Source organism: Pelophylax lessonae, assembly GCF_965119305.1.
Source record: "Pelophylax lessonae genome assembly, chromosome: 12".
In the NCBI taxonomy this organism is placed as follows: domain Eukaryota; kingdom Metazoa; phylum Chordata; class Amphibia; order Anura; family Ranidae; genus Pelophylax; species Pelophylax lessonae.
This window is the reverse complement of record NC_138779.1, coordinates 22,743,840-22,868,467: the sequence shown is the minus strand read 5'-3', so window position 1 is coordinate 22,868,467 and position 124,628 is coordinate 22,743,840. Positions and strand designations below refer to the sequence as shown.

Below are 124,628 nucleotides of genomic sequence, written 5' to 3'. Positions count from 1 at the left end.
ACTGTTCAGCATAGCTGGACATCCGATCTGTCCATGAATCACATAGTCACCTCCCCCCCTACACGTCAGTAAGCACCAGGCATACATTAACCCCTCCCTCTCCAATAAAATTAACCCCTTCCCTGCCAGTGTCATTTTTACAGTAACAGTGCATATATATAGCACTGATTACTGCAGTAATGTCACTGGTACCCCCAAAAGTGTCAAAAATGTCAGTCAGGGGTCCGGTCTGTCCGCCGCAATGTCGCAGTCCCGCAAAAAAAATCGCAGATCGCCGCCATTACGCGTTAAAAAAAAAACACCAAAAATGACAGAAATCTTTCCCTTTGTTAGTAAACGCAATAACTTTTGCGCAAACCAATCAAAATACGCTTATTGCGATTTTTTTTACCAAACATATGTAGCATAAAACAAATTGGCAAAAAACTTTTAAAAAAATTGGTTTTTACATCTTTTTTGGGGGGAATTTCATATAAAAAAATGTGAAAAATATTGTTATTTTTTCAAAATAAACGCTCTTTTTTTGTTTATAGCGCAAAAAGTAAAAATCGCACAGGTGATCAAATACCACCAAAAGAAAGCTCTGTTTGTGGGAGAAAAAGGACGTAAATTTCGTTTGGGTACGGCGTTGCACGACCGCGCAATTGTCAGTTGAAGTCGCACAGCGCCGAATCGCAAAAAGTGGCCTGGACGGAAGACAGCAAAATCCTCCGGTTGTAAAGTGGTTAATGAATTTATGGGTATATCACTCTAGCACCTTAAAAGTCCTGTTTGTATGATGTGTTGGTTACTATAAGATACAGAACGTTTCCAGTAGCTGGAAATAAAACTGATTCCATATTAGACAAAAGGTAGTTAACCACTTGCCTACCGGGCACTTTCCACTTCCTGCCCAGGCCAATTTTCAGCTTTCAGCCCTGTCACACTTTGAATGAAAGTTGCGTGGTCATGCAACACTTTACCCAAATTAAATTTTTATCATTTTTTTTTCCACACAAATAGAACTTTCATTTGGTGGTATTTAAAGTGGTTGTAAAGTCAGAAGGTTTTTAATCTTGATGCATTCATTGCATTAAGCTAAAAAGCCTTCTGTGTTCAGCAGCCCCCCTCAACTCCCCTAATACTTACCTGAGCCCACCTTTATCCAGCGATGTCCACGAATGCCTTGACCACCCCGGGACTCTCCCTCCTGATTGGCTGAAACACAGCAGCGGCACCATTGGCTCCAATCAAAGTCAGTCAGCCAATGAGGAAAAAAAGGGGGCAGGATCGGGCCGCAGCTCCATGTCTGAATGGATACACGGAGCTGTGACTCGGCTCAGATGCCTCCATAGCAAGCTGCTTGCTGTGGGGGCACTCACCAGGAGGGAGGGGCCAGGAACACTGAAGAGGGTGTTACCATATGTAAATAACAATTTTCATAAAGTAATCAGATGTGTGTCACCTATAAACAAACATTACTAATGGTGATCAAATGTGTTGCCACATGTAAATACAATGAATAAAAAGTTCATAAAATAAGTCCCAAGTGAAAAAAGAAAGCATGTGCATCCAAATTCATAGGTGACGGTAAACTGTGACAGGGGTCCCCACACCAAAAATCAATAAATGCGCTCACCGGAGGGTATGGACCCAAAATACCCTATAGTATATGGGCCATACAGGCTGGTATATCTGTAAACTCCCAAAAAGAAGCTGGAACACCGGATGTTTAGGAAGGTAGCCAGAGCTTCTCAAATGGAAGCCATGGATCTCTCACAGTCATACATGGAGGAACAAGCCAGGCAAAACCGACAGTGTAAAACTGCTAAAAACTTTTATTAATAAAAAGCCAAAGATACACTTACAAGCATCCAATGTGCATAGGCATAGAATACTAGAGGCTATGATGTAGAGCCTATGACGTAGGCTCTTTACCATGTGTCCAACTGTGTCCAATTACAGCTGGTCACTTAGTAAATAGGAAGTGCCATTGATCGGCTTTCCTCAGTTCGTGCCTGACACCAATTTTTTTAACCACTTGCCGACCGCCGCACGACTATTTACTGTGGCAGTCAGCTGCTCCTGGGCATTCTCCCTGATGTAAGCACAGAGGCTATGTGATCCTGCTATATAAGATAGTATGTCTCTGTGGTTACATCACAAGCCACGCCCCCCCCTCCACAGTTAGAATCACGCCCCTAGGGACACACTTAACCCCTTGATCACCAATAAAGTTCCCTGCCAGTGTCATTATTACAGTATCAGTGCATATTTATAGCACTGATTACTGTAGTAATGTCACTGGTCCCCCCAAAAGTGTAAAAAAGTCAGTCAGGGGTCCGATCTGTCCGCCACAATGTCGCAGTCCCGGAAAAAAAAAAAAAACGCAGATTGCCGCCTTTACTAGTTAAAAAAAAAAACAATAAAAATGACAATTCTTTCCCGTAGTTAGTAAACGCATTAACTTTTGCGCAAACCAATCAAAATACGGTTATTGCGATTTTGTTTTTTTACCAAAAATATGTAGCAGAAAACAAATTGGTCTAAAATGTTAAAAAAATTAATTTTTACATTTTTTTTTGAGAATTTCATATAGAAAAATGTGAAAAATATTGTTATTTTTTTCAAAATTGTCGTTTTATTTTTTTATTTATAGCGCAAAAAATAAAAATCGCACAGGTGATAAAATAACACCAAAAGAAAGCTCTGTTTGTGGGAAAAAAAGGACGTCAATTTAATTTGGGTACAGCGTCGCACGACCGCGCAATTGTCTGTTAAAGTCACGCAGTGCCGAATCGCAAAATAGGGCCTGGTCATTGAGCAGCCAAATCCTCCGGGGGTAAAGTGGTTAAAGATTAATCATGCAGCTCTAAAGAGAAGCAATGTTTCCTCTGTCCCAAGATCCAGTGCTGTGCTCACCTGAGCAGTCCCTTTTCTCAGTCTTCTCTCCCCGGCGCCGGCATCTCAACTGTGGGCACCCGGCTGTGACAGCATGCGACTTCGCAGCTGGAAGCCAGCTGCTCATGTGTGAGCCTTGCTGCACAATGTGAATGGTCCCAGAGTCTGGGTGACGTGCCCCAGAAGACTGCGGAGGGAGGGGGAGAGGAGAACAAAGTGATCCAAGAAGAAGTGTGAGCATGTATCTGTCAAAACCAGGTACCAGCACCCCCCCCCCCCCAAGAAAAAAAAAAAAAAGTGCAATTTGGAGAAGAGGAGGGGGGCGGGGGGAGGCCTTAAAGTGGAACTTCCCCTTTTGGGTGGAGCTCTGCTTTAAAGTGGTAACCTCAGATATGAAATCTGGACAAAACATATCTCTTTATAGTGTATACTTGTCTCAATCCAGAGCACTAAGTGTAATTTCTGTCTGTTGCCTCCTTCCTTTGCTATCAGCAGCATTAAATATTCAGTTTTAAAGACAACAGCCACAACAGAATGCAGTCAAAGATCATGGACAGTGTACAGAAGATGGTCAGATACTGCAGACATGATGCAAGAGATGGTCAGAGACTGCGGACATGATACAAGAGATGGTCAGAGACTGCGGACATGATGCAAGAGATGGTCAGAGACGTTAGACATGATACAGAAGATGGTCAGAGACTGCGGACATGATACAAGAGATGGTCAGAGACTGCGGACATGATACAGGAAATGGTCAGAGACTGCAGACATGATACAAGAGATGGTCAGAGACTGCAGACATGATACAAGAGATGGTCAGAGACTGCAGATATGATACAAGAGATTGTCAGAGACTGCAGACATGATATAAGAAATGGTCAGAGACTGCAGACATGATACAAATGATAGTCAGAGACTGCAGACTTGATGCAAGAGTTGGTCAGAGACTGCAGACATTATACAAGAGATGGTCAGAGACTGCAGACATGATACATGAGATGGTCAGAGACTGCAGATATGATGCAGAAGATGGTCAGAGACTGCAGACATGATACAGAAGATGGTCAGAGACACTTCTGACAAGTTTTCCTGACACCAAGAGAAAAATGGTGACTCCTCTCTCTCCTCACTAATGTGATTTCAGTCTCCGCCCCCTGCTTTTCAGAGCTGAGAGATCCTGTGTACATTCTGCTGCAAAGAAAGGCGTGTGTGTTTGAGCTTTTGGGTGCACACCCTAATGCAATAGGCTTTGCATATCTATGAGTTTAGTCACTTCACTGGGTATATGTAAGGGTCATATCATAAAAATGATCAATAAATGGTGTATTACATCCTGTTCATACTCAACTCAGTCACTATAAGATTAGTTTTCTGTATTCTGCAAAAAAAAATAAAAAATGTGGTTGATCCTGCTGCTCTCTATCTCCCCCTTCTGTCCATGTCCTCAATGCAGTTGGGGATTTTGCAGAGCAGTGTTGGCAACTCTGCACATGCTCAGTTTTCAGTGAATTTTTATCCTGAGCATTTCTTCCCTATCACATCTGAGCAGCCCATGTGAGTAATAGTATAGGGCAGGGATCCTCAAACTACGGCCCTCCAGCTGTTACAGAGCTACACATCCCATGAGGCATTGTAAAACTCTGACATTTACAGACATGAGTAGGCATGATGGGAATTGTAGTTCCTGAACAACTGGAGGGCCATAGTTTGAAGACCCCTGGTACAGAGGCAGACATGTGGGCGTATACACAGTGGTAAATTACAGCTCACACTCTCCCTCCTCCTCCATGCCCACTAACCAGGTAAACACAATAGGGGGCAGGATATAATATGTAGATTGATGGAGGCTTCACCTCCCTCTTATTCTAAAACACGGACTGAAGGGGCGTGACACAGCCTGTGACTGGCAGAAATCCGCCCACACCATGTTATTGCCAAAAAATAATATATATTTGTATGACAATTTAAGACAGTTTGCTGATATGAATTATTTATGTTTATTCTGTATCCCAAAGGCTGTTTTTTTATATTTTTATGTTGAACGTGTGACCAGCAGCAGAGGACTAGAAGCTCCTCCTGCTTATGTTTCCCTGCAGACAGGCTGGGAGAGAACTAGGTCATGTGACAGCTGTATATCGATTAGCATAGAGCAGTGATGGCGAACCTTGACACCCCATATGTTTTGGAACTATATTTCCCATGATGCTCCACTACACTGCAGAGTGCATGAGCATCATGGGAAATGTAATTCCAAAACATCTGGGGTGCCAAAGTTCGCCATCACTGGCATAGAGGTACTTCGATGTTTTTTTTTAAATTAAAGTAACCACAGTGCCATCATCCCCATACAGAAATAGAAGGGACAATGTAAATTACACAGTGTGTGTGTTTAGTATAACTTTAGGATGGAATTTTGGATCTTATCTACCTCCCTGGTACACTTAAAAACCCTCTAATTTTTGTTGGGTTCTCCTGATATACAATTTCCATCTTAGAAGAGCGCACTGCAATTGCAGATCTAACTGGCAGGACCCAGACCGATCCAGCCATTGTATCACCCTCTACTTTGTATTTAAAGGAGGGGGAGGGGTAGGGGGGATGTATATGGAACGGGGCCACATTATACAGCTCACAGCATTCCAGGATCATGCACTGATTTCCTGCGGCTCCAGCACGGGGTGAGAACACATGATTTATGTGTACAATGGAGAGGTGTGAAGCTGGCCAGTTGGCCGCGTGGCTCTTATCATAACAATAGCTGAACGTTTCATGTACCCCGAGGGGCAAATTCACACAAAATCAAAATCTCATTATCGCTTGTTCCCCGCTACATCAACAATGTGAAGAATGATGACGACCCCAGGAAAATCTGGATTTAAAAAAAATTGAAATCCCGCACAACGGAGTGTGGTTGGGTTGGTAAGTAAATATTTGTAGGTGTGAAGGCCAATATGCCTCAATGACCTTCAGGGATAGAAGAGAGAAGGGGGACATTACCCACACTCATGTTCCAGAAGATTTTGAAAACTAGGAATGGTGTGATCCTGGCAGAGGTTCTCCTACAGTGCGTAGAGCAGTGGTTGGAAACTTTCATGATTTGGTTGTTGGGCCTCAAGAGATGGTCAGAGACTGCAAACATGATACAAGTGATGGTCAGAGCCTTTAGACATGGTAAAGAAGATGGTCAATGATTGCAGACATGATGCATGAGATGGTCAGAGACTTTAGACATGGTTCAGAAGATGGTCAGAGACTGCAGGCTTGATAAAAGAGATGGTCAGAGACTGCAAACATGATACAAGTGATGGTCAGAGACTTTAGACATGGTTCAGAAGATGGTCAGAGACTGCAGGCTTGATAAAAGAGATGGTCAGAGACTGCAGACATGATACAGGAGATTGTCAGTGACTGCAGACTTGATACAAGAGGTGGTCAGGGACTGCAGACATAAGACAGGAGATGGTCAGTGGCCGCAGACATGATACATAAGATGGTCAGAGACTGCAGACTCGATACAAGAGATGGTCAGTGAAAGTAGACATCATGTCATGTAGACATGATGATAAGTGTGGTTGGGTTTGGTAAGTAAATATTTGTAGGTATGAAGGCCACAAATATGGTCAGAGACTGCAGACATGATACAAGTGATGGTCAGAGACTTTAGACATGGTAAAGAAGATGGTCAGTGATTGCAGACATGATGCATGAGATGGTCAGAGAATGCAGGCTTAAGAAAAGAGATGGTCAGAGACTGCAGACTTGATACAGGAGATTGTCAGTGACTGCAGACTTGATTCAAGAGATGGTCAGAGACTGCGGACATGAGACAGGAGATGGTCAGTGGCCGCAGACATGATACATAAGATGGTCAGAGACTGCAGACTTGACACAAGAGATGGTCAGTGAAAGTAGACATCATGTCATGTAGACATAATGATAAGTGTGGTTGGGTTTTGTAGGTAAATATTTGTAGGTGTGAATTCCACAAATATGGTCAGAGACTGCAGACATGATACAAGAGATGGTCGGAGACTGCAGACTTGATACAGGAGATGGTCAGAGACTGCAGACTTGATACAGGAGATGGTCAGAGACTGCAGACTTGATACAGGAGATGGTCAGAGACTGCAGACTTGATACAGGAGATGGTCAGAGACTGCAGACTTGATACAGGAGATGGTCGGAGACTGCAGACTTGATACAGGAGATGGTCAGAGACTGCAGACTTGATACAGGATATGGTCAGAGACTGCAGACTTGATACAAGTGATGGTCAGAGACTTTAGACATGGTTCAGAAGATGGTCAGAGACTGCAGGCTTGATAAAAGAGATGGTCAGAGACTGCAGACATGATACAGGAGATTGTCAGTGACTGCAGACTTGATACAAGAGGTGGTCAGGGACTGCAGACATAAGACAGGAGATGGTCAGTGGCCGCAGACATGATACATAAGATGGTCAGAGACTGCAGACTCGATACAAGAGATGGTCAGTGAAAGTAGACATCATGTCATGTAGACATGATGATAAGTGTGGTTGGGTTTGGTAAGTAAATATTTGTAGGTATGAAGGCCACAAATATGGTCAGAGACTGCAGACATGATACAAGTGATGGTCAGAGACTTTAGACATGGTAAAGAAGATGGTCAGTGATTGCAGACATGATGCATGAGATGGTCAGAGAATGCAGGCTTAAGAAAAGAGATGGTCAGAGACTGCAGACTTGATACAGGAGATTGTCAGTGACTGCAGACTTGATTCAAGAGATGGTCAGAGACTGCGGACATGAGACAGGAGATGGTCAGTGGCCGCAGACATGATACATAAGATGGTCAGAGACTGCAGACTTGACACAAGAGATGGTCAGTGAAAGTAGACATCATGTCATGTAGACATAATGATAAGTGTGGTTGGGTTTTGTAGGTAAATATTTGTAGGTGTGAATTCCACAAATATGGTCAGAGACTGCAGACATGATACAAGAGATGGTCGGAGATTGCAGACTTGATACAGGAGATGGTCAGAGACTGCAGACTTGATACAGGAGATGGTCAGAGACTGCAGACTTGATACAGGAGATGGTCGGAGACTGCAGACTTGATACAGGAGATGGTCAGAGACTGCAGACTTGATACAGGATATGGTCAGAGACTGCAGACTTGATACAGGAGATGGTCAGAGACTGCAGACTTGATACAGGAGATGGTCGGAGACTGCAGACTTAATACAGGAGATGGTCGGAGACTGCAGACGGTCAATGAAAGTAGACATAATGATAAGTGTGGTTTGGTAAGTAAATATTTGTAGGTGTGAAGGCCACAAATATGGTCAGAGACTGCAGACATGATACAAGAGATGGTCAGAGACTGCAGACTTGATACAAGGGATGGTCAGAGACTGCAGACATGATACAAGAGATGGTCAGAGACTGCAGACTTGATACAAGGGATGGTCAGTGACTGCAGACATGATACATGAGATGGTCAGAGACTGCAGACTTGATACAAGGGATGGTCAATGACTGCAGACTTGATACAAGAGATGGTCAGAGACTGCAGACATGAGACAGGAGATGGTCAGTGGCTGCAGACATGATACATAAGATGGTCGGTGACTGCAGACTTGACACAAGAGATGGTCAATGAAAATAGACATAATGATAAGTGTGGTTTGGTAAGTAAATATTTGTAGGTGTGAAGGCCACAAATATGGTCAGAGACTGCAGACATGATACAGAAGATGGTCAGTGACTGCAGACATGATACAGGAGATGGTCAGTGACTGCAGACTTGATACAAGAGATGGACAAGGATTTTGAAAACTAGGAATCCTGGCAGAGGTTCTCCTACAGTGCATATGGCAGTGGTTGGAAATTTCATGATATGGTTATTGGGCCTTAAGTTGGGCCCCTAACATCACGCAAGGGCCACATAATAAATTCAGTAAATATTCCGTGTCAAAGACAACAGCCACAACAGTATATAGTCAAAGATTATGGACAGTGAATGGGAGATGGTCAGATACTATGGGCATGGCACAGAAGATGGTCAGAGACTGCAGAAATGATACAAGAGATGGTCAGAGACTGCAGAAATGATACAAGAGATTGTCAGAGACTGCAGACATGATACATAAGATGGTCAGAGACTGCAGACATGATACAGGAGATGGTCAGTGACAGTAGACATAATTTCATGTAGACATGATGATGAGTGTGGTTGGGTTTGGTAAGTAAACATTTGTAGGTGTGAAGGCCAATATGCATCAATGACCTTCATGGATAGAAGAGAGAAGGGGGACATTACCCACACTCATGTTCATGTTCCAGAAGATTTTGAAAACTAGGAATGGTGTGATCCTGGCAGAGGTTCTCCTACAGTGCGTAGGGCACAGAAGATGGTCAGAGACTGCAGAAATGATACAAGAGATTTTCAGAGACTGCAGACATGATACATAAGATGGTCAGAGACTGCAGAAATGATACAAGAGATGTCAGAGACTGCAAACATGAGATGGTCACAGACTTTAGACATGATACAGAAGATGGTCAGAGACTGCAGACAAGTTACAATAGATGGTCAGAGACTGCAGACCTGATACTAAACAAGTCTTCACATCACAGCCCCCCCTCCCCCCCATCATTTAGGGGGCATGTTGCTGCAGGCTGGGTAGAATCTTCTAGCAGGCATTTGAAATCCTGTGTGCTTATCAAGGCTTTTTTTTCTCAGAGAATAGGTGCAGGAACTTTGCCCCCTATCCACCTCTCAGCACTGTCTCTTGGCTCCACCCCCTACCCACCTCCCAGTACCACCCCTTTGAGAGAATACAGAGCCAAGTATCATTTTGTGCTACTAAGTAATTTGTATGGAATTTGATAGACCCCAGCAACATTAGAATCCCCCAGCAACAACAGACCCCGCCACAGCAACAATAGATCCCCCACACAACAACAGACCAATCCCCAGCAACAATGGACCCCCCCCTGCAAAAAAATGCCACCCAGCAATAGACCCTCAGCAGCAACAACAGATTTCCCTGCAGCCAGCATCAATAGAGCCTCCGGCAGACAGCAACAATAGACCTCTCCCTCAACAATAGATCCCTCCCAGCAACAAATGACCCCCAGCTAACAACAATAGATCTACTCAGCAACAATAAACCCACGTAAAAAAAAGATCCCCACCAGCTTCAATAGATCCCCGCGGCCAGCATCAATAGACCCTTCTGCCCTTTACCCACCTCTGAGCACTGTCTCTTGGCTCCACCCCCTTCCCACCTCCCAGTACCACCCCTTTGAGAGAACACAGAGCCAAGTATCATCACCACAGCAACAATAGATCCCCACACAACAATAGACCGACCCCCAGCAACAATGGACCCCCTCCCCCGCAGCAAAATACCACCCCAGCAATAGACCCTCAGCAGCAACAACAGATCTCCCTGCAGCCAGCATCAATAGACCCTCCAGCAGCCAGCAACAATAGACCTCTCCCTCAACAATAGATCCCTCCAAGCAACAGCTGACCCCCCAGCCAACAACAATAGACCTACTCAACAATAGACATCCTTAAAAAAAAATAGACCCCCCCCACCAGCAACTATAGATCCCCCACAGCCAGCAGCAATAGACCCTCCTGCTCCCTACCCACCTCTGAGCACTGCCTCTTGGCTCCACCCCTACCCACCTCCCAGTACCACCCCTTTTAGAGAAAGCGGAACCAAGTATCATTTTGTGCTACTAAGTAATTTGTATAGAATTTGATAGACCCCAGCAACATTAGATGGCACCAACAACAACAGACCCACCACACAACAACAGACCAACCCCCAGCAACAATGGACACCCCCCCCCCCCGCAAAAAAAACCACCCCAGCAACAGACCCTACGCAGCAACAACAGATCTCTCTGCAGCCAGCATCAATAGACCCTCCGGCAGCCAGGAACAATAGACCTCTCCCTCAACAATAGATCCCTCTCCCAGCAACAATTGACCCCCCCCCAGCAACAAAAGACCCCTCCAGCCAACAACAATGGACCTACTCAACAACAATAGACATCCTTTAAAAAAATAGATCCCCACCAGCAACAATCGATCCCCCTGCAGCCAGCACCAATAGACCCTCTAGCATACCTCGCCATAAACTACATTCAGTGTTGGAGGTGCCGGAACCGTGTTCCCCCGCATTCCCACTGAGAAAAAAGCCTTGGCTCTCATGCAATTCACTGATGTGAAGAGGTTCATAAATGCTCATTTTTATGTACCGTTAGCATGCTGTGATCCTGCAATGTAGTGCACATAATATGCCATGGTGTGAACTGGTCCAGGTTAGGGAATCAGGTGGTAATGAAGCAAGGCAACTAGTATTTTCAGAAAGCAGATTCTTGCAGGGGCGGGGCGTGGCAGGGAAGGGGTTAATCCAGGGGTGATCAAAGGGTGGTTAAGTGTGAGCCTAGGGGGTGTTTTCTAACTCCATGGGGGCGTGGCTAGTGAAATGATCATAGAGACCTGTGATCCTATATAGAAGGATCACAGGCGCTCTGTGATCATTTCTGAGAGAACAACGGTCTGCTGTGCTTACAACGGCTGACCGTTCTTATCTCGCAGCGGGGAACGATCGCGGGTGCCTGGCGGCACCCGTGATCGCTCCCCATAGAGAGAGAACAACAGTCAGCTGTTGTAAACACAGCAGACCGTTCTTCTCTCTGAAATGATCACAGAGTCCTGTGGATCGGCATCTTCGCTGCCTAGTCGGGGTGGGCGGTGAGCGCTCGCCCCCAGGACCGCTCCCGCGAACTGACACACCCATACGTCGATTCGCGCAGCTGAGCCAGCCTGCCGCAGAATATCTGTCGGCAAGCGGTTAAAAAAAAAATAAAAATCTATCAGTGTATGGTGAGATAACTCGTCTGATTTAGAAGTAGGTAACGAAAACCCTTTGTCTGGCGTTCCACTTTAGAGCTCTTGAAAGTCGCTGGCTTTGTGTGGACTTTCTTGGCGGAGTCTTATGAACAGCATTGTAGTTAATTAGCACCCGGACCTGGCTGGGCTCCGTCTGTGGAGGAAGCGGCATTATTGATTTAACCTTCAGAGAGGCTGAAGAACAACAGAACGCCGGGCCGGTGGCACCGATCCATGTCTGCTCTGGAATCGCATGGCATACCGTAGTGCCGCTTAGATCGCTGTGTTTTCTTACTGTCCAGACATAGTAACGTTCCCCACTTCTACTCTTCCTGCTTTACCTTATATTTCCGCCTTTTCCATTGTTTCTCAGATTTTATGTAGCTGGAGCCTTTCCTGAATTGTAGTCGTATTTTGTTTTTCTTCATTTTACAGTTTGGGACTTTGTGCCGATGAGACGAGCGCACTGTCTGCCCAGAACCAATCAGATCCCCACTTTCATTTCTAAACCTGTGCATGAAAAATGTCAGTTTGTTGCTATGGGTTACGTTATGTGGTTTTTTTCTCAGAAAATAGGTGCAGGAACTCAACCAAACCACCCCCCCCCCCTCCAAACCGCATTAAACTAGCAATGGGGGGGGGGGGGGTCTTAAAAGGGCAATAAATACCAGGAGTGTATTATGTACAGAGTGCAGAGTTTGGAAGGGTTACACACAGAGTGCAGCATTTGAGGGGGGGGGATTTACACACAGTGCAGAGTTCAGGGGTGCACTAAGTACAGAGTGCAGAGTTCAGGGGTACACTACATACAGAGTTCAGGGGGGGGGGTTACATACAGAGTGCAGTGTTCAGGGGTGTGCTGCATACATTGTACAGAGTTAAGGGGTGTGCTGCATACAGAGTACAGAGTTCAGGGATGCACTGCATACAGAGTGCAAAGTTCAGGGGTGCGCTGCATACAGAGTTCAGGGATGCACTGCATAAAGAGTACAGGGTTAAGGGGTGCACTACATAGAGAGTGCAGAGTTCAGGGGTGCGCTGTATACAGAGTGCAGAGTTCAGGGGTGAGCTGCATACAGAGTGCAGCGTTCGGGGGGGAGGGGTTACACACAGAGTGCAGTGTTCAGGGGTGTGCTGAATACAGTGTGCAGAGTTAAGGGGTGCGCTGCATACAGTGTGCAGAGTTCAGGGGTGCGCTGCATATAGAGTGCAGAATATGTGGGGGATTATTCACAGGGGTGCGCTCCATACAGAGTGCAGAGTTCAGGGGTGTGCTGCATATAGATTTCAGGGATGCGCTGCATACAGAGTGTATCGTTCAGGGGTGCTCTGCATGCAGAGTTCAGGGGTGCGCTGCATACAGTGTGCAGAGTTCAGGGGTGCGCTGCATATAGAGTGCAGAATATGTGGGGGGGTTATTCATGGGGGTGCGCTCCATACAGAGTGCAGAGTTCAGGGGTGTGCTGCATGTAGAGTTCAGGGATGCGCTGCATACGGAGTGCAGAATTCAGAGGTGCGCTACATTCAGAGTGCGATGTGTTGCATACAGACTGCAGAGTTCAGGGGTGCGCTGCATAGAGAGTATAGAGTGTAGCCTTCTTCTACAGCTGCTTACCTTTGCATCCCCTATCCACATCTCACTTTCACCCCTCTTCATCTCTCACTTCTGAATGCAACCCCCCCCTCCAACGCCCCATCCCCCCCCCCCTCCTTAAAAGCGCCATTTTCCACATGCCTTACATTTGTTGCTGTATTAAGCTGAAACACCCAGCCTGCTCTAGTACCTCCCTGTATATTGTAGGTGGCTCCACCTCTCTCATTTGTCAGGAGATCATCCAATGGGGGTGTTGGGATCTGCACTGCTACCCGGTCACCCGCATCTCCCTTGTCCCCATCCTGCACTCAGTGGGAGCCGCTCAGGAGATTAGATCTGTGGGAGCCGCTCAGGAGATCAGATCTGTGGGAGCCACCCAGGAGATCAGATCTGTGGGAGCCGCTCAGGAGATCAGATCTGTGGGAGCCGCTCAGGAGATCAGATCTGTGGGAGCCACCCAGGAGATCAGATCTGTGGGAGCCGCTCAAGAGATGAGATCTGTGGGAGCCGCTCAGGAGATTAGATCTGTGGGAGCCGCTCAGCAGATGAGATCTGTGGGAGCCGCTCAGGAGATCAGATCTGTGGGAGCCCCTCAGGAGATCAGATCTGTGCGAGCCGCTCAGGAGATCAGATCTGTGGGAGTCCCTCAGGAGATCAGATCTGTGGGAGCACCTCAGGAGATCAGATCTGTGCGAGCCGCTCAGGAGATCAGATCTGTGGGAGTCCCTCAGGAGATCAGATCTGTGGGAGCCCCTCAGCAGATGAGATCTGTGGGAGCCGCTCAGGAGATCAGATCTGTGGGAGTCCCTCAGGAGATCAGATCTGTGGGAGCCCCTCAGGAGATCAGATCTGTGCGAGCCGCTCAGGAGATCAGATCTGTGGGAGTCCCTCAGGAGATCAGATCTGTGGGAGCCCCTCAGGAGATCAGATCTGTGCGAGCCGCTCAGGAGATCAGATCTGTGGGAGTCCCTCAGGAGATCAGATCTGTGGGAGCCCCTCAGGAGATTAGATCTGTGGGAGCCGCTCAGGAGATCAGATCAGTGGGAGCCGCTCAGGAGATTCGATCTGTGGGAGCAGCTCAGGAGATTAGATCTGTGGGAGCCTCTCCGGAGATGAGATCTGTGGGAGCCGCTCAGGAGATCAGATCTGTGGGAGCCCCTCAGGAGATCAGATCTGTGGGAGCCGCTCAGGAGATAAGATCTGTGGGAGCCGCTCAGGAGATAAGATCTGTGGGAGCCGCTCAGGAGATCAGATCTGTGGGAGCCGCTCAGGAGATCAGATCTGTGGGAGCCGCTCAGGAGATCAGATCTGTGGGAGCCGCTCCGGAGATTAGATCCCTCCTAGCACACCCCCTCCCCCTGCCCAAACCCCCCTCCCAGCAATAATCCTTGTCTACCTTCCCCTCCTAAACTAAATGGTGCACCACTGCTACCCCCAAATTTCCTCCTCCTAGTGCAAATCCTCTCCCAGTCCAACCCCCCCTCCTAGCACATACCCCTCCCCCTGCCCAAACCCCCCCCCCCCTCCCAGCACTAATCCTTGTCTACCTTCCCCTCCTAGCACACATACCCTCATCCCCAGCACAAATCTTTGCCCTCCACCATCCCCCCTACCAGCTCAAATCCTCTTTTCCCCCAAATGTCCCCTCCTAGTACAAATCCTCTACCTGTCAAATTTCCCCTCTGAGCATAAATCCTCTCCTACCTCCAAATCCCCCCTCAAAGCACAAACCCCCCACCCTCCAATTTCCCCTCCTAACACAAATCCCCCCCCAATCCTCCCTACTAGCACAAATACTACCCCCAAAATTCCCATCACTGAACATAAATCCCCCCTCCTAGTCCACCCCCCCCCAAAATTAGGACTCCTAAACTAAATGGTGCACCACTGCCACCACCTAATTTCCTCCTCCTAGGGCAAATCCTCTCCCAGTCCAATCCCCCCCTCCTAGCACATACCCCCCCCCCCTGCCCAAACCCCCTTCCCAGCACTAATCCTTGTCACCCTTCCCCTCCTAGCACACATACCCTCATCCCCAGCACAAATGTGGGTTACTCTAAAGCTGCTGTCATTACTCCTGCCAGCTTGTAGGTAGTACCTCCGAAGGCAGCGCCCTCAAACCTCACATGATACCACTGTGCCCAGGGCAGCCGCCCCCTCCTGCCCACCCCGTGCCCCGGCCCTGCTAGCAAGGTGTACCTAATAAAGTGGCCGGTGAGTGTATATCTCCCTTCTCCAACCTCCAAAGTGAGCAGCCAATCTGTGGGGTGGGGCCACAAGGGTTTGGAGTTTGGCTTTAAGCGATCAAATTCTGATGTCAACCATTGGCTCAAAAACCCAAATCTCCGCAAAGTACGCCATTCCAAAAACGACAAGAAAACAGAACTTTATAAAGTTTATTAGTAATCAGAAGATCGGAAATTGTAGCTTTCACAAGATGAATGGCCTTTCTCCAGCTGTTGGGGTTGAGCGCGGTAATGAAATCTGGGGAGCGGCGGGATTTTTGGGACGCGCCGTACACAGACATGAAAAAGCTGAGCTTTCATTCAGTAAAAAAGCGATGATCTATTACCGCCCAGCGCTGTTATTGTAACCCGCCGTTGAGGCGTTGAACAGCCTAATCCTTTTTTTAATGACTCCCAGTGTATCCCCCCCCCCCCCCCACAGAAATCCCGAGCCCGAGTTAACTAAGACGTTCGCCCCCCCGCTGTTTTAAGGCACGCCGCTGGCGAAGGACGGAGACGCTGAAAGTGAAATCCATGACGTGTTTAAGAAAACAGCCTCTGTGCCAATCCTCGCAGGACAGCTGGAAGAGGTCGTAGCGAAGTTATATTAATCATCGACTCGCTCCTACCGTTCCCGGCGGGGGCAGGGGGGGGGGACTCCGCGCCTTTCGCCAAGCCAGGTTCACAGTCTCTTATTACACATGGAAAAAAAGGGGAATTAGACGCGCGGCTAGGCCGTCTCCGAACTCCGCTTCCTTCTCCTGCCTCCGCTGGACAACGCCTCCGTCTTCCTCTGCTGGACCTGCGGAGAGAAAATGATTATTCAGAGAACGGTCTGATCTGCTTCGCACAGAGGAACTTTCATGGTCAATTACCAAAATATGTGAAGGCCACGTTACCATGCAGAACGTTAAATCTTCCCAGATCATTTATAGAAAAAAAAGAATATTTGCCATGAAGATAGTGAAAGTTATATATTGGCCATGCTGGTTTAACCACTTCTGGACCAAAAGGTTTACCCCCCCCTTAATGACCAGGCCATTTTTTGCGATTCGGCACTGCGTTACTTTAACGGACAATTGCCAATTCTTGCCCTACTGAGTCTTGAGGTGCATACCCTAATGCAATAGGCTGTGCAAACCTATGCCATCCAATCAGATGCAGCTGCTGATATTCTGACAGCTACCGCCAGCGATTGCCAGCATACAATAGCCCAGCAGGGGGAGCTTTCACATTTATGCTGTTAGCGTCAATGGAGGAATTTGCAGGCTGAATTAACCACTTAAAGTGGAGTTCCACCCTAAATTTATACTTATCTCCATCTTCTCGCTCCGGGTCACCTGAAAAACAAATGGATAATCGCATTTTTTTTTTTTTTTACTTACCTCGTAGAGAAGAAAATATACTCACCTTACTTCCTCTTCCTCCCCTCGGCGGCCACGGCGATTCGTCACTTCCTGGCTTGCAATGATTCCTGGGAGCTGAACATCATCGCTCCCAGGAATCAATGCGCCTGCACCGGCCCCGACGTCAGTTCCGGGGCACGTGCACCGGAAGTGACGGCGGGGCCGGTGCAGTGCATAGTGGGACCGAAGAAGACGGAAGAGGACGCAGAAGAGGATCGCGCTGGCTTCAAGCTGCCCACACCTGAGATGGCAGCGCTGGACAATACATTTTCAAGGTAAGTATTTCTTCTAAAAGGTAAGTGCAACCCGGGACAGATCAGAGGCTATCCATTGTGGAATGTACTAGCCCTGACTGTCCCGGGGGTATTTTTATTAAAAAAAAGTATTCCCAGGGTGGAACTCCGCTTTAAGGACCTATTTCTGACACGTGTTGTTTACACGTTAAAAATACAGGGTTTTTTTTTACGGAATAAAAAAAAAATACAGTTTTTTTGCTAGAAAGTTACTTAGAACCCCCAAACATTATACACATATATATATATATATATATATTTTTTTTTTTAGCAGAGACCCTAGAGAATAAAATGGAGATTGTTGCAATATTTTTTATCACACCGTATTTGCGCAGCAATCTTACAAGTGCATTTATTTTTTTAAAAAAATATACTTTTTTGAATTCAAAAATAAGAAAACAGTAAAGTTAGCCCAATTTTCTAAAATGTAAAAGATGATGTTACGCCAAGTAAATAGATACCTAACATGTCATGCTTCAAAATTGTGCACACTCGTGGAATGGCGACAAACATTGGTACTTAACCACTTCTGGACCGGAAGATTTTCCCCCTTAACCGCTTTCCGACCGCCGCAAGTAGATTTACTGCGGCGGTCAGCCCCTGCCAGGCAGAGTGACGTTAATTAACGTCACTAGCCTGGGAGGGTCTGGGGAGCGAGCGCGCGCCCGCGGAGGCGCGCTCCCGCACGGTCACGGACCCCCCCGCGCGTGTGACCAGCGGACCCGATGTCCGCCGGCCACTCGGCGATCGTCGGGGGAGAGGGAGAATGTCAGGCAGCTTGTGTAAACAAGCTGCCTGTCATTCTCCTCGCTGTACAGACACTGATCACACGGATCTAGTATGTAGATCCGTTGATCAGTGTCCTTACAGCTAGAGCCACAGCCAATCACAGTAAGAATCACGCCCCTAGGGACACACACAGCCCCTCCCTCCCAAATAAAGTTAACCCCTTCACTGCCAGTGTATTTTTACAGTAACAGTGCATATGTATAGCACTGATTACTGTAGAAATGTCACTGGTAACCCCAAAAGTGTAAAAAATGTCAGTCAAGGGTCCGATCTGTCCGCCGCAATGTCGCAGTACCGCAAAAAAAATCGCAGATCGCCGCCATTATGCGTTAAAAAAAAAAAACAACAAAAATGACAAAAATCTTTCCCTTTGTTAGTAAACGCGATAACTTTTGCGCAAACCAATAAAAATACGCTTTTTGCGATTTTTTTTACCAAACATAGGTAGCATTAAACAAATTGGCCGAAAATGTTAAAAAATTTTGATTTTTACATTTTTTTTTGGGGAATTTCATATAAAAAAATGTGAAAATATTGTTATTTTTGCAAAATTGTTGCTCTTTTTTTGTTTATAGCGCGTGATCAAAAAATCGCACAGGTGATCAAATACCACCAAAAGAAAGCTCTGTTTGTGGGAAAAAAGGGACGTCAAATTCGTTTAGGTACAGCGTCGCACGACCGCGCAATTGTCCGTTAAAGTCACGCAGTGCCGAATCGCAAAATACCCCCTGGTCTTTTAGCAGGAAAATCCTCCGGGGCTTAAGTGGTTAATGACCAGGCTATATTTTGCAATTCGCCACTGCGTTACTTTAACTGACAATTGCCCAGTAGTGCGACGCTGTACCCAAATAAAATTGATGTCCTTTTTTTCCCACAAATTATTATTATTATTATACAGGATTTATATAGCGACAACAGTTTGCGCAGCGCTTGAAATAGAGCTTTATTTGGTGGTATTTGATCACCTGTGCAATTTTTATTTTTTGCGCTATAAACAAAAAAAGAGCGACAATTTTGAAAAACAAAAAAAAAAAAACAATATTTTTTTACTTCCTGCTATATAACATTCCCAATAAAAAAAAAAATCTAATTTTTCTTTCATCATTTTAGGCCAATTTGTATTCTGCTACATATTTTTGGTAAAAAAAAATCCCAATAAGTGTATATTGATTGGTTTGTGCAAAAGTTATCGCGTCTACAAACTAGGGAGTAGATTTATGGCATTTTTATTTATTTTTATATTTTCTACTGGTAATGGTGGCGATCAGCAATTTATAGCTGGACTGCGACATTGCAGCGGACAGATCGGACCCCTAACTGACACTTTTGGGGGGGGACCAGTGACATTACTACAGTATTCAGTGCTAAAAATATGCACTGTTACTGTAATAATGACACTAGCTGGGAAGGGGTTAACCTAGGGGTGATCAAAGAGTTAAATGTGTCCCTAGGGGGTTCTTTCTAACTGTGTGGGGGTTGTACTTACTAGATGAACATGGAGATCTGTGTTCCTGAATAGCAGGAACACAAGATCTCTGTGTTCATCTCTGACAGAACAGCGGTCTGCCGTGTTTACATTGGCAGACCGCCGTTCTGTCTCTTTGGGAATGCGATCGTGGGTGCTAAGTGGCAATCCCGGCCACTGGCCCCATGCATCAGCTTCCCTGCTGGCCCATGATCTCTTCCGTGAAGTAACATACGGGTACGGCATTTCACGGAAACCTGCGATCGTGGGTGGCTCCCGCTGCTGTCAGTCGAACTCTTATGCGGAGGGAGCAGGAGGTGTGGTTTACCAGTGCTTTGTGTGTCTATAGACACACACAGCCCAGCTCAAGAGCAGGCGTGAACGAGTGCCTCTGTAGCACCTGGCTTGCTAAGAAGTTACCCGGAGGAGGGAGGCGAGGACAGCGCCGACAGGGGACTCCAAAAGAGGAGGTAAGGGACCACTCTGTGCTATATCATTGCACAGAGCAGATAAAAGTAACATCTTTTTTTCTTTATTTCAGCCCAAAAAAAAATCCTTTATTATTTTAGCCCAAAAAAAAAAAAATCCTTTACTGTCAATTTAATAGATCTGGAGGTGAATGAAAATGCCATTTGTCTGGCAGATTCAAGGCTATTTGTACTGGAAGAAGCTCGGGGGTTAGTTTTCATGACATGCCTCCCCAAATCATCACTGACTGTGGAAACTTCACACTGGACCTCATGCAACTTGCATTCTGTGCCTCTCCACTCCTCCTCCAGACTCTGGGTCCCTAATGAAATGCAAAATTTTCCACAGTCACCACACCTTTTTGAGAAGGGAGCGAGGGACAGCTATTAGTAAAAGTATGTAGGCATAGGACACACCCCCCTGCCACGCCCCCTTAAAAGGAGAATTATACAAAAATAAAATGATTAGTGCTTTTTACCACTACTATTCCTTTATATTGGATTTTTGAAATTTACAAATGCAGCAATTTAGAAATTGGATGAAAGGTTTAGCACTGGGAAAAACATTTTATATACAGCTATATAGATCAGACCAAAATGAGGGAGAAATGAGGAGGAAAGAGGGACAGAGGGACTTTGCTCCAAATCAGGGACAGTCCCCGGAAATCAGGGACAGTCCCCCGAAATCAGGGACAGTTGGGAACTATGAGTCAGTGATGATTTGGGGAGCCATGTCATCTGCTGCTGTTGGCCCACTGTGTTTTATCAGGTCCAAAGTCAGTGCAGTCCTCTACCAGGAAATTCTAGAGCACTTCATGCTTCCCTCTGCTGACCAGCTTTATGGAGATGCTGATTTCATTTTCCAGCAGGACTTGGCTCCGCCCACACTGCCAAAACTACCAAAACCTGGTCACATGATCATGATATCACTGTGCTTGATTGGCCAGCAAACGCGCCTGACCTAAATCCCATAGAGAATCTGTGGGGTATTGTCAAGAAGAAGATGAGAGACACCAGAGCCAACAATGCAGGCGAGCTGAAGGCCACAATCAAAGCAACCTGGACTTCCATGATGACGATTGCCTTGGGGTGGTCTTTATTTCTAGGCATTAGGTTATTTTATTTATTGGAATGCAAGTTATTGGACCCTTTTTACATTTATATTGCTGGAGCAATCTGTTGTATTCCTCTTTTGTCAGATGAGATTTGTTATTCTAATACTAGTCTATAATTACAGATATCATTTTTAATTAAGCTCCTGATGAGTGGACGGAGAGCCACGAAACGCGTAGAGCACACAGTTATGAAGACATGCCTCTCAGAGACTGACCAAGTGTCGTTCATGATACATTTTTATGTTATTTATTTATTTATACAATATGGAATGTACTTTTATAGTTGTGACCTATCTACGTTATGTCAAGTCTCCTAAATTGTGTATGTCTATAATTTATTTGTGCTTTTTTTTTATATAACTGTCTTATTATGTAATATCCAATAAATTATTAATTATTATTATTATTATTCTGTGATTTTACACATCTTGTTTATTAGCAAGTGGCCGACCTCATATAAAGTCCCATGACCCATCCTTTTCTCTTTGTATGTTTAACCACTTAAGCCCCAGAAGATTTGGCTGCTCAAAGACCAGGCCCTTTTTTGCGATTCGGCACTGCGTGATTTTAACGGACAATTGCTCAGTCGTGCGACGCTGTACCCAAATGAAATTGACGTACTTTTTTTCCCACAAACAGAGCTTTCTTTCGGTGGTATTTGATCACCTCTGCGATTTTTACTTTTTGCGCTATAAACCAAAAAAGAGCGACAATTTTGAAAAAAATAACAATATTTTTCACATTTTTTTATATGAAATTCTCAAAAAAAAATGTAAAAATCTAAATTTATTATACATTTTAGGCTAATTTGTTTTCTGCTACCTATGTTTGGTAAAAAAAAAAATCGCAATAAGCGTATTTTGATTGGTTTTGCGCAAAAGTTATTGCGTTTACTAACTAAGGGAAAGATTTCTGTCATTTTTATTGTTTTTTTTTTTAACTAGTAATGGCGGCGATCTCCGATTTTTTTTTTTTTTTGCGGGACTGCGACATTGCGGCGGACAGATCGGACCCCTGACTGACATTTTTTTACACTTTTGGCGGTACCAGTGACATTACTACAGTAAGGGGTTAACTTTATTCGTGAAGGGGTTAACTTTATTGGTGATCAAGGGGTTAAGTGTGTCCCTAGGGGCGTGATTCTAACTGTCAGGGGGCGTGGCTTGTTAGATCATCACAGAGACATACGATCCTATATAGCAGGATCGCATAGCCTCTGTCATGATCTAAGGGAGAATGACAGACGGCTGTGTTTACATCAGTCGTCTGTCTTTCTCCCTCTCCTGAGGGAGATTGCGAGTGACATCGGAGCCGCCGGTCACACATGTGGGCTAGGCAGGGAACGAATGGGGGCAGTAGCACGCCGCCAGCGGCGCACGCTCGCCCCCTACAGGCTCGGGGGCGAGCGAGGTAGTACTATGTCACTTTGCCTGTAGGGGGCTGACTGCCGCAGTATATAGTCGTGCGGCGGTTGGCGAGTGGTTAATTAGGGATGGAGGTCTGTCACTGGTTTTACTTCAGATCATATTCTTTTTCCCTGGGCTTCCATAACACCTCAGCAGTGCCACAGGCTGATCGCCTCCATGCCACGCCGCATTGATGCAGTAATTCATGCAAAAGGAGCCCCGACCAAGTATTGAGTGCATAATATACTGTACATGGACAGACTTTTCACTAAGCCAACATTTCTGTATTAACCACTTGGCGACCGCTCACATGGAGCGTACTGCGGCAAAGTGGCTCGTTATCGTCCAGCGACGTAGACCTATGTCGCTGGACTCCTCCCCTTGTGGGCGGCGCGCGCGCGCCGCCGGAGGCTCGCTCCCGCTGTATTCAGACACAGCGGGAGTCGGGCCAGGGGAGGAGAGGCGGTGATCACCGCCGCTCTTCCCCGATCGTCGGGAATCGAGTGAGGAAATCCGCCCGCTTGTGTAAACAAAGCGGGCGGATCTCCTCTGTGACAGACAGGGTCAGATTGCAGGATTCAGCATAGCATGTCACACAATCCCCTCCCCCCACACACGTCAGTAAGCACCAGGCATACATTAACCCCTTGAACACCAATAAAAGTTAACCCCTTCCCTGCCAGTGTCATTTTTACAGTAACAGTGCATAATTATAGCACTGATTACTGTAGTAATGTCACTGGTACCACCAAAAGTGTCAAAAATGTCAGTTAGGGGTCCGATCTGTCCGCCGCAATGTCGCAGTCCCGCAAAAAAAAATCGCAGATCACCGCCATTACTAGTTAAAAAAAAACCAATAAAAATGACATAAATTTCCCGTAGTTAGTAGCTGCGATAACTTTTGCGCAAACCAATCAAAATACGCTTATTGTGATTTTTTTTTTTTACCAGAAATATGTAGCAGAAAACAAATTGGCCTAAAATGTTAAAAAATTTAGAATTTTACATTATTTTTGGGGGGAATTTAATATAAAAAAAATGTGAAAAATATTGTTATTTTTTCAAAATTGTCGCTCTTTTTTTGTTTATAGCGCAAAAAGTAAAAATCGCACAGGTGATCAAATACCACCAAAAGAAAGCTCTGTTTGGGGGGGGGGGGGAAGGACATAAATTTAATTTGGGTACAGCGTCGCACGACCGTGCAATTGTCCATTAAATTAACGCAGTGCCGAATCGCAAAATATGGCCTGGTCAGGAATGGGGTAAAATCTTCCGGTCTTAAAGCAGTTAAAAATACGCTCATTGAGAATTTTTTTTTGTCAAAGACATGTAGCTAAATACATTTTGGCCTAAATATATGACAACAATTGAATATGTTGGATATTTTTTAACTGTCAAAGTAGAAAAATTGTTATTTTTTCAAAATTGTCGCATTTTTTTTATTAATATCGCAAAAAATGAAAAGCGCAGAGGTGATCAAATACCCCCAAAAGAAAGCTCTGTTTGTGGGAAAAAAAGGACGTAAATTTCGTTTGGGTACGGCATTGCATGACCGCGCAATTGGCAGTTAAAGTCGCACAGTGCTGAATCGCAAAAAGTGGCCTGGACGTACAGCAGGAAAATCCTCCGGTCCTAAAGTGGTTAAAAATCCTTTTTGTTATTGGTCTTATGTAATATCCTAATTTTCTACAGGAGGAAAAAGGAGGACAGTGATTTCTCTACATGCTGCCCTCACTGCCCCTCCTATCCAGGTGTACAGGGGAGCCGCACAGGCCCCATGGAGCATGGGGCCCAGGTTGCAACCCCTGTAGTTACGCCCCTGTAGTGGACCAAGGTCGTGCACCACCCTTGCAGCATGAAGCAGATTGACCTCCCTGCTCCAGTTCCTGACTCTATTTCTGCCCACCTTTAGGGCCCATCTCTCACGATTTTTGTTGTGCAATTTTCACGTGTGACAGCCCATTAACTTCAAGGGGCTGCCCTATGCACATTTTTCGCCCAAAAGGAGCTTCTTTTTGGGTGACTTGCATAGCGCAATTTTTAACCACTTTACCACCAGAGGATTTTCCTGCTTTACGTCCAGGCCACTTTTTGCGATTCGGCACTGTGCGACTTTAACTGACAATTAACAATTATGCAACGCCGTACCCAAACGAAATTTACGTCCTTTTTTCCCCACAAACAGAGCTTTCTTTTGATGGTATTTGATCATCTCTGCGATTTTTATTTTTTGCGATATTAATAAAAAAAAAAAACGACAATTTAGAAAAAATAACAATATTTTTCTACTTTGACAGTTAAAAAATATCCAATATATTCATTTTTTGTCATATATTTAGGTCTAAATGTATTTAGCTACATGTCTTTGGCAAAAAGATTCTCAATGCGCATATTTTTAACCGCTTTAAGACCGGAAGGTTTTACCCCATTCCTGACCAGGCCATATTTTGCGATTCGGCACTGCGTTACTTTAACGGACAATTGCGCGGTCGTGCGACGCTGTACCCAAATTAAGATGAAGTCCTTTTTTCCCCACAAATAGAGCTTTCTTTTGGTGGTATTTGATCACCTGTGCGATTTTTACTTTTTGCGCTATAAACATAAAAATAGCGACAATTTTGAAAAAATAACAATATTTTTCACATTTTTTTATATGAAATTCCCCCCCCCCAAAAAATTAAAAATCAAAATGTTTTAACATTTTAGGCCAATTTGTTTTCTGCTACATATTTTTGGTAAAAAAAATCACAATAAGCGTATTTTGATTGGTTTGCGCAAAAGTTTTCGCAGCTACTAACTACGGGAAATTTATGTCATTTTTATTGTTTTTTTTTAATTAGTAATGGCGGCGATCTGCGATTTTTTAGCGGGACTGCGACATTGCAGCGGACAGATCGGACCCTTGACTGACATTTTTGCCACTTTTGGGGGTACCAGTGACATTACTACAGTAATCAGTGCTATAAATATGCACTGTTACTATAAAAATTACACTGGCAGGGAAGGGGTTAACTTTTATTGGTGATCAAGGGGTTAATGTATGCCTGGTGCTTACTGACATGTGTGGGGGGAGGTGACTGAGTGACACAGGCACAGATCGCAGGTTCAGCTATGCTGAATCCTGCAATCTGACCCTGCCTGTCACTTAGGAGATCCGCCCGCTTTGTTTACACAAGCGGGCGGATCTCCACACTCGATTCCCGACGATCGGTGATCACCGCCGCTCCTCCCCTGGCCCGACTCCCGCTGTAACTGAATACAGCAAGAGAGAGAGCATCCGGCGGCGCGCGCGCGCCGCCGAGAGAAGGGAATGTCTGGTGACGTAGGTCTACGTCGCCAGACGATAACGAGCCACTGTGCCGCAGTAGCAGCACAGTGAGCAGTGCGGAAAGTGGTTAAAGTCACGCTTTGCCGTGGAATTCTGTCATAAAACAATCGCAGGAGGATCACACCGCGTTTGGGGTGCCATTAAAGAATAATAGCACTCAAGTGCATGTTGCATGTTGCATCCTAAATATGGGGTAACCAGTGACAGGAGAAGGTCATTCAGTGCCCAGGGGAAAGTTGCCAAAGTGTCCCCCACCCTTCCAGTTCACCATGTGCAAGCTTAGGGTAACCCGCACCTCCTCCTGGCTCTCTCCTAACTGCTCCCAGCACCGGGCTTACAAAAGTAGCGATGCAATAAACTATTGCCCCCAGGGCAACATGCTCCAACATGGGCATAACATGTTCCAAAAGCTTAAACTCTTGGCGCCGGCGCCTCCCGGCCCTTTTAGAGGTTTATGATGCCGGTGTTCCGTGAGAATTACCTACCCGTGAGGAAAACCTACCCTCGTCACTTCCGGTTCACGGCAGTCTGTGTAACGCGAGCAGTTACATTAAAACAGCTGTGCTGCACTATGAGTCATCTCCGCTCCTGTCCCGGTCACTTCCCTGCTCTTGGCTACTAAATATAAAAGCGGCGGCGGCTGTATGAAAAGATAAATCACGGAGCCGCCAGCCGCTTTTATATTTACTAGCCAAGATCAGGGAAGTGACCGGGACAGGAGCGGAGATGACTCATAGTGCAGCACAGCTATTTTATGTCACCGCCGGGTCGGTAGGTTTTTTTAACGGACACCGAGATCGTTTCAGACTAGTGCGCATGCGCACTAGTCTGATCCTCAGCTGTTCCATTAGGTATCCGGGGCTGTGAGCATGCGCACTGCTGCGCTGCTCAGCTGTTCCTGGCCGGAAGTGACGAGGGGTAGGTTTTTCTCACGGGGTAGGTAATTCTCACGTTACACCGGGAGCCAGGGCACAGCTTAAGATCACATGACTGCCATGATTGGCTGTTAGGCTAGTGACCGCCATGATTGGCTTTCAGTTAGTCAATGGTAACTGTGCTGGGAGTGTGCAGCACACGCAAAGGCAGCAATTCTGCTACATAATTTTGGTAAAAAAAAATCCCAATAAGTGTATATTGATTGGTTTATGCAAAAGTTATCGCATCTACAAACTAGGGGAAAGATTTATGTCACTTTTATTTATTTATTTATTTATTTATTTTGTAAATCTGCGATTTTATTGGGACTGAGACATTGCGGCGGACAGATTGGACCCCTAACTGACATTTTTTTGCACTTTTGGGGGGGGACCAGTGACATTACTACAGTAATCAGTGCTAAAAATATGCACTGTCACTGTACTAATGACACTGGCAGGGAAATGGTTAACACCAGGGGCTATCAAAAGGTTAAATGTGTCCTTAGGGGGTGCTTTCTAACTGTGTGGGGGTTGTATTCACTGAATGAACACAGAGACCTGTGTTCCTAAAAAAGAGGAACACAGGATCCCTGTGTTCATTGCTGACAGAACAGCAGAACGAGCGATTGCAAGTGCCTGGTGGCCGTCCGCTGATTGGCTCCCCTTGTAGTGGTCCCACAAAACGACGAACAGGTACGTCATTTCATGGGACAGAGCCGACCAGTATATTTACTGCTGGCCGTCAGCAAGTGGTTAACCCCTTTATGACCGCCCGCCGCAGATTTATTGTGGCAGGCAGCCGTTCCTGGGCAAACCGATATAGCTCTACGTCGCTCGCTCTCAGGAGGCTAGGGGGGCGAACGCGCCGCTTGTCAGCGGTGAAGCCTGTGCCTGTGTCAGACGGCTCCGATTGCTGCCTGACACCGGCGATCTCTCCCCGCTGAGGGAGAAGGACGGTCGGCTGATGTAAACACAGCTGTCCGTCCTTCTCCCTGCAATGATCACAGAGACCATGTGATCCTTCTATATAGGATCGCATGTCTCTATGGTCATCTCAGAAGCCATGCCACCCCACAGTTAGAATCACTCCCCTAGGGTCACATTTAACCCCTTGATCACCCACAGTGTTCACCCCTTCCCTGCCAGTGTCATTTCTACAGTAACAGTGCATATTTTAAGCACTGATTACTGTAGTAATGTCACTGGTCCCCCTAAAAGTGTCAAAAATGTCAGTTAGGGGTCCAATCTGTCCGCCGCAATGTCGCAGCCCCGCAAAATATTGCAGATCGCCGCCATTACTAATAAAAAAATAAAAAAAATGACATAAATCTTTCCTGTAGTTAGTAGTAACTTTTGCAAAAACCAATCAAAATACGCTTATTGCGATATTTTTTACCAAAAATATGTAGCAGAACACAAATTGGCCCAAAATGTAAAAAAAAAAATATTTTTATTTATTTTATTTTTTTGGGAATGTTAAATAGCAGAATGTGAAAAATATTTTTTTTTTTTCAAAATTGTCGCATTTTTTTGTTTATAGCGCAAAAAGTAAAAATCGCACAGGTGATCAAATACCACCAAAAGAAAGCTCTGTTTGTGAGAAAAAAAGGACGTCAAATTTATTTGGGTACAGTGTTGCAGGGCCGCGCAATTGTCCATTAAATTAACTCAGTGCCAAATCGCAAAATATGGCCTGGTCATTAAAGGGGAAAATCCTTCCGGTCCAGAACTGGTTAAGGAGAATTGTACAAAAAAAAAAAAAAGATTGGTTAAACCCACAAATGCTTGTTTTTACCACTATTATTCCTTTATATCAGCTTTTAGAAATTGATAAATGCGGCCATTTAGAAATCGGATGAAAGGTTTAGCATTGGGAAGCAGTTTTTAAACAATAAATAGTGCAATTTATATACAACTATATAGACCAGACCAAAATGGGGGACAAATGAAGGACAGTCCCTCGAAATCAGGGACAGTTGGAAGCTATGGAAGTGGGAACGGCCGATTTTTGGGCTTTGCAACCTTTTAAAGCCTATTAGGATGCAGCGGCTGCGGGGACACAGCCACTCATCTTGATGTGACAGCCGTATGGGTGAGCCGCCACAAACCCTCACTGCCTGTGTTTGGGGCCGCTCACCCTCCAGGCTTGGTTTTCTTGCATTTTTTAATATAGAAATGATTTCATACATTTACTGACTGCAGAGCCAGATCCTCAGTTCCAGTAACCAGTAAATGGCCCATTAATACTGTACATAGGGAGGATTGCATTGCATAGTGTGCACATTGCAGTGTGAAAACAAAGCAAAGGGTGCCATCTAGTGTTAGTTTTATAGAAAGCAAGGAATCTAAACTTTAATGTATACCTAACAGCAAAACTTTTCTTTTTAGCTTTGGATAGAGTGGAGAGGGGTTAGAACCCCTGTCGGTTTTTATTGTGGTCTGTGGTCCCTGTTTAAGTGATTCCCCCTCTTTATTTGTCCTGTTTACCATTATCATTGGAAGTGAAAGTAATAGAAAATCACAAATTTTGGGTTGTCTCCGGAAAAGTAATAGAGGGGAAATCTTCCAATGGGAACACTAGTTCTGGTGACCTGGGGGGGGGGGTCCCCAAGGAATTCCCTTAATATGCCAGGATTTCTTCTCACTTCCTGTTTAGCTCTGGGACAGGAAGTGAGGAGAAATCTCCACAATGGGTCACAGATTGCGAAAAACATACATAAAATATGGTAAATTCCCTAGGGCAGTGATGGAGAACCTTGGCACCCCAGATGTTTTGGAACTATATTTCCCATGATGCTCATGCACTCTGCAGAGTAGTTTAGCATCATGGGAAATGTAGCTCCAAAACATCTGGGGTGCCAAGGTTCTCCATCACTGCCCTAGGGTAGTGTTTGGGGATTATAAGTAAGTAATCTAGCAAAAAATACGGATTTAAAATTATAAACAAAAAGTGCCAAAAAAACCTGGTCTTCAGGTGGTTAATTGAACAAGCTGAAGTTAGAAGCTGATTGGCTGCCACGCACAGCTGCACCAACTTTTGCACTCTCCAGTTTTAGTAAATCAACCCCAATGGATTTAGTGCTTTCTGAATTACAGACCAGCAACAAGTACAGAGATGAGGAATTCTTTTTTTTATTTCCTGCATACTTGTCCTGGGTCTGTGGCTCCAAGTATCGAGGCCAGGCACCTTGTATTTTCAGGAGCTCAGCAGTGCAGCCCCCCCCCTACTTTTCCCCTGTAGACACCTACTTTAAATAAAAAGCATAGGGAACCACATAAAAGGTATGGGGATCATGCAATGAAGCACTCACTTCTGCCATTGCTTCCTCCAGCTGCATGAGCTCCTCATAGTGATCCCTGGCTTCCTGCAGAGGGCGCACCATCGCCTCCTCTATCTGTGGGAAGAGCTGCCAAAAAAAAAGCGACATAAGGTTGTAGTGTATATACAGAGAGCAGGGAGGTTTATTAAGGGTGGGTCAAATACAGTGCTCCCTCTAGTGGTTAATGTACAAATCTACATATTCAGTATCATAATAAAAACATGGAACAGCAAACATTTACAGTATCTCACAAAAGTGAGTACACCCCTCACATTTTTGTAAATATTTTATTCTATCTTTTCATGTGACAACGCTGAAGAAATGACACTTTGCTACAATGTAAAGTAGTGAGTGTACAGCTTGTATAACAGTGAAAATTTGCTGTCCCCTCAAAATAACTCAACACACAGCCATTAATGTCTAAACCGCTGGCAACAAAAGTAAGTACACCCCTAGGTGTAGCCATTTTCCATCCCCGGTGTCATGTGACTCATTAGTGTTACAAGGTCTCAGGTGTGAATGGGGAGCGGGTGTTTTAAATTTGATGTTATCTCTCTCACTCTCTCATACTGGTCACTGGATGTTCAATATGGCCCCTCATGGCAAAGAACTCTGGGGAGTGGGAGGAAACCATAGGCTTGGATACAGTCCTAGTGATTAGTAGACAGGTTGTCTCTGTGCATTCTGGGATACTGTATAAAAGCCAAGAGCACATGTGCTTCGGGTCTTTGGCTGATGAACAGAGTCCTGGAGGGAGGGTGGAGGCTGTCTCCTCCTCTGTAGTGGTGGCACATGGTCGCAGGCAGTCGGCCTGGGCATCAAAGGAACGGAACTGAACCCAGAGGTCCAGGAGAGCTGGCTAAAGGGGAAGAGAGTGACAAAAATTATATAATAAAATATGATGGTTGCGCTCAACCAAAAATATAAATAGTGGTAATGTAAACAACTGTGCAGTGACAAATTAAATAAATGGATGGGTTATAGACCCAATTAAATAAATAAATATTGATAATAAACCACAAACATAATCAATTCATATGCAGTGCCGGAAATTAATTTGAATTCAGTCCCAGCAGAACTACAGCAAACAGTCCAAATGAATAATGCAGGCTGGAAATCTTTATAAATGTGTTTCTTCTGATAGTATAGCCTCCACCAATATCAGAATCACCCAGTGATACAGGCTGCTTACCAGATGGGGTGGACCCCTAAATTATAAGGGGTCAAAGAAGCCTTTGATCATACATATATGCCTGGATCAGATTATTTTCCTCCAAGGATCGACCAGCCAGATAATCAATGGACCACCATAAATAAACTCTCCAAAATAGCTCCAATCAATCATGTAAAATTGAGGGAATGTTTATTTAAAGAATAAAACTTACAAACAACTTCTTGTAGCAGAGCGTGTAGATACAAACAAATGTGCCGCGTACCGGGTGAACGGGCTTCCGCGTTCCACGATGCGTTCCACCCGGGCCGGAAGTGGCGTGATGCGATCAGATGTCCCGGCGCGTTTCGTCAGCGCGCAGCTGACGTTTTCAAGGGTCAAGGGTCAAAGTTCTGCTGGGACTGAATTCAAATTAATTTCCGACACTGCATATGAATTGATTTATATTTGTGGTTTATTATCAATATTTATTTATTTAATTGGGTCTATAACCCATCCATTTATTTAATTTGTCACTGCACAGTTGTTTACATTATCACTATTTATATTTTTGGTTGAGCGCAACCATTATATTTTATTATATAATTTTTGTCATTCATCACATTTTCATGTTAACGTTGGAGCTCCCACAATATATTTTATCACCATATAATATTTCATCAATAACTAATTAATTTAACACTAATATCACACTATACAACACCATTTTTTCTAAAGGGGAAGAGACACTGGAGACCCTCGAAAAACAGTAACGTGAGTACAGGGGATTGTGTCTAGGGGCCTGACCTGAGGGGAGCCACCCCAGTGTAGGATAGTCAGAGGACGGGTGTCAGTGTGTCAACTGAAAGGGGATACTAGGAGAGTATCCTGAAGATAATCTGGTCCATAAAGTCATCTGGATAGAAACTTAATCCAAATTCACCTAGTGGCAGGGTGAAATAGCAGCCTGGCTGCATCATCAGAAGTAGGAGTCATCCGCATTGTGAATAGTTAATTTGGAGTATCCCACTATTCTCTTCTCCCATCCCTAATTTAAATAAAACACCAAAAACAACTACATACCCCTAGGCTGATCATTGACTGAGCCAAGAAGTAAAGTGTTAATCTATACATGTTGAAATTGCTAATGGTATCCCAGGGGGACCCAAAGGAGTGGAATCCAGCAGTCCTCAAGGGGGCAGTGCTACATACAGTTTTACTAACACATATCAAAGTTGCAAAATTGTGCTTAGGCATTAATATTTGTTTTTCCCTTAGGCGTAAAGGGGTTAATGTATAGGGAGATCTCTGATGTGATAGGGAGACTCTGGCATGGGGGGAGGGGGGGGCTCAGATGGGAAGTGGGGGTTCTCATGTTAATTTAATCAAGTAGGTTGTGCTTGTTGTTCCCTTCAAGCGTCCCATCTTCTTTAATTTGATCAGAACCAGAAGAGACTTCATGCAAATCAACCTTCCTATGCTCCAGAAAAGACATAGGAGCACGGGAAGGTTGGTTTGGGTGAGGTTGTGTTCATGGCACCCTGGTTGGGAAATACCGATTTAGACAATCATATCAAAGAAATCTGTATTATCCACGTAATCTGATCACTTCTCATACCTTCATCATCGTCTCAAACAGGGGGAGCAGCACGAACTTGATGAATCCAATCTGGGCTTTGGGTTTGGTGACTGTATCTCGGTCCATAAAGGGCGTAACTGGAAGACCCTCCAATTTCTCCCGATCACTCTGTAAAATACATATCATACTACTTAGTCTACATTTGATGCACTGCCTGATGACTGGGTGTCTCGTATAACCGGAATCATCTGCGGTATCCGGGGTCATTTTGGGAGGGGCAGTTTGTGACCTGGTTCCTGGACTAAGGATAGAAGCTTCCAGTGAAGACCAGAATGTGTGACCAGAGGAGTGCACTGACCTTGTGGAAGACACTATGGCGAGGGGGGGGGTTTACTAAAGCTGGTGCACTCATCCCATTGGGGTTGCCTGGGGGTCAGGGGGGTCCCCCCCGACTGCATGATGTTCTACTTTTACTCACGTTGCTCTTCCTCCATAGGAGCCTCTTTACCTGCATTGTTGATTATGGCTGACATTTTTCACTCCACAGGTCATAACTTGTATGGTGAAGCTTTCTGTAAGTTACCTACCAATTTATATGGCTAAATGCTTTTATCTGTTGATGGATTTTGTTTTGTTAAAACTTAATAAAAATCTTTGAAAGTAAAACTGGTGCACTCAGAAACAGGTGCAACTGTGCATGGTAGCCAATCAGCTTCCGTGACTGTTGGCAACTTTGCAAACTGTTCCCACAAAGTTGGGAGCATGAAGTTGTCCAAAATGTCTTGGTATGCTGACGCCTTAAGAGTTCCCTTCACTGGAACTAAGGGGCCAAGCCCAACACCTGAAAAACAACCCCCACACCATAATCCCCCCTCCACCAAATGATTTGGACCAGTGCACAAGGCAAGGTCCATAAAGACATGGATGAGCGAGTTTGGGGTGGAGGAACATGACTGGCCTGCACAGAGTCCTGACCTCAACCCAATAGAACACCATTGGGATAAATCAGAGCGGAGACTGCGAGCCAGGCCATCTCGTCCACATCAGTGCCTAACCTCACACATGCACTTCTGGAAGAATGGTCAAACATTCCCATAGACACACTCCTAAACCTTGTGGACAGCCTTCCCAGAAGAGTTGAAGCTGTTATAGCTGCAAAGGGTGGGCCAACTCAATATTGAACCCAAAGGACTTTGTTAGGGGGGGGATATGGTGTTGGGTTATTTCAGGGGCTGGGCTTGGCCCAGTGAAGGGAACTCTTAAGGCGTCAGCATACCAAGACATGTTGGACAATTTCATGCTTCCAACTTTGTGGGAACAGTTCGGGGATGGCCCCTTCCTGTTCCAACATGACTGCACACCAGTACACAAGGCAAGGTCCATAAAGACATGGATGAGCGAGTTTGGGGTGGACCTTGCTTTGTGCACTGGTGCGCGGTCATGTTGGAACAGGAAGGGGCCGTCCCCAAACTGTTCCCACAAAGTTGGGAGCATGAAATTGTCCAAAATATCTTGGTATGCTGACGCCTTAAGAGTTCCTTAAAACATTCTCATACACACTCCTAAACCTTGTGGACAGCCTTCCCAGAAGAGTTGAAGCTGGTATAGCTGCAAAGGGTGGGCCAACTCAATATTGAACCCTACGGACTAAGACTGGGATGCCATTAAAGTACATGTGCGGGTAAAGGCAGGTATCCCAATACTTTTGGTAATATAGTGTAACTGCTGTATCGTGGAAGTGGTGATTTACTAAGCTTACGGGAACTCCAGGTTGTACAACCAATTCCAAAAAGTTGGGGCTCTGTGTAAAATATACATTAAAACAGAATGAAATGTACAATTCTCATAAACCCAAATTGTATTTACAATAGAAAATAGAAAATTCTCTGATTAAAAAAAAAATAGAAAACATCAAATGTTTAAACTCAGAAAATGGACCATTTTAGGAAAAAATAAAGTAATTTTGAAAATTGATGGCAGCAACACGTCTCAAAAAAGTTTGGACAGGGCAGAAAAAAGCTGGCAAAGGAAGCGCCGGTTCACACTGCAGCGGCACGACTTCGGGAACGACCTGTGAAGTCGCGTGCACCGCGACTTTGGCGAGACTTGCACGGACTTCATAAAATGAATGTCTATGCAAGTCACTCCAGGTCGCCCCAAAGTAGTACAGGACCCTTTTTCTAAGTCGGAGCGACTTGTGTCGCTCCTATTAGAACCGTTCCTGTACCGAACAATGGGAGCGCGACGGACCGCGACTTGTCAGGCTGACAAGTCGTGGTCCAAGTCGGATCAGTGTGAATGGGCTCTAAGTGGTACTAACAAGGAGGAACTGGAAGAACATGCAAATAATTAGGCTAATTGGCAACAGGTCATTAACATGATTGGGTATAAAAAGGGCATCCTAGAGAGTCAGAGTGTCTCAGAAGTAAAGAATGGTAGAGATTCACCAATCTGTGAAAAGCTGCATTTAAAAATTGACAAACAATTTCTGAATAATGTTCCTCAATGTAAAATTGCAGACTTTAACCTTTTTGCTGCCAGAGCTGTTTTTGCAGGGGTTTTTTTTTGCACACGTTTAACCACTTCAATACAGGGCACTTTCACCCCCTTCCTGTCCAGGCCAATTTTCAGCTTCAGTGCTGTCACACTTTGAATGACAATTGCGCGGTCATGCAATGTTGTACCCATGTGACATTTATATCATTTTTTCTAACACAAATAGAGCTTTCTTTTAGTGGTATTTAATCATCTCTGAGTTTTTTATTTTTTACTAAAAAATAAAAAAAGAAAAAATTTTGAAAAAAAAAAAGTTTTTCTTAATTCCTGTCACTAAATTTTGTAAATAAGTAATTTTTCTCCTTCAAAAATGTACGCTGATGAGGCTGCACTGATGGACACTGATGAGGCAGCATTTATGGGCACTGATAAGGTGGCACTTTTGGGCACTGATGAGGAGGCACTAATATGCTGCACTGATAGGTGGCACTGATGAGCTATGATAGGCGGCACTGATGGGCACTGATAGGCGGCACTGATGGGCACTGACTGCCATCACTAATAGACACTGATTGAAGTCACTGGTGGGCACTGATAGGGGTCACTGATTTGTGTCACTGATGGGCATTGATTGGTGTCACTGATGCTGGTGTTTTTTCTTTATTGTAATCAGGGCACTGATAACCTGTCCTGGACACCCCTTTGAGGAGGAGCCACTGATCGGCTCTCCTCGCCACACACTCTGACAGTGTGAGGAGAGGAACGGCTCTTCCTTGGCACGTCATTGTCTCATTATCCAACTCAAATTTCCGAAGAGAATACAATAGAATAGAAAATAAAGGAATGGAATAGAAAATAATATAATTGAAAAGAAAAAAAATGGAATAGAAAATAAAAGAAAAGAAAAAAATTAAATAGAAAAAAATAAAGAACAAAAAAGAGAATAGAAAATAAAAGAATAGAGTAAAACAGAACAAAATATAGTAAAATAGAAAATAAAAGAACAGAATAAAATATAATAGCAAATAAAGGAAAATAATACAATAGAATAAAAATAGAATAGAAGACAATAGAACAAACATAACCATCTTCTGAAATTCGAATTTCAAATAGAATAAATTTGAATACAATAGAAAAGAATAGAAAAGAATAGAAAAGAATAGATTAGAACAGTGGCTGCCGGTGTATTGAGGGCGCAGGGGCGCCGCCCCCCCATCCATACGTCCGGCCCCCTAATCTGCATGCAGGGGTGCCGGACGCATGGAGCTTCATGGGTTTTTTTTTTTTTTTTTAAATCACCTGATTAGAGCCAGAGGCTCTAATAGGGTGATGCAAAGGGTGGAGTCGGGGCCACCCATTGTGTGACAATAGCAAATGAAAATTTGCTATTGTCCCACCGATCCTCCTCCTGGCCAATCAGGAAGCACGTCCGATACGCTCTTCCTGATTGGCCGCAAGGCAAACCCCATGGCATTGGCCGAGGAGGAGGCGGTAGCGGGAGGACTGGAGGAGGCGCGCCACCTGGACTGAGGAGAAGCCACGCCGGGGGACTGAGGAGAAGCCTCCCGCCGCCGCCACTGCTGCTCCAGGTAAGTAAGGGGGCACGCATGCTGATCTCTGCATTGGGGAAATGTATGCTGGTCACTGCATTGAAGGGGGCACGCACGCTGATCTCTGCATTGAAGGTGGCATGTACGCTGGTCTCTGCATTGAAGGGGGCATGTACACTGGTCTCTGCATTGAAGGGGGCATGTATGCTGGTTACTGCATTGAAGGGGGCATGTACGCTGGTCTCTGCATTGAAGGGGGCATGTACGCTGGTCACTGCATTGAAAGGGGGCATGTACGCTGGTCACTGTGCATTGAAAGGGGGCACGCTGGTCTCTCTGCATTGAAAGGGGGCACGCTGGTCTCTCTGCATTGAAAGGGGGCACGCTGGTCTCTTTGCATTGAAAGGGGGCACGCTGGTCTCTCTGCATTGAAAGGGGGCACACTATACCTTAATTACTGAAGGCCCCTTTCACACTTTTGCGACCTCAAAGTCACGCAATTTTTTACAGCGTTTTTTGCCGCAAAGCAATGCCTATTACATTTTTCTGTTTGCGCCCCCCCCCCCCCCAAAAAAAAAATTTTGAGCACCAGCCACCACTGGATTAGAATAGAATAGAAGATAAAAGAATAGAATTGACAAGAATAAAATAGAATGAAATAACATAGAATAGAAAAAAAACAATGGAATAGAATAAAGTATATATATATATATATATATATATATATATACCCATCTTCTGAAATTCAAATTAAGAATAGAATAGAAAAAAATATAATAGAAAATAAAATAATTGACTAGAATAGAAAAGAATAGATTAGAATAAACAATAGAAAAAAATAGAATCAATATAATAATATAACTCTTTTCCCAAATTCAAATTTCAAATAGAATAAATTTGAAAAGAATAGAAAAAAAATAGGAAATAGAAATATAGAATAGAAAAGATTAGAATAGAAAATAAAAGAATAGAATAAAAAAAAACAATGGAATAGAAAAATAATAGAATAAAATAGAAAGAATATAATGATTTTCCAAAATTCTGATTTCGAATAGAATAAATTTTATTTCAAATGGAATTTGATTCGAAATTTGAATATAATTTGAATATAATTCAAAGGGAACGAATTTGTAAAATTTGAATTTTGATTCAAATAAACAAAATAAATTCGGAAAACAATCTAAGGGAATTCAACTAAACTAACTAATGGAAATATCTAACCTAAACCAAACAAAACAAATTTTTTCGTTCTGCACATGTTTAAGTCCAGATGCTTAACTGGCCTGCCGGCAGTCCAGACCTTTCACCGACTGAAAATATTTGGCGCATCTTGAAATGCAAAATACGACAAAGAAGATCCAAGACTGTTGAGCAGTTAGGATTCTATATCAGGCAAGAATGGAACAAAATCCCAGCATCCACAGAGTGTTGGTAAAAGAAAAGGGGATGCTACAACATGCTAAACATGGCCCCACCCCAACTTTTTTGAGGCGTGTTTCTGCCGTCAATTTAAAAATGAATTTAAACATTTGATCTGATTTTCAAGTGTGAATAAAATTTGGGTTTATGAGATTTGCAAATCATTACATTCTGTTTTTATGTAGATTTTACACAGCGTCCCAACTTTTTTGGAATCGGGGTCCTATGACCAATGTTAGGAAAAGATGGAGTCTCTCCTGAGGCCTCTGCAATCTTTAACTTCAACTTGCAGGACCTCAGTTATTCCCACACGTCATTTCTATCTGCATAGTTTCCCTTTAAGGAGATTTGTGATTGTATCTTGTGAGAGGCAGAGACCTTGCAGGCGACCGTGCCGCGATGTGACATCCAGCTACACAGATACGGCCCAGTCCCCAATGCATGCAGAGTCCTTGGTGCAGCTTCTGCGCTCTACTGAAGATTAAACTGACCTGCATAAAGTACTCCTCCAGCAAACAGTCCACCCAGGGCTCAGCCACCTCCGATGGACGCACCTCATTGGAGATATCGCAGCATTTTATCAGCATCATCTGCAGCTAAAGGAGAGAAAAGAGTCACATGGAATGTCAGAGGGTCTCCATGAATAAATAGCTTCAACCAGAGGCATAACTAGAACCTTCAGGGCCACGGTGCAAGAAACCATGAAGGGCCCCCCGGACCCCTGGCTAGGGCGCTTCCCTTCAAGCCTAGGGCTCTTCCCACTGATCCTGGGGCCCTTTACTCTCATAGCTGGGCCCTTTATTAGGGTCCCGCAGCAGGATCCTTTCACAAGTTCTGCAGTGGGCCTCCTTCCTGCCATCTTGGGGCCTCCCCACGGTGGTGGAATGCCAGGGCCCGGTCACAAGTGTGACCTTTGTGATCCTGGAAGTTCACCCACTGGTGTCAGTAGTTTTTATTTTTTGGTATTTTAATTGTATTATTTTTTATCATTTTATTTTATTTTTTTACAATATCACTGACTATGACTCTGTCCATTCAGAAAAGGAAGGAGCTGGTAAATTACATATTTACCGACCCCTTCCTGGTTCTCTATTGTGACAAATCCCCTGCAGCGGCCGGCAGGAGAGGGGAGGGAGCACAGTCGGGGGGGGGCAGCACAGTAGGGGGGGGGGAACCAGGGGAGCACACAGGGGCCCAGAGACAGCAGAACACAAGTGAACTGGATAGGAGAAGTGGCGGGGGCAGCATTCAGAGGAACCAATCTCCTCCATTTTCCTCATGCAGCTACAGCAGGAAAAAGGAGGACAGTGATTTCTCTACATGCTGCCCCCCGCCGCCCCTCCTATCCAGGTGTACAGGGGAGCCACACAGGCCCCTTGGAGCATGGGGCCCGGTTGCAATTGCAAACCCTGCAACCCCTGTAATTACGCTCCATGATCAGGAGGAAAAAGGAGGACAGTGATTTCTCTACATGCTGCCCCCGCCGTCCCTCCTATCCAGGTGTACAGGGGAGCCGCACAGGCCCCTTGGAGCATGGGGCCCGGTTGCAATTGCAACCCCTGCAACCCCTGTAGTTACTCCCCTGATTAGTGGTTCCAAATTAATAACCACTGCAGTAGGGAACAGACACAAAAAAGATAAACTCAGCATATTTCCAAATCACTGTTCTGTTTCTTCTACGCAGCCATGATGTTGTAATTGATGCAGAATGTGGTCTGGCATTGTCATGTTGGAAAATGCAAGGTCTTCCCTGAAAGAGACGACATCTGGATGGGAACATATGTTGTTCTAGAACTTGGATATACCTTTCAGCATTGATGGTTCCTTTCCAGATGTGTAAGCTGCCCATGCCACACGCACTCATACAACCCCATACCATCGGAGATGCCGGCTTCTGAACTGAGCGCTGATAACAACTTGGGTTGTCCTTGTCCTCTTTAGTCCGGATGACATGGCGTCCCAGTTTTCCACAAAGAACTTCAAATTTTTATTCATCCGACCACAGAACAGTTTTCCACTTTGCCACAGTCCATTTTAAATGAGCCTTGGCCCAGAGAAAACGCCTGCGCTTCTGGATCATGTTTAGATATGGCTTCTTTTTTGGCCTATAGCGTTTTAGCCGGCAACGGCGAATGGCACGGTGGATTGTGTTCACCGACAATGTTTTCTGGAAGTATTCCTGAGCCCATGTTGTGATTTCCATTACAGTAGTATTCCTGTATGTGATGCAGTGCCGTCTAAGGGCCCGAAGATCACTGCCATCCAGTATGGTTTTCCGGCCTTGACCCTTACGCACAGAGATTGTTCCAGATTCTCAGAATCTTTGGATGATATTATGCACTGTAGATGATGATAACTTCAAACTCTTTGCAATTTAGAAAAGGAAGGAGAAACTCCTTTCTGATATTGCTCCACTATTTTTCGGCGCAGCATTGGGGGAACTGGTGATCCTCTGCACATCTTGACTTCTGAGAGACACTGCCACTCTGAAAGGCTCTTTTTATACCCAATCATGTTGCCAATTGACCGAATTAGTTGCAAATTGGTCCTCCAGCTGTTCCTTATATGTACATTTAACTTTTATGGTCTCTTATTGCTACCTGTCCCAACATTTTTGGAATGTGTAGCTCTCATGAAATCCAAAATGAGCCAATATTTGGCATGACATTTCAGAATGTCTCACTTTCAACATTTGATAGGTTATCTATATTATATTGTGAATAAAATATAAGTTTATGAGATTTGTAAATTAGTCCAATTCCTTTTTTACTCACAATTTGTACAGTGTCCCAACTTTTTTGGAATTGGGTTGTAATAATAGAGCCGGAAACTCCAAAATCCATGCAAATGTATTTATTTGCATACAGGGTTAGACAGTATAAAAAAGGCTAATGCGTTTCGTCAGGTAGCCTTGATCACGGCTTCCTGCCAAAACGCGTTAGACCTTTTTATACTCTCTAATCATGTAAGCAAAAAAAGCAATTTTCTTGGATTTTGGAGTTGCCGGCTCTATTATTAGGTTGAAGCAATATAAATAGTACCACTTATTTTGGAGGCACTATGACTGCCACTGGCCGTCAACATTGTAAAATAGGTAACATTATAATGTCTGTGCTATCATGCTGAAAAATGACAGAGGGCCATCATTATCATAGCACTTGATGGATTGCTGTCATTGCCCTTGGAAACCAGACCTTTTCTACTACTGCAGAGTGGGATCATGGAAACATGGAAACAGGAATCGGGTAGCTGTGGGCAACAAACGCTGCCCGAACTTTGCTTTCAAAAAACCCCAAGTTTGTAGTTGTAGACCTTGCATTAGTTCACACTCACAGTTTTCACATGTTCCTCATTGGAGAAGTCAAAGTTGGGCACAGTCTTTTTAAAAGCCTCCAGAATATCTCCATGTTTTGCCATGTCTGTTGCTAGAATCAGACGGATGATGGCCTGCCAGGAAGAGAATGGATGAGAGGTTCAAAAGGTTATCGCATTTGTATTAAACACTGATGGGGAAATTGCATATTACATATTTTCTTATTAATAAATGTGGCTCACTAATGCATTTTAAGGCTGTAACTCATAGCCAAGGAGGCCATATAAGGACATAAGCATGGCTTTCAAATCCAATATTTTTGGAAAAAATACACTTTCATGAATTAAAAAAAAAAAAAAAAAAAAAAAGTAGTTAGCCCAATTTTTTTGTATAATGTGAAAGATGATTTTACGCTGAGTAAATAGATACCTAACATGTCACGCTTTAACCACTTAAGCCCCGGAGGATTTTCCTGCTCAAAGACCAGGGCCTATTTTGCGATTCGGCACTGCGTGACTTTAACGGACAATTGCACGGTCGTGCGACGCTGTACCCAAATGAAATTGATGTCTTTTTTTTCCCCACAAACAGAGCTTTCTTTTGGTGGTATTTGATCACCTGTGCGTTTTTTTGATCATCCGCTATAAACAAAAAAAGAGTGACAATTTTGCAAAAATAACAATATTTTTCACATTTTTTATATGAAATTCCCCCCCAAAAAAATGTAAAAACAAAACAATTCTCAATGAGCGTATTTTTAACCGCTTTAAGACCGGAAGATTTTACCCCATTCCTGACCAGGCTATATTTTGCGATTCGGCACTGCGTTACTTTAACGGACAATTGCGCAGTCGTGCGACGCTGTACCCAAATTAAATTGATGTCCTTTTTTCCCCCCATAAATAGAGCTTTCTTTTGGTGGTATTTGATCACCTGTGTGATTTTTAATTTTTGAAAAAAGAGCGAAAATTTTTGAAAAAAAAAAACAATATTTTTCACATTCTGATATATAACATTCCCCAAAAAAAATTTATAAATCAAAAATTGTTAACATTTTAGGCCAATTTGTTTTGTGCTACATATTTTTGGTAAAAAAATCACAATAAGCGTATTTTGATTGGTTTGCGCAAAAGTTATTGCATTTACTAACTATGGGAAAGATTTGTCATATTATTATTGTTTATTTTTTTTTTACTAGTAATGGCGACGATCTGCGATTTTTTTTGCGGGACTGCGACATTGCGGCGGACAGATCGGACCTTTTTGACACTTTTGGGGGTACCAGTGACATTACTACAGTAATCAGTGCTATATATATGCACTGTTACTGTAATAATGACACTGGCAGGGAAGGGGTTAACTTTATTGGTGATCAAGGGGTTAAATGTGTGCCTCATGCTTACTGACGTGTGTGGGGGGAGGGGATTGTGTGACACAGACACAGATCGCAGGTTCAGCTATTCAGTAATTCTGCGGTAGGCGGTCGGCAAGTGGTTAACCACTTGCCGACCGCCTGCTGCAGTTTTAATGCGGCAAGCTGGCTCAGCTGTGCGAACCAATGTAGTACTACGTCGGTCGCACGCGTGGTTCTAGGGGGCCGCCCACACTAGGCAGCGGGGACTCCAATCCATAGGGCCGGTGGCCACAATTGCTCCCCGCTGAGAGAAAAGAACGGTCAGATGTTGTAAACACAACTGACCGTTCTTCTCTCTGAAATGATCACAGAGTTCCTGTGATCCTCCTATTTAGGAACACAGGTCTCTATGGTCATTTCAAAAGCCCCTCCCCCCCACAGTTAGTAAACACTCCCTTCCAGTGTTATTAGTACAGTAACAGTGCATATTTTTAGCACTGATTACTGTAGTAATGTCACTGGTCCCTCCAAAAGTGTCAAAAATGTCAGTTAGGGGTCCAATCTGTCCGCCGCAATGTACAATATAATATAATACAATACAATGTACAAATATACAAGTGGGCACTTTGTACCCACCTTTAATGTACAGAGAGGAAGAGGTGGAGCTCTAAGAGGAAAAGGTGAAGCCTAACGAGGAAGGAGAGTGGTTTACAGATGACAGGGCGGGACTGAAACAGGTAGGGGTGTGGCCTTGAAAGTAAAGGGATGGTCGTAGTTAAATTAGGGGGTGCACAAATGTAGTCTGGCCTAGGGCAGCACAAAACCTAAATACACCACTGCCGAGAGGGGGAGGAATCCAGCGACGTAGACCCAGGAGAGCCGCACTGCCGCAGTAGTATCCATGTGAGCGGTCGGCAAGCGGTTAAAGGGGGATCTGGGGTCTAAAAGACCCCAAATCGCTCCTTTGCACTTAAAAGCATTGAAATAGTTTGGCTGTTTTGAATGTCGTAATTTTTTCTTTATCTGGCACCTTTAAGGCTTCAGTACCCGATCAGAATTGGACTGTCTGTGCAACCTCTACAGGGTCCAGGTATCCCCTCATGCTACCAGTAGTGACACTGACCCTAGCCAAATGCAAAACTAGTGAAAAAAAAAGTCAGAAAAGATGAGTAGAGGAAAAATTTTTAGTGACCTCCATCTGTAAAACCATTCCTGTTTTGGAGGTCTTCTCATTGTTGCCCATCTAGTGCCCTTGTTGTTAATTTTATTAACACCAAAGCAGCTGAAACTGACGAACAACCCCCTCTGCTACTTTAATGACCAGATCAATATCCCAGGAGTTTAATTGACTTGATGCTATACTCTGAAAAAGTGTTCCTTTATTTTTTGTTGCAGTGTATATTAGACAATGCAAGCTGATTAAGGAAAAAAAATTAAACGTGATAGACCCCCCCCCCCCCCCCCCCATCATGCTCCTGCAGTACACATCACCTGTCGGATCTGTTTGAAGGCTTCAGGGGTCACGTTGGAGAAGATGTTATTTTCTGGTTGCGCCAGGATTTGGAACGCCACGGCGCAGTGATGGTTCTCCAGGGGCGATATATCATTATAGCGGATTGCCAGCTCCGTGTGGGCATTGATCTGGTATCTTGTGTGGGTAAGATTTACAAAACAGTTATATATATATATATATATATATATATATATATATATATATATATTTAGAGTAACTAGGATGTGTTCATATTTCTATCATCTCAGCTGGAGGGAAAGAGCTGCAACTTACGTATTGTTGTACCCGGGGTGGTCCAGATCGTGACACACAGCGGCTGTCATGAGGACTCCCAATTGTAAAAGCGTCATACGCTCCTGAATGAAGAGGGGAAATTGTGACTTTGGTGAAGGTGCAATACACACAAACAATCATGCACACTATATTGTCAAAAGTATTGGGACGCCTGCCTTTACACCAGTGTTTCTCAACCTTTTTTTATTCATGGCACCCTTTAACCACTTTAGGACCGGAGGATTTTCCTGCTTTACGTCCAGGCCACTTTTTGTGATTCGGCACTGTGCGACTTTAACTGACAATTGCGCGGTCATACAACGCCATACCCAAACGAAATTTACGTCCTTTTTTTCCCACAAACAGAGCTTTCTTTTGGCGGTATTTGATCACCTCTGCGCTTTTCATTTTTTGCGATATTAATAGAAAAAAGCGACAATTTTGAAAAAATAACAATATTTTTCTACTTTGACAGTTAAAAAATATCCAATATATTCAATTTTTGTCATATGTTTAGGCCAAAATATATTTAGCTACATATCTTTGACAAAAAAATTCTCAATGAGCGTATTTTTAACCGCTTTAAGACCGGAAGATTTTACCCCATTCATGACCAGGCCCTATTTTGCAATTCGCCACTGCGTTATTTAAACGGACAATTGCGCGGTCGTGTGACGCTGTACCCAAATTAAATGTATGTTGTTTTTTTCCCCACAAACAGAGCTTTCTTTTGGTGGTATTTGATCACCTGTGCGATTTTTACTTTTTGTGCTATATACAAAAAAAGACCGACAATTTTGAAAAAATAACAATATTTTTCACATTTTTTTATATGAAATTCCCCCCAAAAAAAATGTAAAAATCAAAATTTTTTTAAATTTTTGACCAATTTGTTTTCTGCTACCTATGTTTGGTAAAAAAAATCACAATAAGCGTGGTTTGCGCAAAAGTTATCGCAGCTACTAACTACGGGAAATTCATGTCATTTTTATTGTTTTTTTTTATTGGTTTGCGCAAAAGTTATTGCGTTTACTAACTACGGGAAAGATTTTTGTCATTTTTATTGTTTTTTTTTTTAACTAGTAATGGCGGCGATCTGCGATTTTTTTTTGCGGGACTGCGACATTGTGGCGGACAGATCGGACCCTTGACTGACATTTTTGACACTTTTGGGGGTACCAGTGACATTACTACAGTAATCAGTGCTATAAATATGCACTGTTACTGTAAAAATGACATGGGCAGGGAAGGGGTTAACTTTTATTGGTGATCAAGGGGTTAATGTATGCCTGGTGCTTACTGACGTGTGTGGGGGGAGGGGACTGTGTGACACAGACACAGATCGCAGGTTCAGCTATGCTGAATCCTGTGATCTGTCCCTGCCTGTCACTTAGGAGATCCGCCCGCTTTGTTTACACAAGTGGGCGGATCGCCACACTCGATCCCCGACGATCAGGGAAGAGCGGCGGTGATAACCGCCGCTCCTCCCCTGGCCCGACTCCCGCTGTGACTGAATACAGCGGGAGCGAGCCTCCGGCGGCGCGCGCGCGCCGCCCACAAGGGGAGGAGTCCAGCGACGTAGGTCTACGTCGCTGGACGGAATCAAGCCACTTTGCCGCAGTACCAGCTCAGTGAGCGGTCGGCAAGTGCTTAAGTGAGGCCAAGTGAGAGTTGTCCTTTTTTGTGCATATTTCAAGTTGGAGTATCCCACTAATCCCTTCTATCCAAGTTCTACCAATAAACACAAAAAAAAACAAGTCCCCTAGACTGGTCATTGGATAAGGAGTTGATGAGTGTGCAACTGACTGTGTAAAAATACTTAATCATCTGGCTGCAGGATAATCAGAGGGGGACCCAGAGATCTTCATACTCAGCAGTTCCTATGGGGGCAGTGATACATTGATATATCTCATCTACGGTTTGTTGGTGGCATGCAATCCTAATACAGTTACAAAAAAAAGAGAGAAGGTGTCTACTGGACCTTTAACTGGCAGAGGTGAATCATTCCATACATCATTTGGGTAACACAAAAGCAATGGCGGAAATTGTGAAATGGATTGCTTCTGTAGTTCTCCTGGATACATAACTGAAACAAAAACATACGCACTTATTTATATCGCATGAAGTTTTTTTTCCATTTCTTACAGGTATTTATGGAAAGCAGAAAATTAACGCTGAGCTTTACATCTTGCACATTCACCCCAGTCTCTACCCTCAAGAAGCTTATAATCGTAGGTCCCATATATCACATTCATAAATACACGTACTAGGGCCAATTTAGACAGGAGCCAATCAACCTACTAGCATAACCCACACTACTTAAAGAGGATTTCCAGTCTTAAGAAAAAAAAATTAAAAGTCAGCAACTACAAATCACTAGTGATGGGCCACTATTCCTCTTATTAAGACAAATGATGGGGGCACTATTCCTCTCATGGACACCACCGACAGGGCACTATTTCTCTCACGGACACCAATGATGTGGTACTATTCCTCTCATGGACACCAATGATGGGCCACTATTCCTCTCATGGACACCAATGATGGGCCACTATTCCTCTCATGGACACCAATGATGGGGCACTATTCCTCCCACTGACACCAATAATAGGGTACTAGTCCTCTTACTTACATAAACGATGGGGCGCTGTTCCACTAATGGGCACCAATGTTGGGGCACTATTCCTCTTACTGACACCAATAAGGGGGCACTATTCCTCCCACTGACACCAACGATGGGGCACTATTCCTCTTATGGACATCAATGATAGGGCACTTTTCCTCTCATGGACACCAATAATGGGGCACAATTCCTCTCACTGACACCAATGATGGGGCACTATTTCTCTTATGTACATCAAAAATGGGGCACTATTCCTCTCATGGACACCAATAATGGAGCACTATTACTCCCACTGACACCAATGATGGGGCACTATTTCTCTAATGGACATCAATAATGGGGCACTATTCCTCTTATGGACACCAATAATGGGGTACTATTCCTCTCACGGACACCAATAATGGGGCACTATTCCTCCCGCTAACACCAATGATGGGGCTCTTTTCCTTTTATGAACATCAATCATGGGGCACTACTCCTCTTATGGACACCAATAATGGGGCACTATTCCTCTAACGGACACCAATAATGGGGCACTATTCCTCTAACAGACACCAATAATGGGGCACTATTCCTCTCACGGACACCAATAATGGGGCTCTATTCCTCTCACGGACACCAATAATGGGGCTCTATTCCTCTCACGGACACCAATAATGGGGCTCTATTCCTCCCACTAACACTAACGATGGGGCTCTATTCCTTTTATGAACATCAATCATGGGGCACTACTCCTCTTATGGACACCAATAATGGGGCACTATTCCTCTTATGGACATCAATAATGGGGCACTATTCCTCCAGCTGACACCAAAATTGGGGTACTATTCCTCCTACTTAAATCATTGATGGGGCACTATTTCGCTAATGGGCACAAATGTTGAGGCACTATTCCGACTGACACCAATGATAGGGCACTATTTCTCTTATGGACACCAATAACGTGGCACTATTCCTTTTATGGACACTAATGATGTGGCACTATGCCTCTCACTGACACCAATAATAGGATGCTCTTTCTCTCACAGACACTATAAAGGAGGCACTATTGCTCTCACTGACATCAATGATGGGGCATTGTTCACTGCCACCGACACCAGAACATTTTCTAGTCACACTTGCCACAGTCTGGCCCCTATAAAGCCTGAAGACAGAATGCCGGCCCTTTGTTTAGAAAGTTTGGAGACCCCTGCTATACATAATCCTAATGCAAGCGGTAACTGACTGCAACTGATAAGACAACATGAATAAATAAAGGAAAACCTTTTGGGGCACCTACCAGCCAGCGTTTTAGAGTGATGGGGTTCATGTTAAACTCTCGTACGAGTCCAAGCTCATGATACATAAACTCCAGGCAGCTCAGCATCTGTGTGGACAAAACAGAGGGATTCATATGCAGGTAAATGGGTTCATTTACAACTGCTTAGGCCAATCTTTCTCAACTTTGTCACCCCTGAGTTCCTCCTCAAGCTTCATCCTAACAAGTCCTAATGGTATTGATTGTACAAAAGGTGATTTATTACTAGATGTTACTGTAAATTATAGTTTGATTTCCAAAAGGTAATCATGGAAAATGTAATTCATTACTGAGTGTTCCTGTGAATAAGATTTTAGTTACTTAAGTGGGGTACACACTATTAGAAAATCTGCCGAAAATTCCCATCCTGTGGTAAAATCCTACGATTTTCGACTAGTGTGTACACAACTTTCAGCAGCCGATGCCGACATTCTCAACGAAAAAGAAAAGGAGGGACAAACACCAAAATTTTTATCGGCCGTCCCCAGACGACCAATTTTCGTTTAATGTGTATGCGGTACATCCATGAAAAATCGGATACGAAAGACCGCGCATGATCTGAAGTTGCTGACGACCCGGAAGTCTAGGAACAAATGTCCCCAAAAAAAAAAAAAAAATCAGACGAGAAATTTCGTGAACATTTATGCACTGTCAACTAAAAACTGTAATGAACGCTGAGCAAGAGAGAGAAAAATCAGAGGATATTTCGTCCGATTTCCATCAAGTGTGTACGGGCCTTAAGAGTAGCCATAAAAAGGGTTGACAAACCCAATGGAACACCCAAAGTGGTTTAACCACTTACCGCAAACTGACGTATATATACGTTGGCAGACTTTGCGGTGTAATACCGAGATGATGCCTCTAGCTAGAGGCACCATCCCGGTACCATGGTTTACAGCCAACGGTCGGCTTTCCGTCGGTAATGACCGATGCGGCTCGGGAGCCGCTCGATCGTTACCCGGGTGAGCGGGATGGGACGTACCCCCCCCCCCCCTCCTGCCGCCTTCCGTGACTTCGCCCGGGCCTCCCGTCCCACCGGGAGATCTGAGCACCCAGCTGGCACGTCCGCCAGCTGGATGGAGTCCCGATCAAAGCCGGAAGCGGGTCTCCGATGGCGTAACCCGGAGGCGGCGTCCATAACGTCACTTCCGTGTTTCTCTGCTGCAAAAGGCAGCAAATTTAAAAAAACGGCTGTATGCAAAAATGCCGTTTTCGGAGTTTTGCATACATGGAAGTGTAATGGAGGGGTTTGGGGTCTTTTAGACCCTCGATCCCTCCATAAAGAGTACCTGTCACTGCATATTGGTGTCACAAGGGATGTTTACATTGCTTGTGACAGCAATAAAAGTGATCAGATTTTTTTTTTTTTAAAAAACCTGTAATAAAGTTAAAAAAAAAAATAAAATAAATAGGAAAAAAAATTAAATAAATTTTAGCAGCCCCCGTCACCGTTAGCTCGCGCACGAAAAAAAACATATACGGAAGTCGAGCCGTGAATTAAATCGCTGTTCAAACCACACATGTGAGGTATCGCCGCGATCGCCAGAGCGTGGGCAATAATTATAAAAAAAGAGCTACACTCTAACTTTAAACTGGTAACCGTTAAAAAAAATTTAAAGCGTCGCCTTTTGAGATTTCTATTGACCGTAGTTTGATGCCATTTCACGGGTGTGTGCAATTTTAAACCTGTTGAGTATATATTTACTCAGCGTGACATCATCTTTCCCAATATACAAAAAAAATGGGCTAACTTTACTGTTTAGTATTTTTTAAATGCAGTGAAATGTGATTTTTTGTAATTTTTAAAAAAAAATGGTGTTTTAAAGACCGCTGCGCAAATACTGCGTGACAAAAAATATTGCAATGACCGGCATTTGATTCTCCAGATTCTTTGCTAAAAAAATATATATATATAATGTTTGGGGGTTCTAAGTAGTTTTCTAGGAAAAAATACTGGTTTTAACTTGTGAACAAAAAGTGTCTGAAATAGGGCTGGGGCTTAAGTGGTTAAGGTGGATCTACTGAGGGGGAAAGGGGCTCTGTGGGTTCCCCTCAAATTCAGGACAGGGAGGACCAGCACCTGCTGCTGCTTCTGAAGTAAGCAGATAAAAGCATTTTGAAAAAAGAAGAAAAATGTTCTTGTCTCGTATTGGATCAAATTCAGTTTTAACAATGAATGTAATTCCCTTCCAAGATGACATTCACATTTGTCCATCTCGAAATCAAAGGTAAAACTCACAACATTTTTTTGCAATTGCACAAAAATTATTAGAACTTCTATAGGAAGTTTGTGTTGCCACTAATCAGTAATAAGTGATAAGTGAAACCATTCAATGGACTAATAAAGAAGGGCAGGCAGGTTTAAATGGTGATGTGGTCTGGCAGACTATAGCTATGCTTGCATGAAAATCTCAACGGGCTGTGTACCATTAACCACTTGCCGACTGCCGCACGACTATATACGGCGGCAGTCAGCCCTTCCTGGGCAAAGCAACGTACCGGTACGTCGCTCGCCCACGAGCCTCTAGGGGGCGAGCGCATGCCGCCGGAGGCGCGCTCCCACCCCCGCTCGTTCCCTGACATTCCAGCACGAGTGACCGGCGGCTCTGATGTCCGCCGGTCACTCGCAATCTCCCGCAGGAGAGGGAGAAAGACAGGCGGCTGATGTAAACAAAGCCGTCTGTCATTCTCCCTGGTGTAACTGCAGAGATCATACAATCCTGCTATGTAGGAATAGTAGGATCCTATGTCTCTGTGGTTACATCAAAAGCCACGCCCCTTGACAGTAAGAAGCACGCCCCTAGGGACACATTTAACCCCTGGATCTCTAATAAAGTTACCCCTTCCCTGCCAGTGTCATTTTTACAGTAACAGTGCATATGTATAGCACTCATTACTTTAGTAATGTCACTGGTACCCCCAAAAGTGTAGAAATTGTCAGCCAAGGGTCCGATCTGTCCGCCGCAATGTCGTAGTCCCGCAAAAAAAAAAATCGCAGATCGCCGCCATTACTCCGCCATTAAAAAAAAACAATAAAAATGACATAAATCTTTCCCGTAGTTAGTAAATGCAATAACTTTTGCGCAAAACCAATCAAAATACGCTTATTGCGATTTTTTTCCACCAAAAATATGTAGCAGAAAACAAATTGGCCTAAAATGTTAAAAATTTTTGATTTTTACATTTTTTTTTGTGTAAATTTCATATAAAAAAAAATGTGAAAAATATTGTTATTTTTTCAAAATTTTTGCTCTTTTTTTGTTTATAGCGCAAAAAGTAAAAATCACACAGGTGATCAAATAGCACCAAAAGAAAGCTGTGTTTGTGGGGAAAAAAAGGACGTCAATTTTATTTGGGTACAGCATCGCACGACTGCGCAATTGTCCGTTAAAATCACACAGTGCCGAATCGCAAAATAGGCCCTGGTCTTTGAGCAGCCAAATCCTCTGGGGCTTAAGTGGTTAATGTGTACATTCGTATATAAAACACACCTCGTTGTATTCCCAGTGCCAGACATCAAAGGTGGGCTTCTTCAGGGCATCAATGGTCTCCGATGATAGCGTGTACTGTGGAATTAAGTCATAAGTAAGACCTTAAATATAAACTAAAACTAATCAGTGCAAACAATTCTAAGTAAATAGTAATTGCAGCGGAACAATCAAGGCCAAATACACAACAACTCCAAATAAGCTAATAAATTAAAATAGAATGTGGTGGGTAGGAAAGTGCGCTGATTCAATATAGGGTGTGCTGCTACCTTAGAGTGTATGTTGTAGAATAGGTAAAGAAATCAGGTGCGCTGCCCTAGTGCATATGTGCAACATACAAAATGATGTAAACAAATAAACCAAAAATGCAATAATAATGCAAAAAAATGAAAACGTATGCAAATCGTGTAAAACAAAAAATGTCCAGAAGGTGACTAGTGATACACCAATGTGCAATAAACGTCCATATTATAAGTCCATAAATAGAGATGTATAGAACTGTTCGCCGGCGAACAGTTCCCGGCGAACTTAGCATGTTCGCGTTCGCCGCTGCCGGCGAACATATGCGATGTTCGGTCCGCCCCCCATAAGACATCATTGAGGCAAACTTTGACCCTGAACTTTACAGTCAGCAGACACATTTCCAGCCAATCAGCGTACCTCCCTCCCACACCCTCCCACCTCCTATAAATAAGCAAGGGCAGCATCCATCTTAGATCATTCTGAAGCAGTGTGTGTAGTGAGAATAGGGAGAGAGCTGCTGCTGCTGCTGCTGCTGTTAAGCTAGGGACAGTTAGTCAGTGTTCCTGGTCTTGCAGTGTTCTTGGTCCACTACTGCTGTAATATCAGCACCCCAAAAAGCCCTTCTAAGGGCTGGTATTTGTGTTTTTTTTTTTTTTATATATATATATATATATATATACCTAGCGTCCCCAAAAGCCCTTTTAAGGGCTGGTAATTGAGTTGTTTCTTCATATATATATATATATATATCTATATCTATCTAGTGTCCCCAAAAGCCCTTTTAAGGGCTGGTAATTGAGGATTTTTTTATTTTTATATATATACATATATATATATATATAGTGTCCCCAAAAGCCCTTTCAAGGGCTGGTAAGGTAATAGATTTTTTTCTTTATATATATATATATATATATATCTATTGTACACTGCAGTTGCCTGCCCGCTGTGTGTGAGAGGCCACAGACCTACCACAGACTGTACTGTGTGCACACCACACTCATTTCGGGTGGCACAGGCACAGTACCTGGCATTTTAAAAAATATTTTTTTTTTCTCTGTCATAATTGCAGTGAGTGCTGTGTCAGGTCCACAGAGTGCACTGTACCCACTGCAGTGCACTGCCCACCACTGATATATATACGTTGGCACAGCATCTTGTTGCAATAAATTGAAAAAAAAAATATTTTTTATTATTGCAGTTGCCTGGGCTGCCAGTGACTGTCAGGTCCACAGAGTGTACTGTGCCCACTGCAGTGCCACTGTGTGCCCACCCACCACTGATATATAAGGTGGCACAGCAGCTTGCAAAGTAAAAAAAATATATATATTTTTTTAAATTGCAGTTGCCTGGGTGCCAGTGACTGCTGTCAGGTCCACAGAGAGTGTACTGTGCCACTGCCCACCCACCACTGATATATAAGGTGGCACAGCAGCTTGCAAAGTAAAAAAAATATATATATTTTTTTAAATTGCAGTTGCCTGGGTGCCAGTGACTGCTGTCAGGTCCACAGAGAGTGTACTGTGCCACTGCCCACCCACCCACCACTGATATATAAGGTGGCACAGCAGCTTGCAAAGTAAAAAATATATATATATTTTTTTAAATTGCAGTTGCCTGGGTGCCAGTGACTGCTGTCAGGTCCACAGAGAGTGTACTGTGCCACTGCCCACCCACCACTGATATATAAGGTGGCACAGCAGCTTGCAAAGTAAAAAAATATATATATATTTTTTAAATTGCAGTTGTCTGGGTGCCAGTGACTGCTGTCAGGTCCACAGAGAGTGTACTGTGCCACTGCCCACCCACCACTGATATATAAGGTGGCACAGCAGCTTGCAAAGTAAAAAAAAATATATATATTTTTTAAATTGCAGTTGCCTGGGTGCCAGTGACTGCTGTCAGGTCCACAGAGAGTGTACTGTGCCACTGCCCACCCACCACTGATATATAAGGTGGCACAGCAGCTTGCACTCATAGTACAACAGTAACAACACATTAAAATAAAAATGACAGGCAGAGGCAGGCCACCCCGCAAGGGCCGTCGTGGTCGTGGTGCTGTGATTTCCTTAGGCTCTAGAATAATGCCCAGTGTTCAGAGGCCACCACAGCCCCTGAACTCAAAAAATTCTGAGGCCATAGTTGACTGGCTTACACAGGACACCCAATCGTCTACAGCTTCCGCTCGGAACCTTAATGCACCATCCTCCTCCAGCTCAGCTTCGGGCACCTCTCAATTTACCACTCGCCAGCCCGCCGGCACCACCACCAACACTAGCACCACAGCCGCTTCACTTGATCCGTCAGAGGAGTTATTTTCACATCAGTTTGAAGAAATAAGTGATGCGCAACTATTAGTGCCAGAGGATGTAGATAACGGGGATATGTCTCAGTCAGGCAGCATTATACACATGGACGTACATTGTGATGATGATGATGTTGTACCTGCTGCTGCTGCCTTTGCTGAGTTGTCAAGTGAAGCGGCTGATGATGACGATGTGTCTGTGGATGTCACCTGGGTGCCTGCTCGAAGAGCAGAAGAAGAGGGGGAAAGTTCAGATGGGGAGACAGAGAGGAGGAGGAGACGAGTTGGAAGCAGGGGGAGGAGGTCATCGCAAGGAGCTAGTGGCGCAGTCAGACAGCATGTAGATTCGGCACCCGGGGTCAGCCAGACAGCACGCCAATCAACGCAAGCTGTTGCCACCACCAGAATGCCGTCCTTGCAAAGCTCAGCAGTGTGGCATTTTTTTTGTGTGTCTGCCTCTGATATCAGCGATGCCATTTGTAACCTGTGCCAAAAGAAACTGAGTCGTGGGAAGTCCAACACCCACCTAGGTACAACTGCTTTGCGAAGGCACATGATCTCACATCACAAACGCCTATGGGATCAACACATGAGTAAAAGCAGCACACAAACTGAAAGCCACCATCCTCCTCCTGGTCCAGCATCTTCAGCCACGTCAACCACTGCTGTCCTCCATGCCCCCTATCAACAACCCGCCCCTCCGCCTCTCACCTTCAGCAGTTCCTGCTCGTCACCTGCCCACAGTCAGGTGTCTGTGAAGGAAATGTTTGAGCGCAAAAAGCCAATCTCGCAGAGTCACCCCCTTGCCCGGCGTCTGACAGCTGGCTTGTCGGAACTCTTAGCCCGCCAGCTTTTACCATACAAGCTGGTGGAGTCTGAGGCCTTCAAAAAATTTGTCGCTATTGGGACACCGCAGTGGAAGGTACCCGGCCGAAATTATTTTTCACAAAAGGCAATCCCCAACCTGTACTCTATTGTGGAAAAAGAAATCATGTCACGTCTGGCACACAGTGTTGGGGCAAGGGTCCATCTGACCACTGATAGCTGGTCTGCAAAGCACGGTCAGGGCAGGTATATAACGTACACTGCGCATTGGGTAAACCTGCTGGCGGCTGCCAAGCATGGAATGCGTGGCTCTGCTGCAGAGGAGTTGGTGACACCGCCACGACTTGCAGGCAGGCCTGCTGCCACCTCCTCTACTCCTCCTACTCCATCCTCTTTGCTAACCTCCTCGGCTGAGTCCTCTTCTGCTGTTGCGTCTTGCTCCACACCAACTGCACCCCCCCAGCTCCCCAGGGGCTATTCCACATGCCGGATACGACAGTGTCACGCTGTCTTGGGGTTGACTTGCCTGAAAGCAGAGAGTCACACCGGACCAGCACTACTGTCCGCCCTGAATGCACAGGTGGATCAGTGGCTGACCCCGCACCAACTGGAGATCGGCAAAGTGGTGTGTGACAACGGGAGCAATTTGTTGGCGGCATTGAATTTGGGCAAGTTGACACATGTGCCGTGCATGGCACATGTGTTGAATCTGATTGTGCAACGTTTTGTGCAGAAGTACCCAGGCTTACAGGACGTCCTCAAGCAGGCCAGGAAGGTGTGTGGCCATTTCAGGCGTTCCTACACGGCCATGGCGCACTTTGCAGATATTCAGCGGCGAAACAACATGCCAGTGAGGCGCTTGATTTGCGACAGCCCGACACGTTGGAATTCAACACTGCTAATGTTCGACCGCCTGCTCCAACAAGAAAAAGCGGTCAACGAGTATTTGTATGACCGGGGTGCTAGGACAGCCTCTGCGGAGCTGGGTATTTTTTTGCCACGCTACTGGACGCTCATGCGCAATGCCTGTAGGCTCATGCGTCCTTTTGAGGAGGTGACAAACCTAGTGAGTCGCACTGAAGGCACCATCAGCGACATCATCCCATATGTTTTTTTCCTGGAGCGTGCCCTGCGAAGAGTGCTGGATCAGGCCGTAGATGAGCGTGAAGAGGAAGAGGAAGAGTTGTGGTCACCATCACCACCACCAGAAACAGCCTTACCATCGATTGCTGGACCTGCGGCAACACTGGAAGAGGAGTGTGAGGAAGAGGAGTCAGAGGAGGAATGTGGCTTTGAGGAGGAGGAACACCAACCACAGCAGGCATCCCAGGGTGCTCGTTGTCACCTATCTGGTACCCGTGGTGTTGTACGTGGCTGGGGGGAAGAACACACCTTCAATGACATCAGTGAGGACGAGGAATTGGACATGAGTAGCTCGGCATCCAACCTTGTCCAAATGGGGTCTTTCATGCTGTCATGCCTGTTGAGAGACCCTCGTATAAAAAGGCTGAAGGAGAACGACCTGTACTGGGTGGCCACGCTACTAGACCCCCGGTATAAGCAGAAAGTCTGTGACATGTTACCCAATTACCGGCAGTCGCAAAGGATGCAGCAGCTACAAAATAAGTTAAAAACTATGCTCTACACAGCGTATAAGGGTGATGTCACAGCACAACGGGAATCCAACAGGGGAAGAGGTGAAAGTAATCCTCCTCCTACCACCACAACCACGCCGGCAAGGACAGGACGCTTTACAGACGTCTTGTTGATGGAGGACATGCGGAGCTTTTTTAGTCCTATGCATCGCCACAGCCCTTCGGGGTCCACCCTCAGAGAACGACTCGACCGACAGGTAGCAGACTACCTTGCCTTAACTGCAGATATCGACACTCTGAGGAGCGATGAACCCCTTGACTACTGGGTGTGCAGGCTTGACCTGTGGCCTGAGCTATCCCAGTTTGCCATTGAACTTCTGGCCTGCCCCGCTTCAAGTGTGCTGTCAGAAAGGACCTTCAGCGCAGCAGGAGGTATTGTCACTGAGAAGAGAAGTCGCCTAGGTCAAAAAAGTCTTGATTACCTCACGTTTATTAAGATGAATGAGGCATGGATCCCGAAGGGACTGACAGTGGGGGATGCATTTGACTAAAAAAGGCCTGGTGATGACTGAGATGCCTTGGCCTAAAAATGGTCCACACGCTGCTGTATATAATCATTCTCTGCATGCCGGATGACTTACGTGACGTCTCCGCCACCAACTACGGTTCAAGCAGCAATGTTTTAGTGCACTTTCTGCCTTAAAACCTCAATTTTTCAGGCCGCTGCTACAGCAGCGGCTGCAACAATACCTACTTTTTCATGCATGTGTACATGCCTAATTTTTCTGGCCTCTGGTGCTACACTGTGGCTGCAAAAAAACAAAAAACAAAAAAAAAGGCACATACATGTGTCAATTCCCCTTCGTGATCGTTACCTTGTCGTGGTGAAGGGGCTTGCGTATCACAATGAAGCGATCACCTCTAGGATTGTGTTGGCACACCCCAGATGATAAGGTCGTTGCTTCATTGTGTACAGACCAAAAGCGATCCGCAGGATAATTTTTCATAAAAAAAAACATTCATTTTCTTTCATTCTTTCTGCGGAGCTGGGTATTTTTTGGCCGCGTTACTGAATGCTCATGAACAATGGCTGTAGGCTCATGCGTCCTTTTGCGGAGATGACAACCCTGGTGGTCAGTCGAACCCAAGGCAACATCATCGACCTCATCCCATATGCGTTTTTTCTGGAGCGTGCCCTGCGAAGAGTACTGGATCAGGCTGTAGATGAGCATGAAGAGGAAGAGTTGTGGTCCTCATCACCACCAGAAGCAGCCTTGTTGTTGTCAATTGCTGGACCTGTGGCAACGCAGAGAGAGGAGTCTGAAGAAGAGAAGTCAGAGGAGGAAGGTGGCTTTGAGGAGGTGGAATACCAGCCACAGCAGGCGTCCCAGGGGGCTTGTTCTCACCTTTCGGGGACCCTTGGTGTTGTATGTGGCTGGGTGGAGGAAGAGACCTTCAATGATGTCAGTGAGGACAAGGAACGGGACATGGCTAGCTTGGTATCCAACCTTGTGCAAATTGGGAGTTTGCGGTTGTGCAAATGGACTGACTGACTGTTAAACGGGGAGTTTGGTCTGTCAGAGTTTGGTCTGTCACTGTGAAGCGGGCAACGGGCGTAACCCTTACACTACTTGACCGATAAAACATCATACCTGATCGTATTCACACACTGGATGTTTTAGTGCTGGTTTACACTGCCGCTACCACTAAAGTAGCGTCGCTTCCAGTGCGACTTTGGCGCGACTTAGCGCGACTTTGGCGCGACCTCATCGCGAGGTGACTTTTTATTTGGCCAATCACAATATCATGTTTTGTTACCGTCACCTAATTTCCTTTTCCTGTTTTTTGTTTTACATATTTCCCCATGTGTGCAGTGTTGTCTGTGTCATAGCTCAACTGATAGGCATGTTTGCCTTGGCATATCATATTTCAGCTTGCCAGAAAGAAAAAAAGACAGCTGGAAAGACACTGCATTAGTTTTCTACTAAAAATCATAAGAAAAATGCTGTTTTTTAGGGGTTCTGGACATGCTACAGATCTGAAACTTGACAGGTACACTTTTGTGACCCCCCAGACACTAAATACAAAAAATGACATGCCTGCCTAAAAAAATGCCCGATAAATGCCTGCAAGAGAAAAAGACAGCCGCAGAGAAGCCGTATTCCTGAAAATATAAGAAAAATGCTGTTTTTTAGGGGTTCTGGACATGCTACAGATCTGAAACTTGACAGGTACACTTTTGTGACCCCCCAGACACTAAATACAAAAAATGACATGCCTGCCTAAAAAAATGCCCGATAAATGCCTGCAAGAGAAAAAGACAGCCGCAGAGAAGCCGTATTCCTGAAAATATAAGAAAAATGCTGTTTTTTAGGGGTTCTGGACATGTTACAGATCTGAAACTTGACAGGTACACTTTTGTGACCCCCCAGACACTAAATACAAAAAATGACATGCCTGCCTAAAAAAATGCCCGATAAATGCCTGCAAGAGAAAAAGACAGCCGCAGAGAAGCCGTATTCCTGAAAATATAAGAAAAATGCTGTTTTTTAGGGGTTCTGGACATGCTACAGATCTGAAACTTGACAGGTACACTTTTGTGACCCCCCAGACACTAAATACAAAAAATGACATGCCTGCCTAAAAAAATGCCCGATAAATGCCTGCAAGAGAAAAAGACAGCCGCAGAGAAGCCGTATTCCTGAAAATATAAGAAAAATGCTGTTTTTTAGGGGTTCTGGACATGCTACAGAGCTGAAACTTGACAGGTACACTTTTGTGACCCCCCAGACACTAAATACAAAAAATGACATGCCTGCCTAAAAAAATGCCCGATAAATGCCTGCAAGAGAAAAAGACAGCCGCAGAGAAGCCGTATTCCTGAAAATATAAGAAAAATGCTGTTTTTTAGGGGTTCTGGACATGCTACAGATCTGAAACTTGACAGGTACACTTTTGTGACCCCCCAGACACTAAATACAAAAAATGACATGCCTGCCTAAAAAAATGCCCGATAAATGCCTGCAAGAGAAAAAGACAGCCGCAGAGAAGCCGTATTCCTGAAAATATAAGAAAAATGCTGTTTTTTAGGGGTTCTGGACATGCTACAGAGCTGAAACTTGACAGGTACACTTTTGTGACCCCCCAGACACTAAATACAAAAAATGACATGCCTGCCTAAAAAAATGCCCGCTAAATGCCTGCAAGAGAAAAAGCCAGCCGCAGAGAAGCCATATTCCTGAAAATATAAGAAAAATGCTGTTTGTTAGGGGTTCTGGACATGCTACAGAGCTGAAAATTGACAGGTACACTTTTTAGACCCCCCAGACACTAAATACAAAAAATGACATGCCTGCCTAAAAAAATGCCCGCTAAATGCCTGCAAGAGTAAAAGCCAGCCGCAGAGAAGCCATATTCCTGAAAATATAAGAAAAATGCTGTTTTTTAGGGGTTCTGGACATGCTACAGAGCTGAAACTTCACAGGTACACTTTTTAGACCCCCCAGATGCTAAATCCAAAGAAATTTTTTATTTTTTTTTAATTTTTCCAATAATTGGCTCTCTATCAAAAAATTATAATTTTTAAGAACTTTTTTTTGCGTGATCCCTCTCCGGCATGCCACAGTCCAGGTGTTAGTCCCCTTGAAACAACTTTTCCATCACTATTGTGGCCAGAAAGAGTCCCTGTGTGTTTTAAAATTCGCCTGCCTATTGAAGTCTATGGCGGTTCGCCCGGTTCGCCGGTTCGCGAACATTTGCCGATGTTCGCGTTCGCCGTTCGCGAACCGCGAATTTTAGGTTCGCGACATCACTATCCATAAATAAAGTGCAAAAAATGGTGACAAAAACTTCCAGCTTGGGGAAAGGTGAACTGTGATTGGAAGGTGCAAAGTCCCACCACCAGCTTGGCCTCTTACCAGAAGTTAAACGTTAAGGGCATATATGAATATGACCGCTCCAAAGGTCATGCAGCCAGGTAGAAAAGTTCCCAGAAATACAGAAGGCACTCTGACACACTCGTGCTCCCTAGACTCTTACCGGACAAAAGCCAAACAAGAAGCCTGGTTCTATGGTGATGAGTGGTCCTGCCGGGGGTTACTGGACTCTAGGATGGCTGATGTAGTTGCTTGTGTCCAAGAGGAACAGACCCAGTCAGAAAGCCTGACGAAAGAAGATCCTGCCAAAGGTGGCTAGACTCTGATTGGCTGCTGTAACTCCTTAGTCTGGTCGACCTCAATAATAGGGGACACAACAGAGGGGACCGCAATGGTGCATTACCAACAGTAGATTTTTATTAAAACAAGTGGTTGCACTTACAGTTGTGAAGACAATAATAGCGAGTTCCCTCACGGAGGAGCTGTATGGCGGGGTCCGCCTGCAGTGCAGACCGCTGCCTGGTCTAGATGTGATGACGCGGCGCCTCCTCTCTGACGCGTTTCTCCCGATAGGGCATCCACTTATCTAAGTGGATGCCCTATCGGGAGAAACGCGTCAGAGAGGAGGCGCCGCGTCATCACATCTAGACCAGGCAGCGGTCTGCACTGCAGGCGGACCCCGCCATACAGCTCCTCCGTGAGGGAACTCGCTATTATTGTCTTCACAACTGTAAGTGCAACCACTTGTTTTAATAAAAATCTACTGTTGGTAATGCACCATTGCGGTCCCCTCTGTTGTGTCCCCTATTATTGAGGTCGACCAGACTAAGGAGTTACAGCAGCCAATCAGAGTCTAGCCACCTTTGGCAGGATCTTCTTTCGTCAGGCTTTCTGACTGGGTCTGTTCCTCTTGGACACAAGCAACTACATCAGCCATCCTAGAGTCCAGTAACCCCCGGCAGGACCACTCATCACCATAGAACCAGGCTTCTTGTTTGGCTTTTGTCCGGTAAGAGTCTAGGGAGCACGAGTGTGTCAGAGTGCCTTCTGTATTTCTGGGAACTTTTCTACCTGGCTGCATGACCTTTGGAGCGGTCATATTCATATATGCCCTTAACGTTTAACTTCTGGTAAGAGGCCAAGCTGGTGGTGGGACTTTGCACCTTCCAATCACAGTTCACCTTTCCCCAAGCTGGAAGTTTTTGTCACCATTTTTTGCACTTTATTTATGGACTTATAATATGGACGTTTATTGCACATTGGTGTATCACTAGTCACCTTCTGGACATTTTTTGTTTTACACGATTTGCATACGTTTTCATTTTTTTGCATTATTATTGCATTTTTGGTTTATTTGTTTACATCATTTTGTATGTTGCACATATGCACTAGGGCAGCGCACCTGATTTCTTTACCTATAATAAATTAAAATAGTGCAGCGCAATATAATTATAATACATTAAAACCATATACATTTTATAAAATATATAAGAGAAAGTCCAAAATAAATTTCCACCAATAGTCCATAAAAAAATTCCCGGATGGTGCAAAGTGGTGTCTCTAGATTGAATATCCAGGTGTCCTATAATGTGCAGCACCTCCACCATACACACAGATTGCCGCTTACCTTAGGATCATGGCCCCCTGAACCAACAGAATGGTCAAACAAGTGTAGCACCCTCCTAGGTAGGTCCTAGTGAGAGAGTATAGTTTTTGGCTCTGTCTGCCTATCAGAGGAGCAGCAAGCAAATCTATATTGCTTTCTGCCAACCAGAGAGCCGGATCTGTGAGTTAGGTCTGCTCATGGTGCTCAGTGTGTGATTCATCTGGTCTAGGGAGTGTTTCCCACTGGTCCAATAGGGAGGCATATTGGACAGTGGAGGAAATCTGACCAATGGGTACACAGTGATTGGCACAGATTGATTGTCTCAGTGCATTGTGGGGTGTGGTATAAAAGCCAGGAGCACATGTGCTGCGGGGTCTTTGGCTGGTGAGCAGAGTCCCGGAGGGAGGATGGCGGCTGCCTCCTCCTCTTTAGCAGTGGCACACGGTCACAGGCAGTCGGTCTGAGGACCAGGAAGAAAGAGGCTGAACCCAGAAGTCTATGAGAGCTGACTGAGGGGGTAGAGAAACAGTATCGTAAGTACAGGTGATTGTGTCTAGGGGCCTGACCTGAGAAGGGCCAACTCGGTGTAGGATAGTCTGGGGACGGGTGTCAGCAGATCAACTGAAAGGGGGTACTAGGTGTGTATCCCGAAGATAATTCATCCTAACAAGTAATCGGGCGTCCCACTCTTGCAATGGATCGGGATCGCGGGAAATTCTGCCTGCGATCCGAGATGCCTATATGTGAATGGAGCCTTAGTGCAGTGATGGCGAACCTTGGCACCCCAGAAGTTTTGAAACTACATTTCCCATGATGCTCAATTACACTGCATGAGCATCATGGGAAATGTAGTTCCAAAATATGGGGGGGGGGGCAAGGTTCACCATCACTGCTATAGAGGGATATGCTTTGTTCATATTTCATGCCTGAAGTTTACAACTACTTTAATGTTTAGGATTTAGCAATACTTTTATACCTGTGTGTTGTAATATCAGTTCAATAAGTGCAAAAATTACTTGTTGATCTTGGTAAAAATGTAGTCCTGTTCTATGTCACTCTGCAGCAGTGGTGGCCGGCCCATAGGGGGCGCGGGGGCGCAGGGGCGCCGCCCCCCCCCCCCCAAAAAAGAAAAAGAAAAAAAAAAGATTAAAAAAAATAAATAAATAAATAATTTTTGCCCACAAGGGGCGCCCATCTCATTGGTGCCTATGGGGGTGGGGTTTTCCACCCGCAGAGGCGCCGATAGACGGCCTTCTGGGGCGTAACTGTAGCGCAGAGCTCTGCGCTACACCACCCCCCTTTTAGCGTCCGCCGCATTGGTGCCGATGGGGGGTGGGGTTTTCCACCAGCAGAGGCGCCAATTGGCGGCCTTCTGGGGCGTAACTGTAGCGCAGAGCAATGCGCTACACCACCCCCTTTTGTGATGTCTTGGATCATGATTGGTCCAGACTCCAGCCTGGACCAATCATGATTCAGGACATCCATGGTGACCTTGTTGGGGGCGGTGCCGGTGCCTGCATCAGTCACTCACCGTCACCGCCCGGTCACTTTCCCGCCGCAGAAGAGGAGTCGCGAGGAGGGGAGAAGCCGCCGCCGGGAGCCGAGCAGAAGAGGACGGACGTCGGAGTCGCGAGGAGGGGAGAAGCCGCCGCCGGGAGCTGAGCTGTCGCCAGGTAAGTGCCTATTCCATCACCTGTGCCATGCCTATTCCATCACCTGTGCCATGCCTATTCCACCACCTGCGCCATGCCTGTACCATGCCTATTCCACTACCTGCGCCATGCATGTACCATCTGTGCCATGCCTGTTCCATCACCTGTGCCATGCCTGTGCCATGCCTATTCCACCACCTGCGCCATGCCTGTGCCATGCCTATTCCACCACCTGCGCCATGCCTGTGCCATGCCTATTCCACCACCTGCGCCATGCCTGTACCATCTGTGCCATGCCTATTCCACCACCTGCGCCATGCCTGTACCATCTGTGCCATGCCTATTCCATCACCTGTGCCATGCCTATTCCACCACCTGCGCCATGCCTGTACCATCTGTGCCATGCCTATTCCACCACCTGTGCCATGACCTTACCATCACCTGTGCCATGCCTGTACCATCTGTGCCATGCCTATTCCACCACCTGCGCCATGCCTATTCCACTACCTGCGCCATGCCTATTCCACCACCCGTGCCATGACCTTACCATCACCTGTGCCATGCCTATTCCATCACCTGTGCCATGCCTATTCCATCACCTGTGCCATGCCTGTACCATCTGTGCCATGCCTATTCCACCACCTGTGCCATGACCTTACCATCACCTGTGTCATGCCTATTCCATCACCTGCACCATGCCTGTACCATCTGTGCCATGCCTATTCCACCACCTGTGCCATGCCTATTCCACCACCTGTGCCATGACCTTACCATCACCTGTGCCATGCCTATTCCATCACCTGTGCCATGCCTATTCCATCACCTGCGCCATGCCTGTACCATCTGTGCCATGCCTATTCCACCACCTGTGCCATGCCTATTCCATCACCTGTGCCATGCCTGTACCATCTGTGCCATGCCTATTCCACCACCTGCGCCATGCCTATTCCACCACCTGTGCCATGACCTTACCATCACCTGTGTCATGCCTATTCCATCACCTGTGCCATGCCTGTACCATCTGTGCCATGCCTATTCCATCACCTGCGCCATGCCTGTACCATCTGTGCCATGCCTATTCCATCACCTGTGCCATGCCTATACCACCACCTGTGCCATGCCTATACCATCTGTGCCATGCCTATTCCACCACCTGTGCCATGCCTATACCATCATCTGTGCCATGCCTATACCATCTGTGCCATGCCTATTCCATCACCTGTGCCATGACCTTACCATCACCTGTGCCATGTCGGTACCATCTGTGCCATGCCTATACCATCTGTGCCATGCCTATTCCATCACCTGTGCCATGCCTGTACCATCTGTGCCCTGCCTATACCATCACCTGTGCCATGCCTGTACCATCACCTGTGCCATGCCTGTACCATTTGTGCCATGCCTATTCCATCACCTGTGCCATGCCTATACCATCTGTGCCATGCCTATTCCATCACCTGTGCAATGCCTGTACCATCACCTGTGCAATGCCTGTACCATCACCTGTGCAATGCCTATTCCATCACCTGTGCCATGCCTATACCATCACCTGTGCAATGCCTGTACCATCACCTGTGCAATGCCTATTCCATCACCTGTGCCATGCCTGTACCATCTGTGCCATGCCTATTCCATCACCTGTGCCATGCCTGTACCATCTGTGCCCTGCCTATACCATCACCTGTGCCATGCCTGTACCATCACCTGTGCCATGCCTGTACCATTTGTGCCATGCCTATTCCATCACCTGTGCCATGCCTATACCATATGTGCCATGCCTATTCCATCACCTGTGCAATGCCTGTACCATCACCTGTGCAATGCCTGTACCATCACCTGTGCAATGCCTATTCCATCACCTGTGCCATGCCTATACCATCACCTGTGCAATGCCTGTACCATCACCTGTGCAATGCCTATTCCATCACCTGTGCCATGCCTGTACCATCACCTGTGCCATGCCTGTACCATCTGTGCCATGCCTATTCCATCACCTGTGCCATGCCTATACCATCTGTGCCATGCCTATTCCATCACCTGTGCCATGCCTGTACCATCACCTGTGCAATGCCTGTACCATCACCTGTGCAATGCCTATTCCATCACCTGTGCCATGCCTATACCATCACCTGTGCCATGCCTATTCCATCACCTGTTCCATGCCTATACCATCTGTGCCATGCCTATTCCATCACCTGTGCCATGCCTGTACCATCTGTGCCATGCCTGTACCATCACCTGTGCCATGCCTGTACCATGACCTCAAAGTCATGCAATTTTTTTACCGCGTTTTTTGCCGCAAAGCAATACCTATTACATTTTTGTTTTTGCGCCCCCCCAAAAATTTTGAGCACCAGCCGCCACTGCTCTGCAGTGTTATCTCAATGTTATCAGGAAGTATATTAGCAATACAGAAGGGTGAGGGAAACATTTCTATAGACCTGTTCTAGGGTGCCAATGCTGCTCCTTCATAGACACAGTATAGTGAGTAAGTATTGTAACTCCAAGACAGGAAGGGTGTTACTGGTAGGATCACCAGGTAAAAACAAAGGAAAAAAAACCCTGAGAAAGAAAACAAATGCAGCCACCCCATCTAGGAACTGGTAAGTGGAAATCTATTACATTATATTGTAAAGGTTTATATACACCAGAACTTTATTTATCTTTGAATTTATAGTCAAAGACATAACATTTGTCAGATTGGCACATCCTCCGGGCCTAATGGTATTTATACACACCAGACATGAGGTTGTTAACTTACCTTAGGGTAGCTTGGGACGTCTTTACGGGGGTTCATTCGGATGGCTTCCTCAGATTGGTAACATCTACAGGGGCAGTTCAGTCTGTCGGGGTAATACCCATAGAGGAAAAAACAATATCATTCAGTTAATCAGACCAGATCAAAGGTTCAGATAACATTCTTAGAAAAAATATGTTGGCTCTTCCGGTGACGGTGGTGCCAGATATCAGAAATGGTTCAAATGGTTCAACGCCTGACCTACCATTGAAGGCTGTCCTACAATACAACATCAAACCAGACCTGGCTGTCCCGAACACTAGGAAACAGAATTGTTTATTTGTACACCGAGAAGGTTGACAAAGCCCCTAAATCGGCATGCGGTATCTGCCCAAAAATACTCTGTAGTATCCGAGCAGTCAGACCTAAGGTGCTTATGAGGCTTTCAAAAACAAAAAAGCACGTTAGCAGAGCTTATGGTGGATCCATGTGTGCTAAATGAGTTTGTGACAGATTCAAGCGGGCATTCCTCATTGACAGGGGGCAGGGGGGGAAATTGCTCCTTGGGCTACTCTTATGCCCCGTAAAAAGGCTGCACCGCTTCTGCCACAGACATGCCTAAAGGATTCCTGGTGAAGAGAAGTAAAAAGTCCCCGCTGCTGACCTACTGAGTGCAGGTTGAAGACAAGGACAGAGCGCAGGCCTCCCCCCCCCCAGCATAGATGGTGTAAACTGTGTCTGAGCAGAGGCCGGTTCCATGCCCCAGTGGAGACTCTCCTCCCCTGGCCATCCCTGACCGAGCTGTCCCAGTTCCCCCCAACCGCTCCCTGCTGGCCATGTCGGGAACCCAAATTCAGTCGGTAAGAGTATCTGGAGCGGGGCATCAGCCTGGAATAGGGGTCAGGAGGAGGATGGGAAGAGGGAAAGTGGGAGGGGGGGCCGAGTTGCTGCACCATGGGCTTCTGGTTTGCACTTGCCCCCTGGGCTGAAAGTTGTCAGTCTGCCCCTGCCTCATTGAAGAACAGAAGATTGTGGTGAAAGTACTGAAGGTCCAAGCACAGAGCCAGAAGGCAAAGTAGCATGACTTGTATTGTTCACTTCAGAATAAATACTTCTATTGTGTAAAAACAAATAAAAATAAAATATATGTTGGAGGTATGCATTTTCCTGGCATATAGGAGAGACAGTTTTTCCAAGCAAGGCCAGTCATTTTTGTTTACTACGACCTCCTATAAGTAACAGTGTGGGCCTACATTATTCCCCTTCCTTGCCTCAAGAGTGTCCAGGAGCCCAAAAATGGGACATTCTATTGTGCTAACATTGTCCATGCTTACGTAGTTGTTGCTTCAAACTCTATCCTTTCGTGCCTCACCATTGGCCCATAACTGTGATGAGTAGTCTCACTGACCAATAATGAGGCAGACAGAGAGCATGCGGCAGAGAGCACAACCATAGTGGCTTGGGTACTGTTTGCATAGCAGAGCACTGTGGGTGTCAGAGCCCATGGAGTACTCTAGAAGAAAGCAAGGGGTGGTATGCTGGTACCTGCATGGACCTGTTCTGCAATGCAAGTGCCACTTTCCAAAAACATTTTTGTCTTCAAGTTTGTTTTAAAATAATGAACATATAGAAATATAAATTAGCGTTTTAAATTCTTACTTCCTGATTATGCACGACTTAAAGCAGCCATATACTGACGGAAGCCCACGAGTACAGTGTGGATCGGCGGTCCTGTTACACAGAGTTTCAGCCTGTATTAAAAAGAAAATTAAAAGTCAACAGCTACAAATACTGTACCTGCTGACTTTTAACCACTTGCCAACCGCCAGCAGTACATATACTGTGGCAGGTCGGCTCTATCCCACGAAACATCGTAACTGTACGTCGCTTTGCGGGAACGCAAGAGGGGGTGAGCGCGCCCATTCGCCACAGGGGAAGCTGATTTGTGGGTCCAGCGGCGGCGGTTGCCGTCAGGCACCTGCGATCTCTCCCGGCGGAGACGGAATAGCGGTCTGCCTTTGTAAAAACAGCAGACCGCTGTTCTGTCAGTGATGAACACAGGGATCCTGTGTTCCTCTTATTTAGGAACACAGGTCCCTGTGTTCATTCCATAAGCCCATCCCCCACACAGTTAGAAAACACCCGCTTGGGACACATTTAACCCTTTGATCGCCCCTGGTGTTAACCCCTTTTCTGCCAGTGTCATTAGTAAAGTAACAGTGCACATTTTTAGCACTGATTACTGTAGTAATGTCACTGGTCCCCCCAAAAGTGTAAAAAAAAATGTCAGTTAGGTGTCCGATCTGTCTGCCGCAATGTCGCAGCCCCGCTAAAAAAAATCGCAGATCGCCTCCATTACTAGTAAAAAATAAATAAATAAAAATGACATAAATCTTTCACATAGTTTGTAAGCGCAATAACTTTTGCGCACATCAATCAATATACACGTATTGGGATTTTTTTTTTACCAAAAATATGTAGCAGAATACAAGTTGGCCTAAAATTATGAAAAAATTAGATTTTTAAGTTTTTTATTGGGACAAGAGATCTTTGTATTCCTTTTGTCATAAATAAGTGATACATTGACATCTCATCAGATAAGACATAATGGTAGTGCCAGACGTTAGTCTGTCTGTAAGTATTGCAACAATGGACAATAGTGTATTCATTAGGTTCATTTGAACTATATATTTTTAAAGATACATTATTATGTGTGAGAAGAAATTAGCAATAATTATGTCATTATATTATGTAAGGCATATACATATTTAGAAATTATCTGTCTACCATATGTTGGGTTTATATTCTTGCTAAATAACAAATCTTACTTAGAATACTTTTCTATTAAGTGTAAGGACATATGTATCTTGTAACTAATTACTGCATTGTAAGGCATGTGGTAGGAGTGTTTATATAAGAATTACTTTGGACTGGGCTAGGTAATATAAATCCTACAAGCCAGATGCTTTTCTTGATAGTATAAGACACAGACAAGTGATTTAAATCATTGAACCAGTCTTAGGTCAAAGGTTACCTTTCAATAGTGGTATCATTGTATGTTCTAATTAGTCTAAATACTGAATCTAATGAACAGTACTGCCTCCTTTGGACAAGCTACCAAATGCAGTCTTGGGATAATTTAGTATTTTCCATTATAAAAATATTATATTGTATTAATAATTATCTTTATAAATGGCTTACCAGATCCAATAATTGCCAAGATGAATGATGGAGATATAGATGGACATTTATGTATGTACTGAGAGTATGGACAAGTTTTTATGTTGTGTTTTATGGTTAATCTTGAATATAAAGAAATCATCCTTTAATTTTATTATACAAAATATTGGGTAAATTATTAGGAGAGGTGTGACTATGACCTCACCAGTTAATGGGTAGAATGTCCCAACCAATGGGGATAATGTTTCATCCCTCTGGGTTTAACTTATGGTAATTTTAATAGTCATTTGTTCAATACCATATAAAAAGGAGAACCCAGATGTGACACATGACACTACTGACAACACCCCTTACACTTGCAACATACACACTACCATTTATATACTCATCCAGACATACTCCATCTTGCTCCATCATTTATCTGAAACTTGGAGGGAAGCCACCATTTTAAGAAGGCATCCATCTTAAGGACTCTGGTAATGACCATTTGAAGCTAGCAGCCATCTTAAGTGTGGTAAATATACCTTGTGTTTATTTGAGTTTATTCAGTTTTTTATTTCCTTCCTTATATGTTTTATATTGCATATTTAAGGGTAATGAGATTACAATCCCAGCCGTATAAACCATAGTAGATTTTTCTCTAAAAAGCTGATTTTTGTTTTTATGCATTTTTATTAATATCAGATTCAGAGCATTATTTGCGATTTTAGTCTTCCGTTTTGCATAGCTTATTTTTGCTCCATCTGCAGTGCAGTGACTGTCGGCAGTGTGATTCGCAGACAATTGTGGTCTGTTTATATAGAATACTTACCTATGGTTTATGCTATACCTGTAGAAAAAGTAATCTTGTTTAATTTTCACTTTCATTATTGAGCTAAACATCACATTGCATTGATTGTTTGAAGTTTGTATTTTATGTAGAGTTATCTTTTTGTGTCATTTCCAGTTTGATCATATATTGTGAATACATGTCTTGTGAATAAAAATGGATTTTTGTAAAATCTTACCGTAAAATCCTTTTCTCTTAGCTCATTGACAGACGTAGTCCTCGGTGATACACCACCTTCGGGTTATGTTGCCTCCACAGGAGCAGGACTAGACAGGAAATTAAAAAGCTCTGGCCACACCCTAGGGGCAGTCCCAGAGGGTATATCCTCTCTCTCTCTGCCTCAGCAAATCAGTTATGTGAAAAAGCAGTCTTTAGAGATTTTAACCCAACCCAACTCAAAAACAGAGGGGCGGGGACTACATCTGTCAATGAGCTAAGAGAAAAGGATTTTACGGTAAGATTTTACAAAAATCCATTTTTCTCTAGCGCTCATTGACAGACGTAGTCCTCGGTGATACACCACCTTCGGGACGTCCCAGAGCAGTATCACAAATGAGGGGTGGGAAAATGGAAATCAAATCCCAATCTAGAAGGCCCAACCGGTGCCAACTAGAAGTTTACAATGCTCATCCTTAATGATGAGACTCAACAAAAAAGAGAAATTTTTTTTTTTTTTTCTCAAACAGAAAAAAACCCTCGAGGTAGACCACCGGTCTCCTCAAATTGCGGCCTGCAAAACCTTGCGGCCAAATGAGGCATCCGCCGATGCCGTCACATCAATTTTATAGAATTTTGTAAAGGTATGTACCAACGACCAGGTGGCCGCCTTACATACCTGGACCACTGACGCCTGATGGCGAAAGGCCCAGGAAGTACTGAGCGCTCGAGTGGAGTGCGCCCTAACAGGGAACGGAGGACTCTGACCCTTAATAGAATAAGCCTGTACCACCGTTTGTCTAATCCATTTGGCAATGGTCGCGGCAGATGCAGGCAAACCCTTTCTGGGGCCATCCGTGATCACAAAAAGTGAATCCGTCTTACAGAATGATTCCGTAGGTTTCAGGTATACCCTGATTGCCCGAACCACATCTAAGGAATGCAACGCATGTTCCCGATGATGCTTGGGCTGAGGACACAAGGAAGGTAGTACAATATCTTCATTCAGATGAAAATCTGAAACCACCTTAGGAAGAAAAGATGGCTTAGGATGAAGTACTACCTTATCCCTATGAATCACTAGGTATGGGGACTGGCATGATAATGCAGCCAGTTCTGACACCCTGCGAGCAGAAGTGATAGCCACCAAGAAGGCCACCTTCTGGGATAAAGTAAGCAAGGGAATCTCCCTGATGTTTTCAAAGGGAGGTTTCTGTAGAACCGACAAAACCAAATTAAGATCCCAGGGCGGTAAGGGCGCGCGGACTGGAGGAGCCAGGTGCCGCACCCCCTGGATGAAATTCCGCACCAAGGACTTGGTAGCTAAAGGTTTCTGAAAGAAGATTGCTAATGCTGAAACTTGACCCTTGATGGTGCTCAAGGCTAGCTTCTGCTCAACCAGTGGCGGCTGGTGCTCAAAATTTTTGGGGGGGCGCAAAAAGAAAAATGTAATAGGTATTGCTTCACGTCAAAAAACGCAGTAAAAAATTGCGTGACTTTGAAGTCATGGTACAGGCATGGCACAGGTGATGGTAAGGGCATGGCATAGGTGATGGTACAGGCATGGCACAGGTGATGGTACAGGCATGGCACAGATATGGTATAGGCATGGCACAGATATGGTATAGGCATGTCACAGGTCATGGTACAGGAGATGGTATATGCCCCCTTTCAATGCAGAGACCAGTGTACATGCCCCCTTCAATACAGAGTTCAGCGTGCGTGCCCCCTTCAATGCAATGAACATTGTGCTGTGCCCCCTTCAATGCAATAAACACTGTGCTATGCCCCCTTCAATGCAATAAACACTGTGCTGTGCCCCCACAATGCAGAGTTCAGCGTGCATGCCCCCTTCAATGCAACTGTGCTATGCCCCCTTTAATGCAATGAACAATGTGCTGTGCCCCCTTCAATGCAATAAACACTGTGCTGTGCCCCCTTCAATGCAATAAACACTGTGCTATGCCCCCTTCAATGCAATGAACACTGTGCTGTGCCCCAACAATGCAGAGTTCAGCGTGCATGCCCCCTTCAATGCAACACTGTGCTGTGCCCCCTTCAATGCAATAAACACTGTGCTGTGCCCCCTTCAATGCAATAAACACTGCGCTGTGCCCCCTTCAATGCAATAAACACTGTGCTGTGCCCCCTTCAATGCAATAAACACTGTCCTGTGCCCCCTTCAATGCAATAAACACTGTGCTGTGCCCCCTTCAATGCAATAAACACTGTGCCCCCTTCAATGCAATGAACTCTGTGCTGTGCCCCAACAATGCAGAGTTCAGCGTGCATGCCCCCTTCAATGCAATAAACACTGTGCTGTGCCCCCTTCAATGCAATAAACACTGCGCTGTGCCCCCTTCAATGCAATAAACACTGTGCTGTTCCCCCTTCGATGCAATAAACACTGTGCTGTGCCCCCTTCAATGCAATAAACACTGTGCTGTGCCCCCTTCAATGCAATAAACACTGTGCCCCCTTCAATGCAATGAACTCTGTGCTGTGCCCCAACAATGCAGAGTTCAGCGTGCATGCCCCCTTCAATGCAACTGTGCTGTGCCCCCTTCAATGCAACTGTGCTGTGCCCCCTTCAATGCAATGAACACTGTGCTGTGCCCCCACAATGCAGAGTTCAGCGTGCATGCCCCCTTCAATGCAACACTGTGCTGTGCCCCCTTCAATGCAATAAACACTGTGCTGTGCCCCCACAATGCAATGAACACTGTGCTGTGCCCCCTTCAATGCAATAAACACTGTGCTGTGCCCCCTTCAATGCAATAAACACTGTGCCCCCTTCAATGCAATGAACTCTGTGCTGTGCCCCAACAATGCAGAGTTCAGCGTGCATGCCCCCTTCAATGCAACTGTGCTGTGCCCCCTTCAATGCAATGAACACTGTGCTGTGCCCCCACAATGCAGAGTTCAGCGTGCATGCCCCCTTCAATGCAACTGTTCCGTGCCCCCATCAATGCAGAGTTCAGCGTGCGAGCCCCTTTCAATGCAGAGCGCCACAGCATTGTCCCCAATCACTGCAGAGCGCCACAGCATTGTCCCCAATCACTGCAGAGCGCCACAGCATTGTCCCCAATCACTGCAGAGCGCCACAGCATTGTCCCCAATCACTGCAGAGCGCCACAGCATTGTCCCCCAATGATTGCAGAGCGCCACAGCATTGTCCCCCAATGATTGCAGAGCGCCACAGCATTGTCCCCCAATGATTGCAGAGCGCCACAGCATTGTCCCCCAATGATTGCAGAGCGCCACAGCATTGTCCCCCAATGATTGCAGAGCGCCACAGCATTGTCCCCCAATGATTGCAGAGTGCCACAGCATTGTCCCCCAATGATTGCAGAGCGCCACAGCATTGTCCCCCAATGATTGCAGAGCGCCACAGCATTGTCCCCCAATGATTGCAGAGCGCCACAGCATTGTCCCCCAATGATTGCAGAGCGCCACAGCATTGTCCCCCAATGATTGCAGAGCGCCACAGCATTGTCCCCCAATGATTGCAGAGCGCCACAGCATTGTCCCCCAATGATTGCAGAGCGCCACAGCATTGTCCCCCAATGATTGCAGAGCGCCACAGCATTGTCCCCCAATGATTGCAGAGTGCCCACAGCATTGTACCCCAATGATTGCAGAGTGCCACAGCATTGTCCCCCAATGATTGCAGAGCGCCACAGCATTGTCCCCCAATGATTGCAGAGCGCCACAGCATTGTCCCCCAATGATTGCAGAGCGCCACAGCATTGTCCCCCAATGATTGCAGAGCGCCACAGCATTGTCCCCCAATGATTGCAGAGCGCCACAGCATTGTCCCCCAATGATTGCAGAGCGCCACAGCATTGTCCCCCAATGATTGCAGAGCGCCACAGCATTGTCCCCCAATGATTGCAGAGCGCCACAGCATTGTCCCCCAATGATTGCAGAGCGCCACAGCATTGTCCCCCAATGATTGCAGAGTGCCCACAGCATTGTCCCCCAATGATTGCAGAGTGCCCACAGCATTGTACCCCAATGATTGCAGAGTGCCAGCATTGTCCCCCAATGATTGCAGAGTGTCAGCGTGCGTGCTCCGTTCAAACTTACCTGGCGGCGGCGCGGCTCAGCTTCTTCCTCCTCTTCTGCGGCGGGTCCTTCTCCCTCGTCGTCTCGGCGGCGGGAACCGGCGGGCGGCCTCTCCTCTTCTCTGAGCGGCGGTGACGGTGAGTGATTGACGCACGCACCGGCACCGCCCCCATTGCGACGTCAGCGATATCCTGGATGATGATTGGTCCAGGCTGTAGACTGGACCAATCACAGCCAGGATATCAGAAAGTGGGGGTGTCCAACCGCAAAGACTTGCGCCCAGGATACCCCCCTACCTCCCCAGAAGGCAGCCAATCGGTGCCTCTTCTGGGAGGTAACCCCACCCCCCCCCCCAGCCACCAGTTCCTTGGGTTCAGGCCGGCGAACCCAATTTTTTTTTTGAACAACTTTATTTGTTCGTTTTGTTTTTTTTTTTTTTTTGTTTTTTTTTCGTTTTTTTTTTTTCTTTTTTTTTTAGGGGTAGGGGGGGCGGCGCCCTGGCGCCCCCTATGCACGGGCCGCCACTGTGCTCAACCCCTTGTTGCAAAAAGGCCAATTTTCGAGTCACCGAATAGGTACGTGGAGGAAATCCTAAAGATTCGCACCACGCAATATAAGTCTTCCATGTGTGATAATAGACCTTGCTGGAAGTCGCTTTCCTTGCTTTAATAAGGGTAGGAATGACTGAAGTAGACAAACCTCTGTCCTTCAGTACTTGGGTCTCAATGGCCAGGCCATTAAACCCAGCGACTGTAAAGCATGATGGTAAATTGGTCCTTGAGACCACAGACACTCCCTGAGACGAAGTTCCCACGGAACGTCTGCGACTAGCATGTCCAAGTCGGCCAGGCCGGCTTGAGGAGGCCAGCCTAGAATTTCTAGGACCACTGGCGCTGATAGAATCTGAACCAGGCGTCCCTAGAGGTATCTGGCCCCGACCATCCGAGAAAGTCTGGTTGTTTTCTGTTCCCACACATTTATCAGATACCTGATTGTTATCAGGAAGGGTGATCTTTTCTGGTTGAACCTCAGGGACCGAAGTCACCCGACTAGAGGCTACTTGGCCTATCTGGTCAACCAGATCCGATTCCTGTGAGGTATAGGGACTAATCTTAGGAAAAGGTAAAGGAAAAGATCTATTCAGGGAACGGTAACTACCGCTTCCTGTAGTACTTAAATGTTGGAAGGGAAGAATCGCACCGGTAGTAGTGGTTGAAGCTCGATCTAATGTCCTGAATACCGGTGAAAACGTCCCCCCACCCTGAAACCGGGTGGGGGCGCACCTTCAGGCTGTGTACTCCTTTGCTTCGGGTTTGGCTGGGTTGGTCCTCTGCTTGTCCGACCAGCCCTTCTTGAACCCTCCTGGAGGAGTCTTGCCTTTCCCGCTAGTACCAGCCGGGCGCCCTTTATGGGCGGTAAAGAAAGGTCCTCGCTTGTTGCGAGGTCCCTTAGCTTTAGCAGCCTGTGGCAAAAAAGTGCTCTTGCCCCCAGTGGCATCCTTGATGATTTCATCTAGGTTGGCCCCAAATAGACGATTCCCTTGAAAAGGGAGATTTGTCAAGGTCTTTTTGGAACCTAGGTCAGCTGACCAGCATTTTAACCACAGCACACGTCTGAGGATCACCGCTGACATAGATGCATGCCCTAATAAGGGAGTAGTGTCCAAGGCTGCGTCACAGATAAACTGTAGCCCTTGTATAATCTGTTCCATCAAATCAGATGTCTCCTGGGGAATATCTTTTCCCCTAAGGTCTTGGCGTACCATTTTCGCCCATTCCGTAAGTGTCTGGGAAACTAGACCAATAACAATTACTGGTCTAAATGCTGACCCTATCAGAGAGAAGATGGTGTGGGACTCTGCTTCCATCTTTCGATCCACCGGATCCTTAAAGGACGCAGTGTCCTCCACTGGGATAACCGTGGCTTTATTCAGCCTGGAAATAGGTGGATCCACCACTGGTGGTACCGTCCATTTCTTAATGATGGATTCCTCAAACGGATAGCGTCTAGCAATACGCTTGGAAATAGTAAAGGTACATTTAGAATGCTCCCATTCTCCTTTAATCTGATTACCGAAACATTTGGGTACAGGAAAAACCTTCACCGTTTTGATGGGCTTATTAGTACCAAAAGGAATCTCTGTTTCAGTTGCCTCTGCCGGTAAAGCCTCAAGTTTTAAGGTTTCCTGCACTGCCACAACTAGTGCGTCCACCAATGCTTCTTCCTGAATTATAGCAGGAGAAGAAGCGTCCTCCTCACTGTCTGAGGGGGCTTTACCTGGGATAACAGCCTTTGCAGAGGAACCTGCAACTGCAGTGACCATCTCTGAATCAGAGTCAGAGGTGTCAGATAGTATAGGGGTAGGCGGGGGTCGCTTCCTTGACCCCCGTCCCTGACAGGCCGCCTCCACCCGAGCCACCATAGACTCCAAAATTGCTGTAAATGACTCTACACTCTGTGCACCGGCGGGTCCCGTGGCCCCCTCGAGGGAAACAGGTGGGGGAATATGTGTGGCAGGGTCCATGATAATTCCAGTCACTTCCTGGATAATATAATTCAAAAATAAAAAACTTTTTTTTTTTTTTTTTTTTTCAGACCCCCAGCGCCACAAAAAGCCCCTTAGTGTTACCTGCTAGGGATCCCTATCGATCGAGAGAGAGAGATAGACCCCCAGGCTCACCACTTGATGCTCAGAGTTTAACTGCAACAGGTTACAGCGCTGTCTTGACCAACAGGAAGTCTTTTGGCTGGCTGCCCAGGAAGAAAGGAGGCGGCTCCGCCCCTCTGCACGCCTTCCGGCGCCTCCCCTAGCTCCACGAGGTGTTTGGATCACCTCAAACATGGCCGCCTCCATGCTGGAGACACGAGGCTACGCCAAAATGGCGGCTCGTGCGATCCAGCAAAAAAAATGGTGGCGGCCTGTACTGAATAGCGGTGTGCTGCAGGGCACACAACACTCTCTCTGCATGGGGATTTGGCGTGGTTGGCGGTACCGGCCCTGACGGACCGCATGGCCATTCGGGAGGCCTGCTAATAGCTGGAGATCTGATTAGGAAGGCAGTCTACATGTCCGTGGCTTCTGACTGGTAGGTAGCTTATTCTCATCACCGTAAGATTCCCAGAATGCCACAGATTATAATCTTTTTAACATGTATACAATTAGATTGTTAACTCCCAAACCAAGCCTCCTGGCTTTTTGCACATAAAATCACACTCAAAGTAGGAGGATCTGTGTCATTTATAGGATAGAGAGGGACTCTATCTTACCATACAGAGAGGGGCCCGCGTTCACCACAAGACCCGTCAGGGGAAAAGGGGGAACATACTACTCACCATACCGGAACCAGGCGGGCACCAACTCCTGACAGTACCCCTCTCCACCGGGGCGGGAGGGCTGTCGACCGATATGGACGCCGTGACTCATGGTCTTTGGCGTTTCAGCGAGACGTTTAACTCGCGGGGTCAGTCCTTTAATGGGACTTTGTCGCGGCCGACCCAGCGCGGAGCTATGGCCTGCACGCGCTCGTAGGCTGAACTGGGGTGACCACCGGATCTCAACATCCAGCCCGTCGCCCAGTTCAGCTTTCTTGCTTGAAGATCTCACAGGAACACTGGAGAAAAAAAGCTGTCTAAAAAATCCTTTAAGAAAAAAATCTTGCCAGGACCTAAGTTCCCAGCAAGGTATCTAGGTCCTTACTCCTAACTAGACAGAAAATAACTGATTTGCTGAGGCAGAGAGAGAGAGGATATACCCTCTGGGACTGCCCCTAGGGTGTGGCCAGAGCTTTTTAATTTCCTGTCTAGTCCTGCTCCTGTGGAGGCAACATAACCCGAAGGTGGTGTATCACCGAGGACTACGTCTGTCAATGAGCGCTAGAGAAATATTTTTATATATTCCATACTGTAGACTGTACTCACTAAGATTGGTATATGCTTTTAAAAAGAAATTAATCAATTAAAAAGAATTCGCTACATATTGATTTGTGGAAATAAGTTGAGATTCTCCTACCTCACAGATCTTTGCCTATTGACATAAATAGACACTGTTATATTCAGAGCAGTATAAATATTCTGACATATTTTTATCTATCTTTATACATTTTTATTTAGAGACACTTTATGGTATCTTTATTTATGTTTTTGGATTACTCCTTTTTAAAAAAGACAGACTGTGTATGCAATTTTGTTTGTGTGATCACTAGATAGCGCACTAGTATATTTTTTTCATCTTGGGAGTGAGCAAGAGGGTGGCTACATTCCTACATACAGTGGGACCATGTATATAGGTCCCACTGTAAAAAAGAAATCAGTATATATACTTTTTTTAAGCTGATCCGACCCGATCCCAGGCTGAGCGGTCAGGCTTCGCTGTGGCGGTGGGAGCAGAGGACATGGCCGACAACATAAGCCCCATAGTAAGTCTAAGGGTGACTTCACTCCCCATTCATTTCACAGCCGTTGTTGGCCGTTTCCTCTACAGAGCTTCCGCCACTGGAGACTGGATCGGATTGGCTTCAAAAAAGGTATGTATAGCGATTTCTTCTTTACAGGGCTAGATAGGTTAGTGTTAGATCAAGGAGATTTATAGATGCAGAGATTTTAGTTTTAGGGTGCACTTATCCTTTAAAGAAGATCTATCATCATAATTTTGGTATAGTGCAATCCCCTGTGATACAAATTGCATTGTCCCATGTTGCGAAGGGTTTACCTGTCCCCCTCCTCTTCTGCCATGGCCAATCCAGCGGCAACTTTAAAGGAGATGGTTGTTTCATGGCTGCAGCTTGTCTTAGCTATAAATACTTTCCACAGACAAACAGGGGCAGGAGGAATGCAGAAGGAAGGAGGACGTATTGGGCTCTGCATTCCTCTTGCCGTGGAAAGAGAGGAGGGGGGCAGGTCAGACCTCATACCTAGGGTTAGAAAGCACTTAGCAACATGGGGCAAAGTATTACACATACTTTGTATCATAAGGGACAGAACTCTAATACAAATTATGATAGTACTTCTTTAGGTGAGACATGCACTGAAATCACATGAGTATCTCAGCTTTTCCTGGAAAAAGCCTAACTCCCTCCCCTTACACTGCCATAGGCTCTTTATTGGTCTTTTCACATAAAGGAGATACTCATAGACCAAAAATGTGTTTGGGGTGTCTGTGAGAAGCTTCACATAAATAGAAAAAGCGAAAATTTGCAGATCCTTTTAATTTACCTACAATATCTCACAAAAGTGAATACACCCCTCACATTTTTGTAAATATTCTTCTATATCTTTTCATGTGACAACACTGAAGAAATGACACTTTGCTACAATGTAAAGTAGTGAGTGTACAGCTTGTATAACAGTGTAAATTGTTACCAGGTGAGGAGTACAAAGACAAGTGTGTCTTGCCTACAGTCAAGCATGGTGGTGGGAGTATCATGATCTGGGGCTGCATGAGTGCTTCCAGCACTGGGGAGCTAGAGTTAATTGAGGGAACCATGAATTATACATGTACTGTGACATACTGAAGCAGAGCATGATCCCCTCCCTTCAGAGACTGGGCCGCAGGGCAGTATTCCAACATGATAGCGACCCCAAACACACCTCCAAGACGACCACTGCCTTGCTAAAGAAGCTGAGGGTAAAGGTGATGGACTGGCCAAGCATGTCTCCAGATCTAAACCCTATTGAGCATCTGTGGGGCATCCTCAAACTGAAGGTGGAGGAGCGCAAGGTCTCTAACATCCACCAGCTTTGTGATGTCGTCATGGAGAAGTGGAAGAGGACTCCGTGGCAACCTGTGAAGCTCTGGTGAACTCCATGCCCAAGAGGGTTAAGGCAGTGGTGAAAAATAATAGTGGCCACACAAAATATTGACACTTTGGGCCCAATTTGGACATTTCCACTTTGGGTGTACTCACTTTTGTTGCCAGCGGTTTAGACATTAATGGCTGTGTGTTGAGTTATTATGAGAGGACAGCAAATTTACACTGTTATACAAGCTGTACACTCACTACTTTACATTGTAGCAAAGTGTCATTTCTTCATTGTTGTCGCATGAAAAGATATAATAAAATATTTACAAAAATGTGAGGAGTGTACTCACTTCTGTGAGATACTGTATATCTTGCGAAATGCTGACCATTTTGGCACCATTTTCACTGAAGATTACATCTGCATTTGTGTATTATATGCTCAAGTCTGTGACCCTCTTCTTTCCCTAATAGGCTATTGCAGTGGTTGTCAACTTATGAGCTAAAGGGGGCCACAAATGTGGCCCCTGACATCACCAAACGCCACGCATAATGTTCAGTATATATAATGCTTGAGAGGACTGTCAGAGACTGCAGACCTAATAGAGGAGATGAGGGTCAGAGAGTGAGGACAGGATACATTGTTGGATGGGGATATGTTGCAGAAGACAATACGAAACTGGAAACACGAGGCTGGTAGAGGTCAATACTAATAACCTAATCAATGTTCCCACTACAGACTTCTAAGGTCCAAGGGCCACACATGATATACCAAAGGGCCGCAGGCTGGACACCGGGGGTTTTTGAAACAGACAAATACATATATTGACGGGAAGATGTTGGGAGGGGGCCAGACCTCCACTATCCAAGTTTTAGTTACAATTTGCACAATTACTAGGTGTGGGGTTTTGAACTCCTATGGCAATGTCCATGTGTACACACACCTGGAAATGCTGGTTTACCAAACAACAAAAAAATCTGCAGGTTTGCTACATGTAAAGGGACAGTTTATTTTTGAAAAAAGGGTAAACCATTGGTTGAAGGAAAGACATCTCTGGACATTTACATAAGGACTACAAAGGCCAAATTACAGGTTTGGGAAGACAATCTTTTTTACGTTTTCAGATAACGCCCTAGTCCAGGGACCTCAAACTACGGCCCTCCAGCTGTTGCAGAACTACACATCCCATGAGTCATTGTAAAACTCTAACATTCACAGACATTACTAGGCATGATGGGAGTTGTAGTTCCTGAACAACTGGAGGGCCACAGTTTGAAGACCCTTGCCCTAGTCCGTTATTTTCCTGTGTCCGGTATTTCATAGGACAAGACTTCATCTCACCTGTGGCTCTTCTTTTCAAGTTCATCCCGTAGCTTCCTCAGCTCGTTCTTACACTGGTCAATGCTGAGAACTTTTTGACCTTCAACTGCCGAGACAAAATAGGGAAGGACTGAGAAGAGTCTCTATACATTATGGTCTGATGCTCACTATGATTAGGCCAAAGCAGCCTCCTTCAGGTCCTTACTTATTGCTCATACTACACTATATTGTCAAAAGTATTGGGATACCTGTCTTAACCCGCACATGAACTTTAATGGCATTCCAGTCTTAGTCCGTAGGGTTCAATATTGAGTTGGCCAAACCTTTGCAGCTATAACAGCTTTAACTCTTCTGGGAAGGCTGTCCACAAGGTTTAGGAGTGTGTCTATGGGAATGTTTGACCATTCTTCCAGAAGCGCATTTGTGAGGTCAGGCACTGTTGGAGAGAAGGCCTGGGTCACAGTCTCCACTCTAATTTATCCCAAAGGTGTTCTATCGGGTTGAAGTCAGGATTCTGTGCAGGTCAATCGAGTTCCTCCACCCGAAACTCGCTCATCCATGTCTTTATGGACCTTGCCTTGTGCACTGGTCCAAATTATTTGGTGGAGGGGGGGGGGGGGGATTGGTGTTCTATCAGGTTGAGGTCAGGACTCTGTGCAGGTCAGTCAAGTTACATAGTCACATAGTAGGTGAGGTTGAATAAAGACAATAGTCCATCCAGTTCAACCTGTGTAGGTGTGTATGTTCTGATCCTTCAGATGTACATCTAAGAGTCTTTTGAAAGCCACCATACTACCCGCAGAAACCACCTCTTGTGGTAGAGAATTCCACAATCTTGTAGCCCTGACAGTAAAGAACCCCCCACGTTGCCTGAGGTTAAAACGCTTCTCCTCCAATCGCATTGTATGCCCTCGAGTCCTCATGCAATCCCTTCGACTGAACAGAAGTTCCCCCACCCGAAACTCACTCGTCCATATCTTTATGGACCTTGCTTTCTCCACTGGTCCAAACCATTTGGTGGAGGGGGGATTATGGTGTGGGGTTGTTTTTCAGGGGTTGGGCTTGGCCCCTTAGTTCCAGTGAAGGGAACTATTAAGGCATCAGCATACCAATACATTTTGGACAATTTCATGCTCCCACCTTTGTGGGAACAGTTTGGGGATGGCTCCTTCCTGTTCCAACATGACTGCACACCAGTGCACAAAGCAAGGTCCATAAAGACATGGTTGAGCGAGTCTTGGATGGATGAAACTTATTGCCTGTACACACGATCCGAAAATCGGAGGACAGATCATCCGTTTTTCTTTGCATGCTAATCTCAAATCGAAAATTAAGAGTTTAATAAAGTAACGGAAATTCCCGTACAACAGAATTAAAAATCGGAAAAGTGATGTAGTGTATATGTATTGTATTTTGGAACGACAACTGTATTGATTAAACGAAAAACGAAAATTCTATGATCTGGTATCATATGAGAAAAATGTTCATGCTTGTCCCATTGGATAATATCGGATGAACTGTCCTGATTGGCTGTGTACTAACAGTCAGATTACCGTACGATACCTTCAAAAGCGGTATTTTTCCTCCAATTTTTGGATTGCGTGTACGGGCCATTAGAAGGGTTTCCAAGTGATTGAACAGGCAAGCTAAATGCAGCTGAAGGCATGTTTCATTTGCCATTTGACCACGAGCCCAAATATATCTCCAATATAACGTACGATTTATCTCACCTTCAACCCTTCGTTCCAGGACTGTGAGACGCTCGCAGACCTCTCTCTTCAGGTCACTGATCTGGAAAGCTCTGGAGAAAGAATAAAACAGTCAATGGATTGTTGCCGCAGAATAAAATAATAAATGTAACCATCTGGATAGTGTTCATGTATACAGAGTCATCACCATGTGGATAGCTTTCAATTATGTTTGCAAATGCATGAATGTATTCACATTTTAGAAGTGGGTGGTAATTAAAGCGTATCTATGGTCAAAATGTAAAATCATTGATTCATTTCCAAATTGTATTTCAATTATTTCTAGCCTGCTCCTATTAACCACTTGCAGATCTCTCTATGCACATACAGTATATACGGTGATGCCGCTCTGCGCCAGATCATGTACATGTAAGGGGCGTGTGCCGCCCCGTTTGTGCTGTGATTGGGTACAGCCAGGGCTTTTTTTCAGGAGGAACGCAGTTCTGGGACCTCCAGAATTGAATATATGTAATGGCAAGGGGTGGCGGGGTTTGCTGTACGGTCTACTGATGCTAGCTTATGGGGGATCTATTGTTTCTAGAGGGAATCTATTTTTGTGTAGGAAGGGGTTCTTGTTGCTGTGGAGTTCTTCTTTTGCTTGCTGGGATCTATTGTTGCTGGAGTGGGTCTTATGTTGCTGGGGGGTCAGTTGTTGCTGGGAGGGATGTACTGTTGAGGGACGGGTCTTTGTTGCTGGCTGCTGGAGGGTCTATTGATGCTGCCTACTGAGGAACCTATTGTTGCTGGAAGGGATCTATTTTTGAAGGGGGGTCTATTGTTGCTGGGAAGGTCTATTGTTGCTTGCAGGGGGTCTATTGTTGCTGGAGTGGGTCTTATGTTGCTGGGGGGTCAGTTGTTGCTGGGAGGGATGTACTGTTGAGGGAGGGGTCTTTGTTGCTGGCTGTTGGAGGGTCTATTGATGCTGCCTTCTGAGGAACCTATTGTTGCTGGAAGGGATCTATTTTTTCAGGGGGGGGAGCTATTGTTGCTGGGAAGGTCTATTTTTGCTCACAGAGGGATCGATTGTTGCTGTGGTGGGTCTTATGTTGCTGGGGGGTGAGTTGTTGCTGGGGGGGGGGGGGTGTACTGTCGAGGGAAGGGTCTTTGGCTGTGGCTGCTGTAGGGTCTAATGATGCTGCCTACTGAGGAACCTATTGTTGCTGGAAGGGATCTATTTTTTCAGGGGGGTCTATTGTTGCTGGGAAGGTCTATTGTTGCTCACACGTGGATCTATTGTTGCTGTGGTGGGTCTCATGTTGCTGGGGGGTCAGTTGTTGCTGGGAGGGATGTACTGTTGAGGGAGGGGCCTTTGTTGCTGGCTGCTGTAGAGTCTATTGATGTTGGTTACTGAGGAACCTATTGTTGCTAAAAGGGATCTATTTTTGCAGGGGGGTCTATTGTTGCTGGGAAGGTCTATTTTTGCTCACAGACGGACCTATTGTTGCTGTGGTGGGTCTTATGTTGCTGGGGGGTCAGTTGTTGCTGGGAGGGATGTACTGTTGAGGGAGGGGTCTTTGTTGCTGGCTGCTGGAGGGTCAATTGATGCTGCCTACTGAGAAACCTATTGTTGCTGGAAGGGATCTATTTTTGCAGGGGGTCTATTGTTGCTGGGGAGGTCTATTGTTGCTCGCAGGGGATCTATTGTTGCTGGGTGGGTCTTATGTTGCTGGGGGGGTCAGTTGTTGCTGGGGGGGATGTACTGTTGAGGGAGGGGTCTTTGTTGCTGGCTGCTATAGGGTCTATTGATGCTGGCTACTGAGGAACCTATTGACCTTTCCTTTTCAATCTGCAGTTGTTGTAATTTTCTGCAAAATGCAATATGGCCACCTGGAGGTGTTCTGCACACAGAATGTATACTGACCACACCCCCAGAAACATCATTTCCTGCTTGTGTGATTGGCTAACCAATTTTCCCAGAAGTCTGCACTAAGATACAAGTCAGATTTCTGGCATCCCATGCAACAAAAATGTCATTTTTGGTGAGATCCTCCCAATAGGAACACGTCTAAAGGGATGCAGGCCCAGCAGATTTCCTCATTAGAGCCCTGCAGCTACATCAGCTGGTTTATTATGAAACCACTCCCATTAGACCCACTCCGCACATGGACACAGATAAACAAACAGCGATTCTTCAGAATAACAAAAGTAGGAATCTGCAACAAAGTTTGTTATAATCCTTGTAATGTACAGAGATCACCCAGAGGGGGATTGTTTATTTCTTAACAAAAGAGGAGTTACACTTTAACTGTTTGTCAAAGACAGAACCCTCAATAATTGTTCTATCTTTGCTGGTCTCTACCTTGAGAATTCCTCAGAAACCTGAGACAGAATATTCTGGAAAACGTCTTCTTTGTCTGGAAGAAAAAATATATAAATTGGTATAAATCTTAAATTATGTAAAAATTAAATATTGCCTATTGTTTTTTTTTATATAGTCAGCTAATGAAGCTTTAGACTGATTTTCACGTGTCCTCCAAAGACTGCTTAGTCCATTATAAACATACATCAGCAGATAAAAGTGGAATTTACAAATATAATCAAATTACTAATCCCTTATCAAACAGATCTGTTTCAATCAGAGAAAGCCAACCACAAAGCAAGCTGCTACTGTAAAAACTTAAAGCGGAGTTCCACCTCCCCCTCCACCCCCTCCAACAATTTAAAGTCAGCAGCTACACATACTGTACCCATACTGTAGCTGCTGACTTTTATTATTAGGACACTTACCTGTCCTGGAGTCCAGCAATGTCTGCATTTTTCCATCGGCTGTCGGGTGCTGCCGCTGCCATTGCCGGTAAGGGAACCCGGCAGTGAAGCCTAGCGGCTTCATGGGCGGGTCCCTACTGCACATGCGCATTCCTATTGGCTCGGCGGCGGGGGAAGGAGGAGGGGGCCAAACTTCAGAGGGACGGCGCTGCGGTGCCGTATCCAGGAAGTGGGAAAGGGTTCCTGTCAAAAACAGGTACCCGTTCCAACCTCCACCCTGAAAGGTGCCAAATGTGGCACTGAAGGGGGGGAGGAAGCAAATGAGCGGAAGTTCTACTTTTGGGTGGAACTCCGCTTTAAAAAAAGAACTAAACTTAACCACTTGCCGACCGCCCACCCGCCACATATATACTGCTGCAGGCTGGCTCGGCTGTGCGAATCGCCGTACCTGTACGGCGGTCCATGGAAGTGCTCCCGGGGGGGCCTGCCGCCGTGCAGCCACGATCGCTCCCTGCTGAGAGAGAAGGACGGTCAGCTGTTGTAAACACAGCTGACCGTTCTTCTCCCTGGAATGATCACAGAGCTCCTGTGATCCTTCTATATAGGAACACAGGTCTCTATGGTCATTCCATAAGCCCCACCCCCATACAGTTAGAAAACACCCGCTAGGCTCACACCAAACCCTTTGATCGCCCCCTGGGTTAACCCCTTCCCTGCCAGTATCATTATTACAGTAACAGTGCATATTTTTTGCACTGATTACTGTAGTAATGTCACTGGTACCCCCAAAAGTGTCAAAAATGTCAGTTAGGGGTCCGATCTGTCCGCCCCAAAAATCGCTGATCCCTCCCCCCACAGTTAGAAAACACCCCCTAGGCTCGGACCAAACCCTTTGATCGCCCCTGGGTTAACCCCTTCCCTTCCAGTGTCATTATTACAGTAACAGCGCATATTTTTAGCACTGATTACTGTAGTAATGTCAAAAAAGTGTCAAAAACGTCAGTTAGGGGTCCGATCTGTCCGCCGCATAAATCGTTGATCGCCTCCATTACTAATAATAAATAAATAAATAAAAATGACAAATCTTTCCCCTAGCTTTTAGACATGATATCTAAATACGCTTATTGCAATTTTGTTTTTACCAAAAATATGTAGCAGAAAACAAATTGGCCTAAAAGGATGAAAAAAATGTGATTTTTAGATTTTTTTGGGGAATGTTATATAGCAGAAAGTGAAAAATATTTCTTTTTTTTTTTTTCAGAATTGTCGCTCTTTTTTATTTATAGCGCAATAAATAAAAAAATCGCACATGTGATCAAATACCACCAAAAGAAATTTCTATTTATGGGGAAAAAAGGACCGCGCAATTATCAGTTAACGTAACGCAGTGCCGAATCGCAAACAAAATGGCCTGGTCATTAAGGGGGCAAATCCTTCCGGTCCAGAAGTGGTTAAATAAACCAAAACTGACCAAAAACCATTAGGCCCCATTCACATAGGGCTATTTGGGATCACCGCGATTCTGCCTGCATTTCCATATCGCACTACAGTTGTGGCAAAATGTACAATGCGTGTTTGGGTGCCATTCATTTTTAATGGCACTTCAAACGTGGTGCGGTTTTGCCGCAATTGTTGTGTGATAATCATGTGGCAATCGCAGGAAACCGCATCCTGGTAAGCTTGTCGCCCAAAAGAAGCTCCTGCTTTGTGTTTTACTACGACTGCAGTGCGATTTCAAAACAACAGGGCCTAATGGTGAAATTTACAAACAAAATCAAATGACTCATTCACCGTTACATATCCCTTATCAGTCAGATCAGTGTGAAGTTTCAATCAGAGAGAGCCAACCACAAGGCATGCTGCTACTGTAAAAACGTATAATCCAAAACTGACCAAAAACCATTAGGCCCACATAGGAGATTCTTTTGTGGTTTGCTGCAATTGCCAGACGACTATCACGCGACAATTGCTGCAAGACCGCACCATGTTTAAGGTGTTATTAACCACTTCTGGACCCGAAGATTTTCCCCCCTAATGAACAGGCCAAAATTTGTGATTCGGCACTGCGTTACTTTAACGGACAATTGCACGGTCGTGCGACGCTGTACCCAAATAAAATTGATGTCCTTTTTTTCCCACAAATAGAGCTTTCTTTTGGTGGTATTTGATCACCTGTGCGATTTTTTTTTTTTTTTTGCGCTATAAACAAAAAAATAGCTACAATTCTGAAAAAAAAAACAATATTTCTCTTACGTCCTCCGACAGTCGCCGCCTCTTCATATTCGTCACAATGGGGTATTAGACTTTGCTCCGAAGGAGTAGCTAGGCAACAGAATATGTTAACATTAAAGCTTTTAACATATCCCACCCTCAAGGGGTGGTCCCCTCAGTCAATACCCTCCTACTTCCTGCAACCATATCTCAGTTTCAATGTCTAGCTTGTCAGGAGCTTCCTTTGGCCGCAAGGTTCTTAGTACGGCAGTTCCCTAGGGTCCCTTGTTGGGACCCCTGGCTGTTGGGATACGTTTTTATCCCCTGGTTCTTTGTTTTTCCTGGGTTGTTGCTCCTGTTGAGCAAGTTTTTTTCCTGTTGCCCAGCTGGTTTCCTTCCTTTGGTAAGGTTCCTTTCTTTGATGTGGAGACTGCGTTGCCTTACGGCGCGGATGCGTTTCCCACCCCTCATGTTTGCACTGCTTTGGGACGTCCCCATTGTGACGAATATGAAGAGGCGGCGACTGTCGGAGGACGTAAGAGAAAACGGAATTTTTGTAAAATCTTACCTGTAAAATTCCTTTCTCTGAGTCCTCTGACAGTCGCCGCCCCCGCCCCTCTTTTGGGGTTTGGTTGTATACTCTACTGCTATTCCACTAAAACTGAGATATGGTTGCAGGAAGTAGGAGGGTATTGACTGAGGGGACCACCCCTTGAGGGTGGGATATGTTAAAAGCTTTAATGTTAACATATTCTGTTGCCTAGCTACTCCTTCGGAGCAAAGTCTAATACCCCATTGTGACGAATATGAAGAGGCGGCGACTGTCGGAGGACTCAGAGAAAGGAATTTTACAGGTAAGATTTTACAAAAATTCAGTTTTTTCACTTTCTGCTATATAGCATTCCCAAAAAAAAAAGTAAAAATCTAAATTTTTTAACATTTTAGGCCAATTTGTTTTCTGCTACATATTTCTGGTAAAAAAAAAGATTTATGTCATTTTTATTATTATTATTTTACACAATAAGCGTATTTTGCGCAAAAGTTATCGCGTCTACTAACTAGGGGAAAGATTTATGTAGTTTTTATTGTTTTTTTTGTTTTTTTTTACTAGTAATGGCGGCGATCTGCGATTTTTTGCAGGACTGCGACATTGCGGTGGACAGATCGGACCCCTGACTGACATTTTTTACACTTTTGGGGGGTACCAGTGACATTACTACAGTAATCAGTGCTAAAAATATGCACTGTTACTGTACTAATGACACTGGCTGGGAAGGGGTTAACATTGTGGGTGATCAAGGGGTTAAATGTGAGCCTATGGGAGTGATTCTAACTGTGGAGGGGTGTGGCTTGTGTAATGACCATAGAGACCTGTGTTCCTATATAGAAGGATCACAGGCGCTCTGTGATCATTCCAGAGAGAAGAACGGTCGGCTGTGTTTACAACAGCTGACCGTTCTTCTCTCTCAGCAGGGAGCGATCGCGGGTGTCAGGCGGCAATCAGAGCCGCCTGTCCCGTGCATCAGCTTGCCCACTGACGAGTGGGGGCGGTGCGCGCTCGCCCCCTAGCTGCGGGCGCGAGACCGACGTAGGTCTACGTTGGTTCGCGCAGGAGAGCCGCACTGCCGCAGTAAAAAGGTGGCGGGTGGTCGGAAAGCGGTTAAAAATGAATGGCACCCAAACACGTATTGTGCATTTGCTACAACTGCAGTGCGATTTGGAGTTGCAGGCAGAATCTCGACAGTTCCGCCTGCAATCCCAAATCGCCAGATGTGAACGGGGCCTTACAGCAGTGGTTCTCAACTCCGGTCCTCAGGGCACACCAACAGGCCAGATTTGCAAGATAACCGAAATACATCACAGGTGATATCATTTGCTGCTCAGTGATTGCAGTATTCTGGTCTGCATCTTCCCAAGGTAATACTTAAAATCTGGCTGTTGAGAACCACCGCCTTATAGTTTTCCTTTACAGCATATCAAAAACCCCCCAAAAAAATTATTATATTGCAGCTTACAAATCCTAAGATATGGCGGCTGCATTTGTTTTTTTTTTAGGCCTTTTTTACTTTATTTTCCAATGATGTGTTGTCACCAGGGCTTTTTTCTAAGAGAATAGGTGCAAGTACTCTCCTTTCCAAGTCCCCCCCCTTGTCTCCGCCCCCTTCCCACCTCCGAGGACTGTCCCTTGGTGCCACCTCCTACCCACCTTCCAGTGCCGCCCCTTTTGGAGAATACAAACCCAAGTGTCATTTTGTGGTGCTAAGTTGTTTGTATAGTATTTGTTAATGATAACAAGAAAACAGTAAAATAGATATTCCTTGCAGTCAGCAACAATCGACCCTTACCAGCAACACAAACCCCTCCTACAACAGTAGATCCTTCTCAGCAACAAATGACCCCCCCTCAGCAACAATAGATACGCCACAAGCAATAAAAGATCTCCCCAGCAACAATAGATACCCCCACAGCAATATACCCTCCCGCATACCCCACCACCCCTTGCCTTTACATACATTCAGTGCTGGAGGCAATGGCGGCTGGTGCTTCATGGCCTGGGGGGGGGGGGGGGGCTTTTTACATTCGCTATTGTCACACAACTGGGTGGGCTCAGGGCACAGTGCTCTGTGCCCCGAGCCCACCTTTTTTATGAAGCCTATTAGAGCCTCTGGCTCTAATCACGTGCTTCAAACAAAAAAACCCATTGGAATCCATGCGTCCGGTGCCCTGCATGTAGATTAGGGGGCATGGATAGGGGGGTGGCGCACCTGTGCCCCCAATGGATGGGCCGCCACTGGCTGGAGCTGCTGGAACTGTGTTTCCTAATGTTCCAACTGAATAAAAGCCCTGGTTGTCACCATAAGACAGGACTACAGCACACCTACCCCTCTCCTGTTCACCATTACATGGGGAGCGGGGGCATTTCTTGTGTTGTTTTGTCGTTGAGAGCTGGAAACAATGTAACTGGTAACAGTTTGCAGAGGCAGGACATTATCAGTTCATTAGATTTACAGGACAAAAATGAACCAAATAAGAAAAGTTGATTGTCCGGGTTTATATCCAGTGGGGAAAATAATTATTTGATCCCCTTTAGATTTTGTAAGTTTGCCCACTTACAAAGAAATGAAGGGTCTATAATTTTTATCATAGGTCTATTTTAAATTATAGAGACAGAATATCAACCAAAAATCCAGAAAAAACAATACAAATGTTATAAATTGAGTTGCAGTTCTGTGAGTAAAATAAGTATTTGATCCCTAAGCAAAACATGACTTAGTAGTTGGTGGAGGAACCGTTGTTGGCAAGCACAGAGGTCAGACGTTTCTTGTAGTTGGTGACCAGGTTTGCTCACATCTCAGGAGGGATTTTGGTCTTCTTCACAGATCTTCTCTAAATCCTTAAGGTTTCTTGGCTGTCGCTTGGCAACTCGAAGTCTGAGCTCCCTCCAAAAAAAATTTGTAGGACTAAGGTTTTGAGACTGGCTAGGCCACTCCATGACCTTAACCACTTGCCGACCGCTCACATTGAGCCTACTGTGGCAAAGTGGCTCGATTCCGTCCAGCAACGTAGACCTACGTTGCTGGACTCCCTGCCTTGTGGGCGGCGCGCGCACGCCGCCGGATGCTCGCTCCCGCTGTATTCAGACACAGCGGGAGTTGGGCCAGGGGAGGAGAGGCGGTGATCACCGCCGCTCTTCCCCGATCGTCGGGGATCGAGTGTGGAGATCCGCACGCTTGTGTAAACAAAGCGGACGGATCTCCTATGTGACAGACAGGGACAGATTACAGGATTCAGCATAGCTGAACCTGCGATCTGTGTCACACAACCCCCTCCCCCCACACACATCAGTAAGCATGAGGCATACATTTAACCCCTTGATCACCAATAAAGTTAACCCCTTCCCTGCCAGTGTCATTATTACAGTAACAGTGCATATGTATAGCACTGATTACTGTAGTAATGTCACTGGTACCCCCAAAAGTGTCAAAATGTCAGTCAAGGGTCCGATCTGTCCGCTGCAATGTCGCAGTTCCGCAAAAAAAAAAAAAAAAAACGCAGATCACCGCCCTTACTAGTAAAAAAAAAACAATAAAAATGACATAAATCTTTCCCGTAGATAGTAGATGCGATAACTTTTGCGCAAACCAATAAAAATACGCTTATTGCGATTTTTTTTTACCAAAAATATGTAGCGGAAAACAAATTGGCCTAAAATGTTAAAAAATTTTGATTTTTACATTTTTTTGGGGGGGAAAAAAATGTGAAAAATATTGTTATTTTTTCAAAATTATCGCTCTTTTTTTGTTTATAGCGCAAAAAGTAAAAATCGCACAGGTGATCAAATACCACCAAAAGAAAGCTCTGTTTGTGGGAAAAAAAAGACGTAAATTTCGTTTGGGTACGGCGTTGCATGACCGCGCAATTGTCAGTTAAAGTCGCACAGTGCCAAGTTGCAAAAAGTGGCCTGGATGTAAAGCAGGAAAATCCTCCGGTGGTAAAGTGGTTAATGTGCTTCTTCTTGAGCCACTCCTTTGTTGCCTTGGCTGTATGTTTTGGGTCATTGTAATACTGGAAGGCCCATTCGCGACCCATCTTCAGTGTTCTGGCTGAGGGAAGAAGGTTTTCATCCAGGATTTTACAATACATGGATCTGTCCAATTGGCCCCTCAGTGCGGCAACTTCGACCTGTACCTTTACCAGAGAAAAAGCTCCAAAGCATCATGTTTCCACCTCTGTGCTTGACTGTAGGGATGATGTTCTTAGGGTCATAGTCAGCATTTTTCTTCCTCTAAACACGACGAGTCGTGTTAATGCCAAAGAGCTCAATTTTGGTCTCATCTGACCACAGCATTTTCTCTCAATCCTCCTTTGAACCATTTAGATGTTCATTCGTAAACTTCAGATGGCCCTGTACATGTGCCTTCTTGAGGAGGGGGACCTTGTGGACGCTGCAAGATTTAAGTCCATGGCAGTGTATAGTGTTACCAATGGTTTGTTTGGTGACTGTGGTCCCAACTGCCATGAGATCATTCACAAGCTCCTCCCATGTAGTTCTGGGCTGATCCCTCACTTTTCTCATAATCACCCTTACCCCATGAGGCCAGATCTTGCATGGAGCCCCAGACAGAGGGCAATTGATGGTTATTTTGTATTTCTTCCATTTGCGAATAATCGTTCCAACAGTTGTCTCCTTCTCACCAAGCTTCTTGCTGATGGTCTTGTAGCCTATTCCAGCCTTGTGCAGGTCTAAAATCTTGTCTCTGACGTCCTTTGACAGCTCTTTGGTCTTGCCCATGATGGTGAGGTAGAAAAAGCCCGTAGTGCATGTGCCCCTGGGGTGGCAGCCCAGGGGTGCCTTAAGTCTCACTGGTGAGGGGCAGCTCGCCTTGTGTTTTTTGGCACCATGGTCACTGCACCTACGCACACTTTTTTAAGCACCTGCCTCTTGGGCAAGGCCTTTTGGCTTCGACCAGAGGAATTTTTATTCCGGCCGGAAGGCCTGCCCTTGTATTTTCACAAGGGCACTAATTCACCTCTCCACTTCCCCTTCCCCACCTTTTTGTTTGTGTGTGCTTTTTCTTTGTAGTTTGTCACTTTCTATCACCTTTTTTTTCTCACTGCACGACTTGTAGGGTGTGGGTCCTCGGGCCCTGCCTTGAGTCTTGGGAGGGGGTGGATATGGCTTTTTGGCTTAGTCCGCCCTCTCTCATGGGGTCTCCCTTTGGGGGAGCCCCACTTAGTACTCGGTGGGGGCTGTTTCAGCAGTCCCCCTGAAGAACGGGGTCAGTCTGGTTTCGGCCAGACAGACCATGAGTACCTTAAATCCCTGTCAGGAGTCTTGCACCCCGGGGGATCGAGGTTCGGGTCCTACCTCTTCAGAGGGAAGACCCTGTGCACTTTTTGTGTTCCTCACGTTTGTGTGTGTGCACTTTTTTATGCACCGGGTGAAGTCTTTTGAGTGTGTTTCACACGCTACGGGCTTTAGATAAAAGGAAAAAAAAAAAATGATGGTGAGGTTTGAATGGAAGAAAGAGATTCTGTGGACAGGTGTCTTTTATACATATAATGAGTTGTTGTTAGGAGCGCCTTCCTAAATTGACAGGACTAATCTGTGTACCACATGAGCACATACTAGTCTGTAACCAATCTGTAGCAGACAGAATTATTTGTATAATGTGTTTTTTCTGGATTTTTGGTTGATATTCTGTGTCATCATCATTTAACCACTTCCGGACCGGAAGATTTTCCCCCTTAATGACCAGGCCATATTTTGCGATTCGGCACTGCGTTAATTTAACGGACAATTGCGCGGTCGTGAGACGCTGTACCCAAATAAAATTGACGTCCTTTTTTCCCCACAAATAGAGCTTTCTTTTGGTGGTATTTGATCACCTGTGCGATTTTTTTTTTTTTTTGCGCTATAATTAATTCTGAAAAAAATAACAATATTTTTCACATTCTGCTATATAACATTCCCCCAAAAAAATGTAAAAAATCTAAATTTTTTAACATTTTAGGCCAATTTGTATTCTGCTACATATTTTTGGTAAAAAAAAAGATTTATGTCATTTTTATTATTATTTTTTTTTTTTTACTAGTAATGGCGGTGATCTGCGATTTTTAGCGGGACTGCGACATTGCGGGGGAAAGATCGGAACCCTAACTGACATTTTTGACACTTTTGGGGGGACCAGTGACATTACTACAGTAATCAGTGCTAAAAATATGCACTGTTACTGTAACAATGACACTGGCATGGAAGGGGTTAACATTGTGGGTGATCAAGGGGTTAAATGTGAGCCTAGGGGAGGGATTCTAACTCTATGGAGGCGTGGCTTGTGAAATGATCATAGAGACCTGTGATCCTATATAGAAGGATTACAGGCGCTCTGTGATCATTCCAGGGAGAAGAACGGTCAGCTGTGTTTACAACAGCCGACCGTCCTTCTCTCTAAGTGGGGAGCGATCGCGGGTGTCAGGTGGCAATCGAAGCCGCCTGGCCCATGCATCGGAGTCCCCGCTGCTGAGTGGGGGCAGGAGCGCCTCGCCGGCGGCGCACGCTCGCCCCCTAGCTGCAGGCGCGTGACCGACGTATGTCTACGTCGGTTTGTGCAGGTGGGCCGCACTGCCGCAGTAAAAAGGCGGCGAGCGGTCGGGAAGGGGTTAAAATACAACTATAAATAACAATTATAGACCCTTCATTTCTTTGTAAGTGGGCAAACTTACAAAATCTGCAGGGGATCAAATAATTACTTTCTCCACTGTACACTTTAGGCTCCTTTCAAGCCTTTGCTACTTGGCATCCAAACTGTGAGACCCCAAGTCGCAGAACATGTGAAATTCAATGGATGTCTATGAGAGCTGTTCCTTCTGACACTACTGAAGTCGCTGGGAATTCAGAAAAAGTTCCTGTACTACTTTGGTCTCACTGTTGATGCGACTTTGGCCCAGAGAATGTAAAGCCAGATCAAAGTCTCACCAAAGGTTGCAATAAAGTCGCACTGTAAAGTCGCAATGCAAGTTGCACAAATTTGTTGTCTCGCAAGTGTGAAAGAAGCCTTAAAGTTAGGGATCCGGTGCATTATTATTTTTTTTTTTTACCTGCAGTGCTAGGTTCCATTCACCATAAACCAACATGCTGACATTATTGGTGCTGTTCCCTCCATTGAAGTTTAGTGAGACCTATATAATAGATAAGCATTACCTGATCTCTGGAACACAGCTTGAGGGATGATTCGATAGGGAGAGCTGAAGAGGGTAAATTGTTAGACATGAGACCAGGGTTCAGTTAGCAACAAATCAGTAACTTTACAATATTTACAACATTTTATTAAATTGGTTTATGAAAGATGGGGTTTTAACCACTTGCTGACCAACCGCCGTATATAGGCGGCAGGTTGGCAGATTTCTGCAAATCGCCGTACCTGTACATATATTGCCTGTCTGTCTGCTCTGGTGTGCAATTTCTGTTTTTATATACGGCTCCTTGGTCCAGACAGGCGATACATATGCTATGTAATGATATATCCAACATTTATTAATATTGGAAATATTGGAACCAACTATATAAATTTACTGAATATTATGACACAAAATGAAATGATGTTATAATAAATTATCCACTACTTAATCTATATAGGAAGTGTCTAGTTTCCAATCTACAGACCCCCCGAAGAAGGGTAGCTTTACCCGAAACGCGTCGGGTTCATTGGAACATATACCCTGTTGTATAGCTTAGCCATGTGTATCCAAGACCTACTGCTTTTGTGAGCCATGTTGTTCTATCTCAATCATGTACTATATTGGCACTTTTCCACTGCAAGTACCGGCTTGGCTCTACATGGCCCTGCTTGGCCCGGTTTTCTTTTCCACTGCTGGTACCGCATGGTACGGTGTTGGAACGGTTTGGTGCGGTACGGTATGGTTTGCTTTTCCACTAAAGTAGTACTAAAGTTAAGTGGGTGGGATAACAACGGGGTGGGTGGGATTCTCTGACCAATCAGTGGCTAGTAGTGACTGCATGCAAAGGATTGTGGGATATGGTACCGGGTATGGTACCTCTTGGAACCACAATCGAGTAGGTACTGTTTTTGAGAGCCGTACCGTTCGGTTCCATGCAGTGGAAAAGCGCTGCCGTACCGTACCGAACCGTTCCTACACCGTACCATGCGGTACCAGCAGTGGAAAAGCAAAAAAGCGAGCCGAACCGTTCGGTTCCATGCAGTGGAAAAGCCTATATGTCCAGTTGTTTGGCCTATGTATACATTTTTTAATGTTTATATAATAAAATGTATTCTTTTATATAAAATATTTAATTCTTGTGTTTGGATGGTTGGTCGCCCACATAGTCCCATCCCCTAGGGGGAATTTGTCTGTTCAGCTGTATAGTGGAACTTTAGTTAAAAATATGTCCAGGAACCACAAAAATAGAAAAAAAAAAGTCCCCTGCATCAATTCCTTATTGCAACTAGATGCCTCCGGTCTTCCAAGTTATATGACAGCCAATGTAACTCAATCCACTTCCTGTGAGCCCAGGCTGTCATGGACCCTCCCCCCTGGCAGTTCGGGCTTACTGTACTACTGCAGTGAATGGTGCTCACGCATTAATTCATGAACTTTGCTTAAAGTGTTAGTAAATGATCCCCCAGCAGCCTCATGTCATAATGTGCTAGTATGCACCGCATACTTACCTAAGAAATGGATCCCTCCAGCGGCACGCCGTCAACAATTCCCATTTTCTTCCTTCGAGGGTTTGCGGGTTTCCGGCTATTAGAGTAGCCAAGCTATGATGGTTGCACAGCTCTCTCAATGGGTGGTGTGCGATGGTGACATCACCGGCTGCTACATGGTGCACGTTCAGGAGATATTTACTGTATCTACAGGTAAGACCTATTATAGGCATCATCAGTAGTGGCTGGTGCTCCACACTAGCCCATACACCATACCCCCCCCTGGGACCACACCACCTCCAGCCCGCACACCATACCCCCCCCCTCCCGGTCGCCAGCTCACTCACCCTGGACTGACATGTGGAGGGCAGGCAGCGGCGACTGCGACTTCCCCCTCAGTCTCCTCCGTGGGTCGGGCATCCCCTGTGTCTCCTCCCTCCTCCTCCTCCTTGGCCAATAGCATGGCTTCTTCTTTCGGCCAATCGGGAAATGGGTCTCAGGGCCCGCTTCCTGGTTGGCCAGGAGGAGAATCCGTGTGACAATAGTGAATATTCATTTGCTATTGTCACACAACTGGGTGGGCTCTGCGCCCCGAGCCGACCCTTTTTTGAAGCCTATTAGAGCCTCTGGCTCTAATCAGGTGCTTAAAAAAAAATGAAACCCTACTGGAATCCATTCGTCAAGCGCCCTGCATGTATATTAGGGGGCCGGACGCATGTATGGGGGGGGGGGGGCGGCGCCCCTGCGCCCCCAATGGACGAGCCGCCACTGGGCCTTATTATAGGCTTACCTGTGAGTGCAAAACAAAAAAGGGAGTTTACTACCGCTTTAATCCTGGAGGAAGAATAACACACCAAAGCTTCTGGAGGGGTAAAGGAAGGACCTGTGATGTCATTGGACCAGTGGGATGACTGCAGGAGTAAAGGTACGTACAAAGCAAACAAAAAAAGGTGGCAGGGGGTTTTTCACCTTTAACAATATTCCACCACTTCTCAGAGTAAGGTAAATTAATTCCTAAAGTGGTTGTAACCCCTTCTGCATACCCAGTGAAGTGACTGGCCTCAGGTGATACACAGAGATTAATCAAATCCTCCAACATAAATTGCACCTGTTCATCTGTAGGGTTGAGCGAATCCAGACTGTATTGTTTGGGATCGTACCAGACTTTTGGGTATTCGGTACCCGGACACGGACCTGAATATTTCACTGTATGTTCGGGATACTGTCCGCTGTTTGGTAATGTTATTTGAAATTTTGGCGTGGTTTTAATGTTTTGGCGCGGTTTTAATGGCGCGGTTTCAACAGGTGCAAGGCAGCCAATCAGCAAGCGTTTAACTAGTGTGCCCTTAGAAGCCATCACATCTACTAATGGCATGGCTGTGATTGGCCAGTGCAGCATGTGACCCAGATTCTATATAAGCTGGAGTCACATAGCGCCGCGCGTCACTCTGCTATAACTATACTAGGGAGAGGTTCCTGATGCTGCTGAGGGAGAGATAGGAGATTATTGTAGGGTCCCGCTGGAGATTGCGTTCAGGGAAAGAATAGTAAGAATCTTCTTTAATCAGACAGCGATCTACATTGATTTTTTTGTGTGGGGGTGCAGTGCACAATCTTTTTGCCCTGAGGGAGAGATAGGAGATTATTGTAGGGGCAGGCTGGAGATTGCTTTCAGGGAAAGAATAGGAAGAATCTTCTTTAATCAGACAGCGATCTACATTGATTGTATTGTGTGGGGGTGCAGTGCACAATCTTTTTGCCCTGACCTGAGCCCAGTGAGGAGGAGGAGGGAGAAAAAAAAAACTTTTTTCAGTCTGTTAGGTGGGCGGCATGCGGTGTGTAGCGGCCATTTCATGCAAGCTCAGTGCATATGTGTCTGCTTAATCTGCATTTAAAAAAGAAAAAAACTTTTTTCCTTCATATCTTACTTAGACATACAGTGTTTAGACACTGCTTTTTCAAATCTGCTCTTCAAAAAGCACCAATGTAAGGCAAAAATAATTATTTTTCAGTATTTAGGGAAAAAAAATGATTTTTCTGTTTTTCATTCAAATGGTTTTTTTTTTTATTCAATAACGGAATAGAACAACAACAGTATCCAACCTGTAAAGGCGTGTGGCGTGTAGCGGCCATGTAATGCAAGCTCAGTGCATATGTGTCTGCTTAATCTGGATTTAAAAAAAAACAAAAACTTTTTTCCTTCATATTTTACTGTGACATACAGCGTTTAGACACTGCAGTTCAAATCTGCTTTTCAACAAGCACCAATTAAGGGGACAATTATTTTTCAGTTTTTCATTAACGTTACAGTGAGATACACCCCTTGGATACTGTTGTTGTATTCCGCTTTGCAATAAAAACCCATTTAGGGGGAAAAAAATAAATTGCAGCCTAGTCTGCATATGTTACAGTGAGATACACCCTGTGCATACTGTTGTTGTATTCCACTTTGCAATAAAAAACCCATTTAGGGGGAAAAAAATGTAATTGCAGCCTAGTCTGCATATGTTACAGTGAGATACACCCTTTGCATACTGTTGTGTTCCGCTTATCAATAAAAACCCATTTAGGGGAAAAAAATAATTTGCAGCCTAGTGTGCATATGGTACAGTGAGATACACCCTGTGCATACTGTTGTCGTATTCCTCTTTGCAATAAAAACCCATTTAGGGGAGAAAAAAAAATTGCAGCCTAGTCTGCATATGGTACAGTGAGATACACCATTTGGATACTGCTGTTGTATTCCACTTTGAAATTAAAACCCATTTAGGGGAAAAAATTTAATTGCAGCCTAGTCTGCATATGTTACAGTGAGATACACCCTTTGGATACTGCTGTTGTATTCCGCTTTGCAATAAAATACCATTTAGGGGAAGATCCAAAATTTGATAAATATGAGGAGAAGGTCAAATAAGGGACGTGACCTGGGTCGTGGTGTTGCTGGTTGAGCTCCTGTTGCAAGGAGAGGACATGGTCAATCTGTGCCAGCTACACGCACAAGTGAAACACCTTTCTCAGCTGCGAGTAGGCGACAGAACCTGCAGCAGTATTTGGCAGGGCCTAATGTGCCTCTACAAATGTTGAGGCCAGAACAAGTACAGGCGATAGTAGATTGGGTTGCTGACAGTGCCTCCACTTCCTTCACATCGTCTCCTACCCAGTCTTCTGCTGAAAGGTCAGAGTTGGCACCTGCAGCCGATGTCCATCAATCTTTCACCTCACCCCCTTGCAAATCAGCCAAGCAGTCTGAGCCCCAAGTCATGCAGCAGTCTCTTCTTCTTTTTGATGACTCTGTTAGCATGGTTTCCCACGGCCATCTACCTAGCCCTGCCCCAGAAGTGGAAGAGATTGAGTGCACCGATGCCCAACCACTTATGTCTCAAGATGAGTACATGGGAGGACCATCGCAGCACGTCTCGGATGATGACGAAACACAGGTGCCAACTGCTGCGGAATTCCGAATTGTGGAGACCGACAAGGAGGGCAGGGGTGAAGACTGGGTGGAAGACGATGTGGAGGACGATTAGGTCCTCGGCCCCACATGGAATGAAGGTCATGCAGGTGACCTGAGTAGTTTGGAGGAAGAGGCGGTGATCGCACAGAGCCACCAGCACAGTAGAAGAGGGAACAGGGTGCAAAAGTGGAGCGGCCGTGCCCTAGACACTATGCCTGCTACTGCCCAACGCAGCAAGGGACCGAGCACACCAAAGCCAGCTCATAGGAGTTCCCTAGCATGACAGTTCTTCAGACAATGTGATGATGACAGGAAACGAGTGGTTTGCACGCTGTGCAATCAGAGCCTGAAGCGAGGCATAAACCTTCTCAACCTGAGCACAACCTGCATGACCAGGCATCTAAGTGCAAAGCACGAGCTGCAGTGGAGTGCACACCTCAAAAGCCAAGAAAGGTCTCTGGCTCCTCCTGCTTCCTCTTCTGCTGCTGCAGTCTCGGACTCTTCATCCACCTCTGTAGTGACAGTGGCACCTGCCACCCCGCAAACAGAGGATCCGCCAGCAACACCACCACCTGGGTCACCAACAACCATCTCCACAATGTCCAGTGGAAGCATTCAGCTTTCTATCTCCCAAACACTGGAGTGGAAGAGGAAGTACCCCCCTACCCATGGGCATCCGCAGGTAGGGGCAAGGGGGGGAAAAAGCCCCCCCTTGGAATCTCAACTTACCCTTTTAAGTGGTTGTTAAACCACTTCATACCATCCTGTCTGTTCTGTTTAATAATCATGTGTGCCTGTGTGTCTGTGTTTTAAAAAAATAAGCTGTTCTTTACCAGTTTTCAGAGGGCCGAGCGCCGCTCACGTGACCCGTCGGCTCTCTCCTCTCTCCGGCTTACAGCTGCCTGCAGCGGGCGGGGCAAAGGATTCCTCACTGATGTCAGTTGGGAGGGGAGGAGGAGGGGAAGAGGAGAGGAGGAGAGAGGTGGCGGGTCACAAGAGCGGCGAGTGGCACTCTATACTTGTAAAGAACAGCTTATTTTTATAAAAAACAGACACAGGGGCACACAGGATTATTAAACAGACTGTAAACAGGATATGAAACTTTAAATGAAACTACAGCAGCAGGAGAGGAGGGGGGTGGGCACTGACACAGGAGCAGACAGGCAGGGAGGGAGGGGGGAGAGAGGACAGAGGAGGACAGGAGGGCTGCGGATGATGGAGGCACGTAAACTGACCATAACATGCTTTAAGGGAATATACTCAAAATAAGTATAATGACTAAGCCCCTCCCCTTCATGACATTGTTGAAAAGGGGCGGAGCATGGGTGACCTTAAAATTAGGCCCCCCCCTGAAAAAAGTTCTGCGGACGCCCATGCCCCTACCCACCCGCAATCCCTGGCCCTGAATGCCAGCATTTCAAAATTCCTGGCCTTTGAAATGCTGTCATTCCGGCTGGTGGAGACGCAGAGTTTTAAAAGCCTTATGACGATGGCTGTCCCACAGTACGTCCTGCCCAGCCGCCACTACTTTTCAATGCAAGCCATCCCTTCCCTGCACAACCAAGTAGGTGACAAAATCAGGTGTGCACTGCGCAACGCCATCTGTGGAAGGGTCCACCTAACTACAGATACGTGGGCCAGTAAGCACGGTCAGGGACGTTATATCTCCCTAACAGCACACTGGGTAAATGCAGTGGCGGCTGGGCCTGAGGCGGATAGCAGTTTGGCGCATGTCCTTCCACCACCGAGGATTGCAGGGCGCTTCAGTTTGCCTCCTGTTCCTAACTCCTCCTACTCCGCTTCCTCATTCTCTACCGCCTCCTCTTCCGGTCAGCGTAACACCTTCACCACCAACTTCAGCACAGCCAGGGGTAAATGACAGCAGGCAGTTTTAAAACTTGCCAGTTTGGGGGAAAAACCACACACCGCACAGGAGTTGTGGAGGGGCATTCAACAGTAGACCGATGAGTGGTTGCTGCCAGTGAGCCTCAAGCCCGGCCTGGTGGTGTGCGATAACGGTCAAAATCTCGTAGCAGCTCTGGTCCTAGCCGGTTTAACCCACATCTCTTGCCTGGCGCATGTGCTGAATTTGGTGGTGCAGAAGTTCCTTAGAAATTACCCCAATATGTCAGAGCTGCTACGGAAAGTGCGGCCGTCTGTGCGCACTTTAGGCATTCTAACCCTGCTGCTGCTCGCCTGTCAGCGCTGCAGCGTAACTTCGGTCCTTCCTGCTCACCGCCTCATATGTGACGTGCCCACAGGGTGGAACTCCACCTTGCACATGCTGGCAAGACTGTGCGAGCAGCAGCAGGCCATAGTGGAGTTTCAGCTGCAGCACGCACTGCGGAACAGCACCACTTCACCACCAATAACTGGGCCTCCATGCGAGACCTGTGTGCCTTGTTGCGCTGTTTCGAATACTCCACCAACATGGCCAGTGCCGATGACGCCGTTCTCAGCTTAACTATCCCACTTCTATGCCTTCTGAAAAAACACTTCGGGCGATGATGGAAGAGGATGTGGCACGCCAGGGACACAATTGTTCAGCAGGGGCACAGTTCTGGAGGATGACGAGGATGAGGAGGAGGAGATGGAGGAGGATAGATATGGAACCATGTTCACAGCAGGGTGGCACCCAGGCTGGCTCATGGCCATCACTGGTGTGTGGTTGGGGGGATACGGAGGACACAGAGGATACACCTCCCACAGAGGACAGCTTTTCGTTGCCTCTGGGCAGCCTGGCACACATGAGCGATTACATGCTGCAGTGTCTCCGCAACGACCGCTGAGTTTCCCACATTGTAACTTGTGCTGATTACTGGGTGGCCACCCTGCTGGATCCCCGTTACAAGAACAACGTACCGTCCTTAATTCCCTCACTGGAGCGTGATCGGAAGATGCGCGAGTACAAGCGCACGCTGGTAGACTCGCTGCTGGTGGCATTCCCACCTGACAGCGGGGGCACAGTGGAAGCACAAGGCCAAGGCAGAGGAGGAGGAAGAGGTCGCGAAACGCAGCCAGGGCACCGCCAGCACCTCAGAAGGCAGGGTTAGCATGGCCAAAATGTGGAAAAGCTTTGTCAGCATGCCACAACAAGCAGCATCACCATATGGAACGTCTTAGCAGGAGGCAGCATTTCACTAACATGGTGGAGCAGTATGTGTGCACACGCCTAGACGTACTGAATGACGGGTCTGCCCCCCGGAGTTTGCCGAAAACGGACATCCAGATGTTCGATCAACTCTATTCATCTGCAGTCTTCTCTTCTCTACAGCTGTTCATTGTCCAGAATTTTTTACAGCTTGTCTGAGCTTTCAGAAAGCAGGGGGTGGGGAGCTGAAGTTACACTCTACAGAGCTCAGACAGAGCTGATTGGAGGGAAGGGAAAACCCCCCCGCCCTTTCACACAGCACACAGGAACAGAGCTGAGGCTGTCAATCACAGGCTGTGTGCTTGGGCTCCCTCCCCTGTCACCTTTTTTCTCTTGGTGTCAGTAAGATTTGTCAGAAGTGACTCATGCAGATTAATGATTGACCGATATTGTTTTTTTTTTTTATTGCCGATACCGATATTTTGGTCATCGCATATTGGTATCGATATCGGCCGATATTTTCAAACATTTAAAAAAAAATGTTTTTATTTATTTTTTTTTCTTACACAGGTACTCTCGAGGAGGGATCTGGGGGTCTAAAATACCCCAAACACCTCCTCTGCACTTAAAAGCATTCAAAACGTCGAGTTTGGCTGTTTTGAATGCTGTCATTTTTTTTAATTTGGTGCCGAGTACCCGGAAGTGATGTCATGACATCACTTCCGGGTTTTCACAAGGAGACCCGATCAGAGCCAAATGCGGCTTTGATCGGGTCTTCAGCGGCCGTGCAGGTAGGATGCCCGGGTCTCCCGTTAGGACGGCAGACCCGGGCGAGCTGCGTAAGGCAGTGGGAGGGGGGGGGCGTCCCCTCCAGCTCCTTGTAATGACAGCCGAGCGGCTTCTCAGTGGCATCGGTTGTCATTACAAGACAGCCGACCGTCGGCTATGGACGCCGGTACCGGAGTGATGCCTCTAGCTGCACTTTCCTAAAATATCTTTAATATCGGTAACCTCCGGGGCTGATTCGGATATATCGGGGAAAGTGCAGATCGGCCCTCGATAAAACAAATATTGTATACATATAGTAAAAATAGATTAAAAAAAACAACATTTTAAAAGTGTATAAATAAAATTGCCCCAAACCATTATAGTTTTCCTTTATGGTATGAACTTACCTCTTACTATTGGCAGGAACAGTGGTGTCTGTGGCAATCATCGATCCTTCTTTGTCCACAAGGATGATGGGTGTCTGCCTTATGATACAGAAAAACAGGGGTTAGACATACGCTATATTAAAAAAAGGATTGGGACGCCTGCCTTTACACACACATGCACTTACTGTATATGGCATCCCAGTCTTAGTCCGTAGGGTCCCACCATTTGCAGTATAACAGCTTCAACTCTTCAAATTCAATCATCCATGTCTTCATGGACCTTGCACTGGTCCAAATCCAATGGTGGAGGGGGGATTATGGTGTTGGGTTGTTTTTTTAGGGTTTGGGCTTGGCCCCTTAGTTCCAGTGAAGGGAACACTTAAGGTGTCAGCATACCAAGACATTTTGGACAACTTCATGCTTTCAACTTTGTGGGAACAGTTTGGGGATGGCCCCTTCCTGTTCCAACATTCCACCAGTGCACAAAGCAAGGTCCATAAAGACATGGATGAGTGAGTTTGGGGTGGAGGAACTTGACTGGCCTGCACAGAGTCCAGACCTCAACCCGATGGAATGAATTAGAGCGCAGACTGTGAGCCAGGTCTTATTGTCCAACATCAGTGCCTGACCTCACAAATGCTCTTCTGGAAGAATGGTCAAACATTTCCATAGACACACTCCTAAACCTTGTGGACGGCCTTCCCAGAAGAGTTGAAGCTGTTATAGCTGCAAAGGGTGGGCCAACTCAATATTGAAACCTAAGGACTGAGACTGAGACTGGGACGCTCTCCTCTATGGGAGATTGGATGAAAATGGACTGCCTATCCGTTTTCATTCGATCCTTTCCAATCCGATCCTCCAGGCGGATGGAAAATAGGGTTTCCATTAGTCTGGATTTCACGGACAGGATCGGGTCGGATGGCAGCAGGTGACATGGAGCATCCGATCAGGTCCGCCTGAAAAACTAACAACCCAACCGGATCGGAAAGCCCATGTGAAAGGGGCCTTAGGGTCCTATCACACATGTTCATTTCATCAGTTCACTCACGTCAAAATGGATGAAGTATTCATCAGTGGTCATAAGTTTTTCATCATTCTTTTTTACATTTATTACCAATGCAAAAATGGATAAAAAGCTGACCATTTGTCAGTTTCCATCCGTTTTCCATCCGAGCCATTTTTTAACGGAAGAAAAATAGAGCTTTGATCAGTTTAACCACTTTAAGACCGGAAGGATTTGCCCCCTTCCTGACAGGCCCTATTTTGCGATTCCGCACTGTGTTACTTTAACAGATAATTGCGCGGTCGTGCGACGCTGTACCCAAATAAAATTGATGTCCTTTTTTTCCCACAAATAGAGCTTTCTTTTGGTGGTATTTGATCACCTCTGTGATTTTTATTTTTTGCGCTATAAACAAAAAAAAAGCGCAATTTTGAAAAAAAAAATATATATATATTTCACTTTCTGCTATATGACTGTAAGGGGTTGGCTCGGTAGCGGGTGTGGGTGACCCCTTGGTGTGGGTTCGCTACACAGAGAGACAGCCGAGGAGTGGTTGAAAACAACAGTCTATGGTTTATTCTTCCAATTTGCTGGAAACAAGTGCAAGCATCCAAACAGCATAAATCATACAAACATAAAATAAACCCTGGCCACTTGGGGCGTCTACCTTCACAACACAGGAACCTACCTATGGTGTCTGTCCCAACCTACTGCTGGGCAGACACTGCTGGTCATACAGCAGAAAACCAATAGTCTTTGTTTTCTTTTCACAAAGAAAAAATCAACACCACCTCACCTTCATAAGTCTCTCAGCTCACTGCTCTCCTTAACGCACAAAGCCTCAGAATGCAGCAATCAGTAGTTATCCTCTGGATAACTTACAGAGGCCTTAATTGTCTCATTCTGAATAGCTGACGCTTTCCAACGTCCTTAGACCTTTCTGGCTACCTCTGCAGCCGACACCTGATAGTAATTGGTGAATTGTCTAAACAAGGCAGAAATGTATCTCCCGTCAGTGACAACACCCACAGATTTTCCTGACTTCCTGTCACATACCCCCCCCCCTCTTGTTTCAACCCTAGGGTTGGGACACAGGTTGCCAGGCACGCATGCACTCGGGACAAACCATCTGCATTCCCCATTTTAACACCGGGGCGATGCGTTACCACAAAACTAAATTCCTGAAGGGCCAGGAACCAACTATTTATTCTCCTATTGGTCTCCTTGTTCTGTGCCATCCACTTCAATGGAGCATGATCCGTCACCAGTTCAAACTGTCTACCCAGGAGGTAGTACCGGAGAGAATCCAAAGCCCATATTACCGCCAAACACTCTTTCTCAATGGTGGCATAATTCTCCTCATGGGCCTTATACTTTCGACTGAGGTACATAACAGGGTGTTCTTCCCCCTTGATAATCTGGGACAGTACAGCTCCTAAACCCACATTTGACGCATCTGTCTGAACCACAAAGTCCCGTGAAAAATCAGGCGAATTTAAAACTGGCTGACTACATAAGGCCTGTTTTAAAGCCTGAAAAGCTGTTTCTGCTTCGGGAGTCCATTTGATCATGACAGACTCCTTCCCTTTGGTCAAATTGGTCAGGGAAGCAGCCTGTGAGGCAAAATGGGGAATAAAACAGCGATAATAACCTGCGATCCCCAAAAATGCACGAACCTGTTTCTTGTTGGTGGGATGTGGCCAATCCTGAATAGCCTCAACTTTGTTTATTTGGGGCTCGATTAGACCTCTTCCAATGGTATACCCCAGATACTTCGCCTCTTCTAGCCCAAGGGTACATTTTTTTGGATTGGCTGTAAACCCGGCTTTCCAGATGGAATCCAACACAGCCTGACCTTTTGGTAAGTGTGAGTCCCAATCCTCACTGTGGATGACCACGTCATCGAGGTATGCGGCAGCATAGGCTCGATGAGGCCGAAGGGTCTTATCCATGGTGCGTTTGAAATGTAGGGGGAGCATTCTGTAACCCAAAAGGCATCCTCTGATATTGGAAAGATCCGTCTGGAGTTACAAATGCTGTTTTTTCCCTGGCCGACCCCGAGAGAGGAATTTGCCAATAACCCTTGGTCAGGTCTAACGTCGTCATGTACCGGGCAGTGCCTAGGCAATCAATCAGTTCATCTATGCGGGCATAGAATAGGTGTCAAACTTAGTGATTTTATTCAGGCGGCGAAAGTCATTACAAAACTGCCAACTTCCATCTGGTTTGGGCACTAAGACAATGGGACTGGACCAATCACTATTTGACTCTTCTATCACCCCCAACTCAAGCATTTTTTTACTTCCTGGCGAATCGCCTCTCACCGGGCTTCTGGAATTCTATAAGGCTTTAACTTGACCTTATCCCCTGGTGTGGTGATAATGTCATGTTTAACTCCGGAGACCCAACCTGGCAGGTCTGAAAACTTCTCCCTATTACGGAGCACAAATTCTTTAACCTCTTGTTGCTGAGTTTTGGACAGAGTCTCCGCTATCCCAACTTCAGGGAAAACCAGGTTAAATGGAGCAGAAAATCGGGTAGTCTCAGCAACCAAGGACTCTCTATCCTTCCATGGTTTTAACAAGTTCACGTGATAGAGCTGCTCAGGTTTTCGTCTTCCCGGTTGGCTAATTTTATAATTCATCACCCCCATTCTCTCCAACACTTCATAGGGACCCTGCCATTTGGCTAGGAATTTACTTTCGACCATGGGGACCAGCACCAACACCCTATCACCAGGTGCAAAAGAACGGACCTGGGCCCCACGATTGTAAATCCTTTGTTGAGCCAAATGGGCTTGGGCTAAATGTACCTTCACAATCGGCATCACTTGGACAATTCTATCTTGCATTTGTGCCACATGTTCAATCACACTTCGATGAGGGGAACTCTCACTCTCCCATGTTTCCCTGGCAATGTCCAGTAGGCCCCGGGGGTGCCCCTCCCATACAGTAGCTCAAACAGAGAGAACCCTGTGGATGATTGGGGAACCTCTCTTATGGCAAACATCAGATAAGGGAGCAGATAATCCAAATTCTTTCCGTCTTTATCCACCACCTTCCTCAACATTTGTTTTAAAGTTTTATTAAACCTCTCAACTAACCTGTCTGTTTGAGGGTGATATACTGATGTACGTAATTGGGTCACTTTCAGAAGTTTACACAGTTTTCTGGTCACCCTAGACATAAACGGGGTGCCCTGGTCAGTTAGGACTTCCTTAGGAAGACCCACATGGCTGAAAACCTGAAATAACTCCTTGGCAATGGTTTTAGCAGAGGTAATTCGGAGAGGAATCGCTTCTGGGTAATGGGTGGCATAGTCCATTAGTACCAAGATGTGCTGGTGCCCTCTAGTGGACTTCAGTAAGGGGCCAACCAAGTCCATGGCGATCCTCTCAAAAGGGACCTCGACAATGGGCAGGGGTACCAACAGACTGCGGAAATGTGGCGTGGGTGCAGTAATCTGAGACACTGGACAGGAAGAGCAGTACAATTCCACTTCCTTAGTGATCCCAGGCCAATAAAACCTCTGGGTGATTCTCTCCCGTGTTTTTTCTGCTCCCAAATGTCCCCCAAGAATGTGCCCATGGGCCAGTTCCAAAACCAACTTGCGGTACGGTTTAGGCACTACCAGTTGCTCAAGGGTGTCCTCTATCCTCTGTGACACTCGATATAACAGGTCCCTTTCAATAATGAAGTAAGGGAGGGCAATCCTCTCCTCAGGGTTAACTAACTCCCCATCTATCTTCACTAAATTCTCCCGGGCTCTTAGCAATGTGGGGTCCCTCAATTGCTCAGTGATAAAAAAATTTCGGTGCACCTCGAGGTCATCAAACCCTATCGGCCGCTGTTCCCAGAACTTTGGGAAATCCCTTCCCATAATGGCGTCATGTGGCAGTTTGGGAACTAAACCCACTTGGTGACACAAGTTACAGAGGGAGGTTTCAAAGGAAACCGTAGTCACCGGATATTCTCGAGTGTCCCCATGTACACAAACTACAGCCATTTTCCTAGCCAAATGGATGAGGTCATACATCTGCAACCAAGGTGGCTTCCTCAGCTGATAACTCCAATTGTGGACCCACTGAGCACGGACATCCAAGGTTACCCCAAAACGTGCCAATATTTCTTCTTTTAATCGATCATAGTTTTTTGCATCTGCAAGCTCCAAATCAAAATATGCCTTTTGGGCTTCTCCAGATAATAGGGGGGCCACTAGTCCAGCCCACTGTTCTTTAGGCCAGCTCTCTTTCTCCGCTGTTCTTTCAAACGTGGTCAGAAACATCTTAGGGTCATCATCTGCAGTCATTTTTGGCAATAAATGGCTTACCCGAAAAGTTGGTATGTTACTGGCCTGACTCCCAGCCTCGGTCTGCTGTCTCTGAAGCTGTTTCACGATGGCCTCCATTTGCTGCTGGTGTCTCTGTTCCAGGCCTGCAATGCTCTCTTGGTGAGCCTGTTGTTGAGCTGCAAGGCTCCGCTGAAAATCCGCATTTGTCTGCTGTTGATTTGCATTTGCCTGCTGTTGATTTGCATTTGCTATAGCCAGTTGTTTCAATATCTCCTCCATTTTGGGTTTACTTTGACTGCCCGCATCCTCCACCATGTGTAAGGGGTTGGCTCGGTAGCGGGTGTGGGTGACCCCTTGGTGTGGGTTCGCTACACAGAGAGACAGCCGAAGAGTGGTTGAAAACAACGGTCTATGGTTTATTCTTCCAATTTGCTGGAAACAGGTGCAAGCATCCAAACAGCATAAATCAAACAAACATAAAATAAACCCTGGCCACTTGGGGCGTCTACCTTCACAACCCAGGAACCTACCTATGGTGTCTGTCCCAACCTACTGCTGGGCAGACACTGCTGGTCATACAGCAGAAAACCAATAGTCTATTTGTTTTCTTTTCACACAGAAAAAATCAACACCACCTCCCCTGCAGAAGTCTCTCAGCTCACTGCTCTCAAAGCCTCAGGATGCAGCAATCAGTAGTTATCCTCTGGATAACTTATAGAGGCCTTAATTGCCTCATTCTGAATAGCTGAAGCTTTCCAACGTCCTTAGACCTTTCTGGCTACCTCTGCAGCCGACACCTGATAGTAATTGGTGAATTGCGTAAACAAGGCAGAAATGTATGTCCCGTCTGTGACAACATCCACAGATTTACCTGACTTCCTGTCACAATGATATTCTCGAAAAAAAAAATTTAAAATCAAAATTTTTTAACATTTTAGGCCAATTTGTTTTCTGCTACATATTTTTGGTTAAAAAAAATCGCAATAAGCGTATTTTGATTGGTTTGCGCAAAATTTATAGCGTCTACTGATTACAAGAAAGATTTATGTCATTTTTATTTATTTATTTTTTTTTTTTTTATAGTAATGGCGGCAATCTGCGGTTACATCTGTTTTTCCATAGAGATGCATTGATGTCCATTTTCCATCAACAGACAAATGGACAGCATGAATGAAAGGGGCCTTAACGACATTCCACGTAAATATATAAGTACAATGACATAACCGAATCATCCGTAATAAAGGGAAAAGAAAGTCCATAGGGGCTATAACAGCAATCTTATTTAAGATACAGTAAGTCCTAAATTGTAGAATCCACATAAACTCCTTCTTTAGTACGTGCACAATCGTAATATATTATCACCGTCATGTAAATGCGATCCCACCACCTTCACTCCAATGCGCTCAACCCAGGTGGAACTAAGAACTTATGTTATTAGGTCAAATGTGCTTAATCCCCCCTGGGATTTGGATATAATGGTGTCTCTTTCCGCTGGTGTCCTCACGGTTGTAACACCTTCCTTGGTGGTAATATGTAGCAGGTACTGTTTAACCCCTATGGACTTTCTTTTCCCTTATTACGGATGATTCACTTATATCATTGCACTTATATATTTGTGTGGAGTGTCATTTACACTTTATTGTTGTTATGGTGTATACTGTATCTCATAAAAGTAAGTACACCCCTCACTTTGTGAATATTTTATTATACCTTTTCATGTGACAACACTGAAGAAATGACACTTTGCTACAATGTAAAGTAGTGAGTGTACAGCTTGTATAACAGTGTAAATTTGCTGTCCCCTCAAAATAACTCAACACACAGCCATTAATGTCTAAACCGCTGGCAACAAAAGTGAGTACACCCCTAAGTCAAAATGTCCAAATTGGGCTCAATTAGCCATTTTCCCTCCCCGGTGTCATGTGACTCATTAATGTTACAAGGTCTCAGGTGTGAATGGGGAGCAGGTGTGTTAAATTTGGTGTTAACGCTCTCACCCTCTCATACTGGTCACTGGAAATTCAACATGGCACCTGCTGACAAATAACTTTCTGAGGATCTGAAAAAAAGATTTGTTGCTCTACATAAAGATGGCGTAGGTTATAAGAAGATTGCCAAGGCCCTGAAACTGAGCTGCAGGATGGTGGCCAAGACCATACAGCGGTTTAACAGGACAGGTTCCACTCAGAACAGGCCTGGCCATGGTCGACCAAAGAAGTTGAGTGCACGTTCTCAGCATCATATCCAGAGGTTGTCTTTGGGAAATAGACGTATAAGTGCTGCCAGCATTGCTGCAGAGGTTGAAGGGGTGGGGGGGTCAGCCTCTCAGTGCTCAGACCTTATGCCGCACACTACATAAATTGGTCTGCATGGCTGTCATCCCAGAAGGAAGCCTCTTCTAAAGATGAGGCACAAGAAAGCTCACAAACAGTTTGCTGAAGACAAGCAGACTAAGGACATGGATTACTGGAACCTCGTCCTGTGGTCTGTTGAGTCCAAGATAAAAGTATTTGGTTCAGATGGTGTCAAGCGTTTGTGGCCGCAACCAGGTGAGGAGTTCAAAAACAAGTGTGTCTTGCCTACAGTCAAGCATGGTGGTGGGAGTGTCATGGTCTGGGGCTGCATCAGTGCTGCCGACACTGGGGAGCTATAGTTTATTGAGGGAACCATGAATGCCAACATGTACTGTGACATAATGAAGCAGAGCATGATCCCCTCCATTCGGAGACTGGGCTGCAGGACAGTATTCCAACATGATAATGACCCCAAACACACCTCCAAGAATGACCACTGCCTTTCTAAAGAAGCTGAGGGTAAAGGTGATGGGACTGGCCAAGCATGTCTCCAGACCTAAACCCTATTGATCATCTGTGGGGCATCCTCAATGGTAGGTGGAGGAGCGCAAGGTCTCTAACATCCACCAGCTCTGTGATGTCGTCATGGAGGAGTGGAAGAGGACTCCAGTGGCAACCTGTGAAGCTCTGGTGAACTCCATGCCCAAGAGGGTTAAGGCAGTGCTGGAAAATAATGGTGGCCAACAAAATATTGACACTTTGGGCCCAATTTGGACATTTCCACTTAGGGGTGTACTCATTTTTGTTGCCAGAGGTTTAGACATTAATGGCTGTGCTTTGAGTTATTTTGAGGTGACAGCAAATTTACACTGTTATACAAGCTGTACACTCACTACTTTACATTGTAGCAAAGTGTCATTTCTTCAGTGTTGTCACATGAAAAGATATAATAAAATATTTACAAAAATCTGAGGGGTGTACTCACTTTTGTGAGATACTGCACATGTTCACAATAGTAAGAGTATAATTTGCACAATTTATTTAAAACCACGTAGTCACATTTGGAGGGAGCGCTGAATAATTACAACCAAAATAGTTCATAATACATTCGGGATTGCAAACGTATGTGAGCAGCACCCACCTTATATACAGATTTTCACATTTACATAGGTAACGCTGAACTGTTCACAAATACACTGTTAACAAATCAGTTTTGTTAATGTATGCTACAAAAAAAGAAAAAATTTAACTAGTAAGGAGAGTGAGACCTCTTAATATATGATGCAGCAGGTGGGCGGAGCTGGAAACATTTTTGAGCCTAAATGTTAAAACGGTTTTAATGGGTGCTTTTGACTATAGTTCTCCTATGGATCACAGGAGTGCACTTTATTCTGCACTCCTGTGACCCGTTTTTAGCCGACAGCGGGCTAAAGTCTGCTGTCGGCTGACGTCACTCAGGTGCTCAGCCTCTCAGTGAGCTGCTCCCGCCCTCTCCACAGCCCAGCACTACAGTGAGTACTGGAGAGGGAGAGCACAGAGCTGGTGACTGACAGTCACCCCCAGGTCTCTGGAGGCTGAAGACTGAACCACCCATACATATAAGATTATATGAAGACTGAGACTGTGTTTGTTCGCTCAGCTCCCGGTGGCAGGGGACAGGTGCAGCATCGGATCATTGCTGTATCCACCTAGGTGAGTATAAATGTTTATTTTTTTTTCGATTCCCATACCTCTCTTTTAACCTCTTGTGGCCTGCTGCATATTTGCATTTATTAGTCTAAATACAGCTGTCCCGAGAGCACGTGCCCTGCTCGCTCCCAGCACAGCTAACGGAAAGTTCCCAATTGCTACTTGCAATCGGGAGCATGTTACCGCTTGTGACGGCCAATCACAGAGATGACATGATCATAAACCCCGGCTCCAACCAGGCTACGCCCCCAATGAGTTTTACTCCACCCCTCAGAACCTAATAATGGGGAGCGATTCCCCATGATTAATTTCTGAGGGGTGGAGCGAAACACGTTGGGGGCGTAGCTTAGTTGGCTGAGGCTGAGGTTGCCATACACCTTCACTAGCGGGTCTGCTTCGATGTTCGCCTACAAGGACATCCACTTTACCACCTATTTACTTTCCTATTACGATCTATGGCTTACGTGGTACAAGACTGCTAGCACTTTTTTGAGGCATAACATTATATGGCACATATACATTTTATTACCATGGAAGTCCAGCAGTAGCACAAAGAAGACGTTTCATCACGTTAGAACTGCTTTGCTGACTGAAAAGGACCTGCAAAATGTCAAATGGTATAATTATACACGGATATGAGATCAGGAAGGCCAGGCGCAAAAATAAACGGTAGAACAGAGGCTGAGTGGTAATCAAAATAGCCTTGCAAAACCTCACAGTGTATTTAAATGTAAAAACAAAAATGTACAGTATACATTACAGCTTACCAGTACTTAGGTGTGCTAGCTGCATGGATAGCAATATTCTGATATACAGTGGAGTGTATCTACGGAACGAGACATGGTGGTCGCCCTGGGCTGCTCTGATTTGGAGCACAAAAAAGTCTCTCTATTTCTAAACACATTAAGTACTGTCCGTGATACTTTTATTTGCTCTGCTCCCCGGGTCCACCCTTTGCATCGCCCTATTAGAGCCTCTGGCTCTAATCAGGTGATGCCAAAAAAGTCCCCATTGAACTCCATGCGTCCGGCGCCCCTGCATGAAGATTAGGGGGCCGGACGCATGGATGGGGGGGCGGCGTCCCTGCGCCCTCAGTACACCGGCCGCCACTGCAGGGGACTGTCCAAAGGGTCTGCCCAGGAAGGGGACCACTCCAGTGAAGTCGGGATCAGGAAGCTAGCTCACACAGAGAGTTACAGTAAAGAAGGTACCATGTAGAGAACCCTGAAGAATAGGGACAAAGGGGGTACCAGGAAGGGCCCTGAAGAGTGTTCTACAGTACAGTACAGCTCATTTAATACTTCTTCACTGCAGTGACAAGGTGAAGCAGCGGCCTTGCCGCACTTAGCTAATTTAGACGTCCCAGCAAACTGTGCATAGTTATTCAAGTTGGAGTTTCACACTCATCCCTTCTCCTATCCAAGTTCTCAAATAAAACAAAAAAAAAAAAACCCTAGACTGTTTCCTGACTGAGCCAAGCACTTGAATATGCTCTATTGTCAAGTTGTTGCTATGGGTAACCCAGGGGAATCCATAACCAGCAGCCCCCATGGGAGTAGTGCTACATCTAAGCCAACCTTTCTCAACCTTTTCAACATAGAGGAACCCTTGAAATAATTTTCAGGCCTCGGGTAACCCCTGCTAAAAATGACTATATCTACAACTCATGATACATTAGTGTGATGGTCAGTGGGAAGAATGCTCCTTACACTTGTGGTCATTGGGAAGAATTACCTTCTTCCAGATAGCTAAAAAAATGTCAGGGAAACCTATCTGAGAGGCAGAAATTGCTCACTGCTCAAGGAACCCCTAGCAACCTCTGGAGGAACCCTGGTTGAGAACCACTGCGCTATAAGCCAAAAGGAAAAAAAAGAGAAAACCAAACAAACATAAACAAATGTAACTGACAATGGTAATAAAACAAGCATAGTTAGTGAGATAAGACAGAGGGAGAGCTATAGACCCAAATTTAAATTTAGGCCGTTATTTTTTGTGTCAAAAAGAAGTATCATTCTTAATTCAAAAGTTTTCCTTTCCTGGATAGTTCTGAAATTCCCTTTAAGAACTAAAACATTGAGGTCTTCTATAGTGTGGTCCGGTTGTGAGAAATGATGTCCCACAGGTGTGCAGAAACTATCTTCTTTATGTTCCTTGATGGTATGTCTGTGCTAATTCATCATCGCTTGCAACTTCTGTCCTGTTTAGCCTACACATTTTGCATTGGATGACGTACACAACACTACTGGAGGTACAGTTGTATGATCCTGTGATATTGGCCTGGTCATTAACCACTTACCACATACTAACGTAGGTCTACGTCGGTAAACTTTGCGGTAGTGTACCGGGATGATGCCTCTAGCTAGAGGCACCATCCCGGTACCGTGGTTTAGAGCCGACGGTTAGCTTTCCGTCGGTACCGACCGATGCGGCTCGGGAGCCGCTCGATCGGTACCCGGGGGGGCGGGAGGGGACGTCCCCCCCCCCTCCCGCCGCCTTCCGTGGCTTTGCCCGGGGCTCCCGTTCCACCAGGAGCCCCGAGCACCCAGCCGGCACGTCCGCCGGCTGGATGGAGTCCCGATGAATGCCGGAAATGGCATCGATCGGGTCTCCGATGACGTAACCCGGAGGCGGCGTCCATGACGTCACTTCCGGGTTACTGTGCTGCAAAAGGCGGCAAATTTGAAAAACGGCTGTATGCAAAAATGCCGTTTTCGGCGTTTTGCATACAGGGAAGTGTAGTGGAGGGGTCTAGGGTCTTTTAGACCCTCGATCCCTCCATAAAGTGTACCTGTCACTACATATTGGTGTCACAAGGGATGTTTACATTGCTTGTGACAGCAATAAAAGTGATCAGATTTTTTTTTTTTTAAAACTTTAATAAAGTTAAAAAAATAAATAAAATAAATGGGAAAAAAAAAAAAAATAATTTAGCCGCCCCCGTCACTGTTAGCTCGCGCACAAAAAAAAACGTATACGGAAGTCGAGCCGCAAATGAAATCGCTGTTCAAACCACACATGTGAGGTATCGCCGCGATCGCCAGAGCGTGAGCAATAATTAAAAAAAAAGAGCTACACTCTAACTCAAAACTGGTAACCGTTAAATAAATTTAAAGCGACGCAGATTGAGATCTCTATTGACCGTAGTTTGTCGCGATCCCACGGGGGGCGCAATTTTAAACCGTAACATGTTGGGTATCTATTTACTCGGCGTGACATGTTCTTTCACAATATACAAAAAAAATGGGCTAACTTTACTGTTTAGTATTTTTTAAAATTAGTGAAATGTGATTTTTCAAAAATTTTCCAAAAAAATGGCGCTTTAAAGACCGCTGCGCAAATACCGCGTGATAAAAAATATTACAATGACCGACATTTTATTCTCCAGAGTCTTTGCTAAAAAATATATATATAATGTTTGGGGGTTCTAAGTAGTTTTCTAGGAAAAAATACTGATTTAAACTTGTAAACAAAAAGTGTCCGAAATAGGGCTGGGGCTTAAGTGGTTAAGGGGGTAAAACCTTCCGGCCCAGAAGTGGTTAAGGAGACAGTGATCACCCTTTAGGGAGATAGCGATCATCCTTCACACTTTTGCACTATGCCCCCTTCGCACTCATCCTCTACTCTTCTTTTTTTAGATGGCTCTACTGACACCACTCTGTGATTATGCCTGTCGATGTATGACCCTTTACGATTGTTTACATCTTTCCATATGTGTGATGTGATATCATGTAATCGAATACGTTGGTAGATTTTTTTCATTGTGGTATCTGTTAGGATTTTTGCCACTGTTGTTTGTTCTGCTATTAAACTCAAAAAAAAAATATTACTTGTTAAAAAAATATTTTTATTATTGAGTTTAGACAGGGGAGGACTGGGCTAGGGGGCAGGGGGGCAATTGCCCCCTGGGCCATTCTGATGTCCTGTAAAAAGGCTGCACCGCTTCTGTCACAGACACGCCTAAAGGATTCCCGGTGAAGAGAAGTAAAAAGTCCCCACTGCTGACCTACTGAGTGCGGGATGAAGACAAGGACAGAGCGCAGCCCCCCCCGGCATAGATGGTGTAAACTGTGTCTGAGCAGAGGCCAGTTCCATGCCCCACTGGAGACTCTCCTCTCCTGGCCAGCCCCAACCGAACTGTCCCAGCTCCCCACAAACGCCCCCTGCTGGCCAGGTTGGTAACCCAGATTCAGCCTGTGAGTAGAGAGTACCTGGAGCGGGGCTTCATCCTGAAATGGGGGTCAGGAGGTGGACGGGAAGAGGGAGAGTGGGAGGGGGGCCGAGTCGCTGCACCATGGGCCTCTGGTTTGTACTTGCCCCCTGGGTCAAAAGTTGTCAGTCTGCCCCTAAGTTTAGATATATTTTAAGCAGTGGCGGCCCGTGTATAGGGGGCGCCAGAGCGCCGCCCCCCCTAAAAAAAAAGAAAAAAAAATAGAAAAAAATGACAAAAAGAACAAATAAAGTTTTGAAAAAAAAAAATCGTGTTCGCAGGCCTATGCGCTCGGCCTGGTGGCTATGGGGGGGGGGGGGGGGGTGGGGTTTACGACCCAGAAGAGGCGCCGATTGGCTGCCTTCTGGGGGCGTAACCTGGGCGCAGGAAAAAGCGCTGAGCCACCCCCACCTTCGTGATATCCAGGCTGTGATTGGTCCAGTCTCCAGCCTGGACCAATCATCATCCAGGACATCGCTGACTCGCAATGGGGGCGGTGCCGGTGCGTGCGTCAGTCACGCACCGTCACTGCCCGATCTCCTTCCCGCTGCCCGGACCGGAAGACAGAAGACTGAAGAGGAGGACATCCTCGGCGCTGCTCGTCTCGGTTCCCGGAATCCCGCCGCCGTCAGAAGGTAAGTGATTGAAGCCGACCTGTGCCCTCACCTGTGCCATGCCTATGCCATCACCTGTGCCATCACCTGTGCCATGCCTATGCCATCACCTGTGCCATGCCTATGCCATCACCTGTGCCATCACCTGTGCCATGCCTATGCCATCACCTGTGCCATGTTTATGCCATCACCTGCGCCATCACCTGTGCCATGCCTATGCCATCACCTGTGCCATGCCTATGCCATCACCTGTGCCATCACCTGTGCCATGCCTATGCCATCACCTGTGCCATCACCTGTGCCATGCCTATGCCATCACCTGTGCCATCACCTGTGCCATGTCTATGCCATCACCTGTGCAATGCCTATGCCATCACCTGTGCCATCACCTGTGCCATGCCTATGCCATCACCTCTGCCATGCCAATGCCATCACCTGTGCCATGCCTATACCATCACATGTGCCATGCCTATACCATCACCTGTGCCATGCCTGTACCATGACCTCAAAGTCATGCATTTTTTTTACCGCGTTTTTTGCCGCGAAGCAATACCTATTACATTTTTCTTTTTGCGCCCCCCCCCCCCAAAAATTTTGAGCACCAGCCGCCACTGATTTAAGCCAATCATTCTCAACTAGGGTTCCTCCAGAGGTTGGTAGGGTTGAGCTGTGGCTGATTGACCTCCCATCTGATGGTGCCTGCATAGTTCCAGGTCTACTGCCACTTGGTAGGACCAGCAGAATGACACCAGTGATATTTTTGCCATCTGTAAAAGGTGATATTTTCAACACCTTAAGGGGAACATTCTTTTAACTAATCATCAATCTAAGGGCGTTTTCCCACAAACCTCAAATAAATTTATTTAGAAGTGGTTCCCTGAGGCCTGAAATTTAAAAATGAATGCAGCCACCACATCTAAGGACTGGTAAGCTGCAATACAACACATATTGGTATTCTTGTGTCTAGATATCTTTTAGGTCAACCATTCTCAACCAGGGTTTCTCCAAAGGTTGCTAGAGGTCCCTTGCGATTTGTTTCATTATGAATCAAAATTTGGATGAAATTTGCATGATTCGAATGTATGCGAATCTCTGAATAACAATTTAAAGAAAATTAAACGAATCCAAAATAAATTATAACAATTAATTAATTCATATTTATTCATTTCATTTGGATGACATGATGCAATAGTTTTGGTCTTCTTTTAATATTTGAAGCATCCAAAATAACGTAATGACATAACAAATGAGTCAAATTAACTTGTTTTTATTCTAGTGAGCGTAGCATGAATATATCATATATATATGAATAAGATTCTTTTTGTATTGGGGTTGAACTTGGGAGACTATTAATTTAATTTGTATGTGCGCGGCGCAACAAACAAAGTCACTTGGGAATAAGGAAATTAATTCAATGTAAGAATATAACGAATGAATACATATTAATTCTGATTAATTTATTTTATTCGGATGAGAGTGGGCGGTAGTCTTTGACGCTTGGATAATTAACCTCCCCCCATCCGCGCTACAGCCTATATACGGCTGCAGCGCGGACTTGAATTTTCGGGAGGCCGTTTTTAAACGGCCTCCCAGTGACACGCCCCCCGCGCGCTCCCGCGAGCGCGCAGCGGGGAAAATATGTGACCACGTGATCGGGCCGTCCAATGAGCGATGATCTCATATGTAAACATATGAGATCATCTCTCATCGCCGGCGCTCCTTCCTCACACAGAGCCTGCAGTGTGAGGAAGGAGGGGGAGCCTCACAGCGCCGGGGACACAGAGACATGTAATCAGGGCACTGATCACCAGTGCCCTGATTACTAAAAGTAAAACTCATAACAGTAAAATCAGTGTGTATATGCAGTAAAGCATGCTTGTTATGCTCACTGTAGAACCTAAGGGGTTAATCCTCCACATTTTGTAAAAAGGCTGTTTGATCCTGTCTTCTCTGATCCTCCCCTTCTTCCACAGTTCCCAATCCATCTCCTGATAGTACAAAGCCTTGGGGGCACACTGCACATGCTCAATTTGGTGTGTATTGCTAGAGAGTTTTTTTTTTTTTTTTGGGAGGATGCATGTGATCAGCACAGGGCCAATCAGCAATTTCCAGACAGAATGTCAGGGATCCTGCAGCCTCATAGGACAGTCAGAAGAGAACGAAAACCCCTCCTACAAGCTTTAACCAGTGCTCGGTCGGGATAGAAGTCACAAGACTGCTATATACTGCTGATGAGAAAAGGTATTTAGCAGTATATATTTAGTAAAATAATTGCTTTTCCATGTTCTGTGTACTGTGGGAGACCAGATATAGTGAATGTCAGCTCCTGGGTTTAATAACACTTTAACATTTTTTATTATTATTAAAAATGCACTACATATGAAATGGAACCATATTGCAATAAATACAGTAAGGTATAAAAGTGTAATAAGATGATTCCTAGTTATTGTGTTTGGGTTTGATGGACATGGATCCATCAGAATCTCCAAATCACAATATAACAAATTCATTTTGTTAAATTTGGATTCACACGAATCCAGTCGATATCATTCAATCATCAGCTCATTTAATTTCTCTTTGTGGGTTGGAATGGCAGGGATATAGCCAATCTTCCGAAATAACAAAAGAATACCAGAACTTCGGAAACTACGAATTGATTCCGTACAACAAATTTAGGAAACAAATCTGAATACATGAAACAGATTCTGAAAATTAATCATTCTAACGAAACAAAATGAAATGATTTACTTAACGAACGAAAACGAAACAAAATACATTTTTCCGACATGCACATCTCTACCATTGAGCTGTGTCTGATTGACCTCCCACGTGATGGTGCTTGCATGGTTCCAGATCTAATACCACTTCGCAGAGCCAAAGGCATCACACCAATGATCTAGCTGGCATTCGTACCACCACTTTAGGGTTGGAAACCAATCAATGAAGGGGGCATTCTCCCATAAACACCCAATTTATTTTAGCAGGGGTTCCTTGATACCTGAAAACTATTTCAAGGGCTCCTCTGGTGTAAAAAGGTTGCTTTAAGCTGCCCATTTAATTCTTAGTGGTCATCAACATGACTTTCTGGCATCAGCACAAAAGTTTCCAAAGAATATTTTGGACTCACCTTCTGCACCTTGCCGTCCACCTCCACGTAGATTGTCTTCTGTCTGTTTGTCGAGGCCGCTGATCCCATCACTTGGATGAATCCTGGGATATTCTTCTCGATTTTCACTTCCACAGGTCTGTAAAACTCCAGGAAGCCTCAGAATCTGATTATCCTCCAGATAATGAACAAGAAAAAAACAGAGGAGGTGGTGACCTCACGCTTGCAGTTTGGCGTGTTTATCAAGGCTTTGATCATTCATCATTAGCATTGGCAGATGCACTTAAAAGGGGTAGAGAGAAAAGGTGTCATTATTTGCAGCCTAGCTCCTCCAATGTATTTGGTTGCCATGACAGAGAAGGTGTTATAAGCCCGCTCAATACAGACACCTGGGACCCAGGCATCCACCGCTTTCCACAGGATCAGCATCTTCTTCAGGAAACGGAGATACAGGTCAGTTCCCTCTAGTGCACATCCAAACCACAATACATCTTGTCGTGGGGCCAATCCTGTTCAATTTATTCATAAACGATATAGAGAATGGGATAAGCAGCTCAATCTCAGTATTTGCAGATGATACAAAGCCAAGCAGGGCAGTAACTTCTACGCAGGGTGTCGAAACCTTACAAGAAGACCTAAATAAAATAATGGGATGGGCAACTACATGGCAAATGAGGTTTAATGTTGAAAAATGTAAAGTAATGCATGTGGGTGATAAAAATACGAATGCAAGTTATTTGCTAGAGGGAGAACCTTTGGGGAAATCTAGGATGGAAAAGGACCTGGAGGTCCTAGTAGACAACAGGCTCCGCAATGACATGCAATGCCAAGCTCCTGCAAGAGAATATTGGCATGTATTAAAAAGGGGTTCACTCCAGAGATAAAACAATAATTCTCCGTCTCTACAAGACTCTGGTCCGGCCGCATCTGGAGTATGCTGTCCAGTTCTGGGCACCGGTCCTCAGGAAGAATGTGCTGGAACTGGAGAAAGTCCAGAGAAGAGCAACAAAGCTAATAAAGGGAATGGAGGACATCAGCTATGAGGAAAGGCTACAAGCATTGAACTTATTCTCTCGGGAGAGGGGATATGATAGTGAAATACCGTACTGGTGACCCTAGCATAGGGACAAAAACTTTTCGGTGAAAGGGAATTCAAAAAGACACACAAGCCATTCACTGAAATTAGAAGAGAAGCAGTTTAACCTTGAATTGAAGCGACTTGGTTTAATAGCACACCAGTCACTTCAATTATCCCACTGATTGTTTTTACATTTATTTAACTGAGTGTTATTCTTACTCTTTGGTTTAACAGTACACCAGTCAATTTATTTTTTTTCTATTCATATTCTTTTTTTACTGATTGCATCTGCATTTATTTAAGTGAATGTGTTGATATACTCAGTAGCACAAAGCACAAGCACCTTTATTATAATTTAAAATATACACCCACCACAATCAAGGAGCAGTGCCATACCCACTACCCCCAAATATTTCCATACAGACCCCCACCTAGGTATGTGTCTCAGTGGAGGCTACAGCTCTCACAACAGTACAACATTAACCATCTGTGCGGAACACCCCCCACATTTTTCTCTAACCTTAAACT

The 124,628-nt window shown here is 45.4% G+C and overlaps 1 protein-coding gene across 1 annotated transcript; it reads right to left on the bottom strand.

Moving 5' to 3' along the window:
* Positions 1–15,846: 15,846 nt before the first annotated feature.
* LOC309567833 (high affinity cGMP-specific 3',5'-cyclic phosphodiesterase 9A-like) lies at positions 15,847–123,136 on the bottom strand. The gene is made up of 18 exons (XM_082273319.1): positions 123,044–123,136; positions 115,625–115,695; positions 105,841–105,918; positions 96,656–96,699; positions 86,336–86,390; positions 84,019–84,089; positions 82,310–82,394; positions 67,024–67,105; positions 52,168–52,242; positions 48,659–48,745; positions 46,738–46,842; positions 44,757–44,839; positions 44,462–44,618; positions 41,637–41,750; positions 38,795–38,899; positions 32,878–33,006; positions 30,101–30,196; positions 15,847–16,405 (listed from the first exon to the last, which is right to left on the bottom strand). Exons 1-18 carry the CDS (start codon positions 123,110–123,112, stop codon positions 16,334–16,336), a joined length of 1,578 nt encoding a protein of 525 aa, XP_082129445.1. The 5' UTR covers positions 123,113–123,136; the 3' UTR covers positions 15,847–16,333.
* Between the last annotated feature and the right edge of the window lie 1,492 nt (positions 123,137–124,628).

Excerpts from the sequence above, each read along its gene's own strand:
- LOC309567833 (XM_082273319.1), bottom strand. The coding sequence starts at position 123,112 with ATGGGATCAGCGGCCTCGACAAACAGACAGAAGACAATCTACGTGGAG. Across the intron at positions 48,746-52,167 it reads GGCACTGGGAATACAACGAG|ATGCTGAGCTGCCTGGAGTT; the intron begins GTGTGTTTTATA and ends TTGTCCACACAG. Across the intron at positions 41,751-44,461 it reads CCTTCAAACAGATCCGACAG|GCCATCATCCGTCTGATTCT; the intron begins GTGATGTGTACT and ends TCTTCCTGGCAG.